The sequence below is a fragment of the Bos taurus genome, chromosome 18 (genome assembly GCF_002263795.3).
Source record: "Bos taurus isolate L1 Dominette 01449 registration number 42190680 breed Hereford chromosome 18, ARS-UCD2.0, whole genome shotgun sequence".
Classification (NCBI taxonomy): Eukaryota; Metazoa; Chordata; class Mammalia; order Artiodactyla; family Bovidae; genus Bos; species Bos taurus.
In genome coordinates, this window is record NC_037345.1 from 57,564,454 (window position 1) to 57,683,916 (window position 119,463).

A 119,463-nucleotide genomic window follows, 5' to 3' on the forward strand; every position below is an offset into this window, starting at 1 on the left:
TCATGGTCTTTTCCAATGAATCAGTTATTCACATCAGGTGGCCAAAGTATTGGAGTTTCAGCTTCAACATCAGTCCTTCCAATGAACACCCAGGACTGATCTCCTTTAGGATGCACTGGTTGGATCTCCTTGCAGTCCAAGTGACTCTCAAGAGTCTTCTCCAACATCACAGTTCAAAAGCATCAATTCTTTGGTGCTCAACTTTCCTTATAGTCCAACTCTCTATGGACAGTTTTAGTGTGGTGCTAAGAGGGAATACGTTTGTTCAGGAGAGTCAGGGTCAGCTCTCTGGCTGTTGGAAAGATCCCTTTAGGGTCTATAAATGAAATAAGGAAGGGACTGGAGGTCAGCAGGTGAAGAAATATGCTGGAAGAATGGACAGATAAACGTGAGACAAGGAGATAACCCCAGAGAGATTATAAGATGCTGTATTATGAACCGAATGCCAGGCTGAGGGGATAGTCTTTCCCTGGGGAGACTCCAAAGAGTTTCGGGATGGAGAATGACATCAATAAGTTGCCACTCTGTCCTCTGTTCTGGTGTAAAAAACGAATAAACTGAAGCCTCAGTTAGAGCCCAGAAGGGGGCACTCTCACTGGCAGTGATGATACCAGAGCCCAACAGGAAGAAGGAAGACTCCTTTCCTGGCAAGGACTCAGCCAATGAAAAGCCATGGACTCACTCTTTCCTCTAGCCCTCAACTTCCTTTGCTCCTCTATAAAAGTGGTCTCCTTCCCTCCTTGAATTGGAACTTGCACATGGCTCTCCATGGTTGCAGACCCCAAGCGGCAATTCTAGGCTAATGCCAAATTAAACCCATCTTTGCTGGGAAATAGCTGTCTGTCTACTCATTTCCAGTCAACACTAGTCACCCTCAGAAGAACTTGACGGGAGGACCTTTCTGTTCAGGAAGAGGAACCAGCAGACACTAGGCACACGCCATGTGATGGGACCTCTGTTCGTTGGTTTTAATATGTTCTTCCTTTTTTTCTTTTGAGGATTTTCCCCTTTATTTTTTTCTTTTTATATGTTCTTTCTTTAACGTTCACCAACTTGGAGGTAAGACACATGATCTCTGATTTACAGAACAGAAAACCGAGACACAGACAGGTGGACTGAATTGCTTGATGACGATACCTTAGGAAGTGCTGGAACCTGTCTGTGAGCCTGTTTCTCTAATCCCATCCCCTGTCTTCTTTCTGTTCTACCTGGGGACACTCATACAGTAGTTAAATATTGCCACCAAGGCTTCATCAACTAGTCCCTGACCTCTCCTTGTCCCCATAGAGGCTGGGACTGAGGTCTGGATGAGTCCTCATTAGCTTGTTTTGATCTCAGAGTACTCGGTGCTGGTGGCCTCCTGGTCCTGAGGCTCCCGAGATGTCATCTCATGAAAGTTGAGGGAGGCATAATGGAGGTCTTCCTGTTCCCCTGGGGGTGGGGCGTCCTCTGCAGGGGACAGCACCATCTGGTCAGGGGGGCTGTCTGAGCAAGGCTTTTTCCTGGAACCCTGAGAAAAAGGGAGAAAAAGGAGTCAGAGAAGGAGTAAGCAGGCATGAGCCCCAAAGGAAAGTTCAGTAGATGGGACGTTTATTCACTCATCTTGTTCCTCACATGCTTCCTGTGAACTCAAATATTCACTCATTCATTTACAATTTTGCCAAGACTGACTGGGCCGTATTGCAGGCTTATGAATCCTATTTAACCTTCACAGAAACCCAGTAGGAGTGATATTCTTATTATTCCCATTTTACAGGTAAGAAAATTGAGGTGGGGGAGAGGTGAAGTAACTTGCCCAAGGTCACTCATAGAGTGGATGGCAGAGCGAGGATTCAAACCCAGGCCTGCTGTTTTCTTGACAGTGTACCCTGCACCAAGTCCTGGGTGAGAGGCCAAATGAGCAGTGTGAGAAAACAGACATTGACCCTGACCTCAGGCAGCTTGCAGTCGGCTAGGAGGACTGGATTAGAGACAAGTAAACACAGCTAATGTCTAACTCTGGTGTGATTTATGAACTAGCTTGTGCAGAAGCCAGAAGAGATGGCAATTCTGGATCTTGGACCTGGATCCCATAAAACAAAAATGAAAATAAAGCAGGACCCAAGTCTCCCAGAAAAGAGGGTACCCAGACACTGGTATGCCATTCTCTTTTCTCCAAGTCTGTCCACGCACACCTACACCATCATGCTATAGACGAGTGTGTCGAAAGCAACATTAGCCTTCAAATGCTGCTGCTACTGCTAAGTCGCTTCAGTCGTGTCTGACTCTGTGCGACCCATAGACGGCAGCCCACCAGGCTCCCCTGTCCCTGGGATTCTCCAGGCAAGAACACTGGAGTGGGTTGCCATTTCCCTCTCCAATGCATGAAAGGAAAAGTGAAAGTGAAGTCGCTCAGTCATGTCTGACTCTTAGCGACCCCATGGACTACAGCCTACCAGGCTCCTTTGTCCATGGGATTTTTCCCGGTGAAAGTACTGGAGTGGGTTGCCATTGCCTTCTCCAAATAGTAGCTCATAAAAAAAGAAAAAGAATTCCAGGTTAGGAAAAAACAGTTTCACAACCTCAGAAAAAAAAAAAGCATATCTAGACAGAGCTGTCCATATTAGGCATGAGCAAGATGGAATGACAAAACAGCTAGGTATTTTGACACTTCTGTAGCCAAAGAGGGAGAAATAAGAACATGTATCTTAATAGCCTTACCATATATTAAAAGAGGATTGAATTGATCCTCATAAGACAACACGGGCTTCCCAGGTCATGCTAGTAGTAAAGAATCCGCCTGCCAGTGCAAGAGACACAGATTCCATCCCTGGTTAGGAAGATACCCTGCAGTAGGAAGTGGCAACCCACTCCAGTATTCTTGCCTGGGAAACCCCATGGGCAGAAGAGCCTGGTGGGCTGCAGTCCATGGGGTTGCAAAGAATCAGACATGATTAGGTGACTGAGCACGCAGAAGACAAGATGCAGCTCAGATGAATAAACAGGAGAAAGCACTAAGTTCATTCCTTCATCCAACACCTCTTTGCTGAGTGCTGGTTATGAGCTAGGTGCCATTAAGTGCTGTTCTTTCAAAAGAGGACATATGAGGAAGTGAAACAGCCCAAAATACCTGCCCGCATGCCCAGTTCCTTATTAGAGAGGGGAATAGTAACATTAGGTAAGAGTTGTAAGCAATTTCCCATGACCTAGGCACATTTCTAAGCACTTCTTGTAGCAACCCAATGAAACATGTACCAGCATAGCAATGGCCTCATTTCCAGAAGAGAAAATAAAGAAGCAGAGAGGTTAACTAACTTGTCCAAGGTCACACAGCTTGGAAGTGGTTGAGTCCAGGACTTGGACACAGGAGGATGAACTCCAGGGACTATGCAGCTCATTGCTTTACTATTCTGCCTACAGTATCAAAGTTACAGAAAGGCTGAGAGAGTTGACTTATCAGGGAAAAAACCCTGATGCTGCGAAAGATTGAAGGCAAAAGGAGAAGGAGGGGGAGAGGATGAGATGGTTAGATAACACCACTGACTCAATGGACATGAATTTGAGCAAAGTCCAGGAGATAGTGGAGGACAGTCCATGGCGTCGTGCGGTCCATGGGGTCGCAAAGAGTCTGACACGACTTAGTGGCTGTACAACAACAACAACATAATGGGGAAAACAAAGCTCTATCAAGGTTCCTGTTAAGATAGTGAATTCACACATACCACTGGCTCTGCTCACCAAGATCCAACAATCAAAAACTATAGATGGAACTATGGGATAACAAAATTTTATAATCAATTGTTGATTGATTAATCACCTTGAGGTTACTGGGGGGAAGTAAAAGCTAATTTGAACACATGGGGCTGGGGAGGTGACACGTTACAGCCCAGGGCTAGGGAAGCTGGCTTGTCGACAAGAGGAAGAACAGGTTCCCACAGATGTGCTTGAATTCTGCTCCCTTCCCTCCTCCACCCTTGCCTTGGGACAATCATTGCCTGCAGAATTCATAGAGCGTGGACAAGATGGTTATGTGCATGTGTCCAGAGGTAAATGCACCGAAGGCACCACCCCAGGGAGCACCGAAGGCTCCCTGGGGTGAAGAGAAGAAGAGAGGCCATGGAACCTCACTGGCCTTTGGGATTCTTGTCCTCCCTTTCTTCTTTCCCAAACTCCAGAGTCTGGTGGATCAAAATCCACAGAGATTTTGGATCAAAATCCAAAGCTCCTTCTCCTTGAGGTTGGAAGGCAAAGGGGTGACTTACTCTGCTTTTTCAGCGGAGAGAGGGGGACACGACGTGGGACTGGTGGACAGTGGTTGTGGTGCCTGGGGCACTCCACCCTGCGACTGGTCCCCATCACTCCTTTGAGCCAACACAGGCCAGCATCTGCCCTTCACCTTCACCCAATCAACAGTCCAGACCAAATAGCTAACATCCCTGGGGAATATGCACCCCCCCACCCCCCGCCAGGTCAGAGGACTGAGCACCTGCAAAGTGTAAATATCCTGGAAGAAAAACCAACCAAAGGAGGCTGGGAACATCATGTACCTTCAAAAAACAAGTATTAGAACACTTTGATCAAGAGTTTTAAACCAGGCATGATAAACGCACTAAGAGGAGTAAGTGCTGACGTTACATCATGAACGTGAGACTAAGAAATTACGCTACTCTCTCAATCCCTCCCATCCTCTCCTTCACCAGCAGTGTCCAACATGAGTCTGTTCTCTCTCTGTATTATCATATGTAAATGAGATAGCAAGTGGGAAGTTGTTGTATAACACAGGGAGCTCAACCTGGTGCTCTGAGACAACCTAGAGGGGTGGGAGGGAGGTTCAGGAGGGAGGGGACACATGTATACTTGTGGCTGATTTACGTTGTTAAATGGCAGAAACCAACACAGCACTGTAAAGCAATTATCCTCCAAAAAAAAAAACAGGAAAAGAAATTATGTACATCACTCAGTAACGATGTAATATCTCCAAGTGGTGACATATTGTAACTAGACGGCATGGTGATCATTTTGAAACAGAAATATCGAATCACTTATACTTCAAAAACAAGAAACAAGCAAACCCCCAGAAAAAGAGATCAGATTTGTGGTTGCCAGAGGCAGAAGGTGGGGATGGGGAAACTGAATCAGTGGTCAAAAGGTACAAACTTCCAGTTATAAGATAAATAAGTACTAGAGAGGTAATGTAGAATGTAATCATTAGAATTAACTCTGCTGTATGTTATATATGAAAGTTATTCAGAGTAAATCCTAACTGTTCTCATTGCAAGGAAAATATTTTTTTCTATTTCTTTAATTTTTTGTCTATAGGAGATGATGGATGTTCACTAATCTTATTAGGCTAGTCATTTCATGATGTATGTAAATCAATTCATTATTCTGTACACCTTAAACTTATACGATGCTACTATATGTCCAATATATCTCAGTAAGACTGGAAAAGAAAATTATACATATCAGTAATTATGTACATAAGATGTAAAACAAGAAGTTATGTAATCATGTAAGTTACATAAAAAGGAAATGTGTGTGCAGTTCTGTAAAACATGGAAATATGATGTCTGAGATATAAAAATAGGGAGAATCCAATGGTGGGATGAAGAATAGAATAAATACAGTTGAAGTACATCCGGGAGCTAGAAGAACCTTTGAGTCTCCCGTAGAAGGAAGCAGGGGAGGATGAAGAACAGAACACGTGAAAATGAAAGTTATGAATGATGAAGAACTAGAAAATCTCAACATTCAGATGATAATGGTCCCCAAATGACATGCTTTCTTGGGGGGCCACACCACTGGCATGTGGGATCTTAGTTCCCCGGCCAGAGAGCAAACCTGTGCCTCCACACTGGGAGCATGGAGTCTTAACCACTGAGCCACCAGGGAAGTCCCAGTAGTCCCCAAATGAGATAAAAATGAAACCAAAAGAGGAAGAGATAATTGGACAAAAATAGTGGAGATAAAATTGTCAGAATTACAGAAAAGTGAACTACATCAGCACAAAGTACCTACATCAGCACAAAGTACCTCGCAAACACAAGAAAAAAGACAAGGAAAAGTCCACAGCCAAATAAAGTACAGTTCATCTCAAGACTGTCAAAACTAAGGAGAAACATGCAAATGTTTCCAGGGAGAATGAGTGGATTACCTGCCAATGTGTGAGACTTGAGACCTCTAACAGGGATACCCGGTACAAGAAACAGTGAATCAAGTGTTCAGAGTATCCAAAGGAAATCACCTTGATCCTGGAATTGAGAGCCTACCAAATGAAATTCAATTGCGGGGGCATAAAAATATTTCAGATACAAGTCTCAATACAGGAAATACCAAGTTAAAAACATGTTAGGAGAAAGAACTCAAATACAAAGAATGCAAATAAAAATAAGAAAACTAAGAAACCACACACAATGAATATAAGATACAAAGGTGATCAGATTACCTCAGTAAAATGTGTAGCTGTCTATTTTTTTTAATGATCAGAGAATAGAAAAATGTTGAGTGTGTTCATAATTACGCAGAATGAAAACTGGAGATCTAGAGAAAGAACCAGCATGGCTGTAGAAGGTGGATGGAGGGGACACCAAAAGATATAACAGCACTCGAGTTCTTTTTGTTAGGTGTAAGACAGAGATGTTACTTTTTTTTTTTTTAATAAGAGAGGAGAAAATGAAATGTTTAAAAAAAATGGAACCAAGCAAAAGGAGAAGGTGAAATAGCACAAAGAAATCCACGTATATCAAGAACCACAATAAATACAAATAGCGTGAACTTGACACAGGATGTCAAGTTGGATTTTCAAATACCTGGTTATAGGGCTTCCCTGGTGGCTCAGTGGTAAAGAATCTGCCTGCCAATGTAGGAGACACAGGTTCGATCCCTGAGTCCAGGAAGATCCCACGTGCCTCATGGCAAATAAACCCTTGCACCAGAATTACTGAGCCTGTGCTCTAGAGGCTGAGATTCACAACAAGAGAAGCCATCGCGATGAGATGGCACCACAACCAGAGAATACCCTTGCTGGCCACAGCTAGAGAAAAGCTTGTGCAGAGCGAAGACCCAGCACAGCCAAAAATAATAAATAACATTAAGAAAAAACAAACTTAGTCATATACTATTCAAAAGAATCATTGCTAAAGCATTAAAAAAAAAAGTTAGAAGTGGGTGGGGAGAGGAAAGGATGGAAAAATACCAGATATCTAACTAACCAATGACAAAGCGGTGTGTCTATCTTAAGATCTAACCAAATAGATTTGAAACAAAAAGTATCACTAGACAGAGACAATCACAAGGTGTGGTTAAACGTGAGAAGATACGATACTTCTAAACTATACCCTTTTAATTTAAAAGTACATCACCTGTAAGAAATATATTTGATAAAACTCCAGGGGAAAATTGACAAGTAAACTGTCATAAGAGTTCAGATAATGATAGTTTAGGAAGACCTATTAGTAAAGATTTGGATTTGAACAATACAATGAACACACACTGGCCTATTGACCTTAGTTGGAATTTATGAAATAGAGTGTATATATATATACTTCTTAAGCATACAGGAACTATTTACAGAAATTCTTCACATAACCAAGTCACAGATAAAGTCTCAACAAAGTTAAAAAGTAAATATCATCAAAAAAATGTACTCTGACAAAACCCAATTTAGTTAGAATTTAAGGATGGAAAGATGTTTTAAAATCCCCATACATTTGGATTTTTTTTTATTAAAATTTTTTTAATTTATTTATTTGGCTGCACTGGGTCTTAGCTGCAGCATGTGGGATCTAGTTCCCTGACCAAAGATCGAGCCTGGGCCCCCTTCATTGGGAGCTCAGAGTCTTAGCCATTGATCCTCCAGGGAAGTCCCCTACATTTCAATTTTTAAAAATCCCCAATAATTTAAGATTCCTAAAAAAGTCACAATAGGTTTTTGCAATGTTTAGAACTGAATGGTATTAAAATAACACATTTCAAAATGTGTGAGGTGAAATTAAAGTGGTGTTCTGAGAGAAATATATCCATAAAAACTTTTATAATGAAAGAAGGGTGCTATATATTAATAAGCTAAGTTGTTGTTGCTTAGTTGCTAAGTCCTGTCTGACAAACTCTTTTGCCAGAGTACTATGAAGTGTAGCCATACCAGGCTCCTCTGTCCATGGGATTTTCCAGGCAGGAATACTGGAGTGGGTTGCCATTTCCTTATCCAGTGAATCTTCCCGACACAGGGATCAAACCCGGGTCTCCTGCATTGCAGGAGGATTCTTTTCACCAGGGAAGCCCCCAATGGGGAATTAATCCTAATTAAACAATATGCAATTAAGAGAATACTACTCATAACCTTTTGTCAACAAATTATAAAACTTAGATGAAATGAACAAACTGTTATCTCTAACACACTGTTTGTGTTAACGGACACACAAAATGACTGAGTTAGAAAAACCACATATAAAGACAAGAGCAGACCCAGGCGGCCTGTACAAGTGATACTTATTAGTCATTCAAGAAGCAGATCATCTCAATTTTACACATTCTCTTTCAGATAATATTAATAGAAAAAATGGAAAGATTCTACAATTCCTCGATATTATCTTGATACCCAAAGAAGAAAACAACAACAGGAGAAAGGAAGACAGAGGTCCATTTCACTCTTGCATACAGATGCGAAAGTGCTCAACAAAATATTAACACACTGAATCTACCAGAGTTTTAGAAAAAGAAAAAAAAACACTCACTGTGAACAATTTCATCTTTTCTCAGGAATGCTAGTTTCAAAATAGAAAATGTTGAACAGTTTCGCTCACCACTGGTAACAAATTATAGGGAAAATCATATCAGTGGATGTATCTGAAAAGTTCAACTGTGATGTATGATATAAACATAAAGTTATTTAGTGATAGAAAAGAACTTCCTTAGCCTGATAAAGACTATCCATATAAGCCACGACAGTTAAAAGCAAGAATATCACAAATTTTTCAGATGGTATCTTTATCTCTGAAAACGGATGGTTACAAGTAAGATATAAGAATTTTCCAGCTACCAAAGCAACAAGAATCTAAATGACACTCAAGACCAATTTGAGATTTTTTTAAATTACAAAATAAATCCTCACACTTAAAAAGAATTGTTTTTCATTCTGCATATAGCAATGAGCAATCAGAAAAAAGCATGTACAGTAGTAGCAATAACTAGTATTTAGGAAGAAAAAAATTTTTAAATACTAGTTATTGTTATAGAATAACTAGATGACCAAGACCTGTGTGAAGGAATTCTCCATCTTTCTTGAAAACATTTTTTTTAAAGACTTAAATGAATAGAGATAATCTGTTCTCTTGGATTAGAAGACTTGAATCCACAAATACACTCTTCCTGGATTGACCTATAGGTTCAATGCAATTCCAATCAAAACTCCAACAGGAGTATTTTGGGGAACTTGACATACTGATTTTAACATTTAAATAGAACAGCAGAGGCCCAAGAGTAGTCAAGACAACTTTGAAAGAAGAATCTGGAGAAGGACTTGCTCTATCAGATACCAGGACTTATTTTTGAGCTTATAGACTGTTGAATGTAGACACAGTTTTGACTCAAGGACTCTAAAATTGATCATTGGAATAGAAGAGGTCACAGAAAGAGGACCACCCACATTTGGAATTTTGATGAATGGCAGATCCACAGGGGAGGAAGTGAAGGACTATTTTGCAAAAAAAGAAGGAACATATATAGGTCAACACTGTACACCACACAGAAAAGTCAACTTCCCATAGATGAAGTCTTTAAATGCCAAAAGAAAAACAGAAAACTTTTAGTAGAAACTATCCTTGAATATCTTTCTACATCTTAAGATGGGAAAGAATTTCTTAAACCCCAAAGTTCTTATTACAATTAAGAACTTATCATCAAACGTCACCTTTAAAAAGGTAAAGTATGAGCTACTCACTGGGAGAAGATATTTACAATGTATATAATCTTTTAAAAAGCATAAAAATGTATAAAGCTCTCAAATTTAATAAGAAAAGGTCAAACATTCAGTAGGAAAATGGGCTGTCAATGAGACCAGGCATTTTATGGAAAAGATGTTCATATGCTGCTGAAGCTGTAGAGAGATTTTCATCTTCATTGGTAACCAAGGAAATGCAAATCAACACCATAATGAGAATGTGAGATGACTGAAAAAAAAAATTGAGAAAACTAAGTGTTGGAGAGATTGTAGATCAACAGAACCTGATAGGCATAGATGAGAGTATGAGTGAACACAGTTGCTTTGGAAAATATTGTCATGATCTTCTAAATAGGAACTTTACAGACCCTATGACCTAGTAATTAAATTTCCTAAGTAATGCTAAAGGAAAACTCTTGCATGTGAATACAATGAGACACGAATAAGGAATGTTTGTAATTGCAACACCAGGAAACAACTCCAATGTCCATCAATAGGAGCTTAGATAATAGACATAATCATAAAATGCATCATTATACAATGGGGAACTGCAACTTTGTGCAAAAACATGAATGAATCTTTGCTATATAAGACTGCGTCTACAGGGCAAGTCCAAGAAGCATACCCGGCACATGACACCCTTGGAAGGTTCAGAAGCAAGTAACTGAAGAGTGTATATTTGGGGTAAACATATATGTGGTAACACCAGCATCAAAAGATTCAGAGCAGTGGTTACTGGGGGCGGGTCAGAGTAGAAGGGTAGATGAAAGTTATCATCAGTGTTTTAAGTCTCAGGTTGGATGGTAGATTTACACGTGTTTATCATATCATGTGTAACGATGAGTAAGTAAAAGTGAATACTGCTTGTTCCATTGATACTAGCTCAGTGATGAACAAAGCATTTTGGATAATTCCATTTAGGGCAACACAAGCCCAGTTTTTAAAAAGGGAACAGGGGTCTTGCTGGACAGGGATGGTGTGAGAGAAAATTACAGCCCTCGTTCTCAAGGACTTTACATATACGATGAGAAGGTGGAGACAGGTCAATGCACTGATGTTGTGTGATGTAACACAGGGTGTCGGGGATGGACACAGGACTTGGTGGATGGAGAGAAGGAAGGGAGAAGGCAAAGGTTCCCAGAATAAGAGATGCTGAGCTTGCAGCTGGAAGGAGGCAGCGAGGTGGATGGTTGAACTGCGAAAGGGAGGGCAGCTCAGGTAGTGAAGGGAAAGTTGCTCAGTCATATCTGACTCTTGGCAACCCCATGGAGTATATAGTCCATGGGATTCTCCAGTCCAGAATACAGAGTGGGTAGCCATTCTCTTCTCCAGGATATCTTCCCAACCCAGGGATCAAACGCAGGTCTCCTGCATTGCAGGTGGATTCTTTACCATCTGAACTACCAGGGAAGCCTAGTTCAGGTAGAAGGAACTGTATATTCAAAGACTCCGAGTCATAAGGGAATAGATCTCTCTGGACACAGGGAGAAGGCCAGTGTAGCTGGACCCTAGGGCAGGACCAGTGGCTGGAGCGGCCGTCAGGGGAGACGCCAGGAAAGACATCATATATCAGACCAACGATTATGACTTGATTCTCTAAGCATTGGGAGCAACAGCTTTGAGACTCCAAAACGGCTGGAAAGTACTGGTTTGGGGGGAGATAGTTCTAGCAGCCTGTATCCAGTAAAGAAGTGAATAGGCTCAGTGGTCAGCAGAGCACCACTGGGCCTGGGAGATGAAGGGGAAGAACGGAAGGGAAGCCAGCTCCCAGGTGTCTGCCTGGGGGAGCAGGCAGGAGCAGGAACTACTGATGGACTTAGCCTGAGTCTGCCAAATGGACATGCCTGGGGCCCCCACGGCTGGAGAAGACGCCCGCATCACTCACCCAGGCGACGGTACCCATGACCGGGTCTTCATCATCCACACCCTCTGGTCTCATGGCTGCCTGCTTTCTGCGGGCTTTCAGTCTAAGAGAAGAAACCGGTGTGCTGCAGTCAGGGCGGCTCAGACAAAGGTGGGCAAGCTGCCTCCCACTGCCCTCCCACTGCCCCCAGAACGACGGCTCGGGTATCCAGACCCTGAAAACACTGGACTCAGAGGCCTTCCTGACACGGAAGTAAGTGCTTCATCTTCTTGGATGACCAGGACTTTGGCCAAGACTGAATTTCCATCACTAGAGACTTGACTTACAAACTTGTACATGAATGTCATTATTATTGACACATGGTGGCCAAAACAACCCAAATGTCCATCAGTGGATGAACGGATGAGTAGATGAATGAGTAGCTGAATGAGTAGCTAGTAAATGAATGAGTAGATGAATGAGTAGCTCCATTCATTCAAGGGAACATTGTTTGGAAATAAAAAAGAATGATGGAGACGTCTCTGGTGGCGCGGGGGATGAGAATCCGCCTGCCAATGCAAAGGACACAGGTTCAATCCCTGGTCTGGGAAGATTCCATGTGGCTCTGAGCAACTAAGCCTGTGCGCCACAGCTACTGAGCCTGCGCTCTAGAGCCCTTGAGCTGCAATTCTGGAAGCCCGCACATCTTAGAGCCTGCACTTTGCAATAAGAGAAGCCATGGCAATGAGAAGCCTGTGTACCACAACCAAGACCCAGCACGGCCAAAAATTAATGAATTAATTTTTTTTTTAAAAAGGAGTGAAGGACTGCCATGCATGAACATTCAAAACATCACGTAAAGTGAGAGAAATCAGTCACATGGGACCACATATTTTATCACTGCCCTTATTTGAAATGTCCAGAACAGACAACTCTAGAGAGATGGAAAACAGCCTAGCGTTTGCCTAGGGCAGAAGGTGGAACGGAGGGGATGATCAGGGGTGTGGATTTCCTTTTGGTTTCTCTTTCATTTGGGGCTAATGCAAAAATTCTGTCAAAATCACTGTCAAAGACACGCAGTTCTGAATAGACTAAAAGCCAATGAACTGTGCACCTTAATGCATGGGAATTACATCTTGCTAAGGTTGTTACCCAACTCTGAACCTAATCTATGCTTCTCCACATTTCTGGGATTAAGAGACCTCTTTCCACACTCCCTACCACACACCTCCCTATACCTCCCCAAGAACACAGACTTACATGTAAAAGAAAAGGAAGCACAAGCACAGGGACAGCAGGGCCATGGCACCAGCGCCTCCAAGAGCCCCAACAACCAGGAATGCAGGCTTCCCTGCAGGGAAGACGGCCAGGAGATGATCACGACCCCGAGATCAGTCTCTTGCCTTCCCGCCTCCTTGCAGAACTTTCTGGAGAGCCTCTTCAGGCCTGAGAAGGAGCCCCCTGTCCTAGAAAGCACCTTCTGCCCTGACCCCAGCCCCTCTCCCCGCCAAGCGTCATCTTCTCTAGGATGCAGACCCCTATCTCCTCTAAGCCTCTTCCCCCCAACAGACCCCTGACCTGGCAGCAGCAGGACAGACCCGCTCCGGGCCCCATGGATGTTCAGGGCCTCGCAGCTGAGGCTGATGCCAGAGCTGAGCCCCTCTCGGAGGCTCAGGGAGCCGTTGGCCCAGGGCCCGGCGGAGCTGGAGCTGACCTCGAAGGAGGCGTTGCTGAAGTTCCCCTCCAGCAGCCCCTTGCCCAGCCTCCAGTGCAGGGAGGGGGCCGGCCGGGCTCGGGAGGAGCAGCTGCAGCGAAGACTCTCGTCCTCCTGGGAGCAGGAGGGGCCCAGCAGCTGCGGGGGGGCTGTGGGAGAGATGGGAGGGATCAGGGGCACCCCTCCCCTCCCTGGAACTCCGGCCTCCTGTCCCCAGGAGACCCCACACTCACAGACCACGATGAGGCTCAGGAAGATATTTTGGAAATCCAGCGGGTTCTGAGCCCGGCAGGTGAACTCCCCTTCTTCTGCTGCCCCTACACAAGGCAGCTCCAGGACCCCGGTGCTCGAGATGGGGGTGGCCTCCAGGGCGGGAGACCCCCGGAACCAGCTCAGCTGTGCAGGGGGGTTGCTGTCAGCAACACACAGCAGCTGCAGCTCCTGGCCCTCCGAGATGAGAATAGATGAGGTGTTCTGCAGAATCTTGAAGGCTTTGGGGGAAAGCGCAGTGGGAGAGCTGGGGGAGGCTGAGGTCTCCTCCTCCCTCTTTCCCAGGATCTCCTGGCCTCGCTCTCTCCTCCCCCCGCTGGCCAGCTGGGTTCCCTGCAGTCCCAGGGCTGGGCCTTCCCACCCTAAGCAGGCTGAGCCAACATGTCTGGGCCTCGTATCTTCAGGGGAGGCTTGGTGTCTCAATGGGACAGGCCTGGGCTGTTTGGTGGAAAGAAAACACAGAGCCTCAAGGCTTGAGATGTTGATTCAGTGAAGGCAGCAGAGGATGGGACTAAGGAGGCTTTTGTGGAAGAAAGCCACACAATAGAACCATGGTGAAGGAAATGGGCTTTGAACAGGGTGTGTGAGTGTGTATACGTGTGGGGTGTATGTGTGTGTGCCTGTGTGTATGTGTGCATGAGTGCACGTGTATATGTCCGTGAGTGTATATGTGCATGATAGTGCCTGTGCTGTGGGTATATCTCTGTGTATATGTGTGATGTGTGTGTGCCTGTGTGTATGGGCGTTTCTGTGCGTGTCTCAGTGTATGTTCATATGTATGTATTATGTGTGTGTGCCTGTGTGTGTGAGTCTCAGTGTGTATTGCATGTGTGTGTGCTCTAGTGCTTGGGAGGTGTGGCAGGCTGGTGATTTTCTCCTTGCTCTTCCCATATCTGATCACATTCAAGCCCACTCCCCTGCCCCACCTTGGAGGCAGTCCCAGGAGCAGGACCCAGCCCTGGAGAGGAGAGGTCCTGTCCTACCTGTGACATTTCTGAAGGAGAGGCTGATGCGGAGGTTCCTCGGAGCATCTGGGGCAGAAAGACATGGGCTTGCTGCAGAGGGAGGAGTGGGATGGAAACTGACCAGCACCCCAGGAGGGAAACCAGGAATAGGGGGGCTGTCCTTCACGGCCACTCCCCACCTCAGCTCCCAGGGCACAGACCCATAGAAGAGTGGGCTGGCCTTCTCTCTACACACGCACACACATGCGAACACCCACACACACACACCAGCGCCCTCAGGGACCCCGCTGCCCCTCCACACTCACAGGAGACGTTGAGCCAGATAGTTCTTTCCAGGGCCACCTGCGATCCCTGGAGTGTCACCAGACAGGTGAGGTTGGTGCCGTGGTCCTGGGGCCTCGGGGTGAGGGTGAGCTCCGAGGAGTGGAGGGTGTCTGGCTTCATGGCATCAAAGGCGTCCCCCACCCAGGAGAACAGGAGAGGGTGTGGCTCATCACAGGCTAGTGACAGTCTGCAGGTCAGCTTTGTGGGGCGGCCGGACTCCAGAGGCTCCAGAAAATGGATGTCGGGTTTCTCTGAAGAAAGGGAGATGAGACAGAGGGAGATGCCTGGATGCAGGGGTGTGGGGACCCAGAGGGTCAGGGTCACAACTCCTTCCCAGTTCTGGGTCTCTCCTGAACCCTCAAACCCCAAGACCTGGAGCATGGAGGGCTGCTATAGCCTGTTCCTGTTCTAACAGAGGAGTCTCCACGGGCCAGGGTCCTCTCCTGGGCCCCCTGTCATACCTCCTGTCACCTGCAAATTCAGCTTCTTCTCTCTGTAACTGTGTTTCAGAGTAGGTCCTTTCTCCACTCGGAAGTAGTAGACTCCTGAGTCGCTCAGCCTGGCCTCTCTGATGCTCAGGGAGCAGTCGTTGTTGCTGGGGTTCCCGAGGAGGCTGAATCGGCCCTGGGTCTCTGGCTTCACAGGTTTCTTTCGGTCATTTGTGGCCACAGCATCATTGGTGTGGTGGTCTTTTTCCCGGAACCAGTAGATGAAGAGTTCGCCAGAGTAATACCAGGGGTAGGAGAAGGAGCAGGGCACGTGGACGTCCATGCACGCCTTCACCACCACTGATTCCTGCACTCGGAGCTCGTACCCTAGAAGCTCCTGCAGGGACCCTGGGGGACACAGAGGCTCAGCAGCAGCTCCAGCCCCTCCCCACAGGTGCTCCCCTCCCCCAGCCGTGAGCCCTGTCCCCCACCCTCCCCCACTCACCCCCCCACAGCAGGGGCAGTAGCAGCAGGGGCACCATGTCAGCATCCGCCAGCACAGAGCCGGTTCAGGTCCCTCTGCTGGGGAGGGAAGCGCCCCGAATGTGGGGAGGGAACGAGGAAGCCCCAACAGGAAGCCAGAGGGTGACAGAGACAGAGCCTTGGCCAAGCAGAGAAGGGGAACTTGGACGCCCCAGGCCATGGAGGAGGGGCGGCCCTGAGAAGGCAGAAGGTCCCACCCCACACCCTACACCGCAGGGGGAGATCCTAAGGCCCCCAGAGGCTGAGAGGCTTCACTGCACTTGGCTCTGACATGACCACCTGTCCAGTGATGCTCGGGTCCACAGTGGGATCACCCAGTGGCCGGCACAACCAGAAAAGAAAAACCGTGTCCAGCCCTGGTCATCGGGTGGGACCAACCCTGCAACAGAGAAACTGAACTTTCCGGAAAAGAACACTGAAAGATTTCTCAAAACCATTCAGACTTGGGCAGGAAGACTCACATACGCTGGAGGGTGGAACCCAGGAAGGAAAGCTGAGAGTGAAAAGCTCCTTTGCCCAGAAGGGTTTTCAGAACAGGGCACACGGGCTGTGCATCTTCATGGATCTGAGGGTCTGTGGGACCAGCCGACCCGGACACAGGCCCACGCAAAGTGGGGTGGTAAAGGAAGAACTTTGCCCGATTCAGCTGGGACCCCAAAGTCCAGACCTCACACAGAAACACAGTTCATGACCCCTCACTCTGAATGGCCTTCTTTTCAAAGCCACATGAAGGCTTAAGTCATGTGTGGAAAAAACCTGTGAATTTACTGCCCTTTCGGGAAAAAATTCTTTAATTTTCACAAGTTTGACTATGATCATAAACATTTTAGACACTTTCAGGAAGAAGCTATGGGACTGATGGAAAGTTTCTTTTACAGTTAGATAGAAATATTAATATATTTTTTACTTTTTTAAACTACAGAAACAAAAAGAAATGTCCATCAATCAATCAATTATCTTCTTTCTACTCTATTTTAGATATAATTAATCTTATTTCCTCATATAATGGGCTTCCCTGCTAGCTCAGATGGTAAAGAATCTGCCCTCAGTGTGAAGACCAGGATTCGATCTCTGGGTCAGAAAGATCTCCTGGAGAAGGGACTGGCAACCCACTCCAATATCCTTGCTTGGAGAATTCCATGGACAGAGGGCCCTTGCAGGCTACAGTCCATGGGATCACAAAGAGTCAGACATGGCTAACTAACACTTTATTAGTAGAATATTCATATTAATTAATATACATGCTTATTCTCCTAAAACGAGGCAATCAAAGAGGATCAGGCCAAAAGTATGGGGAACAGGTGTTACGCAGGTGTGATAGGTGTGCCTGACTTGTGAGAAAAATGGTATGGTGGCCCAGTGCTTAGCACTCTGCACTCTCACTGCCTCTGGCCCAGATTCAATCCCTGGTCTGGGAACTAAGACCCCACAAGCCCTAGGTCATGGCTTAAAAAAAAAGGAAGAAAGAAAACTAGTCTGCAATAACTGTCTTATCTTTTGGTTTTCAGCATTTTATGTTTTGTGATTGATTACATAGGTTTCTCATTTCGAAAGAAACTCAGATGTGATGTGCCTGTGATATTGAGACTTTTAGGAAATATATATTTGACCTTCATCCACAGTTCCTGGCTCACAGATTCATGCGTTCTTGGAATTTATTGATTGAAAAGAGATATGGCAGCTTCTTTGTTCATTTGCTCTTTGTTCTCAGTCCCTGAAAACACTTAAGGGCCACACCAGAGACCTGGGGTCAGATTTTGTATTTGGGGGTCCATGTCTGTATTGCATTCAGTGACACCATTTTTTTTTTCTTTTTTTTGCCTAAGGAGGGATCTGAACACTTGAGTCAATGTCATGCTCCACAGACCCTGGCCCTGGGGTCCTGGTGAACAAGAGGGGATGAGCTCTCTCCCTCACTCCTCACCTGTTGCGGGAACATTGCTGGACAAGCAGGCGCTGGAGAAGGCCAGGATCCGCAGGGCTGTGCAGCACACCTTCAGAGCGGCTGGTGTCCAGCAAAGGTCAAGCTGGGACGGTCAAAGAACAAGAAACAAGCAGTGTTGGTGAGGATGTGGGGTAAAGGGAACCCTTGGGCACTGCTGGTGGGAATGTGAATTGTGCAGCCACTATGGGGACACTGTGCAGGTTCCTCAAAACTAAAAATAGAACCTCAAGCACTTTCACTTTTGGCCTTTAAAGAAGATGAAATAGGCAATTTGAAAAGATATATGCGCCCCATGTTCATGGAAGTGTTATGTACATTATTGAAGACATGGAAACAACTTCCATATCCAATGATGAGAGAATGAATAAAGAAACTGCAGTGGCAGTGTGTGCATACTTGTGATCACTCTTCAGCTATAAAAGAGAAGGAAATCCTGCCTTTCCAATACATGGATGGTACGTGAGGGCATTAGGGTAATGAAACACGTTAGACACAGGAAGAAAAATACTGTATGATCTCACAGGTAGGTGGAACTGAAAAAAGAACAAACAACATAACGTCATAGATAAAGAGAAATAACTGGTGGTTCTCAGAGGTAGAGAGTGGGGTCTATGGCAAAATTGGCAAAAGTGGTCAGAAGGTACACATTTCCAGGAATAAAATAAATAAGTATGGACATGTAATGTACATCATGGTGACTATATTTAAAATGTTAAGGACACTAATACAGTTAACAATACTGTACTGTATATTTGAAAGTTGCTAAAAGACTAGATCTTAAAATTTCTCTTCACACAAAAAAATTTTAGCCTTATAGATATAAATGTTAATTAGGCATATGTGGTGATCATTTTGTAATATGTACATATATTAAATCATTACATTGTACACCTGAAACTAACACAATGTTATACCTGTATCTCAGAGAGAATATGTGTCTATGTATGTAAAAGATTTGAAAAACGTCAAGTTGGGGGCTTGGATTAGAGTGGTCCAAGACTAAGAGAGTGTTCCCTGCTTGACAGGCTCCAGTGGGCTTTCAACAGCTGCACAATCGATTACTTATGTTACATTTCCTCTGTGGAAATATACAATACGTAGTGTGGCTTCTAGTGTGGCTACTGTCCCTGATTTACTGATTAAATCTCCAGAGATGAAAACAATGAACACTGGATGAGTGCGAATGCCTTTGTGATAAAATTCACAATGCATTGGAAATAAAAGAGAAATTCCCTAAAAAGATGAAGGATATCTTTAGAGAACATCATACTTAATGGAGTAGCATAGGTTCCACCCTAGCAAGTCAACAAATATCGGTAAAAGGTATAACAATTGAAAGGAAAAAAGAAAGATTTATGTTCATAAAAGTTCTACATGTAGAAAAATCCAAAAGTTTATACCGATACATTTAGAGGTTTAACAAGAGAGCACAATGACTTGAGACAAATTCTAATTTGAAAAATCCATTGCAGACTTCCCTGTGGTCCATGATCAAGCATCTACCTTCTAAAGCAAGGGATGGGAATTTGATCCCTGGTAAGGGAACCAAGGTCCCACATGCGTTGCCACTCGGCCAAAAAAGATCAGTTACATTCTCATATCACAGTAATATAAAACTGTATGAGAGCCATTGACAGTTGCATCAAAAATTAGGATATACCTGGAATCTATCTAACATTTAGAAAGGTATACAGAAGAGGATATACAAAACCTCAATGGAGAAAATTATAAATCTGTCTTGAAGGACATTAAAGATATAAATGAATGGGAAAATATACCACATTAGGGGTTTGAAAAAAGAATATAAATATCCATTCTACTCAAAATAATGTGCAGAATCAAAATGTATGTCACCACATCCCAAGTGGACATCTGTGGAACTCAATAATTCCACTGTAAAATTTATTTATTTATTTATTTTCCACTGTAAAATTTAAAAGGAAGCAGACATTTCAAGGAAGGCACGGGTACCTTGAAAAAGAACAGTGTGTGAGGCCTGGCTGTGCAAGTTGTGAAGATACAGAACCCCCTGCCTGCTTGCTTAGTTGGACAGTCGTGTCTGACTCTTTGCCACCCCATGGACTGTAGCCCACAAGACTCCTGGGTCCATGGGATTGTCCAGGCAAGAATACTGGATTGGGTTGCCATTCTCTTCTCCAGGGTATGTTAGAGCATAGTAGAACAAAACTTTTGGACTGAAAGAGGGATGGTCAGGTAGACTAGTGGATCGGAAAAGGGAACCTAGAAATAAACCCCAACCACAGGAAGCATCATGTGCAATAGAAAAGGTGATAGAAAAAAGTGACAAAGAGATAGGCGTTTCAATTACTCTGTGGGCGACAGGGGATCTGAAGCCAGTCAAATGCAACTGCACCCCTAGCTCATATGGGAACCAAAATCAAGTGCAGATGGGCTGAAGATCTATTTAGAGAGACAAACAGTAGAGCTGCTACAAGACACTGCAGCAGGTGTCTCCATGAACTGCGGGGGATGGGGGGGGCAGGATTCCTGAACAACACAGAAACAACACCATCTCTAAGACAGACGCCGAAATCCCGAGCTGTATTAAAATGAAGAACTCTTCATAACAGACATCCCTGGGAGTGCCGAATTGAAAGCCATCAGGTGGGAGAAGACACTGATGACACAGATAACCATCAAAGTAACAGTAGTCAAAATATGAGTTTCTACAAATGCCTAAGGTAAAAGAAATATACAGAAATGAGCCCAAATGAGCAAGACTTTCATCGAGGGCAACGTATAAGGAGACCGTCAGGGAATAGAAAGCTGCCCCACGTAACTGCAGTCAGGAACCTGCACATTAAGACACTAACAGGGCATGACTACGAGTGCTCCAAGTAGCCAGCTATTAAAGTCTCTCAAAACACCAACTGCTGGGAAAGTGTGGAGCAGTGGTTGTTGAAATGTAAGTTGGCCCACACATTTGAGAGGAAAACAGCTTCTTATGGCAAGCTGAGTTTGTTCTTACATGAGGACCCAACACTTCCACTCCTTGGATGCATGTTCTAGAGCAGCCATGAGTAATGGTGGCCAAAACCCACATGTGGCAATTGAAGGGTTTAAAGACGGTTATAAGGCTGGGTGTTGGGAGGGGCCACATGAAGTGCTGTAAGGTGAAACAACACTGGGTTTCCAGATTTAGTACAAGAAAATGAATGTAGATGATTGTGGGCCCGATTCCAATGTGTCTGTCAGTTTGACCACATCACACACAAGCAATTCTGTTGAATTGAGTTGAATTTCAACTCAATCCAACTCAATGTTGACACTGTCTACCTGTAAATAGCATCACATCCTACAAGACTTCAGTTCTTCCAGACTGCCCCTCCAGTTTCATATGCCTGTTTCAAATCCAGGTTGTCACATGTACACCTGATCTGCTGGTTACTCATGATTCATTCAGTTCAGTCTCTCTGTCATGTCCGATTCTTGGAGATCCCATAGACTGCAGCACGCCAGGCCTCCCTGTCCATCACCAACTCCCGGAGTTTACTCAAACTCAAGTCCATTGAGTCGGTGATGCCATCCAACCATCTCATCCTCTGTCGTCCCCTTCTCCTCCCGCCTTCAATCTTTCCCAGTATCAGGGCCTTTTCCAATGAGTCCGTTCCTTGCATCAGGTGGTAAAGTGTTGGAGTTTCAGCTTCAGAATCAGTGCTTTCAATGAATATTGAGGACCGATCTCCTTTAGGATGGACTGGCTTGATGTCCTTGCAGTCCAAGGATTCTCAAGAGTCTTCTCCAACACCACAGTACAAAAGCATCAATTCTTCAGCAGTCAGCTTTCTTTATGGTCCAACTGTCACATCCATACATGACTACTGGAAAAAACATGGCTTTGACTAGACAGACCTTCATCGGCCAAGTAATGACTCTGCTTTTAAATATGCTGTCTAGGCTGGTCATAACTTTCCTGCCAAGAAGTAAGTGTCTTTTAATTTCATGGCTGCAGTCTCCATATTCAGTGATTTTGGAGCCCCCCAAAATAAAGTCTGCCACTGTTTCTACTGTTTCCCCATATGTTTTCCTTGAAGTGATGGGACTGGATGCCATGATCTTAGTTTTCTGAATGCTGAGTTTTAAGCCAACTTTATCACTTTCCACTTTCACTTTCATCAAGAGGCTCTTTAGTTCTTCACTTTCTGCCATAAGGGTGGTGTCATCTGCGTATCTGAGGTTATTGATATTTGTCCCAACAATCTTGATTACAACTTGTGCTTCATCCAGTCCAGCATTTCTCGTGATATACTAGGCATATAAGTTAAATAAGCAGGGTACAATATGCAGGCTTGATGTAGCTCTTTCCCGATTTGGAAGAGTCTGTTATTCCATGTCCAGTTCTAACTGTTGCTTGCTGTTCTGCAGACAGATTTCTCAAGAGGCAGGTCAGGTGGTCTGCTATTCCCATCTCTTTAAGAGGTTTCCAGAGTTTGTTGTGATCCACACGGTGAAAGGCTTTCCCATAGTCAATAAAGCAGAAGTAGATGTTTTTCTGGAATTCTCTTGCTTTTTCGGTGATCCAACAGATGTTGGCAATGTGATCTCTGCTTCCTCTGCCTTTTCTAAATCCAGCTTGAACATCTGGAAGTTCACAGTTCACGTATTGCTGAAGCCTGGCTTGGAGAATTTTGAGCATTACTTTACTAGTGTGTGAGAAGAGTGCAATTGTGCAGTAGTTTGAGCATTCTTTGACATTGCCTTTCTTTGGAATTGGAATGAAAACTGATCTTTCCCAGTCCTGTGGCCACTGCTGAGTTTTCCAACTTTGCTGGCATATTCAGTGCAGCACTTCCACAGCATCATCATTTAAGACTTGAAATAGCTCAACTGGAATTCCATCACCTCCACTAGCTTTGTGATGCTTCCTAATTGATGCTTCCTAAGGCCCACTTGACTTCCCATTCCAGGATGTCTGGCTCTAGGTGAGTGATCATACCATCGTGATTACCTGGGTCATGAAGATCTTTTTTGTACAGTTCTTCTGTGTATTCTTGCCACCTCTTTAATATCTTCTGCTTCTATTAGGTCCATACCATTTCTGTCCTTTATTGTGCCCATCGTTGTATGAAAAGTTCCCTTGGTACCTCTAATTTTCTTGAAGAGATCTCTAGTCTTCCCCCACTTAATTGTTTTCCTCTATTTCTTTGCATTGATTACGGAGGAAGGCTTTCTTATCTCTCCTTGCTGTTCTTTGAGACTCTGCATTCAGATGGGTATATCCTTCCTTTTCTCCTTTGCCTTTCGCTTCTCTTCTTTTCTCAGCTGTTTGTAGGCCTCCTCAGACAACCATTTGCATTTTTGCATTTCTTTTTCATGGGGATTGTCTTGATCACTGCCTCCTGTACAATGTAACGAACCTCCATAGTCCATAGTTCGTCAGGCACTCTGTCTATCAGATCCAATTCCTTAAATCTATTTCTCACTTCCACTGTATAATCGTGAGGAATTTGAGTTAGGTCATACCTGAATGGTCTAGTGGTTTTCCCCACTTTCTTCAATTTCAGTCTGAATTTGACAATAAGGAGTTCAAGATCTGAGCCACAGTCAGCTCCTGGTCTTGTTTTGCTGACTGTGTAGAGTTTATCCACCTTTGGTTGCTAAGAATATAATCACTCTGATTTCGGTGTTGACCATTTGGTGATGTTCATGTGTAGTCTTCTCTTCTATTGTTGGAAGAGGGTGTTTGCTATGACCAGTGTATTCTCTTGGCAAAATTCTATTAGCCTTTGCCCTGCTTCATTCTGTACTCCAAGGCCAAATTTGCCTGTTACTCCTAGTATTTCTTGACTTCCTACTTTTGTATTCCAGTCCCCTATAATGAAAAGGACATCTTTCATGAGTGTGAGTTCTAGAAAGTCTTGTAGGTTTTCATAGAACCGTTCAACTTCAGCATTACTGGTAGGATCATGGACTTGGATTAATGTGATATTGAATGGTTTGCCTTGGAAATGAACAGAGATCATTCTGTCATTTTTGAGATTGCATCCAAGTACTGCACTCAGACACTTTTGTTGACTATGATGGCTACTCCATTTCTTCTAAGGGATTCTTGTCCGCAGTAGTAGATATAATGGTCATCTGAGTTAAATTCGCCCATTCCAGTCCATCTTAGTTTGCTGATTCCTAAAATGTCAATGTTCAGTCTTGCCATCTCCTGTTGACCACTTTCAATTTACCTTGATTCACAGACCTAACATCCAGGTTCCTATGCAATATTATTCTTTACAGCATTGGACTGTACTTCCATCACCAGTCACATCTACAACTGGGTGTTATTTTTGCTTTGGCTCCGGCTCATCATTCTGTCTGGTGTTATTTCTCCACTGATCTCCAGTAGCATATTGGGCACCTACTGACCTGGGGAGTTCATCTTTCAGTGTCCTATCTTTTTGCCTTTTCATACTGTTCATGGGGTCCTCAAGGCAATACTGAAGCAGTTTGGCATTCCCTTCTCCAGTGGACCACGTTTTGTCAGAACTCTCCACCATGACCCGTCTGTCTTGGGTGGCCCTATATGGCATGGCTCATAGTTTCATTGAGTTAAACAAGGCTGTGGTTCATGTGATCGAATTGGTTAGTTATCTCCCACTGAAACGTGAAACTGAGTTCTGTTATGATGCTGGGATGGAAATTCACTTGGCTAATCAAGAGAACTCTTTGAGGCTGCCTTCTAGAATTAAATAAATGCTGGCCTTATGGCGAAACACTTCCTTACCCACCAGGAAAGAAGTGCTGTGCTGCTGTGATGTGCTTATTCCCTCAGTCATTTCCTACACTGTGGACCACATGGACTACAGCCCGCCAGGTTCCTCTGTCCATGGGGATTCTCCAGGCAAGAACACTGGAAGTCAGTTGCCATGCCTTTCTCCAAGGGACCTCCCCAACCCAGGGATCAAACCCTGGTGTCTCCCATTGCAGGTGGATTCTTTACCAGTTGAGTCACCAGGGAAGCCCAAGAACACTGGAGTGGGTAGTCTATCCCTTCTCCAGGGGAACTTCCTGACCCAGGAGTTGAACCAGGTCTCCAGCATTGCAGGCAGATTCTTTTTTTTTTTTGTCTATATGTACTTTATTATTATTATTTTTTTATAAGTAGAACTCTAAAGTTGGAAGGAAGTTTTGGTGAATTTATCCTCATCAAATGTTTCATAATTTGGACATTTTCTATTTAGTATAGATTTCCCCCTAGACACACTATATTATACGGGCAAGGTTCTACTTTATGTAAATAATTAAATATGAGGAATGTCAAAGAAGAGGACTAGGGAGTAATTCATCAGTTGATTCATAAAATATTTGCTAAATGCCTATCTTACATTTGAACAAATTGCTTAACTTCTGACAGGTGAGCTTCGTTTCCTTAAACGTGAAGATAATGTCTATCACAGGGCTACTATTAGGATTAAATAAGACAAAGTATGTGAAATTGCCCTGCATATCACCTGCTCAATATGGGATTTCAGTGGTGATTTTTTTTTTTTATTGCCATACCTCATTTTACTGTGCTTTGCTTTAGTGAGCTTTATAGATACATGTTTTTTTTTTTTTTTTTTCCTTGTTAATTTTCTGTTTAGTTGATCTATCCATAAGTGTGAGTGGGGTTTTAAAGTCTCCCACTATTATTGTGTTATTGTTAATTTCTCCTTTCATACTTGTTAGGATTTGTCTTACATACTGCGGTGCTCCCATGTTGGGTGGATATATATTTATAATTGTTTTATCTTCTTCTTGGATTGATCCTTTGATCATTATGTAGTGACCTTCTTTGTCTCTTTTCACAGCCTTTGTTTTAAAGTCTAATTTATCTGATACGAGTATTGTGACTCCTGCTTTCTTTTGGTCCCAATTTGCATGGAAAATCTTTTTCCAGCCCTTCACTTTCAGTCTGTATGTGTCCCCTGTTTTGAGGTGGGTCTCTTGTAGACAACATATGTAGGGGTCTTGTTTTTGTATCCATTCAGCCAGTCTTTGTCTTTTGGTTGGGGCATTCAACCCATTTACGTTTAAGGTAATTACTAATAAGTATGATCCCGTTGCCATTTACTTTATTGTTTTGGGTTCGAGTTTATACACCGTTTTTGTGTTTCCTGTCTAGAGAATATCCTTTAGTATTTGTTGGAGAGCTGGTTTGGTGGTGCAGAATTCTCTCAGCTTTTGCTTGTCTGAAAAGCTTTTGATTTCTCCTTCATACTTGAATGAGATCCTTGCTGGGTACAATAATCTGGGCTGTAGGTTATTTTCTTTCATCATTTTAAGTATGTCTTGCCATTCCCTCCTGGCTTGAAGAGTTTCTATTGAAAGATCAGCTGTTATCCTTATGGGAATTCCCTTGTGTGTTATTTGTTGTTTTTCCCTTGCTGCTTTTAATATTTGTTCTTTGTGTTTGATCTTTGTTAATTTGATTAATATGTGTCTTGGGGTGTTTCTCCTTGGGTTTATCCTGTTTGGGACTCTCTGGATTTCTTGGACTTGGGTGCTTATTTCCTTCCCCATTTTAGGGAAGGTTTCAACTATTATCTCCTCAAGTATTTTCTCATGGTCTTTCTTTTTGTCTTCTTCTTCTGGAACCCCTATGATTCGAATGTTGTAGCGTTTAATATTGTCCTGGAGGTCTCTGAGATTGTCCTCATTTCTTTTAATTCGTTTTTCTTTTATCCTCTCTGATTCATTTATTTCTACCATTCTATCTTCTAATTCACTAATCCTATCTTCTGCCTCTGTTATTCTACTATTTGTTGGCTCCAGAGTGTTTTTAATTTCATTTATTGCATTATTCATTATATATTGACTCTTTTTTATTTCTTCTAGGTCCTTGTTAAACCTTTCTTGCATCTTCTCAATCCTTGTCTCCAGGCTATTTATCTGTGATTCCATTTTAGTTTCAAGATTTTGGATCAATTTCACTATCACTATTTGGAATTCTTTATCAGGTAGATTCCCTATCTCTTCCTCTTTTGTTTGGTTTGGTGGGCATTTATCCTGTTCCTTTATCTGCTGAGTATTCCTCTGTCTCTTCATCTTGTTTAAATTGCTGAGTTTGGGAGTCCTTTCTGTATTCTGGCAGTTTGTGGAGTTCTCTTTATTGTGGCGTTTCCTCGCTGTGTGTGGGTATGTAGAGGTGGCTTGTCAAGGTTTCCTGGTTAGGGAAGCTTGTGTCGGTGTTCTGGTGGGTGGAGCTGTATTTCTTCTCTTTGTTCAGTCGCGCTATGGGGAGGGAGGGAGGGATGCTGCAAACAAATGACACTGGCGTGTGCTCGCAGTGCCTCAGCCACACTGGGTCTGCCCCCGCTCACGGCGCGTGTAGCCTCCCTGCCCACACTGCTCAGGCTCTAGGTTGTTCCGCCGGGAACAATCCGAGGCTGGCCCTGGGCTGCATGCACCTGCCAGGTCCAAGCCGCTCAGGTTCAGGCACTCAGGTAGTCCTCAGAGGCGCAGACTCAGTTGGGGCTGCGTTTTGTGCTCTTCCCAGGTCCGAGCAGCTCAGGTGATGAGGTGTTTGGCGAGCGCCAATGCTGCGACTTATCGCCTCCCCGCCACTTGGTTATCTGGGTGTAAAACTGGCGCACCTTCTCAGGCAGATGTTGACCGTCCAGACCCCCAATAAGTTTTAGTTAGCAAAGAAGCCAGTTTTATAGATAATGTCTCTCTGGGGCTGCGATTGCCCCCTTCCAGCCCTGCTGCCTGTCACCGGAGGGGGAAGGTTTGCAGCCGGCTACCTCTGTTTAGTCCTTTGTTCCGTGTGCGGGCTGGCGGTGTCTTAGGTTAGGGCTGGCTTTTCGCATGGTAGATATCCCACAGTCTGGTTTGCTAGCCCAAATTATTTCGCTGAGATAGTGCTCAAGGTATTCAGGCCAGATTCTTACTCAGCGATGCAGCCCGCGCCGCGCCTCCCTGCCCAGCCCCCGCTTGCTAATGGCGGATGCAGGCGTCTGCGCTGCTTCTCCGCTGGAGGAGTTACCGTAGGGCTCGCAATCTGCGAGTTTTAATTGTTTATTTATTTTTTCTCCCTGTTATGTTGTCCTCTGTGCTTCCAAAGCTCGGCACGGATTTGGCAGTGAGAAGGTTTCCTGGTGTTTGGAAACTTCTCTCTTTTTAAGACTCCCTTCCCGGGACGGAACTCCGTCCCTCCCTCTTTTGTCTCTTTTATTGTCTTCAATATTTTTTCCTACCTCCTTTCGAGGAGTTGGGTTGCTTTTCTGGGTGCCTGATGTCCTCTGCCGGCATTCAGAAGTTGTTTTGTGGAATTTACTCGACGTTTAAATGCTCTTTTGATGAATTTGTGGGGGAGAAAGTGTTTTCCCCGTCCTACTCCTCCGCCATCTTGGCGCCTTCCCTCTGCAGGCAGATTCTTTACTGACTGTGTGGATCACAACAAACTGTGGGAAATTGTTCAAGAGATAAGAAGACCAGACTACCTTACCTGCCTCCTACAAAACCTGTTTGCAGGTCAAGAAGCAACAGTTAGAACCAGACATGGAACAAGAGACTGGTTCAAAATCGGGGAAGGAGTACGTCACAGCTGCATACTGTCACCTTGCTTTTCTAACTTATATGCAGAGTACATCATGAGAAATGCTGGGCTGGACAAAGCACTAGCTGGAATCAAGATTGCCAGGACAAGTAACAATAACCTCAGATATGCAGGTGACACCACCCTTATGGTGGAAAGTGAGAAGGAAACTAAACAGCCTCTACATGAAGGTGAAAGAGGAGAGTGAAAAATCTGGCTTCAAACCCAACATTCAAAAAACTAAGTTCATGGCATCTCGTCCCATCACTTCATGGCAAATAGATGGGGAAACAATGACAGACTTTATTTTGGGGGGCTCCAAAATCACAGCAGATGGGGACAGCAGCCATGAAATTAAAACATGCTTGATCCTTGGAAGAAAAGCTATATTTCCTTCCAAACCTAGACAGCATATTGAAGAGCAGAGACATTACTTTGCTGATAAAGTTCTGTATAGTCAGAGCTATGGTTTTTCCAGTAGTCATGTATGGATGTGCGAGCTGGACTATAAAGAAATTGAGTGCCAAAGAATTGATGCTTTTGAACTGTGGTGTTGGAGAAGACTCTTGAAAGTCCCTTGGAATGCAAGGAGATCCAACCAATCCATCCTAAAGGAAATCAACCTTGAATATTCACTGGAAGTGTTGCAGGAAGGGGGACCCCTTCCAGGGCCTGAAACTGGGCTCTTGTCCAACACTCAGAAATGGATTGTCCGAAGAGACATATGTGCTGACAAAGCAAGAGCCCAGAGGGTTCTGAGCTTGCCAGGCGAACTCTCTTTCTGCAGGTCTCAGCCCTGCATCTCCAGGATCCTGGTGCTGGAGATGGGGGCAGCGTCCAGGGTGGGAAACCCTGGAACCCAGCTCAGCTGTGCAGGAGGGTTGCTGTCAGCAACACAGAGCAGCTGCAGTGCCTGGCTCTCTGAGATGAGAAGGGACGAGGTGTTCTGCAGAATCTTGAGGGCTTTTGGGGAAAGCCCAGCAGGAGAGCTGGGGGAGGCTGAGTTCTCACCATCCGGCCTTCCCAGGATCTATTAGCATCTGTGCATATATCTTTGTGTATATTGCATGTGTGTGTGGTCTAGTGCATGGGAGGTGGGGCGGGGTGGTGATTTTCTCGCTGTTCTTCCCATATCTGATCGCACTCAAGTGCACACACCCCCCTCCTTGGAGGCGGTCCTAGGAGCAGGACCCAGCCCTGGAGAGCAGAGGTCCTGTCCTACCTGTGATGTTTCTGAAGGAGAGGCTGATGCGGAGGTTCCTCAGGGCATCTGGGGCAGAAAGACATGGGCTTGCTGCAGAGGAGGAGTGGGATGGAAACTGACCAGCACCCCAGGAGGGAAACCAGGAAGCGGAGGGCTGTCCTTCACGGCCACTCCCCACCTCAGCTCCCAGTGCGTAGACCCATAGAAGAGTAGGCTGGCCTTCTCTCTACACACTCACACACACACACACACACACACACACACACACACACACACCACTGCCCTGAGGGACTCAGCCACCCCTCCACACTCATAGGAGACATTGAGCTGGATGGCTCTCTCCATGGTCACCTGAGATCCTTGGAGATTCACCCAACATGTGAGGTCAGTGCTGTGGTCCTGGGGCCTCAGGGTGGGGGTGAACTTCAAGGAATGCAGAGTCTCTGGGTGCAGCAGCAGCAGCGGTACCATGTCCGCATCCTCCAGCCCAGGTCCAGGTGCCTCCGTCTGGGAGGAAGTGCCCCAAATGTGGGGAAGGAAGGAGGAAGCCCCAACAGGAAGCCAGGAAGGCAGCAGGTGATGAAGACTGGCTGGCGAAGAAGGGGGAGGTGGACTCCATAGGCGGGTCTGGGAGGGTATCGATGAGAAGTCAGGCTGTTTCACGTTCTCCCTCCAACCTCTCCCCCCTCCCCTCTGCCGCAGGCTGCAGGGGAGAGCATGAAGCCCCAGAGCTGGCAAGGTTTCACCATATGTGACTCTGAAATGTTGTTGTTTACTCACTATGCTGTGTCCGACTCTGCGGCCCCAGGGACCATAGCCCGCTGGACTTCTCAACCCATGGGATTACCCAGGCAAGAATACTGGAGTGGGTTGCCATTTTGTTCTCCAGGGAATCTTCCCAACCCAGGTACTGAACCCACATCTTCTGCATTGCAGCCTGACTCTTTACCACCGAGATACCAGGGAAGCCCGGATGTGACATGATCACCTTCCGAATGATTTTCATGTTCACCATGGGATCGCCCCGGGAGCAGTGAAACCAGAAAAAGAGAAACAAAGTCCAGCCCTGGTCATCCGGCTTGACCCACCTACAGCTGAAAAACACCAAACGTTCTGGAAAAGAATATTGAAAAATTTATCAAAACCATTCCCCTTCAGGCAGGAAAAAAGTTTCCAGACCCCCAAACAGTGGAGGATGGAGCCCAGGAAGGAAAACTTGAACATTAAAGCTCCTTTGCCCAGAAGGGTTGTCAGAACACGGCACAGGCCTACGGGTCTACGTGGACCTGAGTGTCTGTAGGACCAGCCCCCGGGGCACTGCTGCTGCTGCTGTCACTTCAGTCGTGTCCGACTCTGTGCGACCCCATAGACAGCAGCCCACCAGGCTCCCCCGTCCCTGGGATTCTCCAGGCAAGAACACTGGAGTGGGTTGCCATTTCCTTCTCCAATGCATGAAAGTGAAAAGTGAAAGTGAAGTCCTCAGTCGTGTCTGACCCTCAGCGACCCCATGGACTGCAGCCCACCAGGCTCCTCCGTCCATAGGATTTTCCAGGCAAGAGTATTGGAGTGGGGTGCCATTGCCTTCTCCGGGGCACAGGCCCATGCAAAATGGGGTGGCTGAAGTGAGCGCCTTGCCCCGCTCAGTGCAGACCCCCGAAGCCCGGACTTCACAAGAATGGCATTCAGGACCCCTCACACTGCATGCCCTTGTTTTCAAAGCCACGTGAAGGCTCAAGCCATGTATGGAAATAACCTGTGATGTCAATGCTCTTTAGGATTGATATTTCATAAGGTTTCCTAAATTTGACAGTGCCCCTAAACATTCTACACCCTCCCAGTAACCAGTTCTGGAAACCAAAACAAACAAACAAAAAAAACCCTTTCTTTAATATTTATTTAGAAATACTCTGTTTACATTTGTTAGTTTCTTAAAGTGTAAAAATCTTAAAATTTTTTCAGAGGGAGGAAGGATAAATTGGGAGATTGGGATTGACAAATACACACTACTGTATCTAAAATAGATAACCAACAAGGACCAACTGTACAGCCCAGGGAAGTATACTAACAATGTTGTAAAAAAGTATAATGGGAAAGAATCTGGGGAGAATATATGTATATCACTGAAACACTTTGCTGTACTGTGAAACTAATACAGCATTAGAAATCAATTATATTTTAATTTTTAAAAAGTCACATCCAGACTAAAGAATTCAAATTAACAAGAAAAAGACTGCCCAATTTTTATTTTTTTTAAAATTACATAGAAGTGATTTTTATTTTTTAAATTTTATTTTATTTTTAAACTTTACAATACTGTATTAGTTTTGCCAAATATTGAAATGAATCCGCCACAGGGATACCTGTGTTCCCCATCCTGAACCCTCCTCCCTCCTCCCTCCCCATACTCTCCCTCTGGGTCGTCCCAGTGCACCAGCCCCAAGCATCCAGTATCGTGCATCGAACCTGGACTGGCGACTCGTTTCATACATGATATTATACATGTTTCATTGCTATTCTCCCAAATCTCCCCATCCTCTCCCACTCCCACAGAGTCCATAAGACTGATCTATACATCAGTGTCTCTTTTGCTGTCTCGAAAGAATACATTTGAATCAGTTCTAATGAGATGGATGAAACTGGAACCTAGTATACAGAGTGAAGTAAGCCAGAAAGAAAAACACCAATACAGTATACTAACGCATATATATGGAATTTAGAAAGATGGTACCAATTTTTATTTTAAGTGGGCAAAGATCGAAACAGGAATTTCACTAAAGAAGATATTCAGATGGCTCAACATCATTGTACATGAGGGAAAGAAACTAAAAAGGCAAGGAGATACCGTCACAGTGGAGTGCAGTGCTGAAAACTGACCGTGTAGGTAATACAAGTGCTCCTGAGGGTGTACAAAGCTCAGAACCCTCACATATGCCATGGGATATAAACTCATTTAACTACTCAGAAGAACTCTCTGAGGCCACCTTCTCAAACTAAGTATATGCCAAATTTATGATGAAGCAGTTCCACACCCACCAGGAGGAAAGTGCTAGCCCTCCTATTTTCATCACACCATTCACGTCAACATTACTTTGAATGAGCCAAAATTTGCAAACGAAGGCAATGTCATCATATTTTAGAGTCCATACAGAACTGGAGGAATAGTCATACATAAAATACTATTTTCAAGACAAAACCAAGCAATACCAACAATGAGTTATTGATACATGTAAAAACATGAGTAATCCCATACTAAGCGAGGTAAGTCAGAAAGTCGCCTTTCAATGGCATTGACTCTTCCCACTGTCACGCAGTCATCTCCACAAATAAAGGCTCGTGGATGCAAACGACACAGGGTTGGAGGCGAGAGTTTCCAGGGAGAAGCAAACTGTGATGTCCCCACGTCTGTCCTCTGGGCTCTGCATCCTCAGGTGAATCTCGTCATGAGAGGGAGCGAGGCTCAGCCATACCCCTCAGCCCAGCTCCTAGTGGCCACCACACCTGCAGAGCCAATAGAGTCTCAGGTCCGAGAGTCAGACCCATTTCATTCATTCTGGGCTCTGCCTCAAGGCATATGCGACCTTAGTTCCTCAACCCAGGATCGAGCCCCTGCCCCCTGCAGTGGAAACTCACAGGCTCAACCACTGGACCAACAGGGAAGGCCCTGGAGAGTCACACAGCTTAGCTCCAGGCAGGACAGGACCGCCCAGCCCCACCGGCAACTCCAGAGCCATTCCCCGGACGTCCGCGCAGGGGCACAGGGGTGCTCACCTGGTGTAGTAGGTCCAGGTGAGGCCATAGGTGAGGAGGAAGCCAGCCCCCATGAGGGCCCCTCTGATCAGGGTGAGGACCAGGGGCCAGGAGCCCTGCTGCTCCTCAGTCTCACAGCTGCAGGGAGGGGGGCCTTCTGGGGAAGGGAGAGGGGTTGAAGCTCAGTCCCCAGACCCAGCTCTCTCAAAGGCACACACCTGCCAAGGCTGCCCACCCCCAGGACCTGTCCTGTAACTCACTCTGCATAGAGAGGCTGAAGGAAACTTGCTGGGAGCCCAGAGGGTTCTGCGCTCGGCAGGTGACTTCTCCATCTCCAGCCGGTACTTGTGGTATCTCCAAGACCCCGGTGCTGGAGATGGGGGTAGCCTCCAGAGTGGGAGACCCTTGGAACCAGCTCAGCTGTGCAGAGGGATTGCTGTCAGCAACACACAGCAGCTGCAGCGCCTGGCCTTCTGAGATGAGAATAGATGCGGTGTTCTGCAGAATCTTGAGGGCTTTGGGGGAAAGCCCAGTGGGAGAGCTGGGGGAGGCTGACGTCTCCTCCTCCCTCCTTCCCAGGATCTCCTGGCTTCGCTTTGTCCTCCCCTGGCTGGCCAGCTGGGTTCCCTGTGGTCCCAGGGCTGGACCTTCCCACCCTAAGCAGGCTGAGCCAACGTGTCTGGGCCTCGTATCTTCAGGGGAGGCTTGGTGTCTCAATGGGACAGGCCTGGGCTGTTTGGTGGAAAGAAAACCCAGAGCCTCAAGGCTTGAGATGTTGATTCAGTGAAGGCAGCAGGAGATGGGACAAAGGAGGCTTTTGTGCAAGAAAGCCACACAATAGAACCATGGTGAAGGAAATGGGCTTTGAACAGGGTGTGTGAGTGTGTATATATGTGGGGTGTATGTGTGTGTGCCTGTGTGAATGTGTGCCTGAGTGCACGTGTGCCTGAGTGCACATGTATATGTCCATGAGTGTATGTGTACATGATGGGTGCCTGTGCTGTGGGTATATCTCTGTGTATATGTGTGATGTGTATGTGCCTGTGTGTATGGGCGTTTCTGTGTGTGTCTCAGTGTATGTTCACGTGTATGTACTATATGTGTGTGCCTGTGTGTGTGAGTCTCAGTGTGTATTGCATGTGTGTGTGGTCTAGTGCATGGGAGGTGGGGCAGGGTGGTGATTTTCTCCTTGCTCCTCCCCTATCTGATCACATTCAAGCCCACTCCCCTGCCCCACCTTGGAGGTAGTCCCAGGAGCAGGACCCAGCCCTGGAGAGGAGAGGTCCTGTCCTACCTGTGACATTTTTGAAGGAGAGGCTGATGTGGAGGTTCCTCGGAATATCTGGGGCAGAAAGACACGGGCTTGCTGCAGAGGGAGGAGTGGGATGGAAACTGACCAGCACCCCAGGAGGGAAACATGGAAGGAGGGGTGGGTGTCCTTCACGGCCACTCCCCACCTCAGCTCCCAGGGCGCAGACCCACAGACGAGTAGGCTGGCCTTCTCTCTACACACACACACACACACACACACCACTGCCCTCAGGGACCCCATCACCCCTCCACACTCACAGGAGACGTTGAGAAGGACGGTTCTCTCTAGGGTCACCTGCTGGAATGTCACCAGACAGGTAAGGTTGGTGCCGTGGTCCTGGGCCCTCGGGGTGAGGGTGATCTCCGAGGAGTGGAGGGTGTCTGGCTTCATGGCATCAAGGGCGTCCCCCGCCCAGGAGAACAGGAGAGGGTGTAGCTCATCACAGGCTAGTGACAGTCTGCAGGTCAGCTTTGTGGGGCGGCCGGACTCCAGAGGCTCCAGAAAATGGATGTCGGGTTTCCCTGGAGAAAGGGAGATGAGGAGACAGAGGGAGATGCCTGGACGCAGGGGTGTGGGGACCCAGAGGGTCAGGGTCACAACTCCTTCCCAGTTCTGGGTCTCTTGTGAACCCTCAAACCCCAAGACCTGGAGCAGGGAGGGCTCCTATACCCTGTTCCTGTTCTAATAGAGGAGTCTCCATGGGCCAGGGTCCTCTCCTGGGCCCCCTGTCATACCTGTCACCAGCAAATTCAGCTTTTTATCTCTGTAACTGTATCTCACATCATATCCTCTCTCCACTCGGAAGTAGTAGACTCCTGAGTCGCTCAGCCTGGCCTGTCTGATGCTCAGGGAGCAGTCATTGTTGTTGGGGTCCCCGAGGAGGCTGAATCGGCCCTGGGTCTCTGGTTTCACTCGTTTCCTTGGGTCGTTTGTGGCCACAGCATCATTGGTGTGCTGGTCTTTTTCCCGGAACCAGTAGATGAAAAGTTCGCCAGAGTAATACCGGGGATATCCCGAATTCCAGGGGTAGGAGAAGGAGCAGGTCACGCGGACGTCCATGCACGCCTTCACCGCCACTGATTCCTGCACTTCGAGCCCGAACCCTGCCATTTCCTGCAGGGACCCTGGGGAACACAGAGGCTCAGCGGCAGCTCCAGCCCCTCCCCACGCGTGCTCCCCTCCCCCAGCCGTGAGCCCCGTCCCCCACCTCCCCCACTCACCCCCCCACAGCAGGGGCAGCAGCAGCAGGGGCACCATGTCAGCATCCGCCAGCACAGAGCCGGTTCAGGTCCCTCTGCTGGGGAGGGAAGCACCCCGAATGTGGGGAGGGAACGAGGAAGCCCCAACAGGAAGCCAGAGGGTGACAGAGACAGAGCCTTGGCCAAGCAGAGAAGGGGAACTTGGACGCCCCAGGCCATGGAGGAGGGGCGGCCCTGAGAAGGCAGAAGGTCCCACCCCACACCCCACACCCCAGGGGGAGGTCCTGAGGCCCCCAGAGGCCGAGAGGCTTCACTGCACGTGGCTCTGACATGACCACCCATCCAGTGATGCTCGGGTCCACGGTGGGATCGCCCAGCAGCCGGCACAACCAGAAAAGAGAAACCAGGTCCAGCCCTGGTCATCGGGTGGGACTGACCCTGCAACAGAGAAACACTGAACTTTCCAGGAAAGAACATTGAAAGATTTCTCAAAACTATTCAGACTTGGGCAGGAAGACTCACATACGCTGGAGGGTGGAACCCAGGAAGGAAAGCTGAGCGTGAAAAGCTCCTTTGCCCAGAAGGGTTTTCAGAACAGGGCACACGGGCTGTGTGTCGTCATGGATCTGAGGGTCTGTGGGACCAGCCGACCAGGACAGGCCCATGCAGTGGGGTGGTAAAGGAAGAACTTTGCCCCATTCAGCTGGGACCACAAAGTCCAGACCTCACACAGAAATACAGTTCACGACCCCTCACTCTGGATGGCCTTCTTTTCAAAGCCACATGAAGGCTTAAGTCATGTGTGCAAAAAACCTGTGAACTTACTGCCCTTTTGGGAAAAAATTCTTTAAGATTCAGAAATTTTACTATGATCATAAACGTTTTAGACACTTTCAGGAAGAAGCTATGGGACTGATGGAAAGTTTCTTTTACAGTTAGATAGAAATATTAATATATTTTTTACTTTTTTAAACTACAGAAAGAAAAAGATATGTCCGTCAATTAATCGTGCCAGTGGAAATACTGTATTTTCTTTCTACTCTATTTTAGATATAATTAATCTTATTTCCTCATATAATGGGCTTCCCTGCTAGCTCAGATGGTAAAGAATCTGCCCTCAGTGTGAAGACCAGGATTCGATCTCTGGGTCAGAAAGATCTCCTGGAGAAGGGACTGGCAACCCACTCCAGTATCCTTGCTTGGAGAATTCCATGGACAGAGGGCCCTTGCAGGCTACAGTCCATGGGATCACAAAGAGTCAGACATGGCTAACTAACACTTTATTAGTAGAATATTCACATTAATTAATATACATGCTTATTCTCCTAAAAAGAGGCAATCAAAGAGGATCAGGCCAAAAGTATGGGGAACAGGTGTTACGCAGGTGTGATAGGTGTGCCTGACTTGTGAGAAAAATGGTATGGTGGCCCAGTGCTTAGCACTCTGCACTCTCACTGCCTCTGGCCCAGATTCAATCCCTGGTCTGGGAACTAAGACCCCACAAGCCCTAGGTCATGGCTTAAAAAAAAAAGGAAGAAAGAAAACTAGTCTGCAATAACTGTCTTATCTTTTGGTTTTCAGCATTTTATGTTTTGTGATTGATTACATAGGTTTCTCATTTCGAAAGAAACTCAGATGTGATGTGCCTGTGATATTGAGACTTTTAGGAAATATATATTTGACCTTCATCCACAGTTCCTGGCTCACAGATTCATGCGTTCTTGGAATTTATTGATTGAAAAGAGATATGGCAGCTTCTTTGTTCATTTGCTCTTTGTTCTCAGTCCCTGAAAACACTTCAGGGCCACACCAGAGACCTAACGGTCACATTTTGTATTTTGGGGTCCATGTCTGTATTGCATTCTGTGACACCATTTTTTTTTCCTTTTTTTTGCCTAAGGAGGGATCTGAACACTTGAGTCAATGTCATGCTCCACAGAACCCTGGCCTTGGGGTCCTGGTGAACAAGAGGGGATGAGCTCTCTCCCTCACTCCTCACCGGTTGCGGGAACATTGCTGGACAAGCAGGCGCTGGAGAAGGCCAGGATCCACAGGGCTGTGCAGCACACCTTCAGAGCGGCTGGTGTCCAGCAAAGGTCAAGCTGGGACGGTCAAAGAACAAGAAACAAGCAGTGTTGGTGAGGACATGGGGTAAAGGGAACCCTTGGGCACTGCTGGTGGGAATGTGAATTGTGCAGCCACTATGCGGACACTGTGCAGGTTCCTCAAAACTAAAAACAGAACCTCAAGCACTTTCACTTTGGGGCCTTTAAAGAAGATGAAATAGGCAATTTGAAAATATATATGCACCCCATGTTCATGGAAGTGTTATGTACATTATTGAAGCCATGGAAACAACTTCCATATCCGATGATGAGAGAATGAATAAAGAAACTGCAGTGTGTGCATACTCGTGATCATTCTTCAGCTATAAAAGAGAAGGAAATCCTGCCTTTACAATACATGGATGGTACGTGAGGGCATTAGGGTAATGAAACACGTTAGACAGAGGAAGGAAAATACTGTATGATCTCACAGGTAGGTGGAACTGAAAAAAAAACAAACAACATAACGTCATAGATAAAGAGAAATAACTGGTGGTTCTCAGAGGTAGAGAGTGGGCTCTATGGCAAAATTGGCAAAGTGGTCAGAAGGTACACATTTCCAGGAATAAAATAAATAAGTCATGGACATGTAATGTACATCATGGTGACTATATTTAAAATGTTAAGGACACTAATACAGTTAACAATACTGCACTGTACATTTGAAAGTTGCTAAAAGACTAGATCTTAAAATTTCTCTTCACACAAAAAAATTTTACCCTGTAGATATAAATGTTAATTAGGCATATGTGGTGATCATTTTGTAATATGTACATAATAAATCATTATATTGTACACCTGAAACTAACACATGTTATACCTGTATCTCAGAGAGAATGTGTGTCTATGTAGGTAAAAGATTTGAACAACGTCAATTGGGGGCTTGGATGAGAGCGGTCCAAGACTAAGAGAGTGTCCCCTGCTTGACAGGCTCCAGTGGCCTTTCAACAGCTGCACAATCGGTTACTTACGTTACATTTCCTCTGTGGAAACACACAATACGTAGTGTGGCTTCTAGTGTGGCTACTGTCCCTGATTCACTGATTAAATCTCCAGAGATGAAAACAATGAACACTGGATGAGTGTGAATGCCTTTGTGATAAAATTCACAGTGCATTGGAAATAAAAGAGAAATTCCCTAAAAAGATGAAGGGTATCTTTAGATAACATCATACTTAATGGAGTAGCATAGGTTCCACCCTAGCAAGTCAACAAATATCGGTAAAAGGTATAACAATTGAAAGGAAAAAAGAAAGATTTATGTTCATAAAAGTTCTACATGTAGAAAAATCCAAAAGTTTATACCGATACATTTAGAGGTTTAACAAGAGAGCACAATGACTTGAGACAAATTCAAATTTGAAAAATTCATTGCAGACTTCCCTGTGGTCCATGATCAAGCATCTGCCTTCTAAAGCAAGGGATGGGAATTTGATCCCTGGTAAGGGAACCAAGGTCCCACATGCCTTGCCACTCGGCCAAAAAAGATCAATTACTTTCTCATATCACAGTAATATAAAACTGTATGAGAGCCATTGACAGTTGCATCAAAAATTAGGATATACCTGGAATCTATCTAACATTTAGAAAGGTATACAACAAGAGGATATACAAAACCTCAATGGAGAAAATTATAAATCTGTCTTGAAGGACATTAAAGATATAAATGAATGGGAAAATATACCACATTAGGGGTTTGAAAAAAGAATATAAATATCCATTCTACTCAAAATAATGTGCAGAATCAAAATGTATGTCACCACATCCCAAGTGGACATCTGTAGAACTCAATAATTCCACTGTAAAATTTATTTATTTATTTATTTTCCACTGTAAAATTTATTTATTTATTTTCTAATTTTATTTTATTTTTAAACTTTACATAATTGTATTAGTTTTGCCAAATATCAAAATGAATCCGCCACAGGTATACATGTGTTCCCCATCCCGAACCCTCCTCCCTCCTCCCTCCCCATACCATCCCTCTGGGCCGTCCCAGTGCACCAGCCCCAAGCATCCAGCATCGTGCGTCGAACCTGGACTGGCAACTCGTTTCCTACATGATATTTTACATGTTTCATTGCCATTCTCCCAAATCTTCCCACCCTCTCCCTCTCCCACAGAGTCCATAAGACTGTTCTATACATCAGTGTCTCTTTTGCTGTCTCGTACACAGGGTTATTGTTACCATCTTTCTAAATTCCATATATATGCGTTAGTATACTGTATTTATGTTTTTCCTTCTGGCTTACTTCACTCTGTATAATAGGCTCCAGTTTCATCCACCTCATTAGAACTGATTCAAATGTATTCTTTTTAATGGCTGAGTAATACTCCATTGTGTATATGTACCACAGCTTTCTTATCCATTCATCTGCTGATGGACATCTAGGTTGCTTCCATGTCTTGGCTATTATAAACAGTGCTGCGATGAACATTGGGGTACACGTGTCTCTTTCCCTTCTGGTTTCCTCAGTGTGTATGCCCAGCAGTGGGGTTTCTGGATCATAAGGCAGTTCTATTTCCAGTTTTTTAAGGAATCTCCACACTGTTCTCCATAGTGGCTGTACTAGTTTGCATTCCCACCAACAGTGTAAGAGGGTTCCCTTTTCTCCACACCCTCTCCAGCATTTATTATTTGTAGACTTTTGGATCGCAGCCATTCTGACTGGTGTGAAATGGTACCTCATAGTGGTTTTGATTTGCATTTCTCTGATAATGAGTGATGTTGAGCATCTTTTCATGTGTTTGTTAGCCATCTGTATGTCTTCTTTGGAGAAATGTCTATTTAGTTCTTTGGCCCATTTTTTGATTGGGTCGTTTATTTTTCTGGAGTTGAGCTGCAGGAGTTGCTTGTATATTTTTGAGATTAGTTGTTTGTCGGTTGCTTCATTTGCTATTATTTTCTCCCATTCTGAAGGCTGTCTTTTCACCTTGCTAATAGTTTCCTTTGATGTGCAGAAGCTTTTAAGGTTAATTAGGTCCCATTTGTTTATTTTTGCTTTTATTTCCAATATTCTGGGAGGTGGGTCATAGAGGATCCTGCTGTGATGTATGTCGGAGAGTGTTTTGCCTATGTTCTCCTCTAGGAGTTTTATAGTTTCTGGTCTTACGTTGAGATCTTTAATCCATTTTGAGTTTATTTTTGTGTATGGTGTTAGAAAGTGGTCCAGTTTCATTCTTTTACAAGTGGTTGACCAGATTTCCCAGCACCACTTGTTAAAGAGATTGTCTTTAATCCATTGTATATTCTTGCCTCCTTTGTCAAAGATAAGGTGTCCATATGTGCGTGGATTTATCTCTGGGCTTTCTATTTTATTCCATTGATCAATATTTCTGTCTTTGTGCCAGTACCATACTGTCTTGATAACTGTGGCTTTGTAGTAGAGCCTGAAGTCAGGTAGGTTGATTCCTCCAGTTCCATTCTTCTTTCTCAAGATCGCTTTGGCTATTCGAGGTTTTTTGTATTTCCATACAAATTGTGAAATTATTTGTTCTAGCTCTGTGAAGAATACTGTTGGTAGCTTGATAGGGATTGCGTTGAATCTATAAATTGCTTTGGGTAGTATACTCATTTTCACTATATTGATTCTTCCAATCCATGAACATGGTATATTTCTCCATCTATTAGTGTCCTCTTTGATTTCTTTCACCAGTGTTTTATAGTTTTCTATATATAGGTCTTTAGTTTCTTTAGGTAGATATATTCCTAAGTATTTTATTCTTTCCGTTGCAATGGTGAATGGAATTGTTTCCTTAATTTCTCTTTCTGTTTTCTCATTATTAGTGTATAGGAATGCAAGGGATTTCTGTGTGTTGATTTTATATCCTGAAACTTTACTATAGTCATTGATTATTTCTAGTAATTTTCTGGTGGAATCTTTAGGGTTTTCTATGTAGAGGATCATGTCATCTGCAAATAGTGAGAGTTTTACTTCTTCTTTTCCAATTTGGATTCCTTTTATTTCTTTTTCTGCTCTGATTGCTGTGGCCAAAACTTCCAAAACTATGTTGAATAGTAATGGTGAAAGTGGGCACCCTTGTCTTGTTCCTGACTTTAGAGGAAATGCTTTCAATTTTTCACCATTGAGGATAATGTTTGCTGTGGGTTTGTCATATACAGCTTTTATTATGTTGAGGTATGTTCCTTCTATTCCTGCTTTCTGGAGAGTTTTTATCATAAATGGATATTGAATTTTGTCAAAGGCTTTCTCTGCATCTATTGAGATAATCATATGGTTTTTATTTTTCAATTTGTTAATGTGGTGTATTACATTGATTGATTTGCGGATATTGAAGAATCCTTGCATCCCTGGGATAAAGCCCACTTGATCATGGTGTATGATCTTTTTAATGTGTTGTTGGATTCTGATTGCTAGAATTTTGTTAAGGATTTTTGCATCTATGTTCATCAGTGATATTGGCCTGTAGTTTTCTTTTTTTGTGGCATCTTTGTCAGGTTTTGGTATCAGGGTGATGGTGGCCTCATAGAATGAGTTTGGAGGTTTACCTTCCTCTGCAATTTTCTGGAAGAGTTTGAGCAGGATAGGTGTTAGCTCTTCTCTAAATTTTTGGTAGAATTCAGCTGTGAAGCCGTCTGGACCGGGGCTTTTGTTTGCTGGAAGATTTTTGATTACAGTTTCAATTTCCATGCTTGTGATGGGTCTGTTAAGATTTTCTCTTTCTTCCTGGTCCAGTTTTGGAAAGTTGTACTTTTCTAAGAATTTGTCCATTTCTTCCACGTTGTCCATTTTATTGGCATATAATTGTTGATAGTAGTCTCTTATGATCCTTTGTATTTCTGTGTTGTCTGTTGTGATCTCTCCATTTTCGTTTCTAATTTTGTTGATTTGATTTTTCTCCCTTTGTTTCTTGATGAGTCTGGCTAATGGTTTGTCAATTTTATTTATCCTTTCAAAGAACCAGCTTTTGGTTTTGTTGATTTTTGCTATGGTCTCTTTTGTTTCTTTTGCATTTATTTCTGCTCTAATTTTTAAGATTTCTTTCCTTCTACTAACCCTGGGGTTCTTCATTTCTTCCTTTTCTAGTTGCTTTAGGTGTAGAGTTAGGTTATTTATTTGACTTTTTTCTTGTTTCTTGAGGTGTGCCTGTATTGCTATGAACTTTCCCCTTAGGACTGCTTTTACCGTGTCCCACAGGTTTTGGGTTGTTGTGTTTTCATTTTCATTCGTTTCTATGCAAATTTTGATTTCTTTTTTGATTTCTTCTGTGATTTGTTGGTTATTCAGCAGGGTGTTGTTCAGCCTCCATATGTTGGAATTTTTAATAGTTTTTCTCCTGTAATTGAGATCTAATCTTACTGCATTGTGGTCAGAAAAAATGCTTGGAATGATTTCTATTTTTTTGAATTTACCAAGGCTAGCTTTATGGCCCAGGATGTGATCTATCCTGGAGAAGGTTCCATGTGCGCTTGAGAAAAAGGTGAAATTCATTGTTTGGGGATGAAATGTCCTATAGATATCAATTAGGTCTAACTGGTGTATTGTATCGTTTAAAGTTTGTGTTTCCTTGTTAATTTTCTGTTTAGTTGATCTATCCATAGGTGTAAGTGGGGTATTAAAGTCTCCCACTGTTATTGTGTTATTGTTAATTTCTCCTTTCATACTTGTTAGCATTTGTCTTACGTACTGTGGTGCTCCCGTGTTGGGTGCATATATATTTATAATTGTTATATCTTCTTCTTGGATTGATCCTTTGATCATTATGTAGTGACCTTCTTTGTCTCTTTTCACAGCCTTTGTTTTAAAGTCTATTTTATCTGATATGAGTATTGCTACTCCTGCTTTCTTTTGGTCCCTATTTGCATGGAAAATCTTTTTCCAGCCCTTCACTTTCAGTCTGTATGTGTCCCCTGTTTTGAGGTGGGTCTCTTGTAGACAACATATGTAGGGGTCTTGTTTTTGTATCCATTCAGCCAGTCTTTGTCTTTTGGTTGGGGCATTCAACCCATTTACGTTTAAGGTAATTACTGATAAGTATGATCCCGTTGCCATTTACTTTATTGTTTTGGGTTCGAGTTTATACACCGTTTTTGCGTTTCCTGTCTAGAGAATATCCTTTAGTATTTGTTGGAGAGCTGGTTTGGTGGTGCAGAATTCTCTCAGCTTTTGCTTGTCTGAAAAGCTTTTGATTTCTCCTTCATACTTGAATGAGATCCTTGCTGGGTACAATAATCTGGGCTGTAGGTTATTTTCTTTCATCATTTTAAGTATGTCTTGCCATTCCCTCCTGGCTTGAAGAGTTTCTATTGAAAGATCAGCTGTTATCCTTATGGGAATTCCCTTGTGTGTTATTTGTTGTTTTTCCCTTGCTGCTTTTAATATTTGTTCTTTGTGTTTGATCTTTGTTAATTTGATTAATATGTGTCTTGGGGTGTTTCTCCTTGGGTTTATCCTGTTTGGGACTCTCTGGGTTTCTTGTACTTGGGTGATTATTTCCTTCCCCATTTTAGGGAAGTTTTCCACTATTATCTCCTCAAGTATTTTCTCATGGTCTTTCTTTTTGTCTTCTTCTTCTGGAACCCCTATGATTCGAATGTTGTAGCGTTTAATGTTGTCCTGGAGGTCTCTGAGATTGTCCTCATTTCTTTTAATTTGTTTTTCTTTTATCCTCTCTGATTCATTTATTTCTACCATTCTATCTTCTAATTCACTAATCCTGTCTTCTGCCTCTGTTATTCTACTATTTGTTGCCTCCAGAGTGTTTTTAATTTCACTTATTGCATTATTCATTATATATTGACTCTTTTTTATTTCTTCTAGGTCCTTGTTAAACCTTTCTTGCATCTTCTCAATCCTTGTCTCCAGGCTATTTATCTGTGATTCCATTTTAGTTTCAAGATTTTGGATCAATTTCACTATCATTATTCGGAATTCTTTATCAGGTAGATTCCCTATCTCTTCCTCTTTTGTTTGGTTTGGTGGGCATTTATCCTGTTCCTTTATCTGCTGAGTATTCCTCTGTCTCTTCATCTTGTTTAAATTGCTGAGTTTGGGGTGTCCTTTCTGTATTCTGGCAGTTTGTGGAGTTCTCTTTATTGTGGCGTTTCCTCACTGTGTGTGGGTTTGTACAGATGGCTTGTCAAGGATTCCTGGTTAGGGAAGCTTGTGTCGGTGTTCTGGTGGGTGGAGCTGTATTTCTTCTCTCTGGAGTGCAATGAAATGTCCAGTAATGAGTTATGAGATGTCTATAGTTTTGGGGTGACTTTGGGCAGCCTGTATCTTGAAGCTCAGGGCTGTGTTCCTTTGTTGCTGGAGAATTTGCTTGGTATGTCTTGCCCTGGAACTTATTGGCCCTTGTGTGGTGCTTGGTTTCAGTGTCGGTATGGAGGCATTTGATGAGCTCCTGTCAATTAATGTTCCTTGGAGTCAGGAGTTCCCTGGAGTCAGGATTTGGACTTAAGCCTCCTGCTTCCGGTTATCGGTCTTATTTTTACAGTAGTTTCAAAACTTCTCCTTCTATACAGCACCATTGATAAAACATCTACATTAAAGATGAAAAGTTTCTCTACAGTGAGGGTCACTCAGAGAGGTTCACAGGGTTACATGGAGAAGAGAAGAGGGAGGAGGGAGTTAGAGGTGACCCAAATGAGATGAGGTGAATCAATAGTGGAGAGAGTGGGCTAGCCAGTAGTCACTTCCTTATGTGCACTCCACAACTGGACCACTCAGAGATGTTCACGGGGTTATACAGAGAAGAGAAGAAGGAGGAAGGTAACAGAGGTGGCCAGAAGGATAAAAGGGGGGAATGAAAAGGAGGGAGACAGATCCAGCCAGTAATCAGTTCCCTAAGTGTTCTCCACCGTCTGGAACACACAGAAATTCACAGAGTTGGGTAGAGTAGAGAGGGGTTAGGGCAGAGACACAGGCGACCTGGTGGAGAAAAAGGAGAGTCCAAAGGGAGAGAGAGCAGTCAAGCCAGTAATCTCACTCCCTAGTGAAAAATGGGTCCTGAAGATTGGGTCCTTAAAGGTACAAAATTGGTAACAAATACATAAAAGCAAAAATTAAAAATCTAGAGTAGAGTTTGGAATTTCAAAAATACGATGTTAAAGAAAAGAAGAAGGAAAAGAAAGAGAGAAAAAACGAACAAACAAAAACAAACAAGGTCATGAAAATTATAAAGAAAGTACAGGTACAAAATTGATAACTAATACCAGAAAGCAAAAATTAAAAATCTAGAGTAGAGTTTGGAATTTCAAAAATACGATGTTAAAAAAAAAAAAAGAAGAAGAAAAATAAAGAGAGAAAACAAACAAACAAATACAAACAATGTCACAAAAATTATAAAGAAAATACAGGTACAAAATTGATATCAAATACAAAAAGCATAAATTAAAAATCTAGAGTAAAGTTTGGAATTTCAGATATACAATGTTATATAAAAGAAGAAGAGAAAGAAACAGAGAAGAAGAGGAAAAAGAAAAAAGTCACAGAAATTATATAAAAAAAAAACTATAGGTACAAAATTGATAACATATACCAAAAAGCGAAAATTAAAAATCTAGAGTAGAGTTTGGAATTTCAAAAATACAATGTTAAAGAAAAGAAGAAAAAAACAAAAACAAAAACAAACAAACAAACAAAAAAAACAAGGTCAAAAAATTATAAAATATATATATATATGAAGTTTTCTGAAGAAGAAAAAAATAGGGTCTTTTTTTTTTTTGCAAAGTAATAGGTTATAAAAGTGAAAATTAAAGGAACAATAGAGGACTTAAAAAAATTTTTTTAATTAAAAAAAAAAGAAAGAATGATCGTAAAAATAATAAAAATATATCTAGGACTTTTTTTTTTTTTTTTTTTGTGGGTGTTGTGGGTTCAGTTCATTTTTGGCTAGTTCCTTGGTCAGATTTATATTTCTCAAGATCTATAGGCCCCTTCCTATGTAGTCCGTAGTAACCACAGGGTTTTGATCTATTGCCTGTAGCTTCCAAGGCGTTTCCCTCTGTTATATCTTCTTCTGTTTGCTAGTCTCTTCAGTATCTGGTTTCCGCCCTGACACAAAGGGCACGGCGGAGGACACTTTTTTTTTTTTTTTTTTAGGCTTACTTGTTCAGTTGCGCTGTGGGGAGGGAGGGAGGGATGCTGCAAACAAATAACACTGGCGTGGGCTCACAGTGCCTCAGCCACCCTGGGTCTGCCCCCGCTCACGGCGCGTGTAGCCTCCCTGTCCACACTGCTCGGACTCTAGGTTGTTCCGCCGGGAACAATCCGAGGCTGGCCCTGGGCTGCATGCACCTCCCAGGTCCAAGCCGCTCAGGTTCAGGCACTCGGGTAGTCCTCAGAGGCGCAGACTCAGTTGGGCCTGCGTTTTGTGCTCTTCCCAGGTCCGAGCAGCTCAGGTGATGAGGTGTTTGGCGAGCGCCAATGCTGCGACTTATCGCCTCCCCGCCACTCGGTTATCTGGGTGTAAAACCGGCGCACCTTCTCAGGCAGATGTTGACCGTCCAGACCCCCAAGAAGTTTTAGTTAGCAAAGAAGCCTGCTTACAGTTTTATAGATAATGTCTCTCTGGGGCTGCGATTGCCCCCTTCCGGCTCTGGCTGCCTGTCACCGGAGGGGGAAGATCTGCAGCCGGCTATCTCTGTTCAGTCCTTTGTTCCGTGCGCGGGCCTGGCGGTCTTAGGTTAGGGCTGGCTTTTCGCGTGGTAGATATCCCACAGTCTGGTTTGCTAGCCCAAATTATTTCGCTCAGATAGCGCTCAGGGTATTCAGGCCAGATTCTTACTCTCAGCGATGCAGCTCACGCCGCGCCTCCCTGCCCAGCCCCGGCTTGCTAATGGCAGATGCAGGCGTCTGCGCTGCTTCTCCGCTGAGGGAGTTACTGTAGGGCTCGCAATCTGCGAGTTTTAATTGTTTATTTATTTTTTCTCCCTGTTATGTTGCCCTCTGTGCTTCCAAAGCTCGGCACAGATTCGGCAGTGAGAAGGTTTCCTGGTGTTTGGAAACTTCTCTCTTTTTAAGATTCCCTTCCCGGGACGGAACTCCGTCCCTCCCTCTTTTGTCTCTTTTTTTTTGTTTTTAATATTTTTTCCTACCTCCTTTCGAAGAGTTGGGTTGCTTTTCTGGGTGCCTGATGTCCTCTGCCGGCATTCAGAAGTTGTTTTGTGGAATTTACTCGACGTTTAAATGCTCTTTTGATGAATTTGTGGGGGAGAAAGTGTTCTCCCCGTCCTACTCCTCCGCCATCTTGGCTCCTCTCCTCCACTGTAAAATTTAAAAGGAAGCAGACATTTCAAGGAAGGCAAGGGTACCTTGAAAAAGAACAGTGTGTGAGGCCTGGCTCTGCAAGTTGTGAAGATACATAACCCCCTGCCTGCTTGCTTAGTTGGACAGTCGTGTCTGACTCTTTGCCACCCCATGGACTGTAGCCCACAAGACTCCTGGGTCCATGGGATTGTCCAGGCAAGAATACTGGATTGGGTTGCCATTCTCTTCTCCAGGGTATATTAGAGCATAGTAGAACCAAACTTTTGGACTGAAAGAGGGATGGTCAGGTAGACTAGTGGAACGGAAAAGGGAACCTAGAAATAAACCCCAACCACAGGAAGCATCATGTGTAATAGAAAAGGTGATAGAAAGAAGTGACAAAGAGATAGGCGTTTCAATTACTCTGTGGGCGACAGGGGATCTGAAGCCAGTCAAATGCAACTGCATCCCTAGCTCATATGGGAACCAAAATCAAGTGCAGATGGGCTGAAGATCTATTTAGAGAGACAAACAGTAGAGCTGCTGCAAGACACTGCAGCAGGTGTCTCCATGAACTGCGGGGGATGGGGGGGGTAGGATTCCTGAACAACACAGAAACAACACCATCTCTAAGACAGACGCCGAAATCCCGAGCTGTATTAAAATGAAGAACTCTTCATAACAGATATCCCTGGGAGTGCCGAATTGAAAGCCATCAGGTGGGAGAAGACACTGATGACACAGATAACCATCAAAGTAACAGTAGTCAAAATATGAGTTTCTACAAATGCCTAAGGTAAAAGAAATATACAGAAATGGGCCCAAATGAGCAGGACTTTCATCGAGGGCAACGTATAAGGAGACCGTCAGGGAATGGAAAGCTGCCCCACGTAACTGCAGTCAGGAACCTGCACATTAAGACACTAACAGGGCATGACTACGTGTGCTCCAAGTAGCCAGCTATTAAAGTCTCTCAAAACACCAACTGCTGGGAAAGTGTGGAGCAGTGGTTGTTGAAATGTAAGTTGGCCCACATATTTGAGAGGAAAACAGCTTCTTACGGCAAGCTGAGCTTGTTCTTACATGAGGACCCAACACTTCCACTCCTTGGATGCATGTTCTAGAGCAGCCATGAGTAATGGTGGCCAAAACCCACATGTGGCAATTGAAGGGTTTAAAGACGGTTATAAGGCTGGGTGTTGGGAGGGGCCACATGAAGTGCTGTAAGGTGAAACGACACTGGGTTTCCAGATTTAGTACAAGAAAATGAATGTAGATGATTGTGGGCCCGATTCCAATGTGTCTGTCAGTTCGACCACATCACGCACAAGCAATTCTGTTGAATTGAGTTGAATATTCAACTCAACTCAATCCAACTCAATGTTGACACTGTCTACCTGTAAATAGCATCACATCCTACAAGACTTCAGTTCTTCCAGACTGCCCCTCCAGTTTCATATGCCTGTTTCAAATCCAGGTTGTCACATGTACACCTGATCTGCTGGTTACTCATGATTCATTCAGTTCAGTCACTCTGTCATGTCCGATTCTTGGAGATCCCATAGACTGCAGCACGTCAGGCCTCCCTGTCCATCACCAACTCCCGGAGTTTACTCAAACTCAAGTCCATTGAGTCGGTGATGCCATCCAACCATCTCATCCTCTGTCGTCCCCTTCTCCTCCCGCCTTCAATCTTTCCCAGTATCAGGGCCTTTTCCAATGAGTCGGTTCCTTGCATCAGGTGGTAAAGTGTTGGAGTTTCAGCTTCAGAATCAGTGCTTTCAATGAATATTGAGGACCGATCTCCTTTAGGATGGACTGGCTTGATGTCCTTGCAGTCCAAGGATTCTCAAGAGTCTTCTCCAACACCACAGTACAAAAGCATCAATTCTTCAGCAGTCAGCTTTCTTTATGGTCCAACTGTCACATCCATACATGACTACTGGCAAAAACATGGCTTTGACTAGACAGACCTTTATCGGCCAAGTAATGACTCTGCTTTTAAATATGCTGTCTAGGCTGGTCATAACTTTCCTGCCAAGAAGTAAGTGTCTTTTAATTTCATGGCTGCAGTCTCCATATTCAGTGATTTTGGAGCCCCCCAAAATAAAGTCTGCCACTGTTTCTACTGTTTCCCCATATGTTTTCCTTGAAGTGATGGGACTGGATGCCATGATCTTAGTTTTCTGAATGCTGAGTTTTAAGCCAACTTTATCACTTTCCACTTTCACTTTCATCAAGAGGCTCTTTAGTTCTTCACTTTCTGCCATAAGGGTGGTGTCATCTGCATATCTGAGGTTATTGATATTTGTCCCAACAATCTTGATTACAACTTGTGCTTCATCCAGTCCAGCACTTCTCGTGATATACTAGGCATATAAGTTAAATAAGCAGGGTACAATATGCAGGCTTGAGGTACCGCTTTCCCGATTTGGAACACTCTGTTATTCCATGTCCAGTTCTAACTGTTGCTTGCTGTTCTGCAGACAGATTTCTCAAGAGGCAGGTCAGGTGGTCTGCTATTCCCATCTCTTTAAGAGTTTTCCAGAGTTTGTTGTGATCCACACGGTGAAAGGCTTTCCCATAGTCAATAAAGCAGAAGTAGATGTTTTTCTGGAATTCTCTTGCTTTTTCGGTGATCCAACAGATGTTGGCAATGTGATCTCTGCTTCCTCTGCCTTTTCTAAATCCAGCTTGAACATCTGGAAGTTCACAGTTCACGTATTGCTGAAGCCTGGCTTGGAGAATTTTGAGCATTACTTTACTAGTGTGTGAGAAGAGTGCAATTGGCAGTAGTTTGAGCATTCTTTGACATTGCCTTTCTTTGGAATTGGAATGAAAACTGATCTTTCCCAGTCCTGTGGCCACTGCTGAGTTTTCCAACTTTGCTGGCATAAAGTGCAGCACTTCCACAGCATCATCGTTTAAGACTTGAAATAGCTCAACTGGAATTCCATCACCTCCACTAGCTTTGTGATGCTTCCTAAGTGATGCTTCCTAAGGCCCACTTGACTTCCCATTCCAGGATGTCTGGCTCTAGGTGAGTGATCATACCATCGTGATTACCTGGGTCATGAAGATCTTTTTTGTACAGTTCTTCTGTGTATTCTTGCCACCTCTTTAATATCTTCTGCTTCTATTAGGTCCATACCATTTCTGTCCTTTATTGTGCCCATCGTTGTATGAAAAGTTCCCTTGGTACCTCTAATTTTCTTGAAGAGATCTCTAGTCTTCCCCCACTTAATTGTTTTCCTCTATTTCTTTGCATTGATTACTGAGGAAGGCTTTCTTATCTCTCCTTGCTGTTCTTTGAGACTCTGCATTCAGATGGGTATATCCTTCCTTTTCTCCTTTGCCTTTCGCTTCTCTTCTTTTCTCAGCTATTTGTAGGCCTCCTAAGACAACCATTTGCATTTTTGCATTTCTTTTTCATGGGGATTGTCTTGATCACTGCCTCCTGTACAATGTAACGAACCTCCATAGTCCATAGTTCGTCAGGCACTCTGTCTATCAGATCCAATTCCTTAAATCTATTTCTCACTTCCACTGTATAATCGTGAGGGATTTGAGTTAGGTCATACCTGAATGGTGTAGTGGTTTTCCCCACTCTCCACCATGACCCGTCTGTCTTGGGTGGCCCTATATGGCATGGCTCATAGTTTCATTGAGTTAAACAAGGCTGTGGTTCATGTGATCGAATTGGTTAGTTATCTCCCACTGAAACGTGAAACTGAGTTCTGTTATGATGCTGGGATGGAAATTCACTTGGCTAATCAAGAGAACTCTTTGAGGCTGCCTTCTAGAATTAAATAAATGCTGGCCTTATGGCGAAACACTTCCTTACCCACCAGGAAAGAAGTGCTGTGCTGCTGTGATGTGCTTATTCCCTCAGTCATTTCCTACACTTTGGACCACATGGACTACAGCCCGCCAGGTTCCTCTGTCCATGGGGATTCTCCAGGCAAGAACACTGGAAGTCAGTTGCCATGCCTTTCTCCAAGGGACCTCCCCAACCCAGGGATCAAACCCTGGTGTCTCCCATTGCAGGTGGATTCTTTACCAGTTGAGTCACCAGGGAAGCCCAAGAACACTGGAGTGGGTAGTCTATCCCTTCTCCAGGGGAACTTCCTGACCCAGGAGTTGAACCAGGTCTCCAGCATTGCAGGCAGATTCTTTACTGACTGTGTGGATCACAACAAACTGTGGGAAATTGTTCAAGAGATAAGAAGACCAGACTACCTTACCTGCCTCCTACAAAACCTGTTTGCAGGTCAAGAAGCAACAGTTAGAACCAGACATGGAACAAGAGACTGGTTCAAAATCGGGGAAGGAGTACGTCACAGCTGCATACTGTCACCTTGCTTTTCTAACTTATATGCAGAGTACATCATGAGAAATGCTGGGCTGGACAAAGCACTAGCTGGAATCAAGATTGCCAGGACAAGTAACAATAACCTCAGATATGCAGGTGACACCACCCTTATGGTGGAAAGTGAGAAGGAAACTAAACAGCCTCTACATGAAGGTGAAAGAGGAGAGTGAAAAATCTGGCTTCAAACCCAACATTCAAAAAACTAAGTTCATGGCATCTCGTCCCATCACTTCATGGCAAATAGATGGGGAAACAATGACAGACTTTATTTTGGGGGGCTCCAAAATCACAGCAGATGGGGACTGCAGCCATGAAATTAAAACATGCTTGATCCTTGGAAGAAAAGCTATATTTCCTTCCAAACCTAGACAGCATATTGAAAAGCAGAGACATTACTTTGCTGATAAAGTTCTGTATAGTCAGAGCTATGGTTTTTCCAGTAGTCATGTATGGATGTGCGAGCTGGACTATAAAGAAATTGAGTGCCAAAGAATTGATGCTTTTGAACTGTGGTGTTGGAGAAGACTCTTGAAAGTCCCTTGGAATGCAAGGAGATCCAACCGATCCATCCTAAAGGAAATCAACCTTGAATATTCACTGGAAGTGTTGCAGGAAGGGGGACCCCTTCCAGGGCCTGAAACTGGGCTCTTGTCCAACACTCAGAAATGGATTGTCCGAAGAGACATATGTGCTGACAAAGCAAGAGCCCAGAGGGTTCTGAGCTTGCCAGGCGCACTCTCTTTCTGCAGGTCTCAGCCCTGCATCTCCAGGATCCTGGTGCTGGAGATGGGGGCAGCGTCCAGGGTGGGAAACCCTGGAACCCAGCTCAGCTGTGCAGGAGGGTTGCTGTCAGCAACACAGAGCAGCTGCAGTGCCTGGCTCTCTGAGATGAGAAGGGACGAGGTGTTCTGCAGAATCTTGAGGGCTTTTGGGGAAAGCCCAGCAGGAGAGCTGGGGGAGGCTGAGTTCTCACCATCCGGCCTTCCCAGGATCTATTAGCATCTGTGCATATATCTTTGTGTATATTGCATGTGTGTGTGGTCTAGTGCATGGGAGGTGGGGCGGGGTGGTGATTTTCTCGCTGTTCTTCCCATATCTGATCGCACTCAAGTGCACACCCCCCCCCTCCTTGGAGGCAGTCCTAGGAGCAGGACCCAGCCCTGGAGAGCAGAGGTCCTGTCCTACCTGTGATGTTTCTGAAGGAGAGGCTGATGCAGAGGTTCCTCAGGGCATCTGGGGCAGAAAGACATGGGCTTGCTGCAGAGGAGGAGTGGGATGGAAACTGACCAGCACCCCAGGAGGGAAACCAGGAAGCAGAGGGCTGTCCTTCACGGCCACTCCCCACCTCAGCTCCCAGTGCGTAGACCCATAGAAGAGTAGGCTGGCCTTCTCTCTATACACTCACACACACACACACACACACACACCACTGCCCCGAGGGACTCAGCCACCCCTCCACACTCACAGGAGACATTGAGCTGGATGGCTCTCTCCATGGTCACCTGAGATCCTTGGAGATTCACCCAACATGTGAGGTCAGTGCTGTGGTCCTGGGGCCTCAGGGTGGGGGTGAACTTCAAGGAATGCAGAGTCTCTGGGTGCAGCAGCAGCAGCGGTACCATGTCCGCATCCTCCAGCCCAGGTCCAGGTGCCTCCGTCTGGGAGGAAGTGCCCCAAATGTGGGGAAGGAAGGAGGAAGCCCCAACAGGAAGCCAGGAAGGCAGCAGGTGATGAAGACTGGCTGGCGAAGAAGGGGGAGGTGGACTCCATAGGCGGGTCTGGGAGGGTATCGATGAGAAGTCAGGCTGTTTCACGTTCTCCCTCCAACCTCTCTCCCCTCCCCTCTGCCGCAGGCTGCAGGGGAGAGCATGAAGCCCCAGAGCTGGCAAGGTTTCACCATATGTGACTCTGAAATGTTGTTGTTTACTCACTATGCTGTGTCCGACTCTGCGGCCCCAGGGACCATAGCCCGCTGGACTTCTCAACCCATGGGATTACCCAGGCAAGAATACTGGAGTGGGTTGCCATTTTGTTCTCCAGGGGATCTTCCCAACCCAGGTACTGAACCCACATCTTCTGCATTGCAGCCTGACTCTTTACCACCGAGATACCAGGGAAGCCCGGATGTGACATGATCACCTTCCGAATGATTTTCATGTTCACCATGGGATCGCCCCGGGAGCAGTGAAACCAGAAAAAGAGAAACAAAGTCCAGCCCTGGTCATCCGGCTTGACCCACCTACAGCTGAAAAACACCAAACGTTCTGGAAAAGAATATTGAAAAATTTATCAAAACCATTCCCCTTCAGGCAGGAAAAAAGTTTCCAGACCCCCAAACAGTGGAGGATGGAGCCCAGGAAGGAAAACTTGAACATTAAAGCTCCTTTGCCCAGAAGGGTTGTCAGAACACGGCACAGGCCTACGGGTCTACGTGGACCTGAGTGTCTGTAGGACCAGCCCCCGGGGCACTGCTGCTGCTGCTGTCACTTCAGTCGTGTCCGACTCTGTGCGACCCCATAGACAGCAGCCCACCAGGCTCCCCCGTCCCTGGGATTCTCCAGGCAAGAACACTGGAGTGGGTTGCCATTTCCTTCTCCAATGCATGAAAGTGAAAAGTGAAAGTGAAGTCCTCAGTCGTGTCTGACCCTCAGCGACCCCATGGACTGCAGCCCACCAGGCTCCTCCGTCCATAGGATTTTCCAGGCAAGAGTATTGGAGTGGGGTGCCATTGCCTTCTCCGGGGCACAGGCCCATGCAAAATGGGGTGGCTGAAGTGAGCGCCTTGCCCCACTCAGTGCAGACCCCCGAAGCCCGGACTTCACAAGAATGGCATTCAGGACCCCTCACACTGCATGCCCTTGTTTTCAAAGCCACGTGAAGGCTCAAGCCATGTATGGAAATAACCTGTGATGTCAGTGCTTTTTAGGATTGATATTTCATAAGGTTTCCTAAATTTGACAGTGCCCCTAAACATTCTACACCCTCCCAGTAACCAGTTCTGGAAACCAAAAAAAAAAAAAAAAAAACCTTTCTTTAATATTTATTTAGAAATACTCTGTTTACATTTGTTAGTTTCTTAAAGTGTAAAAATCTTAAAATTTTTTCAGAGGGAGGAAGGATAAATTGGGAGATTGGGATTGACAAATACACACTACTGTATCTAAAATAGATAACCAACAAGGACCAACTGTACAGCCCAGGGAAGTATACTAACAATGTTGTAAAAAAGTATAATGGGAAAGAATCTGGGGAGAATATATGTATATCACTGAATCACTTTGCTGTACTGTGAAACTAATACAGCATTATAAATCAATTATATTTTAATTTTTAAAAAGTCACATCCAGACTAAAGAATTCAAATTAACAAGAAAAAGACTGCCCAATTTTTATTTTTTTTTAAATTACATAGAAGTGATTTTTATTTTTTAAATTTATTTTATTTTTAAACTTTACAATATTGTATTAGTTTTGCCAAATATCGAAATGAATCCGCCACAGGGATACCTGTGTTCCCCATCCTGAACCCTCCTCCCTCCTCCCTCCCCATACCCTCTCTCTGGGTCGTCCCAGTGCACCAGCCCCAAGCATCCAGTATCGTGCATTGAACCTGGACTGGCGACTCGTTTCATTCATGATATTATACATGTTTCAATGCTATTCTCCCAAATCTCCCCACCCTCTCCCTCTCCCTCTCCCACAGAGTCCATAAGACTGATCTATACATCAGTGTCTCTTTTGCTGTCTCGAAAGAATACATTTGAATCAGTTCTAATGAGATGGATGAAACTGGAACCTAGTATACAGAGTGAAGTAAGCCAGAAAGAAAAACACCAATACAGTATACTAACACATATATATGGAATTTAGAAAGATGGTACCAATTTTTATTTTAAGTGGGCAAAGATCGAAACAGGAATTTCACTAAAGAAGATATTCAGACGGCTCAACATCATTGCACATGAGGGAAAGAAACTAAAAAGGCAAGGAGATACCGTCACAGTGGAGTGCAGTGCTGAAAACTGACCGTGTAGGTAATACAAGTGCTCCTGAGGGTGTACAAAGCTCAGAACCCTCACATATGCCATGGGATATAAACTCATCTAACTACTCAAAAGAACTCTCTGAGGCTACCTTCTCAAACTAAATATATGCCAAATTTATGATGAAGCAGTTCCACACCCACCAGGAGGAAAGTGCTAGCCCTCCTATTTTCATCACACCATTCACGTCAACGTTACTTTGAATGAGCCAAAATTTGCAAACGAAGGCAATGTCATCATATTTTAGAGTCCATACATAACTGGAGGAATAGTCATACATAAAATACTATTTTCAAGACAAAACCAAGCAATACCAACAATGAGTTATTGATACATGTAAAAACATGAGTAATCCCATACTAAGCGAGGTAAGTCAGAAAGTCGCTTTTCAATGGCATTCACTCTTCCTACTGTCACGCAGTCATCTCCACAAATAAAGGCTCGTGGATGCAAAGGGCACAGGGTTGGAGGCGAGAGTTTCCAGGGAGAAGCAAACTGTGATGTCCCCACGTCTGTCCTCTGGGCTCTGCATCCTCAGGTGAATCTCGTCATGAGAGGGAGCGAGGCTCAGCCATACCCCTCAGCCCAGCTCCTAGTGGCCACCACACCTGCAGAGCCAATAGAGTCTCAGGTCCGAGAGTCAGGCCCATTTCATTCATTCTGGGCTCTGCCTCAAGGCATATGCGACCTTAGTTCCTCAACCCAGGATCGAGCCCCTGCCCCCTGCAGTGGAAACTCACAGGCTCAACCACTGGACCAACAGGGAAGGCCCTGGAGAATCACACAGCTTAGCTCCAGACAGGACAGGACCACCCAGCCCCACCGGCAACTCCAGAGCCATTCCCCGGACGTCCGCGCAGGGGGACAGGGGTGCTCACCTGGTGTAGTAGGTCCAGGTGAGGCCATAGGTGAGGAGGAAGCCAGCCCCCATGAGGGCCCCTCTGATCAGGGTGAGGACCAGGGGCCAGGAGCCCTGCTGCTCCTCAGTCTCACAGCTGCAGGGAGGGGGGCCTTCTGGGGAAGGGAGAGGGGGTGAAGCTCAGTCCCCAGACCCAGCTCTCTCAAAGGCACACACCTGCCAAGGCTGCCCACCCGCAGGACCTGTCTGCAACTCACTCTGCACAGAGAGGCTGAAGGAAACTTGCTGGGAGCCCAGAGGGTTCTGCGCTCGGCAGGTGACTTCTCCATCTCCAGCCGGTACTTGTGGTATCTCCAAGACCCCGGTGCTGGAGATGGGGGTAGCCTCCAGGGTGGGAGACCCTTGGAACCAGCTCAGCTGTGCAGAGGGGTTGCTGTCAGCAACACACAGCAGCTGCAGCGCCTGGCCTTCTGAGATGAGAATAGATGCGGTGTTCTGCAGAATCTTGTGGGCTTTGGGGGAAAGCCGAGTGGGAGAGCTGGGGGAGGCTGAGGTCTCCTCCTCCCTCCTTCCCAGCATCTCCTGGCTTCGCTGTCTCCTCCCCTGGCTGGCCAGCTGGGTTCCCTGTGGTCCCAGGGCTGAACCTTCCCACCCTAAGCAGGCTGAGCCAACATGTCTGGGCCTCGTATCTTCAGGGGAGGCTTGGTGTCTCAATGGGACAGGCCTGGGCTGTTTGGTGGAAAGAAAACCCAGAGCCTCAAGGCTTGAGATGTTGATTCAGTGAAGGCAGCAGAGGATGGGACTAAGGAGGCTTTTGTGGAAGAAAGCCACACAATAGAACCATGGTGAAGGAAATGGGCTTTGAACAGGGTGTGTGAGTGTGTATATGTGTGGGGTGTATGTGTGTGTGCCTGTGTGTATGTGTGCATGAGTGCATGTGTATATGTCCGTGAGTGTATATGTGCATGATGGTGCCTGTGCTGTGGGTATATCTCTGTGTATATGTGTGATGTGTGTGTGCCTGTGTGTATGGGCGTTTCTGTGCGTGTGTCAGTGTATGTTCATGTGTATGTATTATGTGTGTGTGCCTGTGTGTGTGAGTCTCAGTGTGTATTGCATGTGTGTGTGCTCTAGTGCTTGGGAGGTGTGGCAGGCTGGTGATTTTCTCCTTGCTCTTCCCATATCTGATCACATTCAAGCCCACTCCCCGGCCCCACCTTGGAGGCAGTCCCAGGAGCAGGACCCAGCCCTGGAGAGGAGAGGTCCTGTCCTACCTGTGACATTTCTGAAGGAGAGGCTCATGCGGAGGTTCTTCGGAGCATCTGGGGCAGAAAGACATTGGCTTGCTGCAGAGGGAGGAGTGGGATGGAAACTGACCAGCACCCCAGGAGGGAAACCAGGAATGGGGGGGCTGTCCTTCACGGTCACTCCCCACCTCAGCTCCCAGGGCGCAGACCCATAGAAGAGTGGGCTGGCCTTCTCTCTACACATGCACACACACGCGCACACCCACACACACACACCAGCGCCCTCAGGGACCCCGCCGCCCCTCCACACTCACAGGATACGTTGAGCCAGATAGTTCTTTCCAGGGCCACCTGCGATCCCTGGAGTGTCACCAGACAGGTGAGGTTGGTGCCGTGGTCCTGGGGCCTCGGGGTGAGGGTGAGCTCCGAGGAGTGGAGGGTGTCTGGGTTCATGGCATCAAGGGCGTCCCCCACCCAGGAGAACAGGAGAGGGTGTGGCTCATCACAGGCTAGTGACAGTCTGCAGGTCAGCTTTGTGGGGCGGCCGGACTCCAGAGGCTCCAGAAACTGGATGTCGGGTTTCTCTGAAGAAAGGGAGATGAGACAGAGGGAGACGCCTGGATGCAGGGGTGTGGGGACCCAGAGGGTCAGGGTCACAACTCCTTCCCTGTTCTGGGTCTCTCCTGAACCCTCAAACCCCAAGACCTGGAGCAGGGAGGGCTCCTATACCCTGTTCCCGTTCTAATAGAGGAGTCTCCATGGGCCAGGGTCCTCTCCTGGGCTCCCTGTCATACCTGTCACCAGCAAATTCAGCTTTTTATCTCTGTAACTGTATCTCACATCATATCCTCTCTCCACTCGGAAGTAGTAGACTCCTGAGTCGCTCAGCCTGGCCTGTCTGATGCTCAGGGAGCAGTCATTGTTGCTGGGGTCCCCGAGGAGGCTGAATCGGTCCTGGGTCTCTGGCCTCACTCGTTTCCTTGGGTCGTTTGTGGCCACAGCATCATTGGTGTGCTGGTCTTTTTCCCGGAACCAGTAGATGAAAAGTTCGCCAGAGGAATACCGGGGATATCCCGAATTCCAGGGGTAGGAGAAGGAGCAGGTCACGCGGACGTCCATGCACGCCTTCACCGCCACTGATTCCTGCACTTCGAGCCCGTACCCTGGCAATTCCTGCAGGGACCCTGGGGAACACAGAGGCTCAGCGGCAGCTCCAGCCCCTCCCCACGCGTGCTCCCCTCCCCCAGCCGTGAGCCCCGTCCCCCACCTCCCCCACTCACCCCCCCACAGCAGGGGCAGCAGCAGCAGGGGCACCATGTCAGCATCCGCCAGCACAGAGCCGGTTCAGGTCCCTCTGCTGGGGAGGGAAGCGCCCCGAATGTGGGGAGGGAACGAGGAAGCCCCAACAGGAAGCCAGAGGGTGACGGAGACAGAGCCTTGGCCAAGCACAGAAGGGGAACTTGGATGCCCCAGGCCATGGAGGAGGGGTGGCCCTGAGAAGGCAGAAGGTCACACCCCACACCCCACACCCCAGGGGGAGATCCTGAGGCCCCCAGAGGCCGAGAGGCTTCACTGCACGTGGCTCTGACATGACCACCCATCCAGTGATGCTCGGGTCCACGGTGGGATCACCCAGCAGCCGGCACAACCAGAAAAGAGAAACCAGGTCCAGCCCTGGTCATCGGGTGGGACTGACCCTGCAACAGAGAAACACTGAATTTTCCAGGAAAGAACATTGAAAGATTTCTCAAAACTACTCAGACTTGGGCAGGAAGACTCACATACGCTGGAGGGTGGAAGCCAGGAAGGAAAGCTGAGCGTGAAAAGCTCCTTTGCCCAGAAGGGTTTTCAGAACAGGGCACACGGGCTGTGCGTCGTCATGGATCTGAGGGTCTGTGGGACCAGCCGACCAGGACAGGCCCACGCAAAGTGGGGTGGTAAAGGAAGAACTTTGCCCCATTCAGCTGGGACCACAAAGTCCAGACCTCACACAGAAATACAGTTCACGACCCCTCAGTGTGGATGGCCTTCTTTTCAAAGCCACATGAAGGCTTAAGTCATGTGTGGAAAAAACCTGTGAACTTACTGCCCTTTTGGGAAAAAATTCTTTAAGATTCAGAAATTTTACTATGATCATAAACGTTTTAGACACTTTCAGGAAGAAGCTATGGGACTGATGGAAAGTTTCTTTTACAGTTAGATAGAAATATTAATATATTTTTTACTTTTTTAAACTACAGAAAGAAAAAGATATGTCCGTCAATTAATCGTGCCAGTGGAAATACTGTATTTTCTTTCTACTCTATTTTAGATATAATTAATCTTATTTCCTCATATAATGGGCTTCCCTGCTAGCTCAGATGGTAAAGAATCTACCCTCGGTGTGAAGACCAGGGTTTGATCCCTGGGTCAGGAAGATCCCCTGGAGAAGGGACTGGCAACCCACTCCAGCATCCTTGCTTGGAGAATTCCATGGACAGAGGGCCCTTGCAGGCTACAGTCCATGGGATCACAAAGAGTCAGACATGGCTAACTAACACTTTATTAGTAGAATATTCATATTAATATACATGCTTATTCTCCTAAAAAGAGGCAATCAAAGAGGATCAGGCCAAAAGTATGGGGAACAGGTGTTACACAGGTGTGATAGGTATGTCTGACTTCTGAGAAAAATGGTATGGTGGCCCAGTGATTAGCATTCTGCACTCTCACTGTCTCCGGCCCAGCTTCAATCCCTGGTCTGGGAACTAAGACCCCACAAGCCCTAGGTCATGGCTTAAAAAAAAAGGAAGAAAGAAAAATAGTCTGCAATAACTGTCTTATCTTTGGTTTCAGCATTTTATGTTTTGTGATTGATTATGTAGGTTTCTCATTTCGAAAGAAACTCAGATGTGATGTGCCTGTGATATTGACACTTTTAGGAAATATATATTTGGCCTTCATCCACAGTTTCTGGCCCACAGATTCATGAATTGTTGGAATTTACTGATTGAAAGAGATATGGCAGATTCTTTGTTCATTTGCTCTTTGTTCTCAGTCTCTGAAAACACTTCAGGGCCACACCAGAGACCTGGGGTCACATTTTGTATTTGGGGGCCTTGTCTGTATTGTATGCAGTGACACTGTTTTTTTCTTTTTCTTTTTTTGTTTTGCCTAAGGAGGGATTCAAACACTTGAGTCAATGTCAGGCTCCACAGAACCCTGGACTGGCCCTGCCCAGGGTCCTGGTGAAAAAGAGGGGATGAGCTCTCTCCCTCACTCCTCACCGGTTGCGAGAACATTGCTGGACAAGCAGGCGCTGGAGAAGGCCAGGATCCGCAGGGCTGTGCAGCACACCTTCAGAGCGGCTGGTGTCCAGCAAAGGTCAAGCTGGGACGGTCAAAGAACAAGAAACAAGCAGTGTTGGTGAGGATGTGGGGTAAAGGGAACCCTTGGGCACTGCTGGTGGGAATGTGAATTGTGCGGCCAGTATGGGGACACTGTGCAGGTTCCTCAAAACTAAAAATAGAGCCTCAAGCACTTTCACTTTGGGGCCTTTAAAGAAGATGAAATAGGCAATTTGAAAAGATATATGCACCCCATGTTCATGGAAGCGCTATGTACATTATTGAAGACATGGAAACAACTTCCATATCCGATGGTGAGAGAATGAATAAAGAAACTGCAGTGTGTGCATACTCGTGATCATTCTTCAGCTATAAAAGAGAAGGAAATCCTGCCTTTACAATACATGGATGGTACGTGAGGGCATTAGGGTAATGAAACACGTTAGACAGAGGAAGAAAAATACCGTATGATCTCACAGGTAGGTGGAACTGAAAAAAAAAACAAACAACATAACGTCATAGATAAAGAGAAATAACTGGTGGTTCTCAGAGGTAGAGAGTGGGCTCTATGGCAAAATTGGCAAAAGTGGTCAGAAGGTACACATTTCCAGGAATAAAATAAATAAGTCATGGACATGTAATGTACATCATGGTGACTATATTTAAAATGTTAAGGACACTAATACAGTTAACAATACTGCACTGTATATTTGAAAGTTGCTAAAAGACTAGATCTTAAAATTTCTCTTCACACAAAAAAATTTTAGCCTTATAGATATAAATGTTAATTAGGCATATGTGGTGATCATTTTGTAATATGTACATATATTAAATCATTATATTGTACACCTGAAACTAACACAAGGTTATACCTGTATCTCAGAGACAATATGTGTCTATGTATGTAAAAGATTTGAAAAACGTCAAGTTGGGGGCTTGGATTAGAGTGGTCCAAAACTAAGAGAGTGTTCCCTGCTTGACAGGCTCCAGTGGCCTTTCAACAGCTGCACAATCGATTACTTATGTTACATTTCCTCTGTGGAAATACACAATACGTAGTGTGGCTTCTAGTGTGGCTACTGTCCCTGATTCACTGATTAAATCTCCAGAGATGAAAACAATGAACACTGGATGAGTGCGAATGCCTTTGTGATAAAATTCACAGTGCATTGGAAATAAAAGAGAAATTCCCTAAAAAGATGAAGGGTATCTTTAGATAACATCATACTTAATGGAGTAGCATAGGTTCCACCCTAGCAAGTCAACAAATATCGGTAAAAGGTATAACAATTGAAAGGAAAAAAGAAAGATTTTGTTCATAAAAGTTCTACATGTAGAAAAATCCAAAAGTTTATACCGATACGTTTAGAGGTTTAACAAGAGAGCACAATGACTTGAGACAAATTCTAATTTGAAAAATTCATTGCAGACTTCCCTGTGGTCCATGATCAAGCATCTACCTTCTAAAGCAAGGGATGGGAATTTGATCCCTGGTAAGGGAACCAAGGTCCCACATGCCTTGCCACTCGGCCAAAAAAGATCAATTACGTTCTCATATCACAGTAATATAAAACTGTATGAGAGCCATTGACAGTTGCATCAAAAATTAGGATATACCTGGAATCTATCTAACATTTAGAAAGGTATACAACAAAAGGATATACAAAACCTCAATGGAGAAAATTATAAATCTGTCTTGAAGGACATTAAAGATATAAATAAATGGGAAAATATACCACATTAGGGGTTTGAAAAAAGAATATAAATATCCATTCTACTCAAAATAATGTGCAGAATCAAAATGTATGTCACTGCATCCCAAGTGGACATCTGTGGAACTCAGTAACTCCACTGTAAAATTTATAAGGAAGCAGACATTTCAAGGAAGGCAAGGGAACCTTGAAAAGAACAATGTGTGAGGCCTGGCTCTGCAAGTTGTGAAGATACATAACCCCCTGCCTGCTTGCTTAGTTGGACAGTCGTGTCTGACTCTTTGCCACCCCATGGACTGTAGCCCACAAGACTCCTGGGTCCATGGGATTGTCCAGGCAAGAATACTGGATTGGGTTGCCATTCTCTTCTCCAGGGTATATTAGAGCATAGTAGAACCAAACTTTTGGACTGAAAGAGGGATGGTCAGGTAGACTAGTGGAACGGAAAAGGGAACCTAGAAATAAGCCCCAACCACAGGAAGCATCATGTGCAATAGAAAAGGTGATAGAAAGAAGTGACAAAGAGATGGGCGTTTCAATTACTCTGTGGGCGACAGGGGATCTGAAGCCAGTCAAATGCAACTGCACCCCTAGCTCATATGGGAACCAAAATCAAGTGCAGATGGGCTGAAGATCTATTTAGAGAGACAAACAGTAGAGCTGCTGCAAGACACTGCAGCACGTGTCTCCATGAACTGCGGGGGATGGGGGGGGCAGGATTCCTGAACAACACAGAAACAACACCATCTCTAAGACAGACGCCGAAATCCCAAGCTATATAAAAATGAAGAACTCTTCATAACAGACATCCCTGGGAGTGCCGAATTGAAAGCCATCAGGTGGGAGAAGACACTGATGACACAGATAACCATCAAAGTAACAGTAGTCAAAATATGAGTTTCTACAAATGCCTAAGGTAAAAGAAATATAGAGAAATGGGCCCAAATGAGCAGGACTTTCATCGAGGGCAACGTATAAGGAGACCGTCAGGGAATGGAAAGCTGCCCCACGTAACTGCAGTCAGGAACCTGCACATTAAGACACTAACAGGGCATGACTACGTGTGCTCCAAGTAGCCAGCTATTAAAGTCTCTCAAAACACCAACTGCTGGGAAAGTGTGGAGCAATGGTTGTTGAAATGTAAGTTGGCCCACACATTTGAGAGGAAAACAGCTTCTTACAGCAAGCTGAGCTTGTTCTTACATGAGGACCCAACACTTCCACTCCTTGGATGCATGTTCTAGACCAGCCATGATGAATGGTGGCCAAAACCCACAAGTGGCAATTGAAGGGTTTAAAGATGGTTATAAGGCTGGGTGTTGGGAGGGGCCACATGAAGTGCTGTAAGGTGAAACGACACTGGGTTTCCAGATTTAGTACAAGAAAATGAATGTAGATGATTGTGGGCCCGATTCCAATGTGTCTGTCAGTTCGACCACATCACGCACAAGCAATTCTGTTGAATTGAGTTGAATATTCAACTCAACTCAATCCAACTCAATGTTGACACTGTCTACCTGTAAATAGCATCACATCCTACAAGACTTCAGTTCTTCCAGACTGCCCCTCCAGTTTCATATGCCTGTTTCAAATCCAGGTTGTCACATGTACACCTGATCTGCTGGTTACTCATGATTCATTCAGTTCAGTCACTCTGTCATGTCCGATTCTTGGAGATCCCATAGACTGCAGCACGCCAGGCCTCCCTGTCCATCACCAACTCCCGGAGTTTACTCAAACTCAAGTCCATTGAGTCGGTGATGCCATCCAACCATCTCATCCTCTGTCGTCCCCTTCTCCTCCCGCCTTCAATCTTTCCCAGTATCAGGGCCTTTTCCAATGAGTCGGTTCCTTGCATCAGGTGGTAAAGTGTTGGGGTTTCAGCTTCAGAATCAGTGCTTTCAATGAATATTGAGGACCGATCTCCTTTAGGATGGACTGGCTTGATGTCCTTGCAGTCCAAGGATTCTCAAGAGTCTTCTCCAACACCACAGTACAAAAGCATCAATTCTTCAGCAGTCAGCTTTCATTATGGTCCAACTGTCACATCCATACATGACTACTGGCAAAAACATGGCTTTGACTAGACAGACCTTTATCGGCCAAGTAATGACTCTGCTTTTAAATATGCTGTCTAGGCTGGTCATAACTTTCCTGCCAAGAAGTAAGTGTCTTTTAATTTCATGGCTGCAGTCTCCATATTCAGTGATTTTGGAGCCCCCCAAAATAAAGTCTGCCACTGTTTCTACTGTTTCCCCATATGTTTTCCTTGAAGTGATGGGACTGGATGCCATGATCTTAGTTTTCTGAATGCTGAGTTTTAAGCCAACTTTATCACTTTCCACTTTCACTTTCATCAAGAGGCTCTTTAGTTCTTCACTTTCTGCCATAAGGGTGGTGTCATCTGCGTATCTGAGGTTATTGATATTTGTCCCAGCAATCTTGATTACAACTTGTGCTTCATCCAGTCCAGCATTTCTCGTGATATACTAGGCATATAAGTTAAATAAGCAGGGTACAATATGCAGGCTTGATGTACCTCTTTCCCGATTTGGAACAGTCTGTTATTCCATGTCCAGTTCTAACTGTTGCTTGCTGTTCTGCAGACAGATTTCTCAAGAGGCAGGTCAGGTGGTCTGCTATTCCCATCTCTTTAAGAGTTTTCCAGAGTTTGTTGTGATCCACACGGTGAAAGGCTTTCCCATAGTCAATAAAGCAGAAGTAGATGTTTTTCTGGAATTCTCTTGCTTTTTCGGTGATCCAGCAGATGTTGGCAATTTGATCTCTGCTTCCTCTGCCTTTTCTAAATCCAGCTTGAACATCTGGAAGTTCACAGTTCACGTATTGCTGAAGCCTGGCTTGGAGAATTTTGAGCATTACTTTACTAGTGTGTGAGAAGAGTGCAATTGTGCAGTAGTTTGAGCATTCTTTGACATTGCCTTTCTTTGGAATTGGAATGAAAACTGATCTTTCCCAGTCCTGTGGCCACTGCTGAGTTTTCCAACTTTGCTGGCATATTGAGTGCAGCACTTCCACAGCATCATCGTTTAAGACTTGAAATAGCTCAACTGGAATTCCATCACCTCCACTAGCTTTGTGATGCTTCCTAAGTGATGCTTCCTAAGGCCCACTTGACTTCCCATTCCAGGATGTCTGGCTCTAGGTGAGTGATCATACCATCGTGATTACCTGGGTCATGAAGATCTTTTTTGTACAGTTCTTCTGTGTATTCTTGCCACCTCTTTAATATCTTCTGCTTCTATTAGGTCCATACCATTTCTGTCCTTTATTGTGCCCATCGTTGTATGAAAAGTTCCCTTGGTACCTCTAATTTTCTTGAAGAGATCTCTAGTCTTCCCCCACTTAATTGTTTTCCTCTATTTCTTTGCATTGATTACTGAGGAAGGCTTTCTTATCTCTCCTTGCTGTTCTTTGAGACTCTGCATTCAGATGGGTATATCCTTCCTTTTCTCCTTTGCCTTTCGCTTCTCTTCTTTTCTCAGCTATTTGTAGGCCTCCTAAGACAACCATTTGCATTTTTGCATTTCTTTTTCATGGGGATTGTCTTGATCACTGCCTCCTGTACAATGTAACGAACCTCCATAGTCCATAGTTCGTCAGGCACTCTGTCTATCAGATCCAATTCCTTAAATCTATTTCTCACTTCCACTGTATAATCGTGAGGGATTTGAGTTAGGTCATACCTGAATGGTCTAGTGGTTTCCCCCACTTTCTTCAATTTCAGTCTGAATTTGACAATAAGGAGTTCAAGATCTGAGCCACAGTCAGCTCCTGGTCTTGTTTTGCGGACTGTGTAGAGTTTATCCACCTTTGGTTGCTAAGAATATAATCACTCTGATTTCGGTGTTGACCATTTGGTGATGTCCATGTGTAGTCTTCTCTTCTATTGTTGGAAGAGGGTGTTTGCTATGACCAGTGTATTCTCTTGGCAAAATTCTATTAGCCTTTGCCCTGCTTCATTCTGTACTCCAAGGCCAAATTTGCCTGTTACTCCTAGTATTTCTTGACTTCCTACTTTTGTATTCCAGTCCCCTATAATGAAAAGGACATCTTTCATGAGTGTGAGTTCTAGAAAGTCTTGTAGGTTTTCATAGAACCGTTCAACTTCAGCATTACTGGTAGGATCATGGACTTGGATTAATGTGATATTGAATGGTTTGCCTTGGAAATGAACAGAGATCATTCTGTCATTTTTGAGATTGCATCCAAGTACTGCACTCAGACACTTTTGTTGACTATGATGGCTACTCCATTTCTTCTAAGGGATTCTTGTCCGCAGTAGTAGATATAATGGTCATCTGAGTTAAATTCGGCCATTCCAGTCCATCTTAGTTTGCTGATTCCTAAAATGTCAATGTTCAGTCTTGCCATCTCCTGTTGACCACTTTCGATTTACCTTGATTCACAGACCTAACATCCAGGTTCCTATGCAATATTATTCTTTACAACATTGGACTGTACTTCCATCACCAGTCACATCTACAACTGGGTGTTGTTTTTGCTTTGGCTCCGGCTCATCATTCTGTCTGGTGTTATTTCTCCACTGATCTCCAGTAGCACTTGGGCACCTACTGACCTGGGGAGTTCATCTTTCAGTGTCCTATCTTTTTGCCTTTTCATACTGTTCATGGGGTCCTCAAGGCAATACTGAAGCAGTTTGGCATTCCCTTCTCCAGTGGACCACGTTTTGTCAGAACTCTCCTCCATGACTCGTCTGTCTTGGGTGGCCCTATATGGCATGGCTCATAGTTTCATTGAGTTAAACAAGGCTGTGGTTCATGTGATCGAATTGGTTAGTTATCTCCCACTGAAACGTGAAACTGAGTTCTGTTATGATGCTGGGATGGAAATTCACTTGGCTAATCAAGAGAACTCTTTGAGGCTGCCTTCTAGAATTAAATAAATGCTGGCCTTATGGCGAAACACTTCCTTACCCACCAGGAAAGAAGTGCTGTGCTGCTGTGATGTGCTTATTCCCTCAGTCATTTCCTACACTGTGGACCACATGGACTGCAGCCCGCCAGGTTCCTCTGTCCATGGGGATTCTCCAGGCAAGAACACTGGAAGTCAGTTGCCATGCCTTTCTCCAAGGGACCTCCCCAACCCAGGGATCAAACCCTGGTGTCTCCCATTGCAGGTGGATTCTTTACCAGTTGAGTCACCAGGGAAGCCCAAGAACACTGGAGTGGGTAGTCTATCCCTTCTCCAGGGGAACTTCCTGACCCAGGAGTTGAACCAGGTCTCCAGCATTGCAGGCAGATTCTTTACTGACTGTGTGGATCACAACAAACTGTGGGAAATTGTTCAAGAGATAAGAAGACCAGACTACCTTACCTGCCTCCTACAAAACCTGTTTGCAGGTCAAGAAGCAACAGTTAGAACCAGACATGGAACAAGAGACTGGTTCAAAATCGGGGAAGGAGTACGTCACAGCTGCATACTGTCACCTTGCTTTTCTAACTTATATGCAGAGTACATCATGAGAAATGCTGGGCTGGACAAAGCACTAGCTGGAATCAAGATTGCCAGGACAAGTAACAGTAACCTCAGATATGCAGCTGACACCACCCTTATGGTGGAAAGTGAGAAGGAAACTAAACAGCCTCTACATGAAGGTGAAAGAGGAGAGTGAAAAATCTGGCTTAAAACCCAACATTCAAAAAACTAAGTTCATGGCATCTCGTCCCATCACTTCATGGCAAATAGATGGGGAAACAATGACAGACTTTATTTTGGGGGGCTCCAAAATCACAGCAGATGGGGACTGCAGCCATGAAATTAAAACATGCTTGATCCTTGGAAGAAAAGCTATATTTCCTTCCAAACCTAGACAGCATATTGAAGAGCAGAGACATTACTTTGCTGATAAAGTTCTGTATAGTCAGAGCTATGGTTTTTCCAGTAGTCATGTATGGATGTGTGAGCTGGACTATAGAGAAATTGAGTGCCAAAGAATTGATGCTTTTGAACTGTGGTGTTGGAGAAGACTCTTGAAAGTCCCTTGGAATGCAAGGAGATCCAACCAATCCATCCTAAAGGAAATCAACCTTGAATATTCACTGGAAGTGTTGCAGGAAGGGGGACCCCTTCCAGAGCCTGAAACTGGGCTCTTGTCCAACACTCAGAAATGGATTGTCCGAAGAGACATATGTGCTGACAAAGCAAGAGCCCAGAGGGTTCTGAGCTTGCCAGGCGAACTCTCTTTCTGCAGGTTTCAGCCCTGTATCTCCAGGATCCTGGTGCTGGAGATGGGGGCAGCGTCCAGGGTGGGAAACCCTGGAACCCAGCTCAGCTGTGCAGGAGGGTTGCTGTCAGCAACACAGAGCAGCTGCAGTGCCTGGCTCTCTGAGATGAGAAGGGACGAGGTGTCTGCAGAATCTTGAGGGCTTTTGGGGAAAGCCCAGCAGGAGAGCTGGGGGAGGCTGAGTTCTCACCATCCGGCCTTCCCAGTATCTATTAACATCTGTGCATATATCTTTGTGTATATTGCATGTGTGTGTGGTCTAGTGCATGGGAGGTGGGGCGGGGTGGTGATTTTCTCGCTGTTCTTCCCATATCTGATCGCACTCAAGTGCACACCCCCCTGCCTCCTTGGAGGCGGTCCTAGGAGCAGGACCCAACCCTGGAGAGCAGAGGTCCTGTCCTACCTGTGATGTTTCTGAAGGAGAGGCTGATGCGGAGGTTCCTCAGGGCATCTGGGGCAGAAAGACATGGGCTTGCTGCAGAGGAGGAGTGGGATGGAAACTGACCAGCACCCCAGGAGGGAAACCAGGAAGCAGAGGGCTGTCCTTCACGGCCACTCCCCACCTCAGCTCCCAGTTCGTAGACCCATAGAAGAGTAGGCTGGCCTTCTCTCTATACACTCACACACACACACACACACACCACTGCCCTGAGGGACTCAGCCACCCCTCCACACTCACAGGAGACATTGAGCTGGATGGCTCTCTCCATGGTCACCTGAGATCCTTGGAGATTCACCCAATATGTGAGGTCAGTGCTGTGGTCCTGGGGCCTCAGGGTGGGGGTGAACTTCAAGGAATGCAGAGTCTCTGGGTGCAGCAGCAGCAGCGGTACCATGTCCGCATCCTCCAGCCCAGGGCCAGGTGCCTCCGTCTGGGAGGAAGTGCCCCAAATGTGGGGAAGGAAGGAGGAAGCCCCAACAGGAAGCCAGGAAGGCAGCAGGTGATGAAGACTGGCTGGCGAAGAAGGGGGAGGTGGACTCCATAGGCGGGTCTGGGAGGGTATCAATGAGAAGTCAGGCTGTTTCACGTTCTCCCTCCAACCTCTCCCCCCTCCCCTCTGCCGCAGGCTGCAGGGGAGAGCATGAAGCCCCAGAGCTGGCAAGGTTTCACCATATGTGACTCTGAAATGTTGTTGTTTACTCACTATGCTGTGTCCGACTCTGCGGCCCCAGGGACCATAGCCCGCTGGACTTCTCAACCCATGGGATTACCCAGGCAAGAATACTGGAGTGGGTTGCCATTTTGTTCTCCAGGGGATCTTCCCAACCCAGGTACTGAACCCACATCTTCTGCATTGCAGCCTGACTCTTTACCACCGAGATACCAGGGAAGCCCGGATGTGACATGATCACCTTCCGAATGATTTTCATGTTCACCATGGGATCGCCCCGGGAGCAGTGAAACCAGAAAAAGAGAAACAAAGTCCAGCCCTGGTCATCCGGCTTGACCCACCTACAGCTGAAAAACACCGAACGTTCTGGAAAAGAATATTGAAAAATTTATCAAAACCATTCCACTTCAGGCAGGAAAAAAGTTTCCAGACCCCCAAACAGTGGAGGATGGAGCCCAGGAAGGAAAACTTGAACATTAAAGCTCCTTTGCCCAGAAGGGTTGTCAGAACACGGCACAGGCCTACGGGCCTACGTGGACCTGAGTGTCTGTAGGACCAGCCCCCGGGGCACTGCTGCTGCTGCTGTCACTTCAGTCGTGTCCGACTCTGTGCGACCCCATAGACAGCAGCCCACCAGGCTCCCCCGTCCCTGGGATTCTCCAGGCAAGAACACTGGAGTGGGTTGCCATTTCCTTCTCCAATGCATGAAAGTGAAAAGTGAAAGTGAAGTCCTCAGTCGTGTCTGACCCTCAGCGACCCCATGGACTGCAGCCTACCAGGCTCCTCCGTCCATAGGATTTTCCAGGCAAGAGTATTGGAGTGGGGTGCCATTGCCTTCTCCGGGGCACAGGCCCATGCAAAATGGGGTGGCTGAAGTGAGCGCCTTGCCCCACTCAGTGCAGACCCCCGAAGCCTGGACTTCACAAGAATGGCATTCAGGACCCCTCACACTGCATGCCCTTGTTTTCAAAGCCACGTGAAGGCTCAAGCCATGTATGGAAATAACCTGTGATGTCAATGCTCTTTAGGATTGATATTTCATAAGGTTTCCTCAATTTGACAGTGCCCCTAAACATTCTACACCCTCCCGGTAACCAGTTCTGGAAACCAAAAAAAAAAAAAAACAAAAAAAGCCTTTCTTTAATATTTATTTAGAAATACTCTGTTTACATTTGTTAGTTTCTTAAAGTGTAAAAATCTTAAAATTTTTTCAGAGGGAGGAAGGATAAATTGGGAGATTGGGATTGACAAATACACACTATAGTATCTAAAATAGATAACCAACAAGGACCAGCTGTACAGCCCACGAAGTATACTAACAAAGTTGTAAAAAAGTATAATGGGAAAGAATCTGGGGAGAATATATGTATATCACTGAATCACTTTGCTGTACTGTGAAACTAATACAGCATTATAAATCAATTATATTTTAATTTTTAAAAAGTCACATCCAGACTAAAGAATTCAAATTAACAAGAAAAAGACTGCCCAATTTTTATTTTTTTAAATTACATAGAAGTGATTTTTATTTTTTAAATTTTATTTTATTTTTAAACTTTACAATATTGTATTAGTTTTGCCAAATATCGAAATGAATCCGCCACAGGTATACCTGTGTTCCCCATCCTGAACCCTCCTCCCTCCTCCCTCCCCATACTCTCCCTCTGGGTCGTCCCAGTGCACCAGCCCCAAGCATCCAGTATCGTGCCAAGTCCATCGAACTTGGACTGGCGACTCGTTCCATACATGATATTATACATATTTCAATGCTATTCTCCCAAATCTCCCCACCCTCTCCCTCTCCCTCTCCCACAGAGTCCATAAGACTGATCTATACATCAGTGTCTCTTCTGCTGTCTCGAAAGAATACATTTGAATCAGTTCTAATGAGATGGATGAAACTGGAACCTAGTATACAGAGTGAAGTAAGCCAGAAAGAAAAACACCAATACAGTATACTAACACATATATATGGAATTTAGAAAGATGGTACCAATTTTTATTTTAAGTGGGCAAAGATCGAAACAGGAATTTCACTAAAGAAGATATTCAGACGGCTCAACATCATTGCACATGAGGGAAAGAAACTAAAAAGGCAAGGAGATACCGTCACAGTGGAGTGCAGTGCTGAAAACTGACCGTGTAGGTAATACAAGTGCTCCTAAGGGTGTACAAAGCTCAGAACCCTCACATATGCCATGGGATATAAACTCATCTAACTACTCAAAAGAACTCTCTGAGGCTACCTTCTCAAACTAAATATATGCCAAATTTATGATGAAGCAGTTCCACACCCACCAGGAGGAAAGTGCTAGCCCTCCTATTTTCATCACACCATTCACGTCAACATTACTTTGAATGAGCCAAAATTTGCAAACGAAGATAATGTCATCATATTTTAGAGTCCATACATAACTGGAAGAATAGTCATACATAAAATACTATTTTCAAGACAAAACCAAGCAATACCAACAATGAGTTATTGATACATGTAAAAACATGAGTAATCCCATACTAAGTGAGGTAAGTCAGAAAGTCGCTTTTCAATGGCATTCACTCTTTCTACTGTCACGCAGTCATCTCCACAAATAAAGGCTCGTGGATGCAAAGGGCACAGGGTTGGAGGCGAGAGTTTCCAGGGAGAAGCAAACTGTGATGTCCCCACGTCTGTCCTCTGGGCTCTGCATCCTCAGGTGAATCTCGTCATGAGAGGGAGCGAGGCTCAGCCATACCCCTCAGCCCAGCTCCTAGTGGCCACCACACCTGCAGAGCCAATAGAGTCTCAGGTCCGAGAGTCAGACCCATTTCATTCATTCTGGGCTCTGTCTCAAGGCATATGCGACCTTAGTTCCTCAACCCAGGATCGAGCCCCTGCCCCCTGCAGTGGAAACTCACAGGCTCAACCACTGGACCAACAGGGAAGGCCCTGGAGAATCACACAGCTTAGCTCCAGACAGGACAGGACCACCCAGCCCCACCGGCAACTCCAGAGCCATTCCCCGGACGTCCGCGCAGGGGGACAGGGGTGCTCACCTGGTGTAGTAGGTCCAGGTGAGGCCATAGGTGAGGAGGAAGCCAGCCCCCATGAGGGCCCCTCTGATCAGGGTGAGGACCAGGGGCCAGGAGCCCTGCTGCTCCTCAGTCTCACAGCTGCAGGGAGGGGGGCCTTCTGGGGAAGGGAGAGGGGGTGAAGCTCAGTCCCCAGACCCAGCTCTCTCAAAGGCACACACCTGCCAAGGCTGCCCACCCGCAGGACCTGTCTGCAACTCACTCTGCACAGAGAGGCTGAAGGAAACTTGCTGGGAGCCCAGAGGGTTCTGCGCTCGGCAGGTGACTTCTCCATCTCCAGCCGGTACTTGTGGTATCTCCAAGACCCCGGTGCTGGAGATGGGGGTAGCCTCCAGGGTGGGAGACCCTTGGAACCAGCTCAGCTGTGCAGAGGGGTTGCTGTCAGCAACACACAGCAGCTGCAGCGCCTGGCCTTCTGAGATGAGAATAGATGCGGTGTTCTGCAGAATCCTGTGGGCTTTGGGGGAAAGCGCAGTGGGAGAGCTGGGGGAGGCTGAGGTCTCCTCCTCCCTCCTTCCCAGGATCTCCTGGCTTCTCTGTCTCCTCCCCTGGCTGGCCAGCTGGGTTCCCTGCGGTCCCAGGGCTGGACCTTCCCACCCTAAGCAGGCTGAGCCAACGTGTCTGGGCCTCGTATCTTCAGGGGAGGCTTGGTGTCTCAATGGGACAGGCCTGGGCTGTTTGGTGGAAAGAAAACCCAGAGCCTCAAGGCTTGAGATGTTGATTCAGTGAAGGCAGCAGGAGATGGGACTAAGGAGGCTTTTGTGGAAGAAAGCCACACAATAGAACCATGGTGAAGGAAATGGGCTTTGAACAGGGTGTATGTGTGTGTGCCTGTGTGAATGTGTGCCTGAGTGCACGTGTGCCTGAGTGCACATGTATATGTCCATGAGTGTATGTGTACATGATGGGTGCCTGTGCTGTGGGTATATCTCTGTGTATATGTGTGATGTGTACGTGCCTGTGTGTATGGGCATTTCTGTGTGTGTCTCAGTGTATGTTCACGTGTATGTACTATATGTGTGTGCCTGTGTGTGTGAGTCTCAGTGTGTATTGCATGTGTGTGTGGTCTAGTGCATGGGAGGTGGGGCAGGGTGGTGATTTTCTCCTTGCTCCTCCCCTATCTGATCACATTCAAGCCCACTCCCCTGCCCCACCTTGGAGGTAGTCCCAGGAGCAGGACCCAGCCCTGGAGAGGAGAGGTCCTGTCCTACCTGTGACATTTCTGAAGGACAGGCTGATGTGGAGGTTCCTCGGAATATCTGGGGCAGAAAGACACGGGCTTGCTGCAGAGGGAGGAGTGGGAAGGAAACTGACCAGCACCCCAGGAGGGAAACCAGGAAGGGGGGGTGGGTGTCCTTCACGGCCACTCCCCACCTCAACTCCCAGGGCGCAGACCCACAGACGAGTAGGCTGGCCTTCTCTCTACACACACACACACACACACACACACCACCACCCTCAGGGACCCCATCGCCCCTCCACACTCACAGGAGACGTTGAGAAGGACGGTTCTCTCTAGGGTCACCTGCTGGAATGTCACCCGACAGGTAAGGTTGGTGCCGTGGTCCTGGGCCCTCGGGGTGAGGGTGAGCTCCGAGGAGTGGAGGGTGTCTGGCTTCATGGCATCAAGGGCGTCCCCCGCCCAGGAGAACAGGAGAGGGTGTGGCTCATCACAGGCTAGTGACAGTGTGCAGGTCAGCTTTGTGGGGCGGCCGGACTCCAGAGGCTCCAGAAAATGGATGTCGGGTTTCCCTGGAGAAAGGGAGATGAGGAGACAGAGGGAGATGCCTGGACGCAGGGGTGTGGGGACCCAGAGGGTCAGGGTCACAACTCCTTCCCAGTTCTGGGTCTCTCGTGAACCCTCAAACCCCAAGACCTGGAGCAGGGAGGGCTCCTATACCCTGTTCCTGTTCTAATAGAGGAGTCTCCATGGGCCAGGGTCCTCTCCTGGGCCCCCTGTCATACCTGTCACCAGCAAATTCAGCTTCTTATCTCTGTAACTGTATCTCATATCACGTCCTCTCTCCACTCGGAAGTAGTAGACTCCTGAGTCGCTCAGCCTGGCCTGTCTGATGCTCAGGGAGCAGTCATTGTTGCTGGGGTCCCCGAGGAGGCTGAATCGGCCCCGGGTCTCTGGCTTCACTCGTTTCCTTGGGTCGTTTGTGGCCACAGTATTATTGGTGTGCTGGTCTTTTTCCCGGAACCAGTAGATGAAAAGTTCGCCAGAGGAATACCAGGGATATCCCGAATTCCAGGGGTAGGAGAAGGAGCAGGTCACGCGGACGTCCATGCACGCCTTCACCGCCACTGATTCCTGCACTTCGAGCCCGTACCCTGCCATTTCCTGCAGGGACCCTGGGGAACACAGAGGCTCAGCGGCAGCTCCAGCCCCTCCCCACGCGTGCTCCCCTCCCCCAGCCGTGAGCCCCGTCCCCCACCTCCCCCACTCACCCCCCCACAGCAGGGGCAGCAGCAGCAGGGGCACCATGTCAGCATCCGCCAGCACAGAGCCGGTTCAGGTCCCTCTGCTGGGGAGGGAAGCGCCCCGAATGTGGGGAGGGAACGAGGAAGCCCCAACGGGAAGCCAGAGGGTGACAGAGACAGAGCCTTGGCCAAGCACAGAAGGGGAACTTGGATGCCCCAGGCCATGGAGGAGGGGTGGCCCTGAGAAGGCAGAAGGTCACACCCCCCACCCCACACCACAGGGGGAGATCCTGAGGCCCCCAGAGGTCGAGAGGCTTCACTGCACGTGGCTCTGACATGACCACCTGTCCAGTGATGCTCGGGTCCACGCTGGGAACACCCAGCGGGCGGCAGAACCAGAAAAGAGAAACCAGGTCCAGCCCTGGTCATTGGGTGGGACTGACCCTGCAACAGAGAAACACTGAACTTTCTGGAAAAGAACATTGAAAGATTTCTCAAAACTATTCAGACTTGGGCAGGAAGACTCACATACGCTGGAGGGTGGAACCCAGGAAGGAAAGCTGAGCGTGAAAAGCTCCTTTGCCCAGAAGGGTTTTCAGAACAGGGTACACAGGCTGTGTGTCTTCATGGATCCGAGGGTCTGTGGGACCAGCCGACCAGGACACAGGCCCACGCAAAGTTGGGTGGTAAAGGAAGAACTTTGCCCCATTCAGCTGGGACCACAAAATCTAGACCTCACACAGAAACACAGTTCACAACCCCTCACTCTGGATGGCCTCCTTTTCAAAGCCACATGAAGGCTTAAGTCATGTGTGCAAAAAACCTGTGAACTTGCTGCCCTTTCGGGAAAAAATTCTTTAATTTTCACAAGTTTGACTATGATCATAAACATTTTAGACACTTTCAGGAAGAAGCTATGGGACTGATGGAAAGTTTCTTTTACAGTTAGATAGAAATAATAATAAATTTTTTACTTTTTTAAACTACAGAAACAAAAAGAAATGTCCATCAATCAATCAATTATCTTCTTTCTACTCTATTTTAGATATCATATAATTAATCTTATTTCCTCATATAATGGGCTTCCCTGCTAGCTCAGATGGTAAAGAATCTGCCCTCAGTGTGAAGACCAGAGTTCGATCCCTGGGTCAGGAAGATCTCCTGGAGAAGGGACTGGCAACCCACTCCAGTATCCTTGCTTGGAGAATTCCATGGAGAGAGGGCCCTTGCAGGCTACAGTCCATAGGATCACAAAGAGTCAGACATGGCTGACTAACACTTTATTAGTAGAATATTCATATTAATTAATATACATGATTATTCTCCTAAAACGAGGCAATCAAAGAGGATCAGGCCAAAAGTATGGGGAACAGGTGTTACGCAGGTGTGATAGGTGTGCCTGACTTGTGAGAAAAATGGTATGGTGGCCCAGTGCTTAGCACTCTGCCCTCTCACTGCCTCTGGCCCAGATTCAATCCCTGGTCTGAGAACTAAGACCCTACAAGCCCTAGGTCATGGTTGCAAAAAAAAAAGGAAGAAAGAAAAATAGTCTTCAATAACTGTCTTATCTTTTGGTTTTTTCAGCATTTTATGTTTTGTGATTGATTACATAGGTTTCTCATTTCGAAAGAAACTCAGATGTGATGTGCCTGTGATAAAGAGACTTTTAGGAAATATATATTTGGCCTTCATCCACAGTTCCTGGCTCACAGATTCATGAATTGTTGGAATTTTCTGATAAGAGATATGGCAGGTTCTTTGTCCAAATATTTGCTCTTTGTTCTCAGTCCCTGAAAACACTTCAGGGGCACACCGGAGACATGGGGGTCACATTTTGTATTTGGGGGCCACGTTGTATTGTATTCAGTGACACCATTGTTTTGCCTAAGGAGGGATCTGAACACTTGAGTCAATGTCAGGCTCCACAGAACCCTGGACTGGCCCTGCCCAGGGTCCTGGTGAACAAGAGGGGATGAGCTCTCTCCCTCACTCCTCACCTGTTGCGGGAACATTGCTGGACAAGCAGGCGCTGGAGGAGGCCAGGATCCGCAGGGCTGTGCAGCACACCTTCAGAGCGGCTGGTGTCCAGCAAAGGTCAAGCTGGGACGGTCAAAGAACAAGAAACAAGCAGTGTTGGTGAGGACGTGGGGTAAAGGGAACCCTTGGGCACTGCTGGTCGGAACGTGAATTGTGCGGCCATTATGGGGACACTGTGCAGGTTCCTCAAAATAGAGCCTCAAGCACTTTCACTTTGGGGCCTTTAAAGAAGATGAAAATGGCAATTTGAAAATATATATGCACCCCATGTTCATGGAAGTGTTATGTACATTATTGAAGACACGGAAACAACTTCCATATCTAATGATGAGAGAATGAAAAAGAAACTGCAGTGTGTGCATACTCGTGATCACTCTTCAGCTATAAAAGAGAAGGAAATCCTGCCTTTACAATACATGGATGGTACGTGAGGGCATTAGGGTAATGAAATACGTTAGACAGAGGAAGAAAAATACTGTATGATCTCACAGGTAGGTGGAACTAAAAAAAAACAAACAACATAAAGTCAAAGATAAAGAGAAATAACTGGTGGTTCTCAGAGGTAGAGAGTGGGGTCTATGGCAAAATTGGCAAAAGTGGTCAGAAGGTACACATTTCCAGGAATAAAATAAATAAGTCATGGACATGTAATGTACATCATGGTGACTATATTTAAAATGTTAAGGACACTAATACAGTTAACAATACTGCACTGTACATTTGAAAGTTGCTAAAAGACTAGATCTTAAAATTTCTCATCACACAAAAAAATTTTAGCCTTATAGATATAAATGTTAATTAGGCATATTTGGTGATCATTTTGTAATATGTACATATATTAAATCACTATTGTACACCTGAAACTAACACAATGTTATACCTGTATCTCAGAGACAATATGTGTCTATGTATGTAAAAGATTTGAACAACGTCAAGTTGGGGGCTTGGATTAGAGTGGTCCAAAACTAAGAGAGTGTTCCCTGCTTGACAGGCTCCAGTGGCCTTTCAACACCTGCACAATCGATTACTTATGTTACATTTCCTCTGTGGAAATACACAATACGTAGTGTGGCTTCTAGTGTGGCTACTGTCCCTGGTTTACTGATTAAATCTCCAGCGATGAAAACAATGAATACTGGATGAGTGTGAATGCCTTTGTGATAAAATTCACAGTGCATTGGAAATAAAAGAGAAATTCCCTAAAAAGATGAAGGGTATCTTTAGAAAACATCATACTTAATGGAGTAGCACAGGTTCCACCCTAGCAAGTCAACAAATATCGGTAAAAGGTATAACAATTGAAAGGAAAAAAGAAAGATTTATGTTCATAAAAGTTCTACATGTAGAAAAATCCAAAAGTTTATACCGATACATTTAGAGGTTTAACAAGAGAGCACGATGACTTGAGACAAATTCAAATTTGAAAAATTCATTGCAGACTTCCCTGTGGTCCATGATCAAGCATCTACCTTCTAAAGCAAGGGATGGGAATTTGATCCCTGGTAAGGGAACCAAGGTCCCACATGCGTTGCCACTCGGCCAAAAAAGATCAATTACGTTCTCATATCACAGTAATATAAAACTGTATGAGAGCCATTGACAGTTGCATCAAAAATTAGGATATACCTGGAATCTATCTAACATTTAGAAAGGTATACAACAAAAGGATATACAAAACCTCAATGGAGAAAATTATAAATCTGTCTTGAAGGACATTAAAGATATAAATAAATGGGAAAATATACCACATTAGGGGTTTGAAAAAAGAATATAAATATCCATTCTACTCAAAATAATGTGCAGAATCAAAATGTATGTCACTGCATCCCAAGTGGACATCTGTGGAACTCAGTAACTCCACTGTAAAATTTATAAGGAAGCAGACATTTCAAGGAAAGCAAGGGAACCTTGAAAAGAACAGTGTGTGAGGCCTGGCTCTGCAAGTTGTGAAGACACATAACCCCCTGCCTGCTTGCTTAGTTGGACAGTCGTGTCTGACTCTTTGCCACCCCATGGACTGTAGCCCACAAGACTCCTGGGTCCATGGGATTGTCCAGGCAAGAATACTGGATTGGGTTGCCATTCTCTTCTCCAGGGTATATTAGAGCATAGTAGAACCAAACTTTTGGACTGAAAGAGGGATGGTCAGGTAGACTAGTGGAACGGAAAAGGGAACCTAGAAATAAACCCCAACCACAGGAAGCATCATGTGCAATAGAAAAGGTGATAGAAAGAAGTGACAAAGAGATAGGCGTTTCAATTACTCTGTGGGCGACAGGGGATCTGAACCCAGTCAAATGCAACTGCACCCCTAACTCATATGGGAACCAAAATCAAGTGCAGATGGGCTGAAGATCTATTTAGAGAGACAAACAGTAGAGCTTCTGCAAGACACTGCAGCAGGTGTCTCCATGAACTGCGTGGGATGGGGGGGGGGCAGGATTCCTGAACAACACAGAAACAACACCATCTCTAAGACAGACGCCGAAATCCCGAGCTGTATTAAAATGAAGAACTCTTCATAACAGACATCCCTGGGAGTGCCGAATTGAAAGCCATCAGGTGGGAGAAGACACTGATGACACAGATAACCATCAAAGTAACAGTAGCCAAAATATGAGTTTCTACAAATGCCTAAGGTAAAAGAAATATACAGAAATGGGGCCAAATGAGCAGGACTTTCATCGAGGGCAACGTATAAGGAGACTGTCAGGGAATGGAAAGCTGCCCCACGTAACTGCAGTCAGGAACCTGCACATTAAGACACTAACAGGGTATGACTATACGTGCTCCAAGTAGCCAGCTATTAAAGTCTCTCAAAACACCAACTGCTGGGAAAGTGTGGAGCAATGGTTGTTGAAATGTAAGTTGGCCCACACGTTTGAGAGGAAAACAGCTTCATCCAGCAAGCCAAGCCTGTGCTTACATCAGGACTCAACACTTCCACTCCTTGGATGCATGTTCTAGAGCAGCCATGAGTAATGGTGGCCAAAACCCACATGTGGCAATTGAAGGGTTTAAAGACGGTTATAAGGCTGGGTGTTGGGAGGGGCCACACGAAGTGCTGTAAGGTGAAACGACACTGGGTTTCTAGGTTTAGTATAAGAAAATGAATGTGGGAGTTTTTGGTATTCTGGGGCCAATTCCTACACGTCTGTCATTTCACCCACACCACCCACAAGCAATTCGGAGACACCAGGAGTGCATCCCAGAATTCAATTCAACTCAATCCAACTCAATGTTGACACTGTCTACCTGTAAATAGCATCTCTTCCTACAAGACTTCAGTCCTTCCAGACTGCCCCTCCAGTTTCATATACCTGTTTCACGTCCAGGTTGTCACATGTACACCTGATCTGCTGGTTACACATTGTTCAGTTCAGTTCAATCGCTCAGTCTTGTCTGAGTCCTTGAGACCCCATGGACTGCAGCACACCAGGCCTCCCTGTCCATCACCAATTCCAGGAGTTTACTCAAACTCATGTTCATTGAGTCAGTGATGCCATCCAACCATCTCATCCACTGTGGTCCCCTTCTCCTCCCACTTTCAATCTTTCCCAGCATCAGGGTCTTTTCCAATGAGTCAGTTCTTCACATCAGGTGGCCAAAGTATTGGAGTTTCAGCTTCAACATCAGTCCTTTTAATGAAAACTTAGGACTGATTTCCTTTAGGATGGACTAGTTGGATCTCCTTGCAGTCCAAGGGACCCTCAAGAGTCTTCTCCAACACCACAGTTGAAAAGCATTAATTCTTCGGCACTCAGCTATCTTTATAGTCCAACTCTCACATCCATACAACTCTCACGTCCATTCATGACTACTGGAAAACCATAGCTTTAACTAGACAAAACTTTATTGGCAAAGTAATGTCTCTGCTTTTCAATATGCTGTCTAAGTTGGTCAAAGCGTTTCTTCCAAGGAGCAAGTATCTTTTAATTTCATGGCTGCAGTCACCATCTGCAGTGATTTTGGAGCCCCCCAAAAATAAAGTCTGTCACTGTTTCCCCATCTATTTGCCATGAAGTGATGGGACCAGGTGCCTTGACCTTAGTTTTCTGAATGTTTAGTTTTAAGCCAACTTTTTCACTCTCCTCTTTCACTTTCATCAAAACATTCTTTAGTTCTTCGCTTTCTGCTGTAAGGGTGGTGTTATCTGCATATGTGAGATTGTTGATATTTGTCCCGGCAATGTTGATTCCAGCTTGTGGTTCATCCAGTCCACCATTTCTCATGATGTATTCTGCATATAAGTTAAATAAGCAGGGTGACAATATACAGCCTTGACACACTCCTTTCCTGATTTCGAACCAATCTGTTGTTCTATGTCCAGATCTAACTGTTGATTCTTGACCTGTACACAGATTTCTCAGGAAGCAGGTCAAGTGGTCTGGTATTCCCATCTCTTTAAGAATTTTCCAGAGTTTGTTGTTATCCACACAGTCAAAGGCTTTGGCATAGTAAATAAAGCAGAAGTAGATGTTTATCTGGAACTCTCTTGCTTTTTTGATGATCCAATGGATATTGGCAATTTGATCTCTGGTTCCTTTGCCTTTTCTAAATCCAGCTTGAACATCTGGAAGTTCACGGTTCAGTACTGCTGAAGCCTGGCTTGGGGAATGTTGAGCATTACTGTACTAGCGTATGAGATGAGTGCAATTGTGCAGTAGTTTGAGAATTTTTTGGCATTGCCATTCTTTGCAATTGGAATGAAATCTGATATTTTCCAGTCCTGTGGCCACTGCTGAGTTTTCCAAATTTGCTGGCATATTGAGTGTGGCACTTTCACAGCATCATCTTTTAGGATCTGAAATAGCTCAACTGAAATTCAATCACCTCCCCTAGTTTTGTTCATAGTAAGGCCCACTTGACTTCACATTCCAGTATATCTGGCTCTAGGTGAGTGATCACACCATCATGATTATCTGGGTCGTGAAGATCTTTTTTTTTTTTTTTATCATTCTTCTGTGTATTCTTGCCACCTCTTCTTAATATCTTCTGCTTCTGTTAGGTCCATACCATTTCTGTCCTTTATTGTGCCCATCTTTGCATGAAATGTTCCTTTGGTATCTCTAATTTTCTCAAAGAGATCTCTAATCTTTCCCATTCTATTGGTTTCCTCTATTTCTTTGCACTGATCACTGAATAAGGCTTTCTTATCTCTTCTTGCTATTATTTGGGACTCTGCATTCAGACAGGTATATCTTTCCTTTTCTCCTTTGCCTTTCACTTTTCTTCTTTTCTCAGCTATTTGTATGGGCTCCTCAGACAGCCATTTTTGCCTTTTTGCATTTCTTTTTCTTGGGGATTGTCTTGAGCACTGCCTCCTATACATTATCACGAACCTCCATAGTCCATAATTCTTAAGGCACTCTGTCTATCAGATCAAATCCCACGAATCTATTTGTCACTTCCACTGTATAATCATAAGGGATTTGATTTAGGTCATACCTGAATGGTCTAGTGGTTTTCCCTACTTTCTTCAATTTAAGTCTGAATTTGGCAATAAGGAGTTCATGATCTGAGCCACAGTCAGCTCCCGGTCTTGTTTTTGCTGATTGTATAGAGCTTCTCCATCTTTGGCTGCTAAGAATATAATCAGTCCTATTTTAGTATTGAGCATCTGGTGATGTCCATGTGTAGGGTCTTCTCTTGTGTTGTTGGAAGAAAGTGTTTGCTATGATCAGTGCATTCTCTTGGCAAAACTCTATTAGCCTTTGCCCTGCTTCATTCTGTACTCAAAGGCCAAATTTTCCTGTTATTCCAGGTGTTTCTTGACTTCCTACTTTTGCATTCCAGTCCCCTATAATGAAAAGGACATCTTTTTTGGATGTTAGTTCTAGAAGGTCTTGTAGGTCTTCATATAACTGTTCAACTTCAGCTTCTTCAGCATTACTGGTTGAGGCATAGACTTGGATTACTGTGATATTGAATGGTTTGCCTTGGCAATGAACAGAGATCATTCTGTCATTTTTGAGGTTGCATCCAAGTACTGCATTTCAGACTCTTTTGTTGACTATGATGGCTACTCCATTTCTTCTAGGAGATTCTTGCTCACAGTAGTAGATATAATGGTCATGTGAGTTAAATTCACCCATTCCAGTCCATTTTAGTTCACCAATTCCTAGAATGTCAATGTTCACTCTTGCCATCTCCTGTTGACCACTTCCAATTTGCCTTGATTCACGGACCTAACATCCAGGTTCCTATGCAATATCATTCTTTACAGCATTGGACTGTACTTCCATCACCAGCCACATCCACAACTGGGTGTTGTTTTTGCTTTGGCTCTGGCTCTTCGTTCTTTCTGGAATTATTTCTCCACTGATCTCCAGTAACATACTGGCCACCTGCCTACCTGGGGAGTTCATCTTTCAGTGTCCTCTCTTTTTCCCTTTTCACACTGTTCATGGGGTTCTCAAGGCATACTGAAGTGGTTTGGCATTCCTTTCTCCAGTGGACCACGTTTTGTCAGAACTCTCCACCATGACCCATCCGTCTTGGGTAGCTCTACATGGCATGGCTCATAGTTTCATTGCGTTAGACAAGGCTGTGGTCCATGTGATCAGACTGGTTAGTTATCTCCCACTGAAACTCAAAACTGAGTTCTGTTCCTGGAGCCGAAGAATGAATTCCGCAAACAAGAAAACACTCACACAGGCAATATTAATTTTAAAAGATAGAGATACACAGTTCTCAGCATAGACAATGAGAGGATGTGAAGTAACCACAAAGACAGGAATAACAGCAGATTTGCATCTTTATTAGAATTGATCTGTTCTTATTCGGTTTGCTCAGGGCCCGAGGTGTGTGATTTCTGACCAATCAGTTTAAATGTGCCAATGTCCAGTGTGTCGTTTTTATGTTTTTCTTGGATCCCCCAGTTTCTGTTTCTCCAGACGTTGTGCTGCCATCTATCGACCCTTTCTGAAGACCCCAGATCATTATTTAAAGACCAAATGCATCTTTAAGAGGTAATGCAGATCCTAATAGAAAATAAAATAACTCAAACAATTGAAGTGGGGACACCTACAACCATTTTTACATTCCAAAAGAGTTACAACTTCCTATCAGTGAAAAATGTATATATCACACTTCTAAAAATATTTATTCATGTATTTGCTTATTTTTGGCTGTGCTGGGTCATAGTTGCAGGGAGCAGGGGTCTACACTCCAGTTGTGGTGTTCCCACTGCAGTGGCTTCTCTTGTTGTGGGAGACAGACTCTAGGCCCCCAGGCTTCAGTAGTTGCCGTGTGGGCTCAGTAGTTGGGGCTCACGGACTTGGTTGCTCAAGGACATGTGGAATCTTCCCAGACCAGGGATCAAATCACTATCCCCTGCATTGACAGGTACATTCTTAACCACTGGACCACCAGGGAAGTCCCATGCATAGATTTTTAAAAAACAAATCAATAGTAATATTTTATCGAGGTGGTATTCACATGACATGGAAGTACTAATGATAGCTTTGGATGTGCACACTTTTAGAAGATGAGATAGAGGAAACTAAATGATGTTGGATGATACAGTAATGTGGACCTGGAGCCTCCCTCTTGTGGAGGAAAGAGGAGGTGCTGTTGACAGTTCTAGACCACAGGACAGTGGGAGGAGAACTGGGGAGATGACTCTTGGCCCCACCAGTGTGGGCACCAGACAGACATTCGGGAAAGGCCTTCTCCTTTTTTTTCTCCAGGAAGGGTGAGTTTTTGCAACATGATACCTAGTATCTGATTGAAGCTATTTCCTGTCCTCAAGGACCATTCTTTCCTGCTATTCCCAATACATACACAAAATACAACTGTATGTAGTGCTGGGGAAATGAAGGAAGATATCTACCAGAAAACATTTTAAAACATTCCCAAGATGGTAATGATAACTCTATATGCAAGACAGCAAAATAGACACAGATGTATAGAACAGTCTTTTGGACTCTGTGGGAGAAGGCGAGGGTGGGATGATCTGAGAGAATAAAATTGAAACATGTATATTATCATATATGAAACAGATTGCCAGTCCAGGTTTGATGCATGAGACAGGGTGCTCAGAGCTGGTGCACTGGGATGACCCTGAGGGATGGGATGAGGAGGGAGGTGGGAGGGGGGTTCAGGATGGGGAACACAGGTACACCCATGGCTGATTCATATCAATGTATGGCAAAGACGACTACAATATTGTAACGTAATTACAATAATCCAACTAAAATAAACAAATAAAACATCCCCATGGATAATTGCATCAAAGAGAATAAAATACTCAGGAATAAATTTCATCAAGGAGAAGAGACATAAGCCATTGATGAAAGAAACTGAAGAAGACACAAGAAATGGAAAGATATACATGCTCACAGATTAGAAGAATGAATATTGGGAAAATGTCTATTGTACCTTGCAATACAGATTCTATTCAATCCTTATCTAGAATACGCATGGCATTTTGAACAGGGCCGGAACAAATAACCCTCAAATTTTTATGACACCATCAAAGAACTCGAATAGTCAAAACAATCTTGAGAAAGAAGAACAAAGCTTGAGGCATGATACTCTCTGATGTCAACCCTACTACAAAGCTGTAGCAATTGAATACAGTCATTAACACTGTCATCATTGTATATGTTGGCAGATGGTAACTAGGTCCTGTCAGGGTGATCAAATATATTTGGTGGTGCAGCATTCTGTTGTACACCTGAAACTAACATAAATATATATATCATCTGTACTTTAATTTTAAAAAGATATTGAGATATGCAAAGATTCCATAATTGGACAGCCAGCACACTGCATACAAATGAAAACACTGATGAGAGGATCTCATAAAATAATTTTTAGACTCTTGCACAGCAAAGAAGAGAGAGAAGAGGGGGAAAGAAAGTCACAAGTCAAAAGACTCACTTGGTAAAGGGACAATTAGAAGTTTGGAATTAACATGTACACACTATTATATATAAAGTAGGTAACCAACAAGGACAAAATATATAGCACAGGGAACATTACTTGGCACCTTGTAGTAAGCTATGATGGAAAACAACCTGAAAAGAATATGTATGTTTTATATATTATATATGGAAAAGAACCTGAATAGAATATATATACATAAAACTGAATCACTTTGCTACACTGTGGAACTAACACAACATTATAAATCCATTAACTTCAATTTTTTAAAATACACATACAGAATAAAGAATTCAAGTTACTTTTTTTTTTCAAAAAAGACTGCCCAATTTTTATTATTAAATGAGCAAGAAATCAAACAGGAATTTCACCAAAGCAAATATTCAAATGGTTCAACATCATTGCGCGGAAGGGAAATAAATGCAAAGGGCAATGAGATACTACCACAATGGAGTGCAGCGCTGAAAAGTGAGCCTGCAGGCAACACAAGTGGTGCTGAGGATGTAGAAAGTTCAGAGCCCTCATATATGATGCTGGGATGGAAATTCACTTGGCTAATCAAGAGAACTCCTTGAGGCTGCCTTCTAGAATTAAATAGATGTCAGCCTTATGACGAAACACATCCATACCCACCAGGAAAGAAGTGCTGTGCTGCTGTGATCTGCTTGTTCCTTCAGTCATGTCTGGCACTTTGCGACCCCATAGACTGTATCCCGCCAGACTCCTCTGTCCATGGGGATTCTCCAGGCAAGAATACTGGAAGTCAGTTGCCATGCCCTCCTCCAAGGGATTTCCCCAACGCAGGGGTCAAACCCCAGTCTCTCGCGTTGCAGGAGGATTCTTTACCGGTTGAGTCACCAGGGAAGTCCAAGAACACTGGAGTGGGTAGTCTATCCCTTCTCCAGGGGAACTTCCTAACCCAGGAATTGAACTGCGTCTCCAGCATTGCAGGCAGATTCTTTACCAACTGAGCTACCTGGGAAGCCCAGAGAAGCGCTAGCCTTCCTATTTTCATCACAACGTTCATATCAAAGTGGTTTTGAAAGAGCCAAAATTGGGAAACAAATGCAATGTCAGAGAGTATTTTAGGCTTGATACATGACTGGAGGTGTAGTCCCACAGAAAATATTATTTGAAAGGCAATAATTATAGCAAAACCAAAAAATCCTTGATACATGTAAAAACACTGATAGCCTGAAAAACAAAGTACTGAGACACAGCACACAGTCTGGCTCACAGATCTATCAGGAGAGAAAAAGGAGAGCCTGACACTCAAGGTTGCAAAGCATCTGACCTGCTTTCTCTCAACCACTGTTGTGTCTCTGCTGCTCCTGGATCTTCCTGCCAAGCTGGAGACATAGGTGCCTCTCCCCTCACCCTACAGGCTGTCACACCTCTTAGCACATCACCATCTGAGCTGCCCACCTCCTTCTCTTTACTGTGAGAACTGCTCCTCCCGCTTCCAGTCTCAGCCCAGCCCCCTTCTTTCTGACAGTGTAAGCTGACCACCAGGGGGAGGTGGGAAGAATCTGCTTGCTGAAATTTGTGGTATAAGCATGGTGTGTATATACAAACACCTCCATCCAACTGTACTCTTCAGAACTGCAACTTTGCTCAATTTAAGGTAGGCATCAGAAAGAAACAGGAAACCTTCATGGAAACAGATCAACCAAAAATATTGGTGCAATAAGAGATTATTTTGCTTTAAAAAGTCTCAGAGGAAAACCAAATGGTAAGATCGATTTTCATATTTGTATATCACTTAATCGGAGAAGGCAATGGCACCCCACTCCAGTACTCTTGCCTGGAAAATCCCACGGATGGTGGAGCCTGGTAGGCTGTAGTCCATGGGGTCGCTAAGAGTCGGATAGACTGAGCGACTTCACGTTCACTTTTCACTTTCCACTTTCATGCATTGGAGAAGGAAATGGCAACCCACTCCAATGTTCTTGCCTGGAGAATCCCTGGGACGGGGGAGCCTGGTGGGCTACAGAGTCGGACATGACTGAAGTGACTTAGCATAGCATAGCATAGCATATTGCTTAATAAAATGCTTAAATTATAAATGTGAATTTATTCCAGTTATGAAGAAGTAGGTGACTTGACACCAGAAAGAAAAACTGTGTTACTGATTCTACTCTGTGTGGACCTCCACATTGATAGGAAGTTGAAGACTGGAAACTCAGGTGTTAACCAAATCACTTTTGGGTCATGAGGGGAGAAGGTCACGTAGGGCTTGACATGGAGGGAGAGGATCAGGGCGGGAGGGTGGGTTCAGGCAGGACCAAGAGCAGAAGCAGGTAGTAGATGGTGAGTGGGCTTCAGAAACATGAGGTAATAGTGGGCGGGGCTCGGTGTATTCAATACCCGTATTTTATTTTCTATTCCTTATGATGATTTCACATCTTAAAAATCATGATGGTCCATAAAGGACACTGCCTCCAAGGGTCAACCAAACTCTTAGAAACAGAAAAGCGTTCTAACAAGACCTCATCCTTCAAATGAAAACCAACCAATCCATACCCCATAATGCCCAATCATCCCCTTTGATCCACCCGTCAGTCCCAAATTCACTATTTCCCTTACCCTAAATCACCCACTAAAGACAACAGCTACTGTAGGTCACCCCTTCAACCCAGAGCCCAAAAGAATCATTTGCAGGAGAAGATCCTAAAGAATTCTCCCTTTCCAGCTTTGCCTCCTTCTTTGGGATTGGAATGAAAACTGACATTTTCCAGTCCTGAGGCCACTGCTGAGTTTTCCAAATTTGCTGGCATACTGAGTGTAGCACTTTCACAGCATCATCTTTTAGGATTTGAAATAGCTCAGCTGGAATTCCATCAACTCTACTAGCTTTGTTCATAGTGATGCTTCCTAAGGGCCCACTTGCCTTGCACTCCAAGATGTCTGGCTCTAGTTGATAGATTGCTCCATCATGGTTATCTGGGTCATTAAGATCTTTTTTGTACAGTTCTGTGTATTCTTGCCACCTCTTCTTAATATCTTCTGCTTCTGTTAGGTCCATACCATTTCTGTCCTTTATTGTGCTCACCTTTGCATGAAATGCTCTCTTGGTATCTCTAACTTTCTTGAAGAGATCTCTAGTCTTTCCCATTCTATTGTTTTCCTCCATTTCTTAGCATTCTTCACTAATGAAGGCTTTCTTATCTCTCCTTGCTATTCTTTGGAACTCTGCATTCAGATGTATATCTTTCCTTTTCTCCTTTGCCTTGAGCTTCTCTTCTTTTCTCAGCTATTTGTAAGGCCTCCTCAGACAACCATTCTCCCTTTTTGCATTTAATTTTCTTGGGGATGGTTTTGATCACCGCCCCCTGTACAATGTTATGAATTTCCGTCCATAGTTTTCAGGCCCTCTGTGTATCAAATCTAATCCCTTGAATCTATTTCTCACTTCCACTGTATAATCAGTCATAGGGATTTGATTTAGGTCATATCTGAATGGTCTAGTGGTTTTCCCTGCTTTCTTCAATTTAAGTCTGATTTTTACAATAAGAAATTCATGATCTGAGCCACAGTCAGCTCCCAGTCTTGCTTTTGCTGACTGTATAGAGCTTCTCCATCTTCAGAGGGAAAGAATATAATCAATCTGATTTCAGTATTGACTATCTGGTGATGTCCTTGTGTAGAGTTGTCTCTTGTGTTGTTGGAAGAAGATGTTTGCTATGATCAGTGTGTTCTCTTGGCAAAACTCTGTTAGCCTTTGCCCTGCTTCATTTTGTACTCCAAGACCAAACTTGCCTGTTACTCCAGGTATCTCTTGACTTGCACTTTTGCATTCCAGTCCCTTTTAATGAAAAGGACATCTTTCTTGGTGTTAGTTCTAGAAGATCTTTTAGGTCTTCATAGAACCATTCAACTTCAGCCTCCTCAGCATTACTGGTCAGGGCATAGACTTGGATTACTGTGATATTGAATGGCTTGCCTTAGAAACAAACCGACATCATTCTGTCAGTTTTGAGATTGCACCAAGTTCTGCATTTTGGACACTTTTGTTGACTATCATGGCTACTCTGTATCTTCAAAGGGATTCTTGACCACAGTAGTAGATGTAATGCTCATCTGAATTAAATTTGCCCATTCCAGTCTATTTTAGTTCACAGATTCCTAAACTGTTGATGTTCACTCTTGCCATCTCCCGTTTAACCACTTCCAATTTACCTTGATTCACGGACCTAACATTCCATGTTCCTATGCAATATCGTTCTTTACAGCATCAGACTTTACTTTCATCCCTGGATACATCCACAATTGGGTATTAGTTTTTGCTTTGGCTCCATCCCTTCATTTTTTCTGGAGTAATTTCTCCCCTCTTCTCCAGCAGCATATTGGGCACCTGCCGATTTGGGGAGTTCATCTTTCAGTGTCCTATCTTTTTGTCTTTGCATATTGTTCATGGGGTTCTCAAGGAAAGAATACCGAAGTGGTTTGCCATTCCCTTCGTCAGAGGACCACATTTTATAGGAACTCTCCCCCAAGTTCCATCCATCTTGCATGGCCCTACAAAGCATGGCTCACAGTTTCATTGAATTAGACAAGGTTGTGATCCACATAATCAGTTTGATTAGTTTTCTGTAACTGGTTTTCATTCTGTCTGCTATCTGCTGGATGAGGATAAGAGACTTGTGCAAGCTTCCTGATGGGAGGGACTGGCTGTGGGTAAAACAGTTAAAGTGTTTGGGTAAACAGTTAAAGCTAAGTTTGGAAAACTCAGCAGTGGGCATAGGACTAGAAAAGGTCAGTTTTCATTCCAATCCCAACGAAGGGCAATGCCAAAGAATGTTCAAATTACCACATAATTGCACTCGTTTCACATGCTAGCAAAGTAACGCTCAAAATTCTCCAAGCTAGGTTTCAACACTATGTGAACTGAGAACTTCCAGATGTTCAAGCTGGATTTAGAAAAGGCAGAATAACTAGAAATCAAATTGCCAACATCGATTGGATCATAGAAAAAGCAAGGGCTTTCCAGAAGAATATCTACTTCTGCTTCACTGACTACGCTAAGGCCTTTGACTTTCGACTTTGTTGTGGATCACAACAAACTGTGGAAAATTCTTCAAGAGATGGGACTACCAGACTACCTTACCTGCCTCTTACAAAATGTGTTTGCAGGTCAAGAAGCAACAGTTAGAACCAAACATGGAACAACAGACTGGTACAAAATTGGGAAAGGAGTACGTTAAGGCTGTATATTGTCACCCTGCTTATTTAATTTATATGCAGAGTACATTACAGAGAAGGCAATGGCACCCCACTCCAGTACTCTTGCCTGGAAAATCCCATGGATGGAGGAGCCTGGTAGGCTGCAGTCCATGGGGTCGCTGAGGGTCAGACATGACTGAGCTACTTCACTTTCACTTTCACTTTCATGCATTGGAGAAGGAAAGGGCAACCCACTCCAGTGTTCTTGCCTGGAGAATCCCAGGGACGGGGGAGCCTGGTGGGCTGCCGTCTATGGGGTTGCACAGAGTCGGACACAACTGAAGTGACTTAGCAGCAGAGTACATTATGCGAAATGGCAGGCTTGATGAAGCACAAGCTGGAATCAAGATTGCTGGGACAAATATCAATAACCTCAAATATGCAGATTACACCATCCTAATGGCAGAAAGAGAGGTGGAACTAAAGAGCCTCTACATGAAGGTGAAAGAGGAGAGTGAAAAAGCTGGCTTAAAAGTCAACATTCAAAAAACTAAGATGACAGCATCTGTTCCCATCACTTCATGGCAAATATATGGGGAAACAATGGAAACAGTGACAGACTTTATTTTTTTGGACTCCAAAATCACTGCAGATGGTGACTGCAGCCATGAAACTAAAAGATGCTTTTTCCTTGGAAAAAAGGCTATATTTCCTTCCAAAGCTAGACAGCATATTGAAAAGCAGAGACATTATTTTGCTGATAAAGATCCATCTAGTTAAAGCTACGGTTTCTTCAGTAGTCATGTATGGATGTGAAAGCTGGACTATAAAGAAAGCTGAGCGCCAAAGAAGTGATGCTTTTGAACTGTGGTGTTGGAGAAGATTCTTGGAAGTCCCTTGGACTGCAAGGAGATCCAACCAGTCCATACTAAAGGAAATCAATCCTGAATATTCATTGGAAGGACTGATGCTGAATCTAAAACTCCAATACTTTGGCCACCAGATGCCAAGAGTCAATTCATTAGAAAAGGTCCTGATGCTGTGAAAGATTGAAGATGGAAGGAGAAGGGAACGACATGGTTGGATGGCATCACCAACTCAATGAAAAAGAGTTTGAGCAAGCTCTGAGAGATGGTGAAGGACATGGAAGCCTGGCATGCTGCACTGTAAAGAGTCAAACCAACTGAGAATTGAACGACAACAACAAGCCTTGTCTCTCCAGTGGAAACTCGAAAAAGGCTTCCCCACGCCTGCTCCTGCTCCTTGAGCACAACCTCGTGCTCCCCTCTGGGCCCTGCCCTGATGAGGGACCATGTATTCCTGGAAAATGAAAGTAATAAAAGTCTCTTTTCAATGGAATTTACTCTTTGTCATAACAAAGATACTGTCATAACACAGTCATCTCTACAAATTAAAAAGTTAAAACCCCTGGGTGGAAATGAGACAGATTTGGAATCAAGAGTTTCCAGGGAGAAGCAGACAGTGATGTCCCCACATCTGTCCTCTGGGCTCTGCATCCTCGGGTGAATCTTGTCATGACGGGAGCCAGGCTCAGCCACACCCCTCAGCCCACGTCCCTAGTGGCCGCCACACCTGCAGAGCCAACAGAGTCTCAGGTCGGAGAAACAGACCCATTTCATTCATTCTGGGCTCTGCCTCAAGGCATGTGCAATCTTAGTTCCCCAACCCCGGATCAAACTCCTGCCCCCTGCAGTGGAAACTCACAGGCTCAACCACTGGACCGACATGGAAGTCCCTGGAGAATCACACAGTTTAGCTCCAGGCAGGACAGGACCGCCCAGCCCCACCGGCAACTCCAGAGCCATTCCCTGGACTTCCGTGCAGGGGAACAGGTGTGCTCACCTGGTGTAGTAGATCCAGGTGAGGCCATAGGTGAGGAGGAAGCCAGCCCCCATGAGGGCCCCTCTGATCAGGGTGAGGACCAGGGGCCAGGAGCCCTGCTGCTCCTCAGTCTCACAGCTGCAGGGAGGGGGGCTTTCTGGGGAAGGGAGAGGGGGTGAAGCTCAGTCCCCAGACCCAGCCCTCCCAAAGGCACACACCTGCCCAGGCTGCCCGTCCCCAGCACCTGCCCTACAACTCACTCTGCACAGAGAGGCTGAAGGAAACTTGCTGGGAGCCCAGTGGGTGCTGAGCTCGGCAGGTGACTTCTCCTCCATCTCCGACCCCGACACGGGGTATCTCCAGGACCCCGGGGGCTGAGCGGTGGGAGGGACTCAGGGCTTTTCCCTTCCAGAGCCAGCTCAGCGTGGCAGGGGGGTTGCTGTCGGCCACACAGACCAGGCGCAGGAACTGGCCCTCCAGGATGGGCAGTGACGTGCCATTCAGATCTGGGTGAGAGATGCACCGATGAGTGGGTGGAGCCAAGGGCTGTCTCACCCTCGCTCCGCCCACTTCCTGATGCAGAAAGACTGCCGGGTGACAAGGACCCAGGATGAGCTCACTGAGGCCGATGAGGCAACAGTCCTGGTGGTCTTTGCAGGCTCCCAGAAGAAATGGGAGCTGATCTGAGGATGGAAGGGAGAGAAGTGGGTGGGAAGCTGACGGGAAGATGTGCCAAGAGAGAGACAGCCTGGAAGATGGGGAGAAAGGCACGTGGTCTGCATCGCGGCAGAGAGGACCCGGAGCAACAGAGACACGATAAGAGTGGGAGAGAGAAGGGAGGGGCAGATGTGCTGGAGCCCTGACAGCAGGACTGAGAGCGCTGGGCTTTGCTTCAAGGTGACGGGCAAGCAGTAGGAGCCTGTGAGAAGGGGAAGCTTCAGTGTCGGTGCGGACTCTCAGGACCCTGCTGGGGCCAGGTGGGGCCCTGGACTGCACATGAGACAGGAGGCGGGGAGGCTGAGGGAGGAGGCTGATCAGTGTGGCCCAGGGTCCAAGACAAGACTGCAGCTGGCTCTGGGGCCAAGGACATGGAAAGGGGGAAGTGATTTGAGCAGTGAAGCTCTGCAGAAGTCCCTGAGTCATGGGTGCAGCTGGTGAGAAAGGGTGATGGGTAGAGGGCCGTCCAACCACAGCCCGGTTAAGTGGGGGACAGGGTGCAGTTGACAGGCATCAGCAAGAGGTGGTTCTGTGCATGCTCAGTCAAGAGTCATGTCTGACTCTTTGGGACTCTATAATCTGTAACCTGCCAGGCTCCTCTGTTCATTGAATTTTCCAGGCAAGAATACTGGAGTGGGTTGCCATTTCCTGCTCCAGGGAATCATCCCAACCCAGGGTTCCAACCCCTTTCTCCGGCATCTCTTGCATTTCAGGTAGATTTTTACTGTCTGAGCCACCAGGGAAGCCCAGGAAACAGGGGTGGCTCCTGGCAAAGATGGTGAGGGCGCAGGTCATAGGAGATGAGGACAGACAGAACATTTTTTTTACAAAGAGCAGAACATACACAGTGATACAAATCACAGAGACAAAAGTGGAATGCTGGTTCCCAGGGGCTGAAAGGGGAAGGGGGTGCGGAGGCTATATCTGATGGGTTTCAAGTTTCAATTCTGCAGGATGGACAGGGCTGTGTGGATGGGTTGCACAACACCCTGCCTAGATGGACTTCCCGCAGCTGGGCTCTACCCTTAAAAGTGGTGAAGATGGTAACTCTGATCTTCTGTGTGGTTTCTCACAGTTAAAACTAAAATTTTAAACTAAGAAAAAGGAAAGGGAGCAGGCAAAAGTAATAGTCCATGGATGCGAGACATTGGGGAGAGAGGAGAACAGGTCCGGAAGAGTGAGGGCCTATCTCATCTCCAAGCCCTCAGCCCTGAGCTGGCAGAGACCTGCTGCCATCACAGCCCCAGAGGAGAGACCATCCTTCCTACCTGTCAAGCTTTCCTGAGATATTCTCATGGTCACCAACCGTGGAGCATCTGGGAGGAAGACGGGAGAGGCAGGGAGGCGTCAGTGCTCCACCCCAGGAGCCACCCGAGAGGATGAGCTTTATTCCCCCAATCTCAGCTGGAAAGGGATGCAGGGACGCCACCCGCCTCCTGCCAACACCGTCCCCAGGGACCCCGCCACCCCTCCACACTTACAGGAGACGTTGAGCCGGACGGTTGTCTCCAGGGTCACCTGAGATCCTTGGAGTGTCACCCGACAGGTGAGGTTGGTGCCGTGGTCCTGGGGCCTTGGGGTGAGGGTGAGCTCTGAGGAGTGGAGGGCGTCTGGGTTCATGATGTCAACTGCCTCCCCCACCCAGGAGAACAGGAGAGGGTGTCCCTCACCAGATGCTAGTGACAGGGTGCAGGTCAGCTTTGTGGGGCGACCAGCCTCCAGAGGTTCCAGAAACAAGATGTAGGGTTTCCATGGTGGGGCTGAGGAAGAGAGAGGGAAATGCCTGGGCCCCATGAGGGCATGGGGACCCAGAGGAGGACCCTCAGAGGGACCCGTGCTAAAGGCCACAGCTCACTCCCAGTCCTGGGTCTCTTCTGCACTTGCACATCCCAAGACCTGGGGTGGTCCTACGTCCTGTTCCTATTCTAACAGGAAGGTCCCCACGTCCCAGGGTCCTCTCCTGGGCTCCTGCCATACCTGTCACCTGCAAATTCAGCTTCTTATCTCTGTAACTGTATTTCACATCGTCTCTTTCCACCCGGAAATAGTAGACTCCTGTGTCGCTCATCCTGGCGTCTCTGATGCTCAGGGAGCAGTCGTTGTCACTGGAGTCCCTGAGGAGGCGGAATCGGCCCCGGGTCTCCATCTTCACTCGCCTCTTCGGGTTGTTGGTGGCCACAGGATCACTGTGTGGGCCATCCCCTTCCCGGAACCAATAGATGAAGGGTTCCATAGAGGAATACCAGGAGCTCCAAGGGTAGGAGAAGTTGCAGGGCACGAGGACGCCCAGGCCTGCCTGCACGGTCAGGGATTCCTGCACTCGGAGCCTGTACCCTGGATTCTCCTGCAGGGATTCTGCGGACGCGGAGGCTGAGCTGCAGCTGCAGGCCCCTCCCCACCTGAGCCGCCCCTCCTCCACCGGTGACCCCCCTCCTCCCACGCCGCTCACCCCCCCACAGCAGGGGCAGCAGGAGCAGCAGGGGCACCATATCCGAGTCCCCCGGGGTCCAAGTCTCTCTGTTGCGGAAGTTAGTGCCCCGAATGTGGGGTGGGAACCAGGAAGCCCCAACAGGAAGTCAGTTGCTGCCAGAACAGAAGGGAAACTCGGAAGCTAAAGGCTGTGGGGTTGGGGTAGGGGCTGCAATGTCATGCCACCCCTCACCCCCCACCGCCTCCCCATCCCCCCTATACCGCAGGGGGTGATCATGGGACCCCCAGAGTCCCAGAGGCTTCCCCGCACGGGGCTCTGACATGATTGCCTTCCCAGTGATGTTCGCGTCCACCGTGGGTTGCCCAGCCTGCAGCGCCGCAACCAGAAAAGAGAAACGAGATCGGATCCATTCGGAGCCACCCACCCTACAGCAGAAAAACTGGACTTTCAGGAAAAGATATTGAAAATTTTCTCAAATATGTTCCACTAGGGTCAGAAAACAAGCTTCCTGACCCAAATGCAGTGGAGGGCGGAAGCCAGGCAAGAAAGCTGAAGGTGAAAAGCTCCTTTGCCCAGAAGGGTTTTTATAACATGGCAAACAGGGCTGTGGGTCTTCCTGGATCTCAGGGTCTGTTGGACCAGCCCTGGGGCAGAAGACCATGAAAAACGGAGTGGGTAAAGGGAGACGCTTGCTCCATAATTGGGGACCCTAGGCTAGATCTTACCTGAAACACAATTCAGGACCCATCACTCTTTCATCATTAAGAAGGCTGAGTGCAGAAGAATTGATGCTTTCAAACTGTGCTGTTGGAGAAGACTGTTGAGAGTCCCTTGGACTGCAAGGAGATCAAACCAGGCAATCGTAAAGGAAATCAAGCCTGAATAGTCATTGGAAAGACTGATGCTGAAGCTCCAATACTTTGGCCACCTGATGTGAAGAGCCGACTCATTGGAAAAGATCCAGATGCTGAAAAAGACCTTGATGCTGGGAAAGATAGAAGGCTGGAGGAGAAGGAGATGACAGAAGACGAGATGGTTGGATGGCATCACCGACTCAATGGACGTGAGTTTGAGCAGGCTTCAGGAGATAGTGAAGGACAGGGAAGCCCTCCTGCTGCAGTCCATGAGGTCTCACCAAGAGTCGGACACAATTGAGAGACTGAACAACAACAATCTTCACAGCCTTGTTTTCAAAGCCACAGGAAGGGCTCGAGCCACATGTGGAAACAACCTGTAATGTTACTATTCTTTAAGGGAGAAATTTCATGAAGATTTCCTAAGTATGACAATAAACATATATATTTGAGACACTCCCAGGAACAGGTTGTGAGAACAAATGAATATTGGTTTTATATTTATTTGGACATATGTTTACATCTTTGTTTCTTAAAAAATAAACACCATTAAAAGAAGGAGGGATAAATTGAGAGATTGGGACTGACATATACACACAACTGTGTATAAAATAGATAACCAACAAAGACCGACTGTATAGCACAGGGAACTCTACTCGGTATCTTGTAATAACTTATAGTGGAAATTAATCTGAGAGAAATATACATATATAGCTGAATCACTTTGCTATACTGTGACACTAACACAACGTTATACATCAATTATACTTTAATTTTAAAAATCATACCCAGAACAAAGAACTCAATAAGAAAAAGATTGCCCAGTTTTTATTTTTAAATGGGCAAAAACTCAAACAGGAATTTCACAAAAGGAGATATTCAAATAGCTCAATATCACATTGCACATAAAGGAAACAAAAAGATAAGGAGACATTGCCACAATGGAAGGCAGGACTGAAAACTGAGCCTGCTGCTAATACAAGTGATGCTGAGGATACAGACAGCTCAGAACCCTCAAATATGATGCGGGGATGGAAATTCACTTGACCACTCAAGAGAACCCTTTGAAGGTACCTTCTAGAACTAAATATATGCCAAACTTATGACGAAGCAGTTCCATACCCACCAGGAAAACTTGCTAGCCTTCCTATTTTCATCACAACATTCATATCAACGACATGTTGAAAGAGCCAAAACATGGAAACAAATGCAATGTCATCGTATTTTAGGGTTCATACATAACTGGAGGAATAGTCATACATAAAATACCACTTTCAAGACAAAAACCGTAGCAAAACCAACAATGAGTTATTAATATAAAAACATGGATAATCTCATACTAAGTGAGGTAAGTCAGAAAGTCTCCTTTCAATGGAATTGACTCTTCCTGTTGTCACACAATCAACACAAATAAAAGCTCATGGATGCAAATAACACAGGGTTTGACTGGAGAGTTTCCAGGGAGAAGCACCCAGTGATGTCCCCACATCTGTCCTCTGGGCTCTGCATCCTCGGGTGAATCTCGTCATGACAGGGAGCGAGGCTCGGCCACACCCCTCAGCCCAGCTCCCTAGTGGCCACCACACCTGCAGAGCCAACACGGTCTCAGGTCAGAGATGCAGATGCATTTCACTCGTTCTGGGCTCTGCCTCAAGGCGGGTGGGATCTTAGTCCCCAACCTGAGATCCAACCCCTGCCCCCTGCAGGGGAAACCTGGAATCTTAGCTACAGGACCAACATGGAAGGCCCTGGAGAGTCACACAGTTTAGCTCCAGGCAGGACAGGACCGCCCAGCCCCACCGGCAACTCCAGAGCCATTCCCCGGACTTCCCCGCAGGGAGACAGGTGTGCTCACCTGGTGTAGTAGGTCCAGGTGAGGCCATAGGTGAGGAGGAAGCCAGCCCCCATGAGGGCCCCTCTGATCAGGGTGAGGACCAGGGGCCAGGAGCCCTGCGGCTCCTCAGTCTCACAGCTGCAGGGAGGGGGGCTTTCTGGGGAAGGGAGAGGGGGTGAAGCTCAGTCCCCGGACCCAGCCCTCCCAAAGGCACACACCTGCCCAGGCTGCCCGTCCCCAGCACCTGCCCTGCAACTCACTCTGCACAGAGAGGCTGAAGGAAACTTGCTGGGAGCCCAGTGGGTGCTGAGCTCGGCAGGTGACTTCTCCTCCATCTCTGACCCCGACACGGGGTATCTCCAGGACCCCGGGGGCTGAGCGGTGGGAGGGACTCAGGGCTTTTCCCTCCCAGAGCCAGCTCAGCGTGGCAGGGGGGTTGCTGTCGGCCACACAGACCAGGCGCAGGAACTGGCCCTCCAGGATGGGCAGTGACGTGCCATTCAGATCTGGGTGAGAGATGCACCGATGAGGGGGTGGAGCCAAGGGCTGTCTCACCCTCGCTCCACCCACTTCCTGATGCAGAAAGACTGCCGGGTGACAAGGACCCAGGATGAGCTCACTGAGGCCGATGAGGCAACAGTCCTGGTGGTCTTTGCAGGCTCCCAGAAGAAATGGGAGCTGATCTGAGGATGGAAGGGAGAGAAGTGGGTGGGAAGCTGACGGGAAGATGTGCCAAGAGAGAGATAGCCTGGAAGATGGGGAGAAAGGCACGTGGTCTGCATCGCGGCAGAGAGGACCCGGAGCAACAGAGACACGATAAGAGTGGGAGAGAGAAGGGAGGGGCAGATGTGCTGGAGCCCTGACAGCAGGACTGAGAGCGCTGGGCTTTGCTCCAGGGTGACGGGCAAGCAGTAGGAGCCTGTGAGAAGGGGAAGCTTCAGTGTCGGCGCGGACTCTCAGGACCCTACTGGGGCCAGGTGGGGCCCTGGACTGCACATGAGACAGGAGGCGGGGAGGCTGAGGGAGGAGGCTGATCACTGGCCCAGGCTCCAGGACAAGACTGCAGCTGGCTCTGGGGCCAAGGACATGGAAAGGGGGAAGTGATTTGAGCAGTGAAGCTCTGCAGAAGTCCCTGAGTCATGGGTGCAGCTGGTGAGAAAGGGTGATGGGTAGAGGGCCGTCCAACCACAGCCTGGTTAAGTGGGGGACAGGGTGCAGTTGACAGGCATCAGCAAGAGGTAGTTAAACCTGCAGAACATCTCTGGATGGACAGAGTAGAGACAGGACGGGGGGATCAGGATGCGGGCACGACCACAAGCGGAGACTCTGGATGGGAGGAGTCCACCCAGGAAGGTAAAGAGAGGTTGGAATGGGGTCCAAGGTGGAGCTGTGGGCAATGGGAACAGGAGTCCCTCTGAAAGATGATGACATCAGAGCTGAAGGAGGGTTCCTGTCATAGGAGTTGATGACAGCCAGAAACATTAAAAAAAAAAAAAAGCAGAAGCTAGAGTAGTCCATCACAGACACTAAAAGCGGAAAGCTGGTGGCCAGGGGCTGAAGCGGGAGGGGACGGGGACACTGCACCTGGTGGGTTTGGCGTTTCGGTTCTGCCAGTCAGGCAGAGCTCTGTGGATGGGTGCACAGCACTGTCCCTGGACCTCACCCTACTGAGATCTACCCTTTAAAGTGGTCACGATGGTAACTTTGATCATCTGTGTGTTTTCTCAGTTAAAACTAAAATTTTAAACTAAGAAAAGGAAAGGGAGCAGGCAAAAGTAATAGTCCATGGATGCGAGACACTGGGGAGAGAGGACAGGTCCAGAGCTTGGGGGCTGAGGAGTGAATGACCGTCTCATCTCCAAGCTCTGAGCCCTGAGCTGGCAGAGACCTGCTCCCATCACAGCCCCAGAGGAGAGACCATCCTTCCTACCTGTAAAGCTTTCCTGAGATAGTCTCGTGATCACCAACTGTGGAGCATCTGGGAGGAAAACGGGAGAGGCAGGAAGCCATCAGTGCTCCACCCCAGGAGCCACCTGAGAGGATGAGCTTTATTCCCCCAATCTCAGCTGGAAAGGGATGCAGGGATGCCACCTGCCTCCTGCCAACACCACTCCCAGGGACCCCACCGCCCCTCCACACTCACAGGAGACGTTGAGCCGGACGGTTCTCTCCAGGGTCACCTGCGTTCCCTGGAGTGTCACCAGACAGGTGAGGTTGGTGCCGTGGTCCTGGGGCCTTGGGGTGAGGGTGAGCTCCGAGGAGTGGAGGGTCCCTGGGTCCATCTCGTCAAGGGTGTCTCCCGCCCAGGAGAACAGGAGAGGGTGTCGCTCATCACAAGGTAGCGACAGGCTGCAGGTCAGCTTTGTGGGGTGCCCAGACTCCAGAGGCTCCAGAAACTGGATGTCGGGTTTCTCTGCTGAGGTTGAGGAGGAGAAAGGGAGATGCCTGGCCCCCGGGGTGTGGGGACCCAGAGGGGGACCCTCAGAGGGACCAGTGCCTCACGGCCACAGCTCACTCCCAGTCCTGGGTCTCTCCTGAACCCTAAAACCCCAAGACCTGGAGCAAGGAGTGGTCCTAAATCCTGTTCCTATTCTAATAGAAAGATCCCCATGTCCCAGGGTCCTCTCCTGGGCCCCCTGTCATACCTGTCACCTGCAAATTCAGCTTCTTATCTCTGTAATTGTATTTCACATTAGGTCCTCTCTCCACTCGGAAGTAGTAGATTCCTGAGTCGCTCAGCCTGGCCTCTTTGATGCTCAGGGAGCAGTCGTTGATTCCGGGGTCCCCGACGAGGCGGAATCGGCCCTGGGTCTCTGGCTTCTGTCTTCTGTTTGGGTCGTTGGTGGCCACAGGATCACTGTGTGGGCCGTCCCCTTCCCGGAACCAATAGATGATGGGTTCCATAGAGGGATACCAGGGATACCATTGGTAGGAGAAGGAGCAGGACACGCGAAGGTACATGCAAGCCTCCACCGTCACCGATTCCTGCACTCGGAGCTCAAACCCCGGAAGCTCCTGCAGGGACCCTGGGGGACACAGAGGCTCAGCTGCAGCTCCAGCCCTTCCCCACGCGTGCCCCCCTCCCCCAGCCGTGAGCCCTGTCCCCCACCCCTCTCCCACTCACCCCCCCACAGCAGGGGCAGCAGCAGCAAGGGCACCATGTCAGCATCCGCCAGCACAGAGCCGGTTCAGGTCCCTCTGTTGGGGAGCGAAGCGCCCTGAATGTGGGGAGTGAACGAGGAAGCTCCAACAGGAAGCCAGAGGGTGACGGAGAGGTAGCTCTTAAGATCCATGGAAGGGGAAGTTAGGTACCACGTACCGAGGGTGGGGACTGTCTGAGAAATCTCATTTCCCCATCTCTCCCATTTGCACCTTCAAACTGTGAGCCTAAAACATGAGGCTGGAGACTCCCAGGGCCCGATTGCTGCCCGCGCTTTCCCCATGTACCGCTTTCTACATGGGGTGGGGTGGAGGGTCACCTGGCTAGCTCCCCAGGGATCAGAACCCCTGGGATGTCCAGGAGCAAATTCATGGTCAGGTGTGGAGAGGGGCCCAGGCTGAGCATCCAGGAGAGGAAGGGCTGCCCCCGACCCAGGAGAGACGCTGAGATCTCAGGGACAAGTGCATCTAGATCCCCTGAGATACGGTCCCCATCGTGAGCCTGGAGCCTCCTGACCCCTTGGAGTTGGGTCCCCATCCCCATCAGTGCCCTGGTCCCAGGCAGGCTCAGATTCCAGTCCTGCTGTTGGCGGTTAAAGCCACCTGAGCACCCGGGGGTTTGGAATGCAGAAGCTGAGGGCATAGAGTGCCCGGTTGGGAACCCAGACGCCTGCCACTTCACCTGCCATGTATTCAATTTTCCCAGAGTGACTTCGCCTCTCTGTGCCTCAGTTTGCTCATCTGAAAAACAGAGAAACTAGCAGAAATGCCGATTAAATGAGTTCATGTGTGTCACGTGCTTAGGACAGAACCGGGCACTGGTACTTGTTCGTTCAACTAAGGCTTTGGGGACACAGAGCTTCTGCACACTCCCAGGCTCTGTCTAGGCAGATAGAGAGCAGAGCAGGGCCAGCCCCACACCCCACCTCGCCTACCTTCGGGGGTTACCTGGTCATTAGCAGGGAGGGCAGAAGCATCGCTAGGCTGGAAGGTCAAGACCCTGCCCTTGAGACAGACTGGGACCTAGGACCCTTTATGGCAGTGCTTGTACCTGGGCAAACATCTTCCAGAGTGACAAAATACAAAGAAACTATAAGGGACTAAAAATAACTCCAGGCATCTGCAGCTGGTGCAAATCATGAGCAATAAGATACAAAAAGACCAAAACCTAACTGCCCCTTCTGCTGTGTAAGGAGCAAAAACAGGGTACTGGGCCTGATCCCTGCACCCAGCACCACAGAGGCGTGGGCAGACCACCTAAACCATGCCTCTGGCCCCACCCACTGATCCACCCTCCCTCATCCCATTTAAGGGACCAGCTCTCCCGACCTCGGAGTCTCAATAAAGCCTGCCCTGAATTTCTTCTCTGGCCTCTCATCCATTTCTTTTGATTAGAGAGCCCAAGGACGCAGTTCCATAACACTCTGTGATTACGTCATTCTCTTACCCCATGCTCTGATTCATCTGTCAGAGGCGGGAACACAGATAAGATCAGTTTTTATCTGGAAGGAAGTTACATCTAGAAGCCACAACCTGTAGAAAGAAGGATCATGATTTTGAACAGAAAAGGAAATTTTCCTGTAACCTTGTTACTGAAAACAATTTGGCCCGTCTGAGGAACAGTCAAGTGCTGGAGTTTGAAGGGAGAAAGGTTTGCTGCAGGCATGGAAGGAGATAGGTGGCTTCTGCTATAAAACCCCCTGAAATCCACAAAGGGTTTCAGCAAAGCATTTTTAAAGGCCAAGTGAAGGAGGGTTGCCCAGGGTGTGTGATCAACTCGTGCACAATTCTTTGATTGATTGATGGTGATCAATACTTAGGTGTCAGAAGATCTGGGGGCTACTTGCTCTCGATCTTCAAGTAGTTAATTTCTTCACGTTGGTGGCAGTTTTTAGCATCTGAAAAAACTTAGGAACCCGGGAAGATACCCTGGAGGGGGAAATGGCAACCCAGTCCGGTATTGCCTGGAGAATCCCATGGACAGAGGAGCCTGGCAAGCTACAGTCCATCAGGTCGCCATGAGTGGGATGCGATGGAGTGACTTAGCACTCACGCACACACGGATGAGATCCTGCTGTCTGGATACTTCAGAGAGGGGCTAGAGCAGAGGGTGTGGGGGAGGGTCTCTCCCAGGAAGGCCCCACAGGATGCTTGCTCAGTCGCCAACATCTCTAGGGAAGGAAGAGTGTGGATTGGAAGTCTTCAGAGCTGAGTATGTGGTGAGAGCCTGCCTGAGAACAGGGCCAGCAAAGCTACAGGGTTAACAACTTTTTTTTTCAACATATTATATATTTTCCTATGCTCTTTAAAAAAAAAAAAAGTCTATTTATTGGCCGTGGTGGGTCTTCGTTGCTGCACAAGGACTTCCTCTAGTTGTGGCAAGTGTGGGGCTGCTCTTCATTGCGGTGTGTGGGCTTCCCATTGCTGTGGCTTCTCTCTTGTAGTTCAGCACAGGCTCTAGAGTCGGGACTCAGTAGTTGTGGCACACGGGCTTAGTTGCTCCTCCTCATGTGGGATCTTCCCAGACCAGAGATCGAACCCGTGTGCCTTGTGTTGCAAGGTGAATTCTTAACCACTGGACCCAGGGAAACCCACCCCCTGTTGTTTTTTTTTAAGGAGCTTGGTGACATTGACCAAGTTCCAAAGCCCTCAGTATCTGAAGCCATTGTGTCTGTGTGGGTGCATTTAGTCACTCAGTCGTATTCGACCCTTTGGACGACAGCCCACCAGACTCCTCTGTGCAGGGGATTTTTTAAACAAAAAACTAAATATGCACGATGGACTACTACTCAGTCATGAAAAGGAAGGCATTTGAGTCAGTTCTAATGAGGTGGATGAACCTAGGGCCTATTATACAGAGTGAAGTAAGTCAGACAGAGGAAAACAAATATCATATATTAACACATATATATGGAATCTAGAAGGATGGTACTGATGAATCTATTCCCAGGGCAGCATTGGAGATGCAGAAATAGAGAACAGATTTATGGACACGGGCCAGGGGGAGGAAGGAGAGGGTGAGACGAATTGGAGAGAGTAGCATGGATGCATACACACTAACATATGTAAAATAGATAGCCAATGGAAATTTGCTGTATGACTCAGGGAGCTCAAACTGGGGCTCTGTAACAATCTAGAGGGGTGGGAGGGGGTGGGAGGTGGGAGGGAGGTTCAAGAGGGAGGGGACATATGTACACCTATGGCTAACTCATGTTGATGTATGGCAGAAATGAAACCAATAATGTAAAGCAATCATCCTTTAATTAAAAATAAATAAATTTTATTTTAAATAGAGTTTTAAAAGGAAAAAAGAATATACTGCAATGGGTTGCCACTTCCTACTCCAGAGGATCTTCCTGACCCAGGGATCAAACCTGGGTCTTCTGTGTCTCCTGCATGGCAGGTGGTATCTTTACCCGCTGAGCCCTCAGGAAGCCCGAGCCCGTATACTTCAGAGATCTTCAAGTTAAGTGAGTCAACACTCTGTTTTCCCGGTCAGGTCAACTGGAGCTGGAATGATCTCGCATGTGCCTAACATAACCTTGCCCCTCACCGCCAGGCCCGCGCACCCATACCTATGAGTACCAACTGCCCCACCCCTCCCCACAAGACTTGCCTTCAATTTCGCAGCTCACAACCCTTCCACGGACTTCTGGGAAACTTGCTGACATATGTTCGTGTTTTTTAGCAAGTCCTTCTCTGATGCCCATTAATATACAATAAAAGTGACCAAAACCTGCTGTAGAACGAAATAAGGACCAGTGTCTTAGTCGGTTCAGGCTATCATAATGAAATACCAAATCTGGGAGGCTTAAACCAAAAGGAATTTATTTCTCACAGTCCTGGAGGCTGAAAAGTCCAAGAGCAAGGGGCTGGTTGATTCAGTTCCCTGGTGAGGCGGTGTTTCCTGGCTTGCAGACAGCCAGTCTCTCACTGTGTCTTCCTGTAGGGGATCGAGAGGGAGAACGCACAGTGTTCTTTCTATTATTTGTTGTGAAAGTATTCAGTCACTAAGTCGTGTCTGATTCTTTGCGGCGCCATGGACTGCAGCACATCAGGCCTCCCTGTTTTTCACTGTCTCCCGAAGTTTTCTCAAACTCATGTGCATTGAGTCGGTGATGCCATCCAAACATCTCATCCTCTGTCGCCCCCTTCTTCTCCTGCCCTTGATCTTTCCCAGCATCAGGGTCTTTTCCAGTGAGTCAGCTCTTTATATCAGGTGGGCAAAGTATTGGAGCTTTAGCTTCAGCACCAATCTTTCCAATGAATATTCAGGGCTGATTTCCTTTAGAATTGACTGGTTGGATCTCCTTGCACTCCAAAGGACTCTCAAGAGTCTTCTCCAGCACCACAGTTGGAAAGTATCAATTCTTCAGTGCTCAGGCTTCTTCTTCTTCTTCTTCTTTTTTTTTTTTTTTTTGTGCTCAGCCTTCTTTATGGTCCAACTCTCACATCCATACTAAAAAACTATACCTTTGACTATAGGGACTTATGTCAGCAAAGTGATGTCTCTGCTTTTTAATACGATGCCTAGGTTTGTCATTGCTTTTCTTCCAAGGAGGAAACATCTTTTAACTTCATGAGGGTAGGACCTCCACGATGAAATTAATGTCCTTATTGTCATAAATACTAAAACCAAATCCAGGTGCCATTTGTCAGAACATGTGCCCACTTGTCCTTCTTACACATTTCTACTTCATTCATTTACCATAACTGCCTTATCCATGTAGGGGGTTGATCAGGGAGGCCCTGAAACAACCAACAAAAATCTTACAAGCTGGAGTGTTTCTCTCTACCTGGATTTAGCAGCGGTTGATCACACCTTGAGAAAGGAGAAGAAACTGAAGCTCAAGAGCTCCTTCTGCTGGACATAGTGAACTTAGCACTTTCAACATATTTCAGAGGCTAAGTTTAGAAAGTTTCTTAGTTCCTTTTTCAAGAGGCAGTAGTCATGTATGGATGTGAGAGCTGGATCATAAAGAAGGCTGAACACTGAAGAATTGATGCTTTCCAACTGTGGTGATGGAGAAGGCTCTTGAGGATACCTTGGGCTGCAAGGAGATCAAACCAGTCAATCCTAAAGGCAATCAATCCTGAATATTCATTGGAAGGACTAATGCTGAAGCTGAAGCTCCAATACTTTGGCCACCTGATGCAAAGAGCTGACACATTGAAAAAGACCCTGATGCTGGGAAAGATTGAAGACAGGAGGAGAAGGGGACGACAGAGGACGATATGGTTAGATGACATCACCAACTCGATGGACATGAATCTGAGCAAGTTCCAGGAGATGATGAGGGACAGGGAAGCCTGGCATGATGCAGTCCATGGGGTTACAAAAAGTCAGACATTACTGGGTGACCGAACAACAACAAAGTTTAGGAAAGCCATGTTCTCAGTTTGCAGATGGGCAAGGTCCAGACTCCAACAAAAACAAAAAATATTCCACACACACACACACACACACACACAAACAAAAATAATATAGCAAGAGACTTCTTGTTTCAGTCCTAACGTTCAAATTGCTTGAAAGTTGTCACTTCTATTCTTACAATGAGAAAATGTGAAAAAACTGGGGGATCAATTACTTTTCTTAGACTGATCAGAGAACTGAGATCACAGAGCAAGGCATCATCCTAATATCTAGACACACTGGAAAATCCAGGAAGCTACAGCTGAGATCTTTCTCTTCACTTTCTGCTCAGTTTTGCTGTGAACCTAAAACTGCTCTGAAAAATTGTCCATTACAGTAGCACCACTACTACAGTCTAAGGAGACAAACCAAAAATCATAGCAAGACTCTGACATGACCCAGATATTGGAATTATCACACAGGGAATTTAAAATAGCCATGATTACTGCGTTAAGGGACATCTCTCGTGGCTCAGTGGTAAAGAGTCCGCCTGCCAATGCAAGAGACTCACCCCTGGATATGGAAGAGCCTCCAGAGAAGAAAAGCCACACACTCTGGTATTCTTGCCTGGTAAATCCCATGGACAGAGAAGCCCAGCGGGCTACAATTCATGGGGTCGCAAAAGAGTTGAATATGACTTAGCAACTAAAAAACTATGTAAAAGGTTCTAAAAGAAAAAGTAGACAACGTGCAAAAACAGATGGGAACATGGCAGAGAGATGGAAGCTCTAAGACAGAATCAAAATGAAATGCTAGAAATCAAAAACACGGTAACAGAAATGAAGAACTAACTCCTCTCCTCAACACTGAGATGGGTCCAGGAGAGAAAAGCCCTCAGCAACTACGGTCCTGGGCTTGAGGAAGTATTGACTTTTAAAAAATATTGAATATTCTAATTCCTGAATATGATATATCTCTTCTTTAGGGCTTCTTTAATTTCTGTCTGCAATATTTTCCAGTTTTCAGTGTAGAGGTCTTGAAACTATTTTACTAGTTTTACTTTTAGAAACATGGTGGAGTTTTATTGGGTTTTTTTTTTTTAAAAAGCATGGTTCTTTAAATTTAATTTTCTGCTATGGCTAATATGGACCCACAAGTTATTTCTGTATGCTGATTTTGGATAAGCTACTCTGTTAAATTACATACTAATCCCAATAGTTTGCTTGTATATTTTGTTTTCTCCGTATACTATCTCACCATTGGAAACAATGAGGTTTTACTTCTCCCTTTCCAATCACTATGCCTTTTATTCTTTTCATCTTTCCCTGCACCCTCGAGTAATTTCATTACAATGTTGAGTCAAAGTGGTTGGGAAGGATATCCTTGTCTTTTCCTTGACCTCAGGTGGAAGTATTCAGTATTTCACTATTTAGTATAACTGAAAGCCCATGCTACATAAGTACAGTGAATCCAGGGCTATTCACCAAAAAAAAAAAAAAAATCTAGATCATAAATTGTATTGAGTTTACATACAGGATTTTCTTAACATTTATTTATTTATTTGGCCGCGTCAGTTGCGACAGTTGGGTAATGCAGGAATTTTCCTTGTGGCATGCGGACTTAGTTGCCCTGCAGCATGTGGGATCTTAACTCTTCAGCCAGGGATTGAAGTTCCCCGATCAGGGATAGAACTCGAGTTCCCTGAATTGCAAGGCAGGGTCTTAACCCCTGGACACCAGGGAAGTCCCTTTGTTGCTGTTGTTCAGTCACTAAGTCGTGTCCGACTCTGTGACCCCATGGACTGCAGCAAGCCAGGTTCTCCTGTGCCTTAGTTTGCTCAAACTCATGTCCATTGAGTCGGTGAGGCCATCCAACCATCTCATCCTCTGTTGCCCCCCTGTCCTGCCCTCAATCTTTCTCAGCATGAGGGTCTTTTCCGGTGATTCGGCTCTTCGCATCAGGTCGCCAAAGTATTGGAGCTTCAGCATCAGTCCTTCCAATGAATATTCAGGGTTGACATATGCTTTTAAAACATTTTAAATTTATCTGTCACAGTTTAATATCTGGACACATCTCACAACACTCTGAATGGCTAACTTCTCTTGAAAATGTTGACTCTCTGGCATTCCCACGTGGCAGACATCAGCTGGGCTGAGAAAAAGCTGTCCGCCTTTATTTTGCCATATTCTCCCAGCAAGTGCTATGGTCTCCCCTGCTGAGGCCAAAGTTCAGGTACCATTTGTCAGTACACTTGCCCTGTTGTTCTTCCTACCCCAGGCCTCCTGCAGTCATTTTTATATCTGCTTTGCTACCCTGGGGACTTAATTTTGCATCTCCTGGAAAAATAGATACACTGACTCATCTAACAATGGCACCCCAGTCCAGTACTCTTGCCTGGAAAATCCCATGGACGGAGGAGCCTGGTAGGCTGCAGTCCATGGGGTAGCAAAGAGTCGGACACGACTGCGCTACTTCATTTTCACTTTTCACTTTCATGCATTGGAGAAGGAAATGGCAACCCACTCCAGTGTTCTTGCCTGGAGAATCCCAGGGACGGTGAAGCCTGGTGGGCTGCCGTCTATGGGGTCGCACAGAGTCGGACACGACTGAAGCGACTTAGCAGCAGCAGTAGCAGCATCTAATAAAAATCCCTCCAGCCAGCGGCTTACTTTCTAACTTCCTTTCTCAGGAGGGAATTTGCTTGAGCTGAGGCACGAAGACAAAGTCAAAGACTGCCCCCTGCTGGACGATGTGCACTCAGCAAACTTGACTGGTAAATTCAAGGAGACCAAGATCTCCAGTTTCTTCCAACACATTCTTTAAAAAAAAAAAAAAAATTATTTATTTGGCTGCTCCAGGTCTTAGCCGCTGCGCTTGGGATCTTTAGTTGTGCATGTGGGATCTAGTTCCCTGACCAGGGATTGAACCTGGGCCCCTGGCATTGGGACCACGGAGTCTTAGCCACTGGACCACCAGGGAAGTCCCTCAACACATTTTTCGAAAAATAAAATTTTATAGAAATGTATTTTATTGAATTGTAGTTGATTTACAATACTGTGTTAATTTCTATCGTACAGCAAAGTGATTCAGATACATATATATATATGGTTCCTATTCTTTTCTATTACGGTTTATCACAGGATACTGCATATCGTTCCCAGTGCTATACAGTACAAGGCTGCCATTCATCTATCCCATATGCACAGTAGTTTGCATCTGCTAATCCCAAACTCCCCATTCATCCCTCCCTCACCCTCCCTCCACATTTTACAAATAATAAAATACAAAAGGAATGTAGCATGAAACAAATTGTAGAGTATTTTAATTGATTAACCTTTTCAAGCAAAAGATGGTAGACTTTTGCAGCTTTGCACTTATTGGAAATTAAAGAAAATTACCTTTTTAGATATAAGCAATGATGCAGCCCACTCCAGCATTCTTGCCTGGGCAAGGCATTCTTGCCTGGAAATCCCACGGACAGAGGAGGCCTGGTGGGCTACCATCCATGGGGTTGCAAAGAGTCAGACCGGACTTAGTGACTAAACAACAATAAAAAACAAAACGGCAAGACAACAAAATCAAAACAGAACTAGAAATGCTCGGGGAAAAAATAACGACAATTAAAAATGAAACGTACTTACGAGCATAAAATACAGTACTTGGCACAGAGGAAATGAAAACCTGTGGCATAGACTCCAAGGTCTGTACAATCACACAGTGTGCAGAAGAAAGAACCAAGCATGAAAGTGGTAAGAGAGAAGGGGATAGCTCTGGAGGAACCTAATTACTCAGAGAATTCTTTGCTCAGTTCATTGCTAAAAACTAGAAAGTTGGGGATAAATGGATGATCTTTTAGGGCCATGTAAATTTCAAAAATATTCTCAAGAAGAGATAAAGGTGTTAAATAGATTGTGCTCAGTCACTCAGTTGTGTCCAACTCTTTGCAACCCCATGGACTATAGACTGCCAGGCTCCTCTGTCCGTGGGATTATCCAGGCAAGAATACTGGAGTGGGTGCCCATTTCCTTCTCCAGGGATTAAATAGATGAGTAACTATACAATAAGCTGACAGAATCATATCAAATTATTTCAAACTGTCCACAAACAGACGATGCCGATTCAATGTAAACTAAAGATAAAAATTAAAAGTTGGGGTGGGGTTGGGAGCGAGGTTCAAGAGGGAAGGGGCATACGTATACTTATGGCTGATTCTTGTTGATATTTGGCAGAAAACAACAAAATTCTGTAAAGCAATTATCTTCAATTAAAATAAATACATAAAATCAGAAAAGTTGGGGTGGGATGGGAGGGAGGTTCAAGAGGGAGGGAACATATGTATACTTATGGCTGATTCATGTTGTTGTATGGCAGAAACCAACAGAACATTCTAAAGCAATTATCCTCCAATTCAAAATAAATTTTAAAAAAGAATGAAAAGTTGGGGACATCCCTCATGGTCCAGTGGTGAAGGTCTGCCCTGTGTGCCCACCACCAAACTGGGAATGAATGGTGGTTGAGACAGGGAACAAGTTATACTCAAGAGAAACTAACCAAGGGAATTTACTGGTGGTCCAGTGGTTAGAACTCTGAGCTTCCGTGCTGGGGGGCTCGGGTTCAATCTCTGGTCAGGGAGTAAGCTTCTGTGTGTCATGCTGTATGGCTGCAAAAAAACAAGAAAGGGGAAAGAATCAAATAAGTAAACACATTATGGATAATGGAGAACTGGTTTCCCTTTCTCAGAGAAGGGATTTACACATATGGGAAGGCAGAAGACCAGAATGACCCAACTGGTATTGGGTTGGATCTAGAGATAAAGGAGTGAACTCACGAATTTCAATGTGTTTTATGAATGGATTAATGAATGTGTACAGACGAGAGACTATTTCCAACTAAGTCAGAAACTAGACAATTAGCTCACTATCACAATTAATGGGCTTCCCTGGTAGCTCAGCTGGTAAAGAATCCGCCTGCAATGCAGGACACCCCAGTTCCATTTCTGGGTCAGGAAGAGCCTCTGGAGAAGGGTTAGGTTACCCACTCCAGTATTCTTGGGCTCCCCTGGTGGCTCAGATGGTAAAGAATCTGCCTGCAATGCAGGAGACCTGGGTCCAATCCCAGAGTTGGGAAGATCCCCTGGAGGAGGGCATGGCAACTCCCCACCCCCAGTATTTTTGCCTGGAGAATCCCATGGACAGAGGAGCCTGGCGGGGTACAGTCCATGGGGTCACAAAGAGTCAGACACGACTGAGTGACTAAGCAAGCAATCACAATTACTGTTTAACATTCTCACTGTGGGATTCTTGGTTGTGAAGGAAACCAATTTGGGTTAACTTAAGCAAAAAGGGAGTTCATTCATAGGACACTGGGCAGCTGACAGAGAGGATGAGAAAGCTGAACTTCCAAGTTTAGAAATGGGTCAAAACCCAAGGAAACAATGGGAGGAGAATCATAGCCAAGTTTGCCAAGGGACAGCCTGGTTCAGTGCCAAGGCCATCAAAGGGTGCCCAGGACCCTTCCTGATGTCTTTGTTGTTGTTTAGTCAGTAAGTCATGTCTGACTCTTTTGCAGCCCCACGGACTGTAGCCCGCCAGGTTCCTCTGTCAATGGGATTTTCCAGGCAAGAATACTGGAGTGGGTTGCCATTTCCTACTCCAGGAGATCTTTCCAACCCAGGGATTAAACTTGTGTCTCCTGCATTGGCAGGTGGATTCTTTACCACTGAGCCACTTGGGAAACCTCCTGAGGTCTTTAGAGTCTCAGTACAGACATATGCACAATAGTCACTCAGTTTCAGGAAAAGCAAGTATCTAGCCTTTAAGTCCTTGGTGGTAGGAAGTAGAAGCTTACACAATGATGGAATTCCCAAACAGAGAAGTATTGTTCAGTTTTTCGGTGGAAACATTGTTTTGAGAATGCTCAGTTCAGTCGCTCAGTTGTGTCCAACTCTTTGCGACCCCATGGACTGCAACACGCCAGGCTTCCCTGTCCACCACCAACTCCCGTAGCTTACTCAAACTATGTCCATTGAGTCGGTGATGCCATCCAACCATCTCATCCTCCTCTGAGAGTGCTGGCTAAATACAATTACAAAACAGAACCAAATAAGAGGAATAAATATTGGGAGGATGTATCCTTATCATCTGCAGTTATTACGAGTATATACCTGGGACATCCAAAAAGTAACTGGAAATCTATTAGAAACAATACGATAACTCATTAAGGTGTCATGTTATACCACAGTTTTTCCACTTTAACACTATCGGTATTTGGAACTGGGCAATCCTTGTTCTGGGGCAGAGGGAAGATGTCCTATAGGATATTTTGCAGCATCTCCATCCTCCATTCACTGCATACCAGTAGCATCCCCCTCCCTGACTCAGCTGGGACAAACAAAAACGTCTCCAGCCTGTGCCAAGTGTCCCCTGGAGGGAGAACAAAATCACTCCCATTAGCAGCAGATTAATTCATTTGTCAAATTCAATCACTTTCTTCCATTAAAAAATAGTGGAAAATTATTTTTGTTCCACCTGGAATGACATTGTGTGTGGTGTGAGACAGGGATCTAATTTTACTTGTTGCTTCTTCATCAGATCTTAACTAGTGTGTATAACTTATAGTATGCCAACTCAAAGAACTTGATAATGAGTTCTATTTTTCTGTAAATTCTCTTGGGCTTTCTCAGTAGGGGACCTTATCATCTGCAGATGATGACACTTTTGTCTTTTCATTTCTCACATTTACACTGCTTGTTTCAATTTCCTGTCTAGCTGCTTTTCCTGGCACTTCAGGAGCAATTATCATCATGTTAATAGTGAAACTCTGCCTCACTATTAATGATAGCCAACATGTGGAAACAATCAAAGTGTTCATCAACAGATAAATAGATAAAGAAGATGTGGTGTATATACACAATGGAATACTGCTGCTGCTTGGTCGATTCAGTCACGTCAGACTCTGTGCGACTCTATGGACCGTAGCCCGCCAGGCTTGTCTGACCATGGAATTCTCCAGGCAAGAATACTGGAGTGGGTTGCCATTTGCTCCTCCAGGGGATCTTCCCAAGCTAGGGATCGAACCCAGGTCTCCTGCATTGCAGGCAGGTTCTTTACCACAGAGTCACCAGGGAAGCCCAATGGAATACTACTCAGTCATTAAAAAAAAGATGAAATGATGCCATTTGCAGCAACATGGTGGAGAAGGCAATGGCACCCCCTCCAGTACTCTTGCCTGGAAAATCCCATGGACGGAGGAGCCTGGTAGGCTTCAGTCCATGGGGTCCCAAAGAGTCAGACACGACTGAGTGACTTCACTTTCACTTTTCACTTTCATGCATTGGAGAAGGAAATGGCAACCCACTCCAGTGTTCTTGCCTGGAGAATCCCAGGGACGGGGGAGCCTGGTGGGCTGCCGTCCATGGGGTCGCACAGAGTCGGACACGACTGAAGCGACTTAGCAGCAGCAGCAGCAGCAGCAGGGATGGACCTAGAGATTATCATCCTAAGCGAAGTCAGTCAGACAGAGAAAGACAAATATCACATGATACCGCTTACATGCGGAATCTAAAAACAGTCATACAAATGAACTTATTTAAAAATGAGAAACAGACCCACAGACAGAAAACAAGCTTATGATTACCAAAGGGGAAGGGGGTGGGGATAAATCAGGGCGTTGGAATTAACACATACACACTACCATGTATAAAACAACAAACAACAAAGACCTTCTACATGGCGCAGGGAACTGTAGTCAATATTTTGTAATAATCTATAAGGGAAAAGATATAATTGAATCGCTGTACACCTGAAACTAACAAAGCACAAATCAACATTTCAATAAAAGTTTTAAAAATATTTTAAAAGATGAAAAAATCTTAGATTCTAGTCATCTCTGCTAGAGGATCACAGATGAATGATCGTTCTGATAGGCCCGTATTGGGTCACTTGTCCAGGGGGGAAGGAGGAAGGGCATTTTACTAGAACATTTTTGTTCGAGTCACCTGGAATGGGTTTCTCATGGGAAAGACAGACTCTATCACCAGAAGAAGGAGAAGTGGATGGCTGATGAGCTTGAAAAAACGGTATCCACTCCCACTCCACTCTCCATGAACCTCAGAACCATCCTCTCTCCCATTTGCTGAGATGTGAAGAATGGAATAGATGAAGGCCCTTCACCATTCAGACGACTAGAAGGCATGGCCGTAAGGGAGAGAAATAGGCCATGGAGAAACCCTCCCTTAAAACCACACCAACTCTCCACCCAGGAAAGAGTTAATAGTGGGAATAAGATTTGTCATCTTCTGGGGCTTCTCAGGTGGTCCAGTGTTTGAGAATCCACCTGCCAATGCAGGAGATAGGGGTGTGAGCCTTGGTCTAGGAAGATTCCACGTGCCACGAGGCAATTGGACCTGCAAGCCACAACTGCTGAGCTTACACACCCATGTTTGGCAACAAAAGAAGCCACTGCAATGAGAAACCTGCACACTGTAACTAGAGAAAGTCCCATGCAGCAACAAAGACCCAGTACAGCCAAAAGTAAAACATACATTGAAAAATTGTTGTCATCTTCTTCCCACCACCAGCCTACACTCACAGAAAAGGTGGCCCCCTCCCCAGTTCCTAAATCCACTGGGGTAAGTTGCCATTTGGGATTACGTAACGGCATGATGGGAGCACCTGTTGCATTTGGATCGTCTGATATTAATATTTTGGGTGATCTGCCGTCTGAGGATTATCGCACCTGTGGGGATTAAGTGGTGCTGTGGGGCACTGTCTTGAATTTGGAAGCATTCTCTGATGGTGCTATAGGATTATATCAGGTTTGGGGTTGATCCCTCCCATGGAAGGATTCTCTGCTACTTCGAAGTTCTTCATAACCTTCGTGTCCCTGTTTCTACAGCATTAATAAGTGAGTGCTTGATTCAGACCTACTTCAGAGCAGGTTGAAGTGTCTTCCTGGCTCAAAGTTTCTGTTCCAGGGAATTGTGGAAGGCCTCGTGAAGGGCGGGGAGTTTTTATTTTCCATTGGCATGCTGTTCTAAAGGGATAATAGGAAAGGTGGAACTTCTGTCTCCGGAGTTGATGGGAATGGTGGTCGCCCTGTATTGTAGTGGGATAGGAATTACGGATATTGGGTATCAGGGACTGACAAGAACTGTGGTTCTGTGTGTCAATGGCAGACGGGAGTGGTGGACCCTGAGTCTCAGGGGCTGATGGGAACGAATGGTGGATCCCGAGTCTCAGGGGCTGATGGGAATGAACAGTGGATCTTGAGTGTTAGAGATGTGTGGAAATGGAAATATTTCAGTATTAGGTGTCAAGGGAGTTATGAACTCTGTATACCAAAGAACGATGGAAACAGTGCTTCCTATGAGTCACTAACAAATGGTGACAGAGGCCTTATGCTTCAGGAACTAACGGGAATTAAGTTCTTTTATCCCAGAATTTAGGCAAGTCTCAGCCTAACCCATAAACCACTTGTTATTCATCCATCTCTCCATTCATTCATTTGGCATACGTTTTCCGGAGCCCTTCCTCTGAGCCACACCCTATGCTGAGTGATACTGAGGACATCGAGATGACTCAGACCTCCACAGTGCCTTCAGTGAACTCTCAGAGACAGACCCAGACAGCGAGAATCACCAAACAAGGGAATCAGGGCAAGTGCAAGAAGACGGCAGGGTGGTGTAGTTTTTGTCCCGATATGAACGCAGGGCATCTGCAGATGAGACCAGACTGACAGTCATTCTGGATGCCAAGTCAAGGTGTAGGGTCTGACAAAAGATCCTTTTATCAAGTGTGAATCTGTGTGCATGACAAGTCTAACCCATGCTGGACAGCAACCCCGGGCAAGTTGGACATTTTCAAAGAGGCAGCCGGTCTCCAACGAAAGGGCATAGCACGAGACCCAGAGAGGCCTGGGTTCGAATCCCGGCTCTGCTATTCACTTGTAAGCATGGGAAACTCACTATTCAGAATCTCAGTTCTCTCATCCTTACACGGAGATAAAACAATTCTTAAAAATAAGACTGCTGCTGGGAAGTCCCTGGTGGTCCAGTGGTTAAGACTCCATGCTTCCAATGCAGGGGGCATGGACTTGATCCCTGGTGAGGGAACTAAGATCCCACAAGTAGCAGGGTGTGGCCAAAAAACCCAAAAATGTTGACTGAGATAATGTATAACAAATACTCAGCCCAGAGACTGTCCTTAAGTAGACATTTGAGAAAGGACTGCCATTTGTTATTATTCCTATCATTAGTAATTAGTGACAAAATTTAAAGAACCTAGAAGTATTTATCAAATATCTGGGTCCAGAGGCTTCAGAGCACTGGAAGAAATTAGTTTTTTAAAAAACAGTAATTTGCATATTCCTAAGCATTAGTTTATGTGCAAAACCCCTCCTAGTTGATAACAAGTATGGATGAATAAGGGTTTCCCAAGTGACAGTAGTGGTAAAGAACCCGCCTGCCAATGAAAGAGACATAAGAGACGCTGGTTTGATC

General features: G+C 45.8%; 5 protein-coding genes across 17 annotated transcripts; all 5 read right to left on the bottom strand.

Annotated features, from left to right (window-relative positions):
- Window positions 1-412: 412 nt before the first annotated feature.
- On the bottom strand, window positions 413-36,064 carry LOC100300478 (sialic acid-binding Ig-like lectin 5). Of its 5 annotated transcripts, none has more exons than XM_059877137.1 (9): window positions 35,963-36,064; window positions 35,477-35,866; window positions 35,000-35,263; window positions 14,727-14,774; window positions 13,707-13,964; window positions 13,338-13,622; window positions 13,020-13,110; window positions 11,802-11,883; window positions 413-1,510 (listed from the first exon to the last, which is right to left on the bottom strand). In XM_059877137.1, the coding sequence occupies exons 1-9, from the start codon at window positions 35,997-35,999 to the stop codon at window positions 1,319-1,321; spliced, it is 1,647 nt and encodes a 548-aa protein (XP_059733120.1). In that variant the 5' UTR covers window positions 36,000-36,064; the 3' UTR covers window positions 413-1,318. The 5 variants fall into 5 exon arrangements, with proteins under 5 accessions (XP_059733120.1, XP_005219620.2, XP_059733121.1 ...); XM_005219563.5 differs by lacking the exons at window positions 35,000-35,263; window positions 35,477-35,866; window positions 35,963-36,064 and adding exons at window positions 15,014-15,283; window positions 15,494-15,868; window positions 15,966-16,113; XM_059877138.1 differs by lacking the exon at window positions 13,338-13,622.
- A 20,425-nt stretch (window positions 36,065-56,489) lies between these two features.
- LOC112442215 (sialic acid-binding Ig-like lectin 14) lies at window positions 56,490-60,274 on the bottom strand. 4 transcript variants are annotated; one of them, XM_024978782.2, is made up of 7 exons: window positions 60,059-60,274; window positions 59,573-59,962; window positions 59,093-59,362; window positions 58,806-58,877; window positions 57,789-58,001; window positions 57,551-57,686; window positions 56,490-57,280 (listed from the first exon to the last, which is right to left on the bottom strand). In XM_024978782.2, the coding sequence occupies exons 1-7, from the start codon at window positions 60,093-60,095 to the stop codon at window positions 57,265-57,267; spliced, it is 1,134 nt and encodes a 377-aa protein (XP_024834550.1). In that variant the 5' UTR covers window positions 60,096-60,274; the 3' UTR covers window positions 56,490-57,264. The 4 variants fall into 4 exon arrangements, with proteins under 4 accessions (XP_024834550.1, XP_024834548.1, XP_024834551.1 ...); XM_024978780.2 differs by having other exon boundaries at window positions 57,789-58,043; window positions 60,059-60,270; XM_024978783.2 differs by having other exon boundaries at window positions 58,806-58,853; window positions 60,059-60,266.
- A 12,891-nt stretch (window positions 60,275-73,165) lies between these two features.
- On the bottom strand, window positions 73,166-76,815 carry LOC789748 (sialic acid-binding Ig-like lectin 14). 2 transcript variants are annotated; one of them, XM_024978788.2, is made up of 7 exons: window positions 76,714-76,815; window positions 76,228-76,617; window positions 75,751-76,014; window positions 75,474-75,521; window positions 74,465-74,677; window positions 74,227-74,362; window positions 73,166-73,956 (listed from the first exon to the last, which is right to left on the bottom strand). In XM_024978788.2, exons 1-7 carry the CDS (start codon window positions 76,748-76,750, stop codon window positions 73,941-73,943), a joined length of 1,104 nt encoding a protein of 367 aa, XP_024834556.1. In that variant the 5' UTR covers window positions 76,751-76,815; the 3' UTR covers window positions 73,166-73,940. The 2 variants fall into 2 exon arrangements, with proteins under 2 accessions (XP_024834556.1, XP_024834554.1); XM_024978786.2 differs by having other exon boundaries at window positions 74,465-74,719.
- Window positions 76,816-77,717: 902 nt separating this feature from the next.
- On the bottom strand, window positions 77,718-97,872 carry LOC512863 (sialic acid-binding Ig-like lectin 14). Of its 3 annotated transcripts, none has more exons than XM_024978790.2 (7): window positions 97,784-97,872; window positions 97,312-97,689; window positions 96,816-96,926; window positions 96,603-96,650; window positions 94,878-95,123; window positions 94,639-94,774; window positions 77,718-78,786 (listed from the first exon to the last, which is right to left on the bottom strand). In XM_024978790.2, exons 1-7 carry the CDS (start codon window positions 97,821-97,823, stop codon window positions 78,756-78,758), a joined length of 990 nt encoding a protein of 329 aa, XP_024834558.1. In that variant the 5' UTR covers window positions 97,824-97,872; the 3' UTR covers window positions 77,718-78,755. The 3 variants fall into 3 exon arrangements, with proteins under 3 accessions (XP_024834558.1, XP_024834557.1, XP_003587353.2); XM_024978789.2 differs by having other exon boundaries at window positions 77,738-78,786; window positions 96,816-97,094; XM_003587305.6 differs by lacking the exon at window positions 77,718-78,786 and adding an exon at window positions 94,119-94,368 and having other exon boundaries at window positions 96,816-97,094.
- A 1,549-nt stretch (window positions 97,873-99,421) lies between these two features.
- On the bottom strand, window positions 99,422-103,643 carry LOC614923 (sialic acid-binding Ig-like lectin 14). 3 transcript variants are annotated; one of them, XM_015458276.3, is made up of 7 exons: window positions 103,578-103,643; window positions 103,099-103,479; window positions 102,597-102,869; window positions 102,384-102,431; window positions 100,714-100,959; window positions 100,475-100,610; window positions 99,422-100,205 (listed from the first exon to the last, which is right to left on the bottom strand). In XM_015458276.3, the coding sequence occupies exons 1-7, from the start codon at window positions 103,612-103,614 to the stop codon at window positions 100,190-100,192; spliced, it is 1,137 nt and encodes a 378-aa protein (XP_015313762.1). In that variant the 5' UTR covers window positions 103,615-103,643; the 3' UTR covers window positions 99,422-100,189. The 3 variants fall into 3 exon arrangements, with proteins under 3 accessions (XP_015313762.1, XP_059733128.1, XP_010813602.1); XM_059877145.1 differs by having other exon boundaries at window positions 103,099-103,643; XM_010815300.4 differs by lacking the exon at window positions 99,422-100,205 and having other exon boundaries at window positions 100,471-100,610.
- Between the last annotated feature and the right edge of the window lie 15,820 nt (window positions 103,644-119,463).

Coding starts and splice junctions, on each gene's coding strand:
- LOC789748 (XM_024978786.2), bottom strand. CDS start 76,750: ATGGTGCCCCTGCTGCTGCTGCCCCTGCTGTGGGGGG. Junction 76,618..76,713: donor GCTGCCCCTGCTGTGGGGGG/GTGAGTGGGGGA, acceptor TGTGTTCCCCAG/GGTCCCTGCAGGAAATGGCA. Junction 74,363..74,464: donor CTTCAGCCTCTCTGTGCAGA/GTGAGTTGCAGA, acceptor TCCCTTCCCCAG/AAGGCCCCCCTCCCTGCAGC.
- LOC614923 (XM_015458276.3), bottom strand. CDS start 103,614: ATGGTGCCCTTGCTGCTGCTGCCCCTGCTGTGGGGGG. Junction 100,960..102,383: donor ATCTCAGGAAAGCTTTACAG/GTAGGAAGGATG, acceptor TCTCTCACCCAG/ATCTGAATGGCACGTCACTG. Junction 100,611..100,713: donor CTTCAGCCTCTCTGTGCAGA/GTGAGTTGCAGG, acceptor TCCCTTCCCCAG/AAAGCCCCCCTCCCTGCAGC.
- LOC100300478 (XM_059877137.1), bottom strand. CDS start 35,999: ATGGTGCCCCTGCTGCTGCTGCCCCTGCTGTGGGGGG. Junction 35,867..35,962: donor GCTGCCCCTGCTGTGGGGGG/GTGAGTGGGGGA, acceptor TGTGTTCCCCAG/GGTCCCTGCAGGAAATGGCA. Junction 1,511..11,801: donor TCATGGGTACCGTCGCCTGG/GTGAGTGATGCG, acceptor CCTTTTTCTCAG/GGTTCCAGGAAAAAGCCTTG.
- LOC512863 (XM_024978789.2), bottom strand. CDS start 97,823: ATGGTGCCCCTGCTGCTCCTGCTGCCCCTGCTGTGGGGGG. Junction 96,651..96,815: donor CGTCCGGCTCAACGTCTCCT/GTAAGTGTGGAG, acceptor TCTTCCTCCCAG/ATGCTCCACGGTTGGTGACC. Junction 78,787..94,638: donor ACCTGGATCTACTACACCAG/GTGAGCACACCT, acceptor TGACCGTCCCAG/CTTGACCTTTGCTGGACACC.
- LOC112442215 (XM_024978780.2), bottom strand. CDS start 60,095: ATGGTGCCCCTGCTGCTGCTGCCCCTGCTGTGGGGGG. Junction 59,963..60,058: donor GCTGCCCCTGCTGTGGGGGG/GTGAGTGGGGGA, acceptor TGTGTTCCCCAG/GGTCCCTGCAGGAATTGCCA. Junction 58,044..58,805: donor CTCCTTCAGAAATGTCACAG/GTAGGACAGGAC, acceptor TTTCCCCCAAAG/CCCACAAGATTCTGCAGAAC.